Source organism: Phoca vitulina, unplaced genomic scaffold (genome assembly GCF_004348235.1).
Source record: "Phoca vitulina isolate PV1807 unplaced genomic scaffold, GSC_HSeal_1.0 scaffold12, whole genome shotgun sequence".
Taxonomy (NCBI): domain Eukaryota; kingdom Metazoa; phylum Chordata; class Mammalia; order Carnivora; family Phocidae; genus Phoca; species Phoca vitulina.
In genome coordinates this window covers 13,838,727-13,976,972 of record NW_022589715.1, presented here as the reverse complement: position 1 = coordinate 13,976,972, position 138,246 = coordinate 13,838,727, and the positions used below count along the sequence as shown (strand labels likewise).

Sequence of the window (138,246 nt, the reverse complement as noted above, 5' to 3'; positions counted from 1 at the left end):
CCGGGTGTCCAAGGCCACTTCGTACCAAGAAGCTGCTCTGTGCTGTGTATGTCACCTTATATGTCAGGCAGGGAGCACAGAAACTGCCCGGGCCCAGCAGACCCCAAGATCACAGGCAATGTGAGAAGCTGCCTACACGGAGGAGGCCTGTGGTTCTGGGCTTCAGAAATGAGGACCCAAAAGCAGTTTGACTCTTTTTGAAAGAAAAACCTTTGGGGGCAGAGGTCCCGGCTCCTGCATTAAGACGTCGGGTCCGCTTCAGCCGAGGCCCCCGCACGTCAGGCTTCCAGGAGTCCGTGGCCAGAGCTCCCCGCAGCTCCCGTCCGCTGCTGCCCAGCCAGCCCTTAGCCTCTCTTGCCAACGCTGCCGGCAGGGACCCACCGGGTGGCCTGGAATCAGCCCCGGTGGGAATATTTGCGCCGCGGATACCAGCAGAGGCTACAAAGCGGGGTTTGTGTCTGTGTGTTTGCTCAGAGAGCTGGCTGTCACACGTGTCCTAGCACAGCCCTGAGCAGGACCTCTGCGCACGAAGCACCCGGAGAAGAGTGATGGTCAAACTCTCTGTTACTTAGCTCTTCCCTGGCCCTGGGTGGGTAAAGTGCAGGTGAGAGGCTCATTGAACAGAAGTAACTTTAAATCTTAAGGACCACACACATATTTCCTAAGAGCTCTCCATGTGCTCAGCCCTTTGCTTGGTCCTTTCCCAAGTGGATGCTGCATGCAATAAAAAAATTCTGCCAGGTGGTAGGTGCTATTATTCCCACATTACAGGTGAGAAACCAGAGGTTCTGAAAGGTGAGGTAGCCTCCTCAGGTCCACTGCTTGTGAGCAGGGACCAGCGAGGACTCCTGAGTCTGTTTATTGAGTCTCTCCACACATCTCCACTCCCAGGAACCCCCTGTGGTGTAGACAGACATTCCATTTTTTTTCTTCCAGGGGAGACCATCTGGCCAGGTCCCTGCCTTCAGGCCACTGAAGTAAAATACCCCCATTTTAAAGGTGAAGTGATCGAGGGGCGCCTGGGTGGCTCAGTCGGTTGGGCGTCTGACTCTTGGTTTTCACTTAGGTCGTGGGATTGAGCCTTGTGTCAGGCTCTAGGGAGTCTGCTTGAGGATTCTCTCCCTCTGGCCCCTGCCCCCCACGCTGTCTGTCTGTCTGTCTGTCTGTCTCTCTCTCCTCTCTCAAATAAATAAGTCTTAAATAAAGGTGACATGATCGAGTCCAGAGAGGTTAGAACAAGCCTGGAATCCTGGTCTCTCGCTTCCCACACTGTGTCCTTCCACCACTGGAAATCGGCCTCGGAGGGGAGCCAATTTTTAAAAACTAACCTTTGGTCAAGTCTGGTACGCGGAATTGCCAGATTCTCCGAGTTGGAAGAGGAAGAGAATAGTTTAAGGCCCTCCAGGAAAGAAGGGAATTATTTGAGGAAATGGGCAGGGAATAGGTGTTTATGGGAAAACTGAAACCTAACCAACCCACTCTTATTTTTGAGTTTACTCTTCAGTCATGAAATATCTTTAGAGTCCCTCCGCTGCCAGTGCACGGGAGGGGCTCCAAAAATATTTGCTGACCTAAATGCTGTGACAGGTGCTTCAGAGAAAAGTCATTTTGTTGGTTTAAAAAAACACTGCGGAAGTGTGGTTCTAAATAACTTTTCCAAGGAAAATTATGTGTGTCTTATTACATGAAAAAGTAGCTTGTATTAAGACATTTTGGATTTATTTGTAACAACCCACCTATTAGCAAAACCTTAAGAAGGAACCCCACCTTCTACAAATGAGTGAAACGAAGAGGGTGACCGTGTTTGGGCTTTAGTTCAGCTGCAGAACGAAGCAAAGGTAGAAGCTACTCCTCTTTAGAAAAGAAAATAAGGGATAAGAGTGTAAACTTTGCTTTTTATACTTCTGCTCTTGGAACTTCGTCTAATCCATCATGTTTGGAAACCAGTTCTAAATACTTTCATTTTATCTTCAGTGATTTCCTGAAACGAAACATTTGCTCTTAGTTGGGAGAGTGTTTCTGTCTCCCCACTAATGAGCCCATTGCTCAATGTCGGTAGACTTTCAAATTTAGATCAACTTGTGTCCATTTTGACAGAAGTTAGAGGATCTTAAACAGGCCTCCAGGAACTGACAGGGTTGGGCGTCACAGCCAAATTCTTGGCAAAAGAAGGCCAATTAACGTGAGAACCAATCACTCAAGGGTGGAAAGAGCTCTGTTATGTGCGTTCCACATCTCTAAAGGATTCAGAAAGAGACTGGACAACCCAGTGTTACAGACGTGGAATAAGGGCTTAAGCTCAAGATGGGACAGGGTCTGGACACATCGTGAATGCTGGCTTCTGGGCAAGGACTGGGGATGTGGACGTGACCCTTGAGGAGCTTATAGTCCAAAGCGTAGACAGAATTTGCAAATGGATAACAACAACACAGCATGAAGAATGTCATGGGAATACCAAGCTCAGCTGAGGCACAGAGGTGAGAGTGCTTTACTAGTGCTCTTTGTGGGGAGCTGGGAAGGTGACCTTGGGACAGGATTTTGAAGAAGGGGTTAGAGTTCCCTGCAAGTAAAGGATCCTCCAAGCTGGGGAGCAGCCGCGCAAATGGCAGAGTTTAGTAGGAACTTGAGTGCAGTTTAGTGTTAGGGTTTAGGGGAGCTGTGAGGGTTGAAGCTGGAAGAGGATAGGTTGGCCCCGGATTGCTGGGGACTTTGGGGGCTCTATCCCTTGACCCCGGCAGCCAACCAGGAAAGGATTTTCAGCAAAGAAGAGATCTGATGAGTTAGTTGGATTTTTTTTTTTTTTTTTTTTTTTGGTGTTTTGTGTGTTTAAGTAGGCTCCATGCCCAAAGTGGGACTCAAACTCACGACCCTGAGATGCAGGATCACGTACTCTACTGTCTGAGCCAGCCAGGCGCCCCCTGATGAGTTAGTTTTTAGAAGCTAAACTCTTAACAGAATTTGGGGGAGCCATTGCAGTAGTCCTGATGAGGAATGATTAATTACATCCCCAACTGTGGCAGAATGGAGAGTAAAGAGAAACTCATCATTGGTTCACATTTTTTTTCATTTATAATACAATTCTTCACATTAAACTACTGCGTTTTGCACAATGTCCTTGTCACTGTGTGGTGGACAGCCGTGTGTCTGCCTGTGGGCTTGGCTTTCTAGCCTGCTTTCCTGGGTGGCCACACGCACCACACAGTTTCCTAAGAGGGAGGTCTGGGAAAGCCCTCTTCTCTATTCAGGGGGGCCTGGCTTTGGGGCCCCAGAGGGTCTGTTTATCACTGGAGACCAGAGAGGCAGGAAAGACTGGTCATCTAAACTGGGAGGCTTCTGCTGTGGAAACACAGAAACCGTGAGAGGGGAAAGCTCAAGGGAAGGCCCTTCTTTCTGCTGCAGGCTTATCGCGATCACCACGAAGTGGAAGTTCTGTGGGGCGGGGTGTTCTCACCTGGGAAGCCTTTGGAGAGGACTGGTTTCCTTGCTTCCAACTGTAGCGCACTCCTTCTGGGAGCATTGCTGTTGATTGTGTAACCTGAAGCTTTGCTTCCTCTCTTGCCCGGGCCCTGCCTAAAGGGTTTTCTGTGAGAACGTGTGAATGGGGAGAATGTGGGCGTTACCCAGAGTCCTGTAGCGGCCTGTCCACACCAGCACCACAGCAAGCTTGGAACGGGGCAGATGGGGGGGGGGGGGCGCTGCCTTCTGGGAGGTGGAGGGTTAATCTCCGTAGCTCATTGGCAGTTCTGCCTCTGTCCAGGGCATGCTGGGATTTCCTCCCAGCTGTTTTACATCATGAAGATTTGTATGTTGGGGAAATTCCAGGGCACAGCTGCAATTAATCTGCTGCACAGTCTTCAAGCTAAGCAGGGATCCTGTAGGACCGAACCTCCGCCTCCCTGCAGGAAAGGGGGTTCTGGCTGTCCAGTGAGAGCACCCTCCAGAGAGACCCTTCCCTGGGCCCGAGTCGAATGGAAATAGCCCACCTGGCCAAGTATTCACCCTAAGGAGGGCACTGAGGAGGGGCCAAGAAGGAGAAAGGGACCCAGAGCATAAAGAAAAAGAGGTGCAGCCCCCTTTATAAATCATAAAGCCAAAATAACACTGATAGCAACCCTTGATAAAGATAGCACAAAAAAGAAAACTTTTGCTCGCTCTTACTTAGGCACGGAGAAGTAAAAATCTTAAGACACTCGTGGTTAGCATTCCACAATACAGTGCAAGAACGAACAAGCCACCATGACCAGATAGGGTTTACCTGGGGAATGCGAGGGCGCTTTCGTGTAAGAAAAATCTATCCCCGTGTATCCGTATCACAACTGAGGCAAATAAGAGAAACCACATGACCGTCTTGGTAGATCGGAGAGAATTCAACGACTATTCGAGTGAAAATGATTTATTTTTATTTTTATTTTTTTTAAGATTTTATTTATTCATTTGAGACACAGAGATACAGACAGAAAGAGAGAGCATGAGCAGGGGGAGAGGCAGACAGAGAGGAAGAAGCAGGCTCCCCGCCGAGCCAAGAGCCTGATGCGGGGCCCGATCCCAGGACTCTGGGATCACGACCTGAGCCCAACCATCTGAGCCACCCAGGCGCCCCAAGAGTGAAAAAGATTTAAAACCAGGAACAGAACCATCCTTCCTTAATGAGGCCAAGACGGGTTCTAAACCACAGCCTCCGTCTGCTTAACTGTGAACCACAGCAGCACGGTTTCCCCGAGTGTGTTCTGTGGAACCCCAACCCCCAGAAAGAGTTTCCCAGATTCAGTAAGAGTGGGCAACTGCGTCTCTGTTCTGTCTCAGAGTCACGACGTACAGTGGCATATTGAGCAGCTATGTAACTCAAGAGTGGTTCTACTCACCATTTGGGTCTGGTTTTTTCTTCCTGTTTTGGGGTATCAGAAGAGAGACTTGTCCCACAGACAGCATCCCATGAGTGACAGCCGTTGCTGTTGCTTGGTCATCGGTTCCGTCGATGCCGCCAGGTTCCATGTTCTAAACTCCAGAGAGCATCCCCAGCAGGGAGGTGGTTTCACTCTGCTGCAGCCTGAGCATGATACAGTGGGCAGGAGCCAGTTGGGGTCAGCCAGATGGAGCCTAGACTGGGCTTGGAGAAACCAGCATTTTTAATTTGCCCACATGCCATTACCATGCAGAGAACCTACGCTCGGCCACACCTCTCTCAATCCCTAAGGACATGCTCCCACCAATAACTGGCCCCAGGGTGATTTGTGGGGCTGGATGAGAAGTGCAGCCAGAGTTTTATTGCCATTAGACATTGGGTTAGGCCTGACCAGCCTCAGCTCCACATCTCTCATGCTGAGGCGGAGAGGAGCAGAGGGGTGCTGCTGGCCCCTGCTGGCCCCTGCTGCCCCAAGTCATGGTCCTGGGAAGCTCAGCTGTCCCTATTCAATGCTCCGTTCTTCAGAACTGCAATCCAGAGGCATTTGATAGCTAAGCTACAGCGGGTTCCAATGCCTTTTTATAGGTCTTCCCCTACCCCCACCCCCCTTCATCACTTGTTTCAAAATCTTAAAAAGGCAGAACAAGTTAGAATGGGGGGAAGGGACAATCCTCCATTTCGCTGTTCCCAGACTGAATCCTTACTTGCGCACCTGCACCCCTACGCCCCCCAGATTGGCTGGAGAGGGAAGGGTCCTGGGCCAGATGTCCACTGTTCCCAGAACCGCTCTCCCCACCTGTCTGACCGATCTCTATGGGGCCAGACTTCGGTGGTGGATAAGGCTAAAGATCTTCACCCACTTCGAAGCTTCCAGGCGTCAGTTAAAGCCAATGAGTGAGAGGGAACCCTGCAGAGCAAAGAGGACAGTGTGGTCTCTTCCACCCATGGGCATTCCAGGCAGTGGGTAGCTAAGACACCAAGCCTGTGATGGACAACCGAAACCAGTAGCTCTTACTAAAAGCACTTGCTCCAAGCGTGTGTGTCTCTATGCATGTTTGTACCTTGAGAGCCCCAGTTCGAAGGCAGACCCTCATGTAGCTCTTAGTATATGAGGTACCAGCTCCTCAGCCACTCGAGCAGGGACTCTCCCTGAGGGACAGTTTGGCCGCTCCAGGAGACATTCGGCAGGCTGGAGACGACGGTTTTGATGATCGCAAACGGGCAGGAGACTGGGAGCTACTGGCATTTAGTAGGTAGAGGCCAGGGAAGCTACTCGACATCCTGCCATGCACAGGGCAGCTCCCACCATATCCAGCCCCAAATGCCTGTCGTGCCGTGGTTGAGAAACCCTGCGCTCGACTCCCACAAGCCTGCTCTGCCTCACAGCCTGAAAAGGTCGCTGATAATGTTCTCTCCTGAACTAGGATTCAGGGGGATTCCTCTTTGATCTAAGAACCTCCCTGGTAAGCCAACAAGAATGAAGAGTGCAGTGTGTGCCTTTAGGACTCCAGCTAGGAAACCAGATGCTGGTAGAGCTGGTGGGTTTCAGGAACCCTTCTACTGTGTTTCGTGTTGGGGTGGATTTGGGACACTTCTCTTTAGCACGTGATATTTGTGATTGTAGCTCACCTTCAGGAAATAAACAGAAATGCTCAGGGTGTTAGTGCTAGGGAAACATCCCCACGGGAGAACATTGATGTGTAAATATTCATCCAGCTTTGAGGTGGCCAGCCCTGTGTGAGACAGAAAGGGAGAGAGAAAAATCCAGGCTGGGGTAGGGGTGGGGTTTCAAGAAGGTGATGCTATGGAAAGTGTTATGACTCGCGTTGTAGTGAACAGTGTGGGGTTTGAAGTCAAGGGACCTCAGCTGCAGCTCCCCTCATGAAGTCGGGCTAATCACTCACCCTGTGTTTACCTCCATTAGCGCCTCCGAAAATTTGGGACAGTCACCTCTACTTACAACAGCAGGGTTGTTGTGAAGATGAAACCAGTTTACGTGTGTGAAAATGCTTTGAGGGGCGCCTGGGTGGCTCATTCGGTTAAGCATCTACCTTAGGCTCAGGTCATGAACTCAGGGTCCTGGGATCGATGACGGTCTTCCCACTCAGCAGAGAGTCTGCTTCTCCCTCTCCCTCTGCTCCTCACCACCCCCCACCCCCACTTGTGTGCACGTGTGCTCTCTCTCAAATAAATAAATAAAATCTTAAAAAAAAACAAGAAAGAGGGAGAGAGGGAGGAAGGAAAGAAGGAAGGAAGGAAGGAAGGAAGGAAGGAAGGAAGGAAATGCTTTGGAAACTGCCCGCATGGCACAAATGTTATTCACTGAGGAAATGAATTTTAACTAATGATTCCAGTATTTGTCCAGTCCTTTTAATTTGCCAAAGGCATTGAAATCCCAGTTAGTTCATCTAGAAAGTATAGGCTCTGCGTAGGGAAAGAAATGGGTGGGGGTGGGAAGGGTCAGCAGAACGCAGGGGCGGAATGATACTCAGTATGGCAGCAGGGAGGGAGGAAGGGGCAGGTACCAGAGGGCCTGGAGTGGAGACTGTCCTTATTTATAGGGCCCCTTAAATCCCCTCTTTCGTTCCCACTTCCCAAGCCTCCCACAGCCAGGCCTGCTTGGCCCATCTACCTGCTATCTGTGCGGCCCACTGGCCCTCTTTAAATGTGTCCTAGGGTTATTATCCTTGCCTGTGGACATTGTTTTGAAAGCCCAGACCCTGCCCTCTCAGTCCTTGTTTGTGGGTGATGAAGAGCAGAGGGGCACCACCCATCCTACTTTTCCAATTCTGGGCACTTAGCTCAAGGCCAAATCACGATTTCTTTTTCCCTGGAGTTGAATGACCAGAGCAAGGGAAAACTCAGAGACTTATTTCTGTCTCTCTGTGAAACTCTTCCTGGAGGCAGCATTTCTTATTGGAGGTGTAACTTTCAAAGTAACCTCAAGAATTCTGTGAAGAGGCTGCATAGCTGGTCCCTTGCCCAGAAGCACCGTATCAGTGTTGACACCGAGACAACATGTGTGCTTTTGCCCCTGGCGAAGACTAATGCTTTGCTTATGGAAATGATAGCTGCCGTTTATCACATGTCTCCCACGTGGGAAGGGTTGTGTTCTGTACTTGACATTGTCCCTAATCCTAACAACCGGCAAAATTATGGACCTAGCCTTGCCTTACAGATGAAGAAACTGAGACTCAGAGTTGTTAAGACACTTGTCCAGGGTTGCACAGCCTGGCAGAGGGAGACCCTGAACCCATGAGCATTTGACTCTGGAACCCAGGTGGGCTCACCCCAGGGCCCCTCCCCTCCTCCCCACTCATCCTCTTCCAGGCCCTCGCCAAAGACTGCTGTGCCAGGGTTGAGGAGAGGCTTTTAGTTTAAAGAAAGTGTGTGAGCATGTGTGTGTGTGTAGAGGGTTTACTATTGGGTTTGGATTAGTACAGGTAAGGTACTAGATAATCTTCTCAGAGTTAAGAAACGCTATAGCTAAAAGTTAAATCAGCATTGTTGAGTATGGACAGATATTACCCATGACCCTTCGAGTGTCGGGCAGATGGTTTTAATTCATTCACTCCCCAGATACTCCTGGAGGCCATGTCCTAGGGAGTATTGTGTGTGATGCTATAAGCGATGGGGATGAAGGGGGCAAGATCACCATCTGGGAGCCCTTGGTCCCTTGATGAGCCCTGCTTGTCCCATGACTAGAGCAGGCAGAACTTGACCCTCAGTGATCAGTTCTTTGGACACTTTGGCTGGTTGTGCTGTTTTGCGTGTCCCCCACAAAACGACGGGGGGGGGGCGCTGGTGGTGGTAGGGGTGACTATAAGCGCGTGCTCTCCGTGGAGATGATCGCTTGGACGCCGACCGGGGAGGAGCTCGTGCAGGTGCGGTGAACCAGCAGTACCCTAACTGCAGAGCTCCTCCTCTGCTCACTTGGGGGTGCTCGCGAGACCTCCTCTAACCAGCTGCCTTGTGTTTTCTGTCCCCTGTGCAGTACCTGCAGATGAAGTGGCCCCTCCTCGATGTCCCCTCCAGCGCCACAGTCAAGGACACCAGGTCACCATCCCCAGCACACTTGGTAAGTCTGTTTCCCCTTCAAGTGCCGGAGGGACACTGTCACTCACCTCAGCCCATGGCATTGCGTCCCCTCCGCCTTCCCGAAGCTGATGGGGCCTGGAGGTGCTGCTTCAAGTGTGTGTGCCTCAGGTGGAAGGCTGAGCGGTCAGGGGTGGAGCAGGGTTACCTGTGTGCTCTTCCGCCCCTCCCACCTCAGCACACGCGCACCTACCACCTGGGATGGATGGTGTGGGATTAGAAATGCCGGCCCCGCCCTGCCTGGCAGCCCTGGTCCTTCCCGCCACCCCCTCCCCCCGGGCCACCCGGGCAGCGGTGCTGTCCTTTCCCTCTGCTGGAGCTCCTTCTGCCTTGCCACTTCTCCTCATAGCTGCAGGTGATTACAGTTGAAGAGGCTCTTTCGTACAGGATTTATAGAAAAGAATTTATTAAAACATGTGCAAACAAGAACCCCAGCAGGGCCATGGAGGCCTTTGTGCCAAGCCCCGTGGCAACTCGGGCCCCAAAGGAAGATCGGGATGGTCCTGTGAGGCGGGGAGCAGTGGGGTCCAAGCAGGTCTCGCCTCTCCGGGGCTTGCAGGGGACTGACATCCAGAAGAGATGGTCCTGGGATATTGCATTCCAGGACTTTTTCTTAGGAGCTTGGGCATCCCTAGCCTTAAGACCCACACAACCCCGAAAGCTAACTGGTGTTATGCACTGTACAGTGAGCCTCAGAATCATAGAGGGTGCGGCTAGAAGGAAACCCACTGGCATGACCTACGCATTTGACAGACAAGGAGACGTGGGGAAACATGGTGTTGTTTAAAACATTGTTATGGGGCGCCTGGGTGGCTCAGTCTGTTAAGCGTCTGCCTTCGGCTCAGGTCATGATCCCAGGGTCCTGGGATTGAGCCCCATGTCGGGCTCCCTGCTCAGTGGGGCATCTACTTCTCCCTCTCCCTCTCCCTCTACCGCTCCCCCGCTTGTGTGCACTCTCTCTCTCTCTGTCAAATAAATAAATGAAAATCTTTTTAAAAAATAAATAAAAAATTGTTACGGAAAATTTCACCTGTGCCCTTTACCCATACTCCCCCTCATACTACACTGGGTTGTTTTAAAGTAAATCCCAGACATATTATTTCATCTTATTCAGAACATTTTAAGATACCCTGACAGCCCTTTTTCATTAAAAGCTTAGAGTCTAGTTGAGGAGAAAGAAGATGTAAGTAGAAGATAAATAAAGCCTCGGTGAGCCCGTATGATTTGCAGGTATCGTGCGAACGGCTTACAGAGGCAGAGCCCTTGCAGGTTTATAAAGTACATCATGTGTAGTTCTCAGGTGATGGTCCCTGCCGTCCACTGGGGAGACAAGTGGGGAGAGCTGTTTCCACCATCTCTAGGAGAGACCAGCAACTGTGTTGGGAACAGTGAGCTGTGTGGTGCGGGCTGCCCCTGAGAGGCTCTGTGGCCGCACACCAAGGCCTGAGCAGCCCCAGGAATAGGCCAGGGTGGTGTCTCTGGTCCCCCAGGGTCCCATTTGGGACGGCCGAACGCAAGGTCCCAGTGCCCTCTAGTGGTCAGTCGCGGTGGCGGACATGGCACCCCACATCCACCCTGCCACAAACCTGGCCTATCCCCTCCTGGCACAGCTGTCTCTCTACAAGTTTCTAGTCTTTGCTCATCCCCCACCCATCCTGCGGCGTCGCCCAGCCCACTCCAGCGGACCCCGAGACGCAGGGCCCTCCCTCCACTCCTCCCTCCACATACTGTCTCTGCACATTGTCTAAAATCTCCATCTATTTTTAGAGGAAGTGAGTTCCCTTTCAAACTAGCACAGGTACTCATTGAGCTTCCCATCCTTTCAGTTGCCCAGAGCCATCCATCTCTGAAAAATAAAATAAAAACCCTGTGCCCAGCCCTCCTCCTCCTGCGAGCATTATCTTATTTCCCTTGCGGGTGTTCACCACTGGCTTCTTCCACGAGAGCCCGACTCCCACCTCCACCACCGCATCCTTTGTTCTGCTGATCTCCTGCAGCCTGGCTCAGCTCGGCAACTGCCACCTCGTGCCCGAGTCCAAGCAGTGCCCCTGCTGTTGCTCAGCGCAGGTGGCATCTGTCAGTTTTTACAGCCCTCTGCTTCCTGGACTCCTCCTTTCACTCCACCAGGCGCCTGTACTCAGAGATACTAACAGTTCTTTGCCCTAAGCTTTCGTTCTCTTTCTAGACTCTTTTCCTTAAATGAATTAAGGTACCCATTCTCACTTAGTGAGTGACATAAAGATATATGAAATCCCTAAACTCTCAACAAGGTTCCATGCCTGTAGCTCCAACAGCCAAGCAAACATTCATCCATCACAGGAATGTTCTCCGCAGACGCTAATTCAGCGTGGTGGTGGAGCAGGGGCTCCTTACTTTGTCAGACTGGAGAAGCTTGAACAGTTGACACATTGCACTGTAGATAACAAAATGGCTCATTTTCTAGTAAATTGTGGATTATCACACTGTGTATTCTAATATAAAAAAACAGAGGGGCACCTGGCTGGCTCAGTCAGTGGAATATGTGACTCCTGATCTTGGGGTCATAAGTTCGAGCCCCACACTGGGTGTAGAGATTACTTAAAATCTTAAAAAAAAAAAAAAAGCACAGGGGCACCTGGGTGGCTTAGTTGTTAAGCATCTGCCTTCGGCTCAGGTCATGATCTCAGGTCCTGGGATCCAGTCCTGCATCGGGCTCCCTGCTCAGCGGGGAGTCTGCTTCTCTGTCTTCCTCTGCCCCTCCCTTCTGCTCGTGCTCTCTCTTTCTCTCTCTCAAATAAATAAAATCTTAAAAAAAAAAAAAAAAAGCCGAAACACACCTCAAAAGCTTAAGAAACATGTATTGGGGGAGACCTTAACGTTACCTTGCAATGCTACAGATACGGAGAAGACCTCCATTCTCAGTTTTCACGTCGGAGCGTCTCATTCCGATTCTGAGATATACGTGTGTGTAGGAGCAAAGCCTGACACAGCCAGGGAGCACCATCTACGTGTCGGAGGGTGTTAATTAACACCGTGGGCTTGAACCCCAGCCCTGCCTCTTCCTATTGGTGCAGCCTTAGCCAAGTGACTTCATCTCACATTGCTTTGGTTTCCTTGTCTATAAAATGGGAACCAGAAGAGGACTTGACCTCAAGAATTGTGTGTAAATGAGCCCATGCGTTGTGATGATTTTAGAATTGTGCCTGGCACAAGGTAAGCCCTCGGTGACGGTCAGCTCACTGCTCTCGCTACCACCACCACTGCTGCTCTTTTTAAGACAAGGAAAGAGCGATCCAAGTACTGTTTAATGAGCAGACCGAGAGGTGATGAGGGCCTGCATTAGGGGCCAGCTCAAGTGGACAGATCGAAAAGGTAATAGATAATGAGCCTATAGAATCTCACATCTACTCTGCCAAGGTTATGATTTAATAGGTCTGGGGTGGAATTGTTATCTTAGTTTTTTAAGCTCCCCGGGAGATTCTAAGGGGCAGAATGGAGAATCATTGCCCTAATTGTAAATCAGAGTCGAACGGGAAGAAGGAGCTAGAGACGATCCCAGTTTACTAGGTGCTAGCTTCTCGAGGCTGGAGCTGTAAGCAGGACTTGGAGGTTTCCGGAGGTAGTTATGGAGGTCTGGACACTGGCGTTTTTATTAGAAATTTGAAAACACTCAATTAGGAGGTTTCATTTAGAATCACAAGCAAAATATTTTAAGATGAGGTTTGCCCTGAGAGAAGGGCAAATGAAGGAAACAGCCTGCATACTTGGCAGAGATTTAGTGAGTCATGTCAAAGCTGCCTGTCAAGGAAATGTGTATAAACAAGCCGTAACCGGGCCAGGGTGGGGATGGAGTTAAGTGTTATTACTACTTGGATTTTATGCTTTAAAAACAAGCTCTAAGAATGGAATAGCTGTGATATTTTATATGTAACGACTTGTAATATCTGATCACTGTGATCTCCTTGCATGTAGACTGTTATCCAGACCCCTTGCTGCGGCCCCCATGTGCCTGGCCCCCGTCTTTCCCTCCTCTCTCCCTGGAGTACTGTGCCCAGCCACACAAAACAAATAGATGCACTTCTAGAACATAACCAACTCGAAGATAGGAATCACGTCTGCTCTGCTCACCTTCGTTTACCCCGCGCCTGTTAGAATGCCTAGCACAGGGTAGGTGATAACGGAACCCTGTGGATGAATGGAAGAATAACTCATCAGGGGAAAGGTGATACAGCCATAGGCCCCTCTCTCTCTCTCTTGCTCCATTCCCTCTTCTCATATGGGCCTTTTTTTTTTTTTATAAGTCTTTTTTGAAACCATGAAGGTAAGGCTTGTGCTATGTAGAACACTTGGGAAGATGCCAAAGTGCCCAGAAAAAGACCTACACACGTTTTGTGATACAGCACTTCATTCTCTTCTGTTTGTGCATGCACCTGTAAGGTGCTTTCTAGAAGATGACCAAAATGCTTCCTTTAAATAGTAAACACCCCGTTTTGCCGTTAAACATCGGGCCACTCTCAGAAACAGCTTACCGAGCCTCGTGTCCAAGGTCCGCTTGTCAGGCCAGTGCCTGGAAACCCTCCTTCTGAAGAAGGGCCGCCTTGCTGCTCTGCCTTTGAGCCGAGAAGTCTGGCTTTGCTGAGCATGCCAGTTCTCAATTTAAAACATTTATTGAGATGTCCCTTTTAAAATTGCACATAGGTTCTCCATCTTCTCAACAGTACACCTGCTGTGGACCCAAAGCACTTCAAAACTCATCCCATAGTCTGTTGCTGCTCTGGTCTGCCTCCAATACCGATTTCAATTCTTACTACACAGTATTAACTTTTTATTTTGACTAATTTTTAAACTTGCAGAAAAATTACAAGAATAATACAAGGAACTCCTATATGCTCTTTATCCAGATTCGGAAATTTTGCCCTATGCTTTGCCCCCCCCCCCCCCCCGTATATATGTGTGTGTGTGTATACATCCACATATATGTATGGATTTAAAAAAAAAAAAAACAATTTGAGAGGGGCGCCTGGGTGGCTCAGTTGGTTAAGCGACTGCCTTCGGCTCAGGTCATGATCCTGGAGTCCTGGGATCGAGTCCCGCATCGGGCTCCCTGCTCGGCAGGGAGTCTGCTTCTCCCTCTGACCCTCCCCCCTCTCATGTACTCGCTCTCTCTCATTCTCTCTCTCTCAAATAAATAAATAAAATCTTTAAAAAAAAAAAAAAACAATTTGAGAGTAAGTTGGAGACATTGTACCCCTTTACCCTTGAATACTTTGGATGTATTTCCTAAGAATGAAGATACTGTCTTAGAATGACCACAGGACAATTATCAAAATCAAGACATGAACATTTCATATTCCTCTCTAACCCACAATATATATTCAGATTTGGGCAAATGTCCCTGATAGTGTCCATCACGGCCATGTGCTTCTCCCTGGCCAGAGCTCAATCCAAGATCACATGTGGCATTTACTTGCCATGTCCCTTGTCTCCTTTGCTGTAGCAGGGTTCCTCAGCCTTTGTCTTTCCCGACTTTGACATTTTTTGGGACGCACAGAGCAGCTATTTTGTAGACTATCCCTCCATTTGGGTTTGTTTGTTTCCTCGTGGTTGGACTCCGGTCATGTGGTTTTGGCAAGAACCCTACTGCACTGATGTCGTGTCCATTCGTCCCCATAGCGGGGATGTCAGCTTCAATCATTCAGTTAAGGTGGTGTCTGCCATGTGTATCCACTGTGACCTTGCTCTCTCTCCGCTTGTAACTAATAAGTGCTCTCTGTGGGGAGAGGCTTTGAAGCCACGGAAGTGTCCTGTTTTTCATCAAACTTTGATGATTACCTACTTCCATCCCCTTGTTAGGTTCTGCTACTGAGCATTTAGCTTTGGGGAATTCTTCCTCCTATCTTCCCGCTCATGAATCTTACCGTAGAGCAGAATGGACATGGTGACAAGTCCAATCCACGCATTGATGACCCTCACAGAAAAGATGGCAATGGATAGAGAGGCACTAAAAAACCCAATCGACAAATAGTGTTCTTGACAAAGAGACCAAGCCAACGAAAACGATAAAAGGCAATGAATAGAAGTGAAACTGGGCTTTAAAAACAAACACTTGAATTTATAGATTGGAGGAGTTCACCTGAATTCTAGAAAGGAAATGAAAATTGGCATTCACCTATGGCATCCCGACAACGATTTGAATTGTGAGGGTTTAAGCATTTTTTCCTACAAGCATTTATGCAGGAAAAAAAAGGGCCAATGTCAAAGAAACAGAAGTAAAGGTAACGTCAGGGTTTTCTTTTGCCATTTGCGATGCCGGCAAACACTGGGACAGGGAGAGTTTTGATAAGGAAAGATTTATCCCAAGAATTTTATGTGCAACCCTATTTGCAAGGACCTCAAAAATATGGCCCTGCTTAGAAGGACCCAAAACACATTCCAGTTCCCTAAACATTCTCTCTCACCCATTGCCTGGCTTTGTCTTTACGTCTTCTGTGGCTTGCCACCTATGAGGAGCTCAGAAAGCATTTAATACAGTAGTAGAGACCCTCCTGTCCTCATTTTCTTCTCTGCTCCAGTCCACTGGCGTCCTTGTGGCTCCTCAGACATGCCAAGCATCTCACAGCCACCACGCTGCTATTCCTTCTGCCAAAATGCTCCTCCCCCACCTGTCCGCGGGCCCCGCCCCCCACTTCCTTCAGGTGTTTATTCAAAAGTCATTTTCTCCTCAAGGCTTTCCCTGTTCAACCCCTTGCCCCTGACTTAGTGTTTCTCAATATCTAAGACATTATTTTTTAATTTTGCTTATTGTCCATCTCTCCAATTAGAACATAGGTACCATGAGAATCGGTATTTGTGTCTAAATAGACGAGTCTCTAGAGCATTCGCAAGACCCGGAGCAGTACCTGGCGTATAATAGGTACAACAAAATAAACACCTGTTGCTCCCCACCCCGCCGTGGTGAGACAAGAAAGGAATTTATCTGGTTGCTCCTATTGCTGTGATTAATGGTTTCTGTAGGACCAGCCAGTTCAGCACTTCATCCATGCGATCAGAGGCCCAAGATTCTTTCCATCTCTGCTCGATCAGCCTCCAACCCTTTGGCTGCCCAACTCGGTGCCTGCTGTGTAGACAGTCTCCACAGACATTTATCCAATAAATAAAAGTGTGGGTTTCCATTTCTCTCAGCAGAGGAAAATTCTGTATAAGAAACATACATTCAGGGGCGCCTGGGTGGCTCAGTCGTTAAGCGTCTGCCTTCGGCTCAGGTCATGATCCCAGGGTCCTGGGATCGAGCCCCACGTCGGGCTCCCTGCTCTGCGGGAAGCCTGCTTCTCCCTCTCCCGCTACCCCTGCTTGTGTTCCCTCTCTTGCTGTCTCTCTCTCTCTCTGTCAAGTAAAATCTTTAAAAAAAAAAAAAAAAAAAAAAGAAACATACATTCAGACTTCCTTTCTTTAATAAGATACAATGACAGAATGGTAAAGAGTGTATGTTTTGCCTTTCAAGTAGTATTTGTTAGAGAGTGTATGTGTGTGTGTACATACAGAGAGAAAGAGAAATGAGGTCCCACCAACTTAAATTAGGTTCCTCTGTGGCCCTAGTTCTACTATATATAAATCTTTCAATCTTATTTTCTGTACTACCAACCGGCCATCTCCCTCTGGAATATTTTACTAATTTTAAGAAAGACATGGGGGTAATTTAGAGACAGATGGTCAGAAAATAGTGAGGAGTCCAGAGACTGTGGCCAATGAGGGAAACAAAGAGAAGACCTCAGAGAACAAGGTATTTCTCTTCCAACACTTGATGCGCTCTCATTAGGTAGAGGAAATATTTATTTAAGTGATATGCTGATGTATAGGGATAGGAAAGAATTGTGGAAGGAGCTTAAGGAAGGATCTCCTAGGACCTGCAGTGGGACATATGCAAAGAAAATTGTTCTCTGTCCAAGCTTGAGCAGTGAATTCAGTTGGTTATCTCTAAAAAGCTGTGCAGACACAGGATGTTCCATTGAGGGTAGGGGGTGGGAGTGAAAACACCGTCCCTTATGTCTTAATCTAAAATCATTAGGAAGAAGTTCATCTTTACTCTAGGGATAATGTGAGGGGATCGACGGCAGGGATTTCACCTACTTGCTGGTTTTCAGCGTACTGCAGTTCACCTGAGCCCAGCTATGTGGATTTACACATTACTAACTTTTAACTAAAATAACCCATAAGGAAATATACAGGTAGATTCCTGCAATATCCTTAAATTGAAAATATTACTGCTTAAGAGCACAAACCACCAGCCAGCAAACAAAACACGGCAGAACTGATACTTTATTAAGTTATATGACCAAAAAAAATTGGAGACCCCTCCCCCCACCCCCGGCCTAACTAATCATCTGTCACAGATAGAATCGGGGTAACACTGAGCATTGCGGCCGGAGCCAGCAAGTCCTTGGAAACCGTCCTTCTTGGGCCATTGAATGTTCTCAGCAGATAGCCCTGCCTTGGGGGAAACAGGTCCCCTTCTGGCCCCCACAGAGAAGGTCGCCTCCAGCAGTAAACAGCAAACGGATGTAGGTAGAACAGATTTCTTAAATGTATAAAATCAGATACGGTCAGCAACCCAGAGGACTCTCCGTATCTTCCCTGGGCAGTCTGTTGGCGAGTCTGTGGCTGCTTGTGAGTGGTACCACAAAGTGAAGGCTCATCTTTGCCAGATCTACAAAACTTTATCCTTCTGATATCTGAAATCAGGATCGGGAAGAAAAGAGAATAGTGTGGGAACCGTAGGAGCCAGGAGGCTCTGTGGAGTCCTCCAGGAAGTTCCTGAGACAAGCAGGAGAGGGATGGAGGAGAGGGGCCTTGTGGAGAGGTGGTTTCTCTGTCTGTGTTGGAGCTGTGTGGTGCTAGCTTTACTTTGACCTTGAATTTAAGTCCTGAATGGTGGGAGACAAGGCATTGTTTCCTCGGGAACAAGGAATTTAAAGAAGGTTGGCTTGCACCAGCTCTAGAAACAGACTAAAATGTTCGAGAAGCACTTGAACTGGAAAAGGGTTGGGTCTGCGTGACTGCAGAAGGATTCAGGCCCGAGATGGCTCTGAGATGCTCTCCAGATAAATCTGGCCTCGGCTACAGTGCTGAGTGAACCCTCTGCCTCCGCCTGCGCACGTTGTTTGTGCGGGGTTTTCCACTGAGAGGTGTAGACTGGTTCCCAGCATTCCGACCCTTGGCCTGAGTGTATGCTGTAGACATCCTGCTCCTGAGGGTAGCTGAGGAGAGAAAAGAACGGAAACTTTTACTGGAACGGTAGCCTCCAAGGAGAGCCTTCCCTGGGTCAGCTCCAAAGAGAGCAATTCTCGATTATCGGTGCCAGAGGCTGCCTCTTCCCAGACTGACTTAGGAAGAGTTTACCCTCCTTTCTCTTTCTGTGAACCCACCACCTCCCAGTCCATTTTCTAGACAATGATGCCACCTAATGGGAACCAAGAATAACTCACAGAGCATTTAAGTGAGGATACTTACACTTTTTAATGTAACTCACATTTCCCGGCCTTGTCCTTCGCTACCTATTCAGTGCTGTGTACCAGCTTCTGATGGGGCCAGACTCAACAGCACATGGGCAGTCAGGGTTTCAGAACGCTAGAAAGTATGTTTAGATGGGTATACATACATACATTAAAGAATCACATTGTACACTTCAAATATATTACACTTTTATTTGTCAGTTATACCTCAGTAAAGCTAAAAAACGGGGGCGCCTGGGTGGCTCAGTCAGTTAAGCGTCTGCCTTCGGATCAGGTCATGATCCCGGGGTCCTGGGATCGAGCCCCTCGTCGGGCCTCCCTCTCCCTCTGTGCTCGCTCTCTCTCGCTCTCTCTCAAGTAAACTATAAAAAAATCTTTTAAAAAAAGCTGAAAGGGCGCCTGGGTGGCTCAGTTGGTTGGGCGACTGCCTTCAGCTCAGGTCATGATCCTGGAGTCCCAGGATCGAGTCCCGCATCCAGCTCCCTGCTCAGCAGGGAGTCTGCTTCTCCCTCTGACCCTCCCCCCTCTCATGCTCTCTCTATCTCATTCTCTCTCTCAAATAAATAAAATCTTTAAAAAAATTTTAAAAAGCTGAAAACGTTAATTTAATAAAAGATGGTTATAAATGATGTAAATCGATAAGTAAAAAACCAGATCTATAAAGAAGTAGAAATGAATGGAGATACACCAAAATGTGGGTTAGGCTAGTGTGATTATGTTTTCTTTTCTCTCTTTTTTTAAAGGTTTTATTTATTTATTTGAGAGAGAGAGAGAGAGCATGAGCAAGGGCAAGAACAGAGAGGGAGGGAGAGGGAGGGGGAAAGAGTCTCAAGCAGACTGCATGGAGGACGGAATCTGACGCCCAGCTCAATCCCACCACCGGGAGATCATGACCTGAGCCAAAACCAAGAGTCTATCACTTAACTGACTGAGCCACCCAGGTGCCCCTGATTGTGTTTTCTAAATGCTGTATAATACAGTTTGTATTTCTTTCTTCTGTATTCACCATAAGTATCCTTTTTAATATAGACAATAATTAAAGTTGGAAAATACAGAAATAGAAACAAGAAAAACAAAATTACCCATAGTTCCACCACTCAAACATACCTACTGTTTACATTTTGGTGTGTTTCTGGTCTTTTTTTTTTAAACATAGAGTTTTATATATTTTTAAAAAATTGTAATCATTCTGGGGGCTCCTGGGTGACTCAGTTGGTTAAGCATCTGACTCTTGATTTAGGCTCAGGTCATGATCTCAGCTCAGGTCATGATCTCAGGGTCATGAGTTAGAGCCCCGCATCGGGCTCTGTGCTCAGCACAGTCTGTTTCTCCCTCCCCCTCTCCTCTCCCCACTCACACACAAATAAATAAAATCTTTTTTTATTTTATTTTATTTATTTATTTGACAGAGAGAGGGAACACAAGCAGGGGGAGTGGGAGAGGGAAAAGCAGGCTTCCTGCTGAGCAAGGAGCCCGAGGCGGGGCTCGATCCCAGATCCCAGGACCCTGGGACCATGACCTGAGCCGAAGGCAGACACTTAATGACTGAGCCACCCAGGCGCCCCCAAATAAATAAAATCTTTAAAAAAAAATTGTAATCATTCTGTGTAATTCTTTTATCATTTATTATCACTTTAATAATAATTCTGTTGCTTTTATGATACTAAAAATCATCCTTTAGACAAAGCTGTTTCCAGGAAACCCAAATGCATCATTTAGATACATTAGGTTCCAAGAAATCTGACCTTCAAATAATTTCTATACTCTTATTTGCGCTATATGTTCATGTACATGGAGACACCTTCGAAAGCCAGCAAGGAAACGGGAAAAATAATTTTAGAGTTTGTAGGCAATGTCAAAGGAGCCCCCGGTGCTTGGGAGGTGATAGGAAGTTGTTCCAGGCGGGTCCCCAAGCGCCTGGTCATGTGCCGGCGCCACCTAGTGGTTACGGTTATGAACAGTCTGAATTCTCTGCCTCCCATCTGCGGGTCTGGGAGCTGGCATCCTGGTTGGGGACCTTGCTCCAGTACCCTGCCTCTTGTCTCTGCTTAACCGACTGGAAGTAGAGCAAGAATACTGTCAGCACGGATACATAAACGTACAGATTGGAGGTTGCATTATGAACACCAAATGGGCACCATGAGAAAGGAGAAAAGGGTTCCCAGAATCTATGAAATGAAAAATTCAAATGGGAAGACAGCAGTTTGGAATTCTAGCCCTTGGGCTGCCTGCAAATCATTATCCGTCTTGCAGATCTCTTTTTAGAGCAAATCTCCTCTCCACTTGTAACTCATTTACCTTATTATGCAAAAAAAAAAAAAAAATGTATGTCAGTTCTTTCTCTCTGACAGATATGTTTTGATTGGGCTCTTGGGGACGCAGGTATTACCAGAGAAAACCCTCTGGTTTGTTAGAGCCGCAAAGGGCTGGTATGGATCCAGTTCTGCCATTTATTAGCTCTGTGTTCTGAGCTAAGCCACTTAATCTTTCTGAGCTCAGTTTTCTCATCCCACAAATGGGGATAATCATAGCTAATGTGCTAAGTTATAATAAGGAGCAGATGTATTGCCTAGTGCTGTGCTTATAGTGGGGTGCTCAATAAATTGTAGCTCTTTTGGGGCGCCTGGGTGGCTCAGCCGGTTAAGCATCTGCCTTCGGCTCAGGTCATGATCCCAGGGGCCTGGTATCAAATCCTCGTCAGGCTCCCTGCTCGCCCAGGAGTCGGCTTATCCCTCTCCCTCTGCTCCTCCCCCCTGCCTGTGCACTAGCTCTCTCTCTCTCAAATACATAAAATCTTTTTTAAAAATTGTAGTTGTTTTTATAAGAAAACTCCTTATTGTTAAGTCAGATGAGATTAAAACAATTTAATCCAGTTCACCAATTGTAGGACACACAGGTTTTTCCCATTTTCTTATCTGAAATCAGGGTGTGTCAATGGCATGCCAGTGTTTTTCTTCTTCTTAATAGTTCTACTGAATAATGGTACTTCTTACATTTGCTGGTGTTTTAAAGGAAGAATGGTAATTAGGTAGCAGTGTTTGAAGTGCTACAGAGAGACCTGTTTTAAGTGCTCTTGGATTGTGTCTGAAAAGCCTGAACATGACAGCTGGTTCCATGAGGTCTGATGAGGACAATTCCCCACTGGTCTGTTCCCAGTCTCAGACTTGAACTTGTGAGCTACTACTTCTATGAAATCTATTTGGAAAGGGTGTGTTGAACCTTTTAAACCTCACTGAGGTTACACAGAGCACAGCTGATAATTCAATAGCCTGGAGCATTTAGCACCGCACAGCATATATGAGGTGAATGTATGTTGTTTGAAGAGGGGATTTTGGAGGGTGGGTGTAATCCCTCCTCTAATTCTGTTGGTTCTTTCCCTGATGTGTAGACTGCTCCTTTCTCTCCAGGGCTGTCTGAGGGCTGGATGGGCTGTTGCGTGGAAAATACCTGGCACGTATTGAACATAGTATATAACAGCAGGTTGGACTCTGTCTTCTTGGCAACTGTGCCTAGTCTTTTTCTCTCTGTCTTTCAGTCTAATAAAGTTCCTGTTGTTCAGCCCCCGCATCACATGCACCCGTTGACGCCCCTCATCACCTACAGCAACGACCACTTCTCCCCTGGCTCCCCTCCCACGCACCTCTCCCCAGAGATCGATCCAAAGACAGGTGAGTCATCCAACGCTCAGGCTGGCCCCCATGCAGAGCTCCAGTGGGCCAGGCTTGTCTTCTCGGGGAACATCACGGCCCTGGAATCAGGCAGCCCTCGCTTCAGGTCATGTCTCCAACTCCCAAGAGCCCATTACCTTGCCCACCAACGTTAGCCTTTTCATATTTTTCATCTGTGTTTCCTGTGTCCCTTTCACATCGTAGAGGCATTGTGAGGATAAAAGGAAATTATATGAGGCAATGCACAGGGCCTGGCTCCACAGTGGAGAATCTCTTAATACTTTGGGGTGGAATGAGCTGGACGTGGTGGGAAATCTTCTGCATTGACCTTGAAGTCTAGCCCAGCTGTGGGCTGTGTCTCTGTGCCTCCCTTAACCAAGACCTTTGCCTTATACTGAACATTTTCAAAAGTAACCAGTCTGACCCATCTTCTAAGTATAGCTATGAAGCACTAAGGTTGAGCTGGCTTTTATTTATTTTTTTTAACTTGTTCACCAGAGCTGTCCATCCCAGGGAGACATAGCCTCATCAAATTCCCAGAGTGGTCATGGCTCAAAGCATTTTTGGAGCCCCTGTTTAAAGAGAAATCACAGTTACTGTAAGTTACAGATAATGAGGAGGACAAATGTGGCATAGAAATGCAAAGTTTACTTCTCCATGAATGGGGTAGGTTTTGAAGAGGAGTTAGCAGATGACTCTGGGGGATATCTTGGGTCTCTCAGTCCAGGATTTCCAGTCCCTTTCTTGGATGACTCCTATATAAGCAGCTGGAAATTACTCCTGATGACAGAGGTGGGATCCAGGTAGCCAGAGAGAAGCCGTGTTAGTCCTGCCTTCCCCGAAAATGTCCTTGACCCCAGCAGAGCTGGGGAGGTGACAGGGCCAGGGTACTGAAAGAAAGGCCTTCCAAGCTCCAGCACGCCTGGGGACATAGGGCAAGGGACTTCCGGTTTGGTGTTAGTTCCAGGTGCTGTGGTAGGGCCAAGGAACAGACTGACACGTGTCTCTTTGAAGCAGGAATCCCCCGGCCCCCTCACCCATCCGAGCTGTCTCCATATTACCCACTGTCTCCTGGAGCTGTTGGACAAATCCCCCATCCCCTCGGCTGGCTCGTCCCACAGTAAGGAAACGCGCCGCCTTCCTTCCTCATGCCGAGCTCTGCGTCCTGTGCCTGCCGCAGCACCCCCACCCCCCACGTGGGGTCCTCTCCCCAAAGCCCACGGCTCTTACTCGTGCTTCCTCCTTCCTGCCCTTTATCATGCTTTCTTCCCAGCCCGCTCTCCTCCCCTGTCCTGAACAGTCCCACCGTAGCCAGTGTGCTGACCAGACGTCCTTGCTCCTGGCCCTTCTAGGCAAGGACAGCCCATGTACTCCCTCCCTCCTGGTGGTTTCCGGCACCCCTACCCTGCCCTCGCCATGAACGCCTCAATGTCCAGGTGAGTCCCGGGACTGGGTCTGGGAGCGTGACGTGGCCTTGTAGAGAATGGCCCTCTACGAGTGTCCTTGCCATTTCTGACCATTCAAAAAGCTTTCTCTGGCCCTAAACTAGGAGGCATGGGCTCACCTTTCCTCCCCACCCCTCTTTGCTAAGGGACCTCCTCGTGCCCCATGGTCGGAGTGGAGACCACAGCCTCGGCCTCACCCCTTCCCCACCTCTCTAAGGGAAGAATTTCAGGGCCCTAGCCCTTAGCCTCCCACCACATCCCCCCCACGTGCGAGGCTTTGTGGCACTGAAGCCAGAGGCTGGGAGAAGATGACTTTTTCCTGAAACGATGTCAGGAGAGGGGACAGTAAAGGGGGCTTCTGTCTCAGGGGCCAGATCTACGTGACAGTGGCACCTATGGTGACAAAGGAGGTGCAACCCCCAGCATACGCCCTTATTTCCCCGTCGTGCACCCTGGCCTCTGGCCTGCTCCACCTTCTTTCGCGTTCGGTTTTCATCCTACCCGCTTCCAGCATCAGATAGAGGAGGCCTGTGCATTTGTGCGGGAAGGGAGGTTGGTCGGGTGCTCGCGGGCCCGTGAACGCGCTCCCAGTCCTCAGAGGCTGCCTTGGCAGAGGTGTTTGCCCAGCTCTGCCGCCAGGGCAGGCGGCCACCACGTCCTCTGCTGGGTGACAAGCATTCAGCCCGAACCCCTGTGTCGTCCCTTGTTTCCCACATGGTACACAGCCTGGTTTCCAGCCGGTTCTCTCCTCACATGGTGGCTCCGGCCCACCCTGGTCTGCCCACCTCAGGGATCCCCCACCCCGCCATCGTCCCCCCCATCGTCAAGCAGGAGCCGGCGCCCCCCAGCCTCAGCCCGGCCGTGAGCGCGTGAGTATCAGGCGGCCTGGGTGCGGGGCGGCCAGTGTCTGAGCAGCAAAGGCCGTGTACTTTGCCCGCCCGGGGGCCTTTAGCAGGCGGCCAGCAGCCTCCCTCCGCAGCATCCTCCCCTCTCCTGGGGATTGCTCCCACGCTCGCTGAGGGCCCCCTTTGCGCACAGTCAGGGGAGTTTGACGGGATTTGAGGCCGAGAGAGAACCCGGGAGCGCTTTTGGCTTCCTTCCCCCTCCCCCACACACACGGGAAAATGTGAGCCCTGAAGGGAGGAATTTCGCCAGGTCACACTGTCACCAAGGCCAGGGCTTTGTCCGCTGAGCCATACAGCCAGTGGGAAAGCCCAGGTCAGCGCCCCCTGGCTCAGGAGACCCCCTCTTGCTTCTGTCCCCTCCCTGTCACCTGTGGCCGGCGCCCCTCCCCACCACCTCTGCTCCTTCCTCAGGGAACTAGCCCCTCACAGGACACGGCCCGAGGCCATCCCGCGGCTGGGAGCCGCTCGTGGGGGTGCTTAGGTGCTGCGAGCAGCCTGACCGGCCGAGCGCCCCCGGGGGCAGGTGGCCCTCGGCCTCAGCGAGGGGCGGGGGTCGCGGCCCGGTGGCCACCGACCCGCGCTAACTGCCAGCTTTGTGCCTTCCCAGGAAATCACCCATCACGGTGAAAAAGGAAGAAGAAAAGAAACCCCACGTGAAGAAGCCTCTGAACGCCTTCATGTTGTATATGAAGGAGATGAGGGCCAAGGTGGTGGCTGAGTGCACCCTGAAGGAAAGCGCGGCCATTAACCAGATCCTGGGAAGGAAGGTAAGGCCCGCTCTGGGCCCGGGCCGCGCGGGCGGCGTCCCCTGCACTCCTCGCTCCCTGTCACCTCTGACCCTCTCTCCGCAGTGGCACAACCTGTCCCGAGAAGAACAGGCCAAGTACTACGAACTGGCCCGGAAGGAGCGGCAGCTGCACTCGCAGCTCTACCCGACCTGGTCAGCCCGGGACAACTACGTGAGTGGCGCGGCGGGCCCGGAGAGCAGCCCCGGGGAGCGGGAGGGGGCCCCGCTTACGGAGGCCTCTTAGGGCCCCAGAGGAGGCTGGCTCTCTCCTTCCGTTCTCGGGAGATCGACAAGGACGTGGCTTTGGCGTCCTAAGGACCGATGTGAATTTGTACCCCTCTCATTTGAAGTGGACTCAGCCCTTGATTCCATAATTCAGGACGCAGCGCGAGCTGTGTCCGGGCTCTGGTTGGGGGGCGGGGTGTTGCGGGCCAAGGGCTCCGAACCTGGGGCTCAGAGAGCGATGTGGGAGCCCCGGCTGGCATTGCTAATAACTCCTCGAAACTAGACAGGTTTTTGTATGTCTGTTCTCATTTGCTTTTTATTTCTGGTAAGAGGCTTCAGAGCTGTCTTAGATTTTCGGTGGGGCCTGAGTCCCCTCAGAAAAGATCAAGAACCACACTGTTCCAGGGCGGGAAATGGAAAAATAAGCCCGAGGGCACTGAAGGGATGAGGCCTTCCAAGAAGGCCAGGACCCCGGGTCGGAGGGAAGAATTGAGTGGGGACGGGAGGGCACCTTCCAGCAAGGCTCATTCTGCCTCCTCAGAGGCTTCCGTGGGTGCGTGACCTGAGCAGCTCCCCTCCACCGCCGGCTCCCTCCCCCAGGGAGGGGCAGGGGCAGTATGGGCCATATCCTGTCCTCCCCCACTTCGTGTCTGGGAGTCCCCCCGAAAAGCCAGTTATTCTGCCCCTTGGTTACCCTTTCTGTGGCCATAATTTTCAGGGTAAGAAAAAGAAGAGGAAGAGAGAAAAACAGCTGTCACAGACACAGTCCCAGCAGCAAGTCCAAGAGGCAGAGGGTGAGTCCTTAGGAGGGCACCGGCTCTTCTAACTGCCGTCACGGTGGCACCTGTCGTGCATCGTTCCGGGGTCTCTGTAGGGTACAGCGACAGCGCTGTTTGATCGTAGCTACCGTTCTCAGGGCCTCTGCCTCATGGGAGCCTCTTGCATACTCGGGTGGGTGTTATTATCACCCCCTTTTAGAGATGACGAATTAAGAGGCTCAGAGAGGGTGGACCTTCCCAGTCACTCTGCTTGTTAAATGGCAGAGGCAGGATTTGATGCCACCACTTTCCCACTTCAAAACGTAGGCACTTTTCAATTCATTTGAGTTGCATCTTATTTGAGGGTTCTAAAAATCGATGTACCGGGCAAAAATGAATGGTATCTGCAATTATCTTTGAAATTCCCTCAGGAACGGGGCACATGAGAGATGGACATGCCACCTATTCGTGAACCAAATAGAAGCAGGTGTTCCTCCAAGGTTGGGTTGGTTGAACACCCAAAGAAATACTTTGCTTGGTTTCGGGGTCACTTTGTGCCAAAATTATGTACTGTGTCTTTTCACACCGGAATCTCACCTAGCATGGTGACCTCTCCTCTCGTGCTCACTCTGGACAAGTACAGAACTGCTGGTACCAGCTAAAGTGCTTTTAATCTCTTTCCTCTCTCTCCCTCTCTCTCCCTCTCTCTCCCTCCCTCTCTCTCCCTCTCCGTCATCGATGTGATTTGTATATTTATTTACGTAGGCGTACACATTAGTGAAGTATGTACGTGCTGCACGGTCCATTGTATACCTCCCCGCTCCGCAGGGGCTGTGCCAGCTCCCATAGCACCATAAGCCAGAGATTTTAAAGCAAATCGAATGGAGATCCGTCTCCAAAAGTGCTGAGATTTAGGCAGGGAAGGGGATGATGTGATAGCCTGAGTTCTTTTCCCTCCTATCAGGTACCGAATAGGTCTTTGGCATTTTGGCATTGCCCCTTCTCGATGCTCTAGGTGTCCCCCAGTGCGGCTTCCTCACCTTGAAAGCCTGGATTTCGGGCCCCTGCCCTTTCCTCCTGGTAGGCGTTCTTGTGTTCCACCTCACCCCCAGTACTAGCTGCTCAGTCTTCCTTGTGTTTTGTCCCCGTAGGTGCTCTGGCCTCCAAAAGCAAGAAGCCATGTGTTCAGTACCTGCCCCCTGAGAAGTCCTGTGACAGCCCTGCCTCTTCCCACGGCAGCATGCTGGACTCCCCGGCCACCCCCTCCGCAGCCTTGGCGTCCCCGGCTGCCCCCGCGGCGACGCACTCGGAGCAAGCCCAGCCCCTCTCCCTCACCACCAAGCCGGAGAGCCGGGCCCAGCTGGCTTTACACTCGGCTGCCTTCCTGTCAGCCAAGGCGACAGCCACTTCCTCCGGCCAGATGGGCAGCCAGCCCCCGCTCCTCTCCCGGCCGCTCCCCCTCGGGTCCCTGCCCACAGCTCTGCTGACTTCTCCCCCCTCCTTCCCGGCCGCGCTCCATGCCCACCAGGCCCTCCCAGTCCTCCAGGCCCAGCCTCTTTCCTTGGTCACCAAGTCTGCCCACTGAGCTGCCCCCTGACCTATGCAGGCTGTCAAGTGACTCGTTGAGTAGTAATGATTCAGAAGAAAAAAGAAAAAAAAAAAGGAAACTTTATTGGTCAATATTTGACCACTCTGGACTGTTCTGTAAAGTGACTGGTAGCAACAGCACTTTACGTTTTGTAGATGTAACCAGTAGCTGATCTTAAGGCTTTTTTAAAAAACAAAACAAAACAACAAAAAAAAATCTTTAAAAGAAAGAGAACTGAAAAGTAGTGTGTTCTTCTTCTTCCTGTACGTGCAGTGGTGGATGGACCTGGGCAGAAGACCCATTCCTCTCTACCTCTTTCCCTTTCTGCCCTGCTCCCCCTTCTAGTGCTCCCACGTGCCCCCCTCCCCTTCCTGGTCCGCATGTCGGCCATGGCTGGACTTCTAGCCTGTTACCTCTTCCTCTAGATCCCGTTCCTGGACATTCCTTTTGACCTCGCCAAGTTTTTCTCCTTCGCTCAACTGCCTTCATCTTCGTCCTCTGCCCAGTGTAAGACTGTCATCACGTGAGAAGCCACCTTTGCCTGATTTGTCTTCACCAGCGTCCCCTTTCCCCCAGTGGGCCCTCACACAACAGCCTCCAGCTCTGGGTGGGCAAAGAGGTCCTCTGAAATGGTTCTTCCCCACATTGAAAGGGATTCAAGGTGCCCGCCACTTTCTCGGTGAAGAAGTCTCTGTGCCACCCCCTCACCAGTCAAGACCTCCCCTCACCGTCCCAGAGTGGCAGATGGGACCCGGCCCCGAGGCCTGGCTCTTGTCCCCTGGGTCAGTGCTAGCACAATCTGCCAAAGGTCTAAACGCCCTCCTCCCTCCCCCTATCACCTCACATGCTTCTTCTGTGTGTATTTCTTTTTGTTTTTATGGGGTTTTTTGGAGCAATTTAAACTTCCAGTTGTTTATTTTCACAAAAGAAAATAAAATTGCAGTTGCAAGACCTTTTCTGAGTATTTCAATCCTTTTGTTGAATCAAGCCCCCATCTTCATAGCAAGGCCTGTGCTAGATTTTTGCAGGGGGTTGGAGAGGAGAATACGAAAACATGCCTGACAGAAAAATTCAACCCAACTTCCAGCCTCAAATGTACAGAGACCCGTCAATATCGATAACTGAGATCCAAAGAGAGTAATCTTTATTTTTCTTTGTTTTCTTATAATTGCCAGGATGTAAGGGGCATCCTTTGGTTGTTTTGCATGGTACCTAGCACGGCAGTTTCTTTTATAACAGCCTTACTGAGCTATAATTCACATAACATGCAATTTACCCATTTAAAGTGTACAATTCAATAGGTTTTCGTATGTTCAAGTTGTGTATCCATCATCACAGTCAATTTTAGAACATTTTCATCACCTTGAAAAGGAACCCCAGACCCTTTAGAAGTCACCCCCATTTCTTGCCTTCACACCCTGCAGTCCCAGGCAACAACTAATCTATTTTCTGTCTCTGGATTTGTCTATCCTGGACACGTCATTTAAATGGGATCATATAGGGGCTGCCTGGCTGACTTAGTCGGAAGAGCATGCAACTCCTGACCTCTGGGTGGTGAGTTCAAGCCCCACATTGGGTGTAGAGATGACTTAAATAAATAAAACTTTAAAAAAAATAATAAATGGGATGATACAACATATGGTATTTGTGTGTGTGCATGGGTGTGTTGGGTTTTTTTTGCTTTTAGTAGGCTCCCCGCCCAACGTGGGGCTTGAACTCATGACCCTGCGATCAGGGTCATAGGCTTTACTGACTGAGCCAGGCAGGTGCCCCACATATGGTCCTTTCTCACTGACTTCTGTCAACCTACTATTTTCAAGGTTCATCCACGCTGTAGCATGTATCAGTACTTCATTCCCTTTTTTATTTTTTACTTATTTATTTTTAGGGGGGAGATGGGAGGTGGGGGTGGGTGCAGAGGGAGAGGGAGAGAGAATCTTTTTTTTTTTTTTTAAGATTTTATTCACTTGAGACACAGAGATACAGAGAGAGAGAGAGAGCATGAGCAGGGGGAGAGGGAGAAGCAGGCTCCGGCTGAGCCAGGAGCCCGATGTGGGGCTCCATCCCAGGACCCTGGGATCATGACCTGACCTGAAGGCAGACGCTCAACCATCTGAGCCACCCAGGCGCCCCAGTGGGAGAGAGAATCTTCAGCACACTCCACACCTAGGGCAGAACCCCACATGGGGCTCCATCTCACGACCCTGAGATCATGACCCGAGCCAAAACCAAGGGTTGGACGCTTAACCCACTGAGCCAACCCAGGCACCCCTCCTTTATTTTTTGATGGTAAAATATATGTGACATAAATTTGCCATTTTAACTATTTGTAAATGTACAAGTCACTGGCACTCATTCCATTCACAATGTTGTATCACCACCACCACTATTTCCGAAACTTTTCATCCCCTCGAACAGAATCTATATGACCACTGAGTCATTACCCCTCCCCCCAGCCCCACTCCCCCCAGCCCCTGGTGACCTCTCATCCACTTGCTCATTCCATGAATTTGCCTATTCCAAGTAGTCTGTGTAAGTGGAATCCTAAACTATGCCCTTTTGCGCCTGCCTTAGCCCACGGTTCTCCAGCATTGTCCGTGTTCTAGCATGGATTAGCATTTCATTCCTCTTTTTTTTTAAAGACTTGATAAAATACTTCTGTCTTCGCTTGCCATTTTTACGAGTACTTGCCAGGTTTTTTTACCCCATTCAGACATAGCTTTTTTTTATTGTGGTAAAATGTATGTATAATATAAAATTCACCATTTTAACTATTTTTAAATGGACAACCTAGTGGTATTAAGTACATTCACAACATCATGCAACCATAACTACTGTCAATTTCCAGAATGCTTTCATCGTCCCAAACACAAACTACCTGTTAAACATTAACTCCCCACTCCCCCTTCCCGGAAGACTTAGGAACCTCTAATCTACTATTTATGAATTTGCCTGTTCTGGGTACCTCATATAAGTGGAATCATACAGTATTTGTCCTTTTGCGTCTGGCTTATTTCACTTAGTATAATGCTTTCAAGGTTCATCTACATTGTAGCATGTGTCAGAATTGCATTCCCTTTTCTAACTGAATAATCCATTGTGTATATAAGCCACATTTTGCTTATCCACTCATCTATTGATGAATACATGGGTTGTTTCTACCTTTAGGCTATTGAGAATACTGCCTTGAACATCACATGTAAGTATAATGTTTGAGTCCCTGTGTTCAATTCTTTGGGATATATACCTAGGAGTAGAATTGCTGGGTTATATGATAATTCTGTGTTTTAACTTCCTGAGGAATTACCAAACTGTTTTCCATAGCAGCTGCACCATTTTACATTTCAACCAGCAACGTGTGAGGATCCAGTTTCTCCACATTCTCACCAACACATTTTTTTCTGTTTTGTCTGTTGTTTATTAATAGCGATCCCAGTAAGTGTGAAGCGGTATCTCAATGTGATTTTGATTTGTTTTTACCTAATACCAGTGATGTTGAGCATCTCTTCATATGCTTATTAGACAGTTTTCCCAGACTATTCTATTTGTTGAAAAGACTATTCTTTCCCCCAGTGAACTGTCTTAGGACCCTCATTGAAATCAGCTGACCATAAATGTAGAGGCTTATTTCTGGATTTTGAATTCGACTCAATTAATCTATATGTCTTTATGCCAATACCACACTGTCCTAATTACTATACCTTTGTAGTAAGTTTTAAAGTTGGGAAATATTGGGGCACCTGGCCAGCTCAGTCAGTAGAACATGTGACTCTTGATCTTGGGGTCATGAGTTCAAGACCCACATGGAGGATAGAGCTTACTTTAAAAAAAAAGTTAAGAAGGGTGAATCCTCCAACTTTGCTCTTTTCCAAGCCTGTTTTGGCTCTTCTAGGTCTCTTGCATTTCCATATGAATTTTATAATCAGCTTGTCAATTTCTGCAAAGAAGTCAGTTGAGATTTTAATAGAGACTGTGTTGGTAGATCAATTTGGGGAGCATAGTCATCTTAATAAAATTAAGTTTTCCAATCCATGAATATGGGATGTCTTTCCATTTATGTAGGTCTTTAGTTTCTTTCAATAATGTTTTATAGTTTTCAGAGTATAAGTTTTGCACTGCTTTTTTTAAAAAAACATTATTTTACTTTTTTTTCTTCTTTTTTTTAATGTAAGCTCTATGCCCACCATGGGGCTTGAACTCACAACCCCGAGATCAAGAGTTGCATGCTCTACTGACTGAGCCAGCCAGGTGCCCCTGCCTCTTTTTTCTTTTTTTTTAAAGATTTATTTATTTATTTATTTATTTGAGAGAGAGAGAGAGAGAGAGAGAGAGCACGAGCTGAGAGGGAGAGGGAGAGGGAGAAGCAGACTCCCCACTGAGCAGGAAGCCTGATGCCAGGACCCTGAGATCATGACCTAAGCTGAAAGCAGATGCTTAAACGACAGAGCCACCCAGGCGCCCCTCTTTTGTTCTTTTTTTTTTTTTAAGATTTTATTTATTTATTTGACAGAGAGAGGCACAGTGAGAGAGGGAACACAAGCAGGGGGAGTGGGAGAGGGAGAAGCAGGCTTCCCGCTGAGCAGGGAGCCCGATTCGGGGCTCGATCCCAGGACCCTGAGATCATGACCTGAGCCGAAGGCAGACGCTTAACGACTGAGCCACCCAGGCACCCCTCTTTTGTTCTTTTTGATAGTAAATGGAATTGTTTCTTAAACAATTTCAATTTCTAGATTGTGTATTGCAAATGTATAGAAATTGATTTTTGTATATTGATCTCACATCTTATAACCTTGCTGATCTTGTGTGTGTGTGTGTGTGTTTATTTTAAAGTAGGCTCATGTCCAACATGGGGCTTGAACTCATGACCCTGAGATCAAGAGTTGCATGCTCCACCAACTGCGCCAGTCAGGTGCCCCATTGCTGAACTTGTTTTAATAAATTTTTAGAGGGGCGCCTGGGCGGCTCAGTCATTAGGCATCTGCCTTCGGCTCAGGTCCAGATCCCAGGGTCCTGAGATCAAGCCCTGCATCGGGCTTCCTGCTCAGCGGGAAGCCTGCTTCTCCCTCTCCTACTCCCCCTGCTTGTGTTCCCTCTCTCACTGTGTCTCTCTCTGTCAAATAAATAAATAAAATCTTAAAAAAAAAAAAAAGATTTTATTTATTTGACAGAGAGAGAGAGTTAGCGAGAGCAGGAACACAAGCAGGGGTGTGGGAGAGGGAAAGGCAGGCTTCCCGCCAAGCGGGGAGCCCAATGTGGGGCTCGATCCCAGGACCCTGGGATCATGACCTGAGCCGAAGGCAGACGCTCAACGACTGAGCCACCCAGGCGCCCCAATAAATAAAATCTTTAAAAAATAAATAAATAAAATAAATTTTTAGAAAATCCTCAGGATTTCTATATGCAAGATCACATCATTTGCAAATATAGTTTTACTTCTTCCTTTCCAATCTGGATACTTTTTATTTCATTTTCTTGCCAAATTATCCTGGCTACTCCCAGTACAGAGTTGAAGTGGTGAGAGCAGACATCACCGTCTGTTCCTAATCTTAGAGGGAAAGCTTCCAGTCTTTTACCACTAAGTATAATGTTAGTTGTGAGATTTTGGTATGATGCCCTCTTTCAGGTTGAGAAAGTTCCCTTCTTTTCCTAGTTTGTTAAGTGTTTTTATCATGAAGTGTTGCAAGGAAAATTTAAGATTTATTAAAGATCCTTGCTACCACTCCCTTAAACCAAAATTGGTGTGAGTTAGGGGTTAGTGCTGAAATCTGCCTTCTCTAATCCTATTCCAGTTAGAAGCTCTGCCTAAAGAAGAACCACACAATCAACTAGGTGCCACAATTGATTTGTGATGCCGAACATCAGCCAGACCTTCTGTGCCACTCATTGGTTATTATACTTGACCTTTGTCAGCTCCTCTCCAAATCCCCTCAACAACTCCATGTCACCATTCTCAAACCCCCGACTCAATCCCCACCTTCCCACTCTTGAAGACTGCCTTGCCTCTTAGAATATCAAGAAACTTGAGGCTGAAATGCTCCATTTTGATCTCCCACATCCCCACCTAAATCTCTACTCACCCTCTAACCATTTTAACTGCATTTCCATGGGTCTCAAAGGTCAACCTGTGGTTCAATCCAAAGTCAATGGCTCTGCTGCACCCTAGACCCAACCCTTCATCTCTGGCCTTGTTCATCTCTGTACCTTGTAATCTTGGTCACTTTGTCTAATGAGTTCTTCCCCTCAGTCAACAAAAAAGTTCAATCCTCTTACACAACTTGAAACCCTCTGTTTCACATGCAAACTTCCAGAAAAGGGTAGTTACTACTTACCTTCCGTTCACTACTTATCCCACTGCATACAGGTTTTGCCCTCAACACTCTACTGAAATATCTAACTCCTTATCTTACTTCAACTCCGTGCTATATTTTAGTCTGTTGATTTCACTTTCCTCATAGAAACACTCAGTTCTATGACAACTGAAAGCCCTCAAAGGATGTTGAGTAAAGAAACAGTGTTAAACATGTCCCAGAAGACAAGTGACATGACTTAGTTGTAGCACTAAAACTACAAAGAAGACCTGTAGGGAAGAGTTGTATGTATGGTTTTGCAACTTGCTTAAAAAATTTCAGTTAATAATCCATCATATGTACATAGACACCCATAAAAAAGGAAAAACCAGCAAAATATTCATGACAATAGCTCTGGACTACAAGATATTTTTATTTTCTTACTTTGGCTTATCCTTATTTTTAAAATTTTTGTATAATGAACATATAATTATAATAATAATAACTTTGGGGAGTCTTAATTATATGCTACATACTAGGTTAAATACTCCATATGAATTATCTAATTCTCAACACTTTTATTCCCATTTCATAATGAAGAAATTAATACTTAACACAGTTAGGTAAATTGCCCAAGGTCATGTAAACTACTTGTGCAATAAACATTAAAGAATAACAGTTAGGGACTTTTTCTCCTACCAAATTGGCAGATGAAGAATACTCACTGCTATTAAATGTTGGGTAAGACAACAGCACGATCTTAAGCAAGTTACTTAATCTTTTTGAGGGTCTCCCTCATCTTAAAATGCACCTAGCCAGTACCTGATAATAAATAATAGTTACTACCAGTAGAAAACTGAAAACAATCCAGATCTCCAGTAATAAGGGAACTGTCACAAAATTTATGATAAATTCATATATTACTATTTTTAAATTTTTATTTATTTATTTGAGAGAGAGAGAACAGGGGGAGGAGCAGAGGGAGAGGGAAAGGGAGACAATCTCTAGCAGACTCCAAGCTGAGTGTGGAGCCCAACGCAGAGCTTGATCCCAGGACCCCGAGATCATGACCTGAGTGGAAACCAAGAGTTGGATGCCCAACTGACTGAGCCACCCGGGTACCCCTTATAAACGTTTTTATGAAGCCATTAACAGTCATGTTTTTTGAACAATATTTAATTAGGAAAATGATTTCCATATTTACCTTTGAATGCTGTGCTCACATTTCCAACTACCTCCCTGACTGCTTCATCTGACTGTCTTATAGGCATCTTAAACATACCACCAGAAGCAGATTCATTTTCTATGCCTATCCCCACAAGGTCTGACTCACCACACCATCCTCACCATCACCCCTTGCCCCCATATCCAGTCCATCTCCAAGGCCTGCTGGTATTACCTCCCAAATTTATCTTGAGTCTACTCACTTTTCCTTCCATTCTCATTGTCCTTGAGTTAGTCCTACTTGAACTGTTGAAACAGTCTGCTGATTCTCTCTCCACTCCAAGAGTAGATTCTTCAACCTACAACCAGATTAATCTTCAAAAATTCACAACTTGGGGCACCTGGGTGGCTCAGTCGTTAAGCGTCTGCCTTCGGCTCAGGTCATGATCCCAGGGTCCTGGGATCCAGCCCCGCATCGGGCTCCCTGCTCTGCTCAGCGGGAAGCCTGCTTCTCCCTCTCCCCCTCCCCCTGCTTGTGTTCCCACTCTCGCGCTGTCTCTCTGTGTCAGATAAATAAATAAAATCTTAAAAAAAAAAATTTCACAAGTTGATTATATCTTTCCTGTACTTAAACCTCTTTTGGCTTCTCATTACTGTTAAATAAAATATAAACCCTTAGGCATGGCCCCCAAACTCTGCATGCTTTGGACACTTCTCTACTCTCCCGCCTACTCATGTGGACACCAGGTCAAGCTTAACAATTCTATTCCCTTCCCTACACACACACTCCTGCCAAGCCAATATCCTGTAATGTTAGCCAAATATTTATTTGAGGGAGGTGAAGAGAATTTTCTTTTAGAAACAGATTCATTTACCAGTTCACATCCTTTAGCCAGAGCAGAATCACATTTCTAAAATAATTTGGTAAAAAATTTCTCTGTGATCCTTTTTTTTTTAAAGAGAGAGAGAGAGAGCGCGGGCATGCGCGCAAGCAGGGATGGGGGTGAAGGGGAGAGGGAGAGAGAGAGAGAATCTTGAGCAGACTCCCTGCTGAGCGTGAAGCCTGACTTGGGGTTCGATTTCAAGGCCCTGATATCACATTCTGAGATCACAACCTGAGCCAAAATCAGGAGCTGGTTGCTTAACCAACTGCGCCACCCAGAAGCCCTACTTCTCTGATTCTTACTCTCTCCTCAGTAATGAGGATGTGTGTGAGATTTTCTTACAACAGAAAAACATTGGGAAGCATATTAAAGGGTTTTTAAATAACAAAATACTTGGGTCCTGGGGTGCCTGGGTGGCTCAGTCGTTAAGCGTCTGCCTTCGGCTCGGGTCTTGATCCCAGGGTCCTGGGATCGAGTCCTGCATCGGGCTCCCTGCTCAGCGGGAAGCCTGCTTCTCCCTCTTCCACTCCCCCTGCTTGTGTTCCCTCTCTCGCTGTGTCTCTATCAAACAAATAAATAAAATCTTAAAAAAAATAAAAACAAACAAACAAAATACTTGGGTCCTGAAAACTGTATCTCTATGCCACGTACTATTCCTTGAAATTCTGAAGAATTTCAATTGACTGGAACTGCATGACACGTAACCTAAATATTGTACTCAACAGACTACAGAGGAGTGTTATTTGCCCTGGCGGCTGTAGTCCTTCTTGGTGGGATTACATTTCAACCTGAGTTAACTGGAATATTTTCTTTTTTTTTTTTTTTTTTTAAAGATTTTATTTATTTATTTGACAGAGAGACACAGCGAGAGAGGGAACACAAGCAGGGGGAGCAGGGGAGGGAGAAGCAGGCTTCCTGCCGAGCAGGGAGCCCAATGCGGGGTTCGATCCCAGGACCCTGGGACCATGACCTGAGCTGAAGGCAGACGCCTAACGACTGAGCCACCCAGGCGCCCCTGGAATATTTTCTGATATACTTTTGTGTCGCACAAAGACTTACATTCTGGACAACCCCCAGATCATTTACTCCTAAATCTAGCTTTGCTCCAGCCTCACTCCTTGCCATTTTCCTTATTCTCTGTTATCTGGCAATTCTGTTCTCATCTTTAGACTTCCAAAAAATATTAGGTTCCCACCTGCTTCCAGGCCTTTGCACATGCTGTACACTCAGCCAAGAGAGCTCATCCTCTTCCCTTCAACCTCACCTAGGAAATACCTACACTCTCTGCTCCTCAGCTCAAAGGTCCCTTTCTCAATAGAGCTCACGGTTTCTGCACTTTGCTTTCTTGGCATTTCTTAGAACGTGCACTCACACAGACACACACACACCACACACACACACACACAATTTGTGTAAGTACTTGATTAATATTTGTGTTCCCCATTAGATTGCATGCTCCATTAAGTTAGGACCTTTTTTTTTTTATAAGATTTTATTTATTTGCGAGAGAGAATGAGAGACAGAGAGCATGAGAGGGAGGAGGGTCAGAGGGAGAAAAGGAGCCCGATGTGGCACTCGATCCCAGGACTCCAGGATCATGACCTGAGCCGAAGGCAGTCGCTTATCAACTGAGCCACCCAGGCGCCCAGGACCTATCATTTTTAAAACCAGTCTACAAAGCAGCTAACCTGGCAAATGATTATACAACGATTTAAAGCAGCAATTAATATAAACAGTACTTTAAACAGTGGGATACAAAACTGTTTACCCAATGATACCAATTTGGAGGAAAATGAGTATGCATAGAAAAAAGAACAAAGAAATACACCAATAAAGATGGAGGAAAAAATAAGTACATTTGTATTTGTTTAAAAAAAACAACAACACTAGGGGCGCCTGGGTGGCTCAGTCGTTAAGCGTCTGCCTTTGGCTCAGGTCATGGTCCCAGGGTCCTGGGATAGAGCCCACATCAAGCTCCCTGCTCAGAGGGAAGCCTGCTCCTCCCTCTCCTGCTCCCCCTGCTTGTGTTCCCTCTCTCACTGTCTCTCTGTCAAAATAAATAAATAAAATATTTTAAAAAACAAACAAAACACCAGTTGGTTAAGTGTCTGCCTTAAGCTCAGATCATGATCCCAGAGTCCTGGGATCGATCCCCATGTTGGGCTCCCGGCTCAGCCAGGAGTCTGCTTGTCCCTCTCCGTCTGCCTACTGGTGCTCTGTGTGTGTGTCTCTCAAATAAATAAAACCTTAAAAAAAAAAACAAAAAACCCACTAGAAAATAAATAAAACACTACATAGAAACACAATAAACTAAGTGGTAACCTGTAGAATGGTAGGGAGCAAGAACTTTCTGACGTATACTTTAAAAAAAAAAATCTCACTTTGACTTCTGAACCACTAGGATGTATTACCAAATCAAAAATATTAAAATGTTTGCAAGACAGAAAACGCACTAAAACTTTAATAGTGATTATCCCGGAAGAGTGGGATAAAGATTTTGTTTTCTATTTCTATAAATACGTTCACTAAATCTTCTACGTGAATATGAATAACTTTCATGACCAGAAAAAGGATGTACTTTTTAGAAAAGATCTTTGGGGACCTCGGAGGGCAGTCCCCGTGGGGTCGGGAAAGAGAAGCTGGAATGGGAAGGCTCCCGCTACAAAGATGACGGGATCAGTTTTTGTTTCCAGATCGGAGAGACCTGAGCGCAACACGTTTGTGAGCTACGAGCAAAGAACAACGAGAAAGGGAGAAAGTTAAAAATGTGAGCAGAGGATGGAGCCGAGGAGCCGGGTCGAAGCGACCTCAGTCCCGTGGGGCCATCCGCCGGCCAGGGAGCTCTGGCTCTGCCAAGACTGTCTCGGAAGTACAAGGGAAAAGAAGGTAAAATGGAGTGACGTTTGTGGCGGCGGCTACGCAGCGAAGAAACCTGGAAAAGAAAGAAACCGCTTGACGCCTGCACTGAGCTACGCAGCCCCAGCCGAAGCGAAAGAGCGGAAACACCGTCCAATCCTGCCCTTTCCTAAGCCCCTCCCCTCGCCTGGGCGTGCGGCGGAAAGACGCGCGCAGGAAGGGGCGGAGCTATGAACGCTAAGAGTGCGCGGACGGATCTCGCGAGAACAGTGGAGGGCGGAAGCACAATCAGTGCAGGATGCGGTTCCTGGTTGCGTTGGTCTTGCTGAGCGTCGCGGTGGCGGGTAAGACCCCCCTCCCCACCCCCAATAATCCTACTGTCACCCTCAGGCCCACCGTCCTCACCGCAGCCGGGTCGCTCTCTGAACTCGTTTCTTCCCTGCCATAGCCACCCCTCCGCTTGCCATCACTCACCTCACCCGTTCGCTTGTTGCCTCGGTCTCTTCTAGCTCTGAGGGCTCCCTTCTCCTGGCCATTCTTTCTTCAGTACCAACTGGTTTCTCTATTTCAGTGATCCGAACACAAGAACAGTCTGGCAAGTTAAAGCTGCAGTCCACGGGAGACGGCCCTGCCAGGGGGAGCTCCCAGCCGCAGTCCGCGGGAGACGGCCCTGCCGGGGGGAGCTCCCAGCCGCAGTCCGCGGGAGACGGCCCTGCCGGGGGGAGCTCCCAGCCGCAGTCCGCGGGAGACGGCCCTGCCAGGGGGAGCTCCCAGCCGCAGTCCACGGGAGACGGCCCTGCCAAGGAGAAGCCCAAGCCGCAATCCACGGGAGAAGGCCCTGACAAGCTGGTCTCCAACCCCTCCTCTGATGACAAGGAGCCCACCAAGCCTGACTTAAACATACCAGCTGACGAAGATACCTCTCTGCATGCTTTTAGAAGTGAATCTGGGGAGAGAGTATCACTAGACTCGAAACCCACTTCTCCACAGCAGGAGAGAGAAGGCAAGTCTTCAGAGCTTACAGATGTGGAGCCCAAGAAGGCCGAGGAAGGGGATACAGAGCCTGAAGAAGATTCACCACCCAAAGGAGAGAAAGAAATGCCTGGCCTTGCCTCCAGTGAGAACCGTGAAGGGACACTTTTGGATTCCATGGGTGGAGGGAATGATGACCTTCTTAAGGACAATCTTGGAAGTGCTAGTGCAGAGAGCAGCCACTTCTTTGCCTATCTGGTGACTGCAGCCATTCTTGTTGCTGTCCTCTACATCGCCTATCACAACAAACGGAAGGTAAGTCAAGAATTGCCTTAAGAAGAGGAATGGGATTTCCTCCACCCTGAAAGCTTGGTGTGTGGGCCAGTATCTCTCACTCATCTGCCTGTGAGCCCTGGGGATTTTAAGACAGACTTCAGTTTTTCCTCAGATTCTGCTAGGGCTCTTTACTCTCATTTTATAAATCATCTTCTTCCATGTCAGATTGCTTTGAGTACCCTCTGCTGCTGCATTAGGTGCCAAGTGAGGACATTATTATGATCTGACCTAAATTGGGGTCTCCTCCCATAATCTTAAACTTAGATCGTTTACTGCCTCAGAGAACCTGAGTACCTGACAGTTTGTAAGTAGAGTACTACTTATCTTCCTGTTTCCACTCTGAAGATCGTGCATCATCTCTAGTTTCTTTTCCCAAGCTTTTATCTTCCATCTGCAATGGCAGAAAGAGTAGTTACATAGTCTTTGACATCAACAGCAGAGAGCCCAGGAACTATCTTCTACAATCAGTTGAGTTTCTGATTAGAAGAATGGCCAGAAATTGCATGGATACACTCATCTTATAGCAGGGTTTGGTGTGGAGTAGTATCTGTGTTGCTTAGCAACCACTCTGATGACAAAATGATTGCATTTCTTATTGAGCCCTAAGAATTTAGTAGTTTCTATAGCCTGGTTAAAATTGGAGAGTTCAATTCATGATGTCAGTATGCCTATGGCTGTGAGGAATGAGGGAAGACATTTAATAAGAATGGTGTGTTCCTTATTCTACATCCAAGTGCTCATCACACAGGAACCTCAGATGTGAAAGTGGTAAGGTTAAAATGAAACAAGGTGTGGGGAGAAAAAGTACATTTGCAGATAAGAAATAATTATTGCTTGTAAGTAAAAAAGGAATGTCTTATCCTAGAGCTGTCTGGGGCGCAGTTGGCAGATCTTTGTGCTCTTGAGTAAATCACACAGACTCCCACAAGCTAAAGCCCAGAACAGTCTTCCTTCATCTGTCATTTCCTGTTTGGCAGTATAAAAGATTCTGATGTAACTGGAGGCCCTGTCCTCCTGAAAACTTATAATTTAAAGAGGCCTCTTTGTGGTTGTACTGTCAGGGTCATTAACAAATGTACTACTAGGTGGTGACCTGATTTTAGAGACTGAAATATGCTATTGTAGAATCACCTGTTAATTTCTTTTTCCTTTCCCCAGATTATTGCTTTTGTCCTAGAAGGAAAAAGATCTAAAGTCACTCGGCGCCCAAAGGCCAGTGATTACCAGCGTTTGGACCAGAAGGTAAGGAAGGGAGCCCCAGGTGTGCGGGAGGGATATGCAGTCTCAGGCCCAGCAGTGCGCTTGCATCTGACAAAGAGGCAGCAGCTGATTCTGGGTTGCTGCCGCCGTTGCCCCGCCCTTTGCAGACCACAAAGCAGAGATATCCATTATATATATGTCTGCAACATGAGAGCTGGAAGAGGCCTTCATGTGTTCTACATCAGCTCCCTCCCTCAACAGATGAGGAAAGTCAGGCCCAGAAACATGCTTTTTCCCCCCGAAGTTCCTACTACAAGTTTGTGGCAAAATCAAGACCTGATGGCAAGTCCCTAGGCACCTGTCCTGTGTTTTTTGCCACTGAACCAGCACTTCACAAATTTTAGTAGGCACATTAACCACCCTGGGAATTGTGATGAAAAAGCAAAATCTGAATCATTACATACCGGTTGGAATCTATGTTTCTACATTTCTAGGAAGTTCCTAGGTGATGCCAAATGCTGAGGAATGATGCGTCAGGTAGCGAAGCATTAGACTACACTCCCTGCATACAAATGAGTCCAGAGACATAAAGGCCTCCACTCCCCAGATCAGCCCGTAGCACCATGGACTAGGTTTCCTGAGTGCGGCCGACCCAGGCCTGCCAGAAAGCAGAGGCTTCCTTCCGCCCCACAGTGCAGGAGCTGAGCAAGACTCCCCAAAGGCAGCCTGTCTGAGTGGGAACAGGGTACTTCCACTGCCTTTTGCTGCCAGCATGCACCCCTCCTTTCCCCTTCTGTGTGGGGACAGTCAGGACATTGGTAAAAAGTGGTTGGTGGCCTGACTGTGAGTTGTTCCAAGACTTCCTACAGGGAACACAGTTCACATGTACAGTTCATGCCAGCAACGGAATAAGCCCCTCTGAACACCTTTGCTAACTAGCCCAGTAGGTCAGCTTCACAATTTAGCCCTGGCCTAGTACCTTTCCAGATAATTGACTTTAAGCATTTATTTCCCTTTCATTTTTTTTCTAATTAAAAAATGCACATGTAAACATTCAAAACAACACAGAATGGTACAAAGCAGAAGCCAAGATTCCTATATTCCTTCCACCAAGTGTGCATCATTCTAGTGTATGTTTGATTTCAAACTGACTTTTTTTTTTAAATATTTTATTTATTTATTTGAGACAGAGCATGAGCAGGGGGAAGAGGGCAGAGGGAGAGGGAGAAGCAGGCTTCACACTGAGCAGGGAGCCTGATGCAGGGCTGGATCCCAGGATCTCAGGATCATGACCTGAGCCGAAGGCAGACGCTTAACCAACTGAGCCACCCAGGCGCCCCGATAAGATCTTTTTTCCCCTAAGATCATAGCAGTGAGGTGTATTGCTCTGGAAGGAGATTAATGTTACCAATGAATTGTGTTGCTCTCGTTTCAGATTTGATTTTTCCATTCTTGAGAACTTTGTCCTCCCTGCTGATTTGTTTTTAAATCGAGAGAAATGAAGAAAAAAAGTACTGTGACCTAAGAGACACCCCCTCCTCTAGGATTTGGTGGCAAGTCTGGGCAGGCAGAGGCGGGGGAATTGCTTTGATTTTTGCACCTGCACTTTGGTGACCTTGTATGCCTGTGTCCCCATTATCTCTGCTGGTGTCTTCTATCCTTTCCTCCTCTGATTGTGAATAGAGAGAGCATGTGGGAAGCCAGCTGTGACCAAAGGGAGATCTCAGCCCCAGGCAGGCTACTGCTGCTGACTGCCTTCCCTTGGGCATTGGCCATTTAGTAGTTATCCCTTGAAAAGAGCATTGTCCCACCACTATTTATCTTTGTAGACCTAGGAAAACTCTCTGCAGGATGAGGTGCTCTTGTACCAAGGCCTCTTACTTTGGGGGGATGTGCCCTTTACAAAAGATGAAGAGGTGAATGCTGATGGGCACAGGGCTACTTTAACACATAACTCTCTTCAGAGGCTCCAGCAGCAAACCAAAACAGCTTTTAAAAAGTGCTTTATTGCCTGTAAGTCCAACCTGTCTAGCATAAGTCCTTCACATTTTTCCGATATTTTCATATTAAGACAAAGTCAACTTCCATTTGGTTGTCCTGACTGAACTTGGGGATTCTGGGAGTAAAGCTGTAAAGCCATGGTTCCCATTATAGATTTTTTAAAAATACAGTTATGATTATTGAAATACTTTGTTCTTCTATACTCATAATTGTAACAAAGTTTTTAAAATAGGGTAAGCTCAGGCTTCGCATAAGATATGCAGGACGGTTTTCGTTTTGATCTGCATTATTTCAAAGGGCTTTTATGGAAGGTTTCCCACAAACTCTGTATTGCCTTTGTTGCCTAAAATAGACAAAATAGACTTGTAATCAGAAACTAACTGTACTCTCTTTTACCTTACTCTAGTAAATGGTTCTCTCATCCGATATAAAATGCCAAGGGTAATTCGTAAAAATTCTCTTCCCACCCCATGGTCAGACGTTATTAAAATTTAAGAAATTCAGGGGTAGCTGAGGTAGTATCTCGGATCCTGCTGTGGTTTGAAGTTTTCCTTAAATCTGCTCTAGTTGTGCTACCCTATTATAGCCTAGAGAGAGTTGTTTCTGCAAAGAAAAAATGGAAATCAAATAGCTGATCTCAGGGAAAAATAAAGAATGTGGGAAGTGAGGGCAGTGGGATGAATTCTATGCTGTTGAGGAAGCCAGTCTGTAGAAGGGACCAGCCTGTTGTCACATTATCTTGCACCTTGCTTAAAACAGAGCATGGCTTTGACTTGAGATTTATGGAGATAAGGAATGAATGAATGCTCTTGGCATTATTCTCTCTACCTGTGCACCAACCTCATAATGCTTTTCTCTGTCTAGGGAATTTTCTGTCAGGCTCTCCTAGCATTCCATAAAATCACGGTTCCCCTGTCTACCTCTCATGGCTTAGAGAATCAAGCTTTTATAGACTCCAGCGTTCAGGCCTCTGTAGATCTGCGTCCTATCCAGGCCAGAGGCTCCTCTTGTCAGGCCCATCTAGGCTTCTGTGCCTTTTTGTTCTTGCTGTGTCCTCTATTCCCTGGCTTCCCATGGCTGTTCTTTGGTTAGGGTACACTCCCTTCTCTTCTCTCACCTGTCTCCCCCAAATGTTCCTTCAGGGCCCAGCTCAGGTTTTTCCAGGCACCTTCTTCACTGCCCCCACCACACAGGGTTGGCTCTTTCCATTCTACTCTTTTTTTTTTTTTTTAAAGATTTTATTTATTCACTTGAGACACAGAGATACAGAGAGAGAGAGAGAAAGCATGAGCAGGGAGAGAGGCAGAGGGAGAGGGAGAAGCAGGCTTCTCGCTGAGCCAGGAGCCCAATGTGGGGCTCGATCCCAGGACCCTGGGATCATGACCTGAGCCGAAGGCAGACGCCCAACCATCTGAGCCACCCAGGCGCCCCTCCATTCTACTCTTTAACTTAATAATGCCAGTCACAAATTTTGCAACTCCAGCAAGAAAAAAAGGGGGGTAGACATTATCTGATGTCTCTATCTGGTCTCTTCCCCAAAAAACTAAGCTGCTTACAGGAGTGCCCTTGGCACCATCTGCGTATCTGCCTACGGTATAGTGACATTCCTTAGGTACTTCAGGATTCAGTGTCAAGGAGACATTTTCTTTGTTCAGGACATAGGAGTGTGACTTAGGTGTCTCACACAGCTCTTCCTGGCTACTGGTTGCTGTCCCTTTTTGATGGATTTTGCTTGTAGGGAGGAGAGCAGAAAGGTTGGTTTTAGGAACCAAGAGGGTGGTTTGCATCAAGTGGATGCAAAATAAGTATTCTGTGGAGTCCACATAGTTCCATTTTTTGAGCATCCGAGAAGTATTGTATCTTGTGCTAAAGAAGTATGATAGAATTTAAGTTTCGCTTTAGAAACTACACTGAAGGAAATCTCTCACACCAGTGGAAAACTTGTTTTCTCCGTAGTTGTCCTTTTGAAGATAAACTATTGGAAGCCTGTTTTCTAGAGATGATGTGGAGGAGGATGAGCTGGCTAAGGCATCTCTTGGTGGAGGTGGGGGGTGGGGGGGCAGGTAAGCACATGGAGCCATGAGAGGCACCCCTATCCAGACAGCTATGTGCTTGCTTTCCTGCCCCAGCTTTTGGTTGCAGGGTGATTTCTATTAGGAGGAATCGATGCTTTAGTCATGGATGTCAATAGAGGGGTTTGTTTCCCCTCTGCAAAGAAAAAATGGAAATCGAATAGCTGATCTCAGATTACTGAGTAGAAGAATTATTTAAAGAATCCACTTCTGGACTCTGTGGGGAGTGAAGGCCAGTCTATCTAGAAAGGCTGTAACAACTCGGAAAGACCTGACAATCAGCTATATGTATATGCTGACATTTCTTTTCCCATGATGGCTTTTAATGAAACATTTGGTGATAGAATTATAAACCTCTATAATTCCCCTGATGGTGATTCTCGTTTTTTTCTCTACTTCATGTCATTTAAATCAAAAAAAGGAAGCCTGCTCCTTGTTTTTACAGGGTAACTTGATACATAATGCTGTTATTTATATGTGATGAAAGCTAGCACGCTTTGCACATGTTCTGAATCATTTGAACAGGGAGGAGAGTATTTTAGACACCAGACACCAGACCCTGTAGTTCGGCCAGCTGTTTTCTGAAAAATCTTGCTGGGAAGGTTGCCTTTGACACTGCCTTGTTTAAGGAAGAGGGCTGGGAAGAGATTTTTGGTTCCATTTAACTGTTCATCCAGAGAAGGACTGAATCTCAACTCAGCTAGTCCCACAAGTCACATGTCAATTTCCTAAATGTCCTAGTTGAGAAACTCCTCTGTAACAGTGTTGGGTCTGAGCTGTGTAGTTTCAGGCTGCCAACAAAGCCAGCCTCCTCACACTCGTAGATATTCCTTTAATTCAGAAGTTTCTCATGTTAATAAATGATTGTTGAATGTGTTTCCCTTTTTTGTTTACCCAATTAGTAGAGTGCCACTGTTTTTGCAATGTTTTATATTTTCAGCTTTAACTTAACTATATAATTACTTTTATTTTTTTAAAGCTTATTTGGTCTAATGATAAGTATTTTTCAGTACATAATGTTTTACTGAGCTTCTTTGAATGCTATTTCAATGTAGTTTTGTATCATTGCACAGAAACCAAAATAAATTTCAAATATTAAAGCTATAAAATCATTAAATTTATTAAAATGGTAATAAGATCGACAGAAATGAGGTCTAATATAAGTGAAAAAGCCTTTGTTCACCTTCCCATCTAATCCCTACATATGTACCAATAAACAGGAACCCCATCCCAGGCCTCTGCACACATTCTGTAGCTTTCCACATTCTGATCCTGATTCTGATTCCAGCCCCACTCCTTCCTACCTCTGGGTCTAGGAGGTAGCTGGCTGATGGCTGATTTGTCTTCCAGTTACCTCTGTGATTGTCCTCTGCTATACCCTTGGCCAGGAATGCTCTTTCAGCCTGCTTCGACCCCAGTGAAGTCATCTTTTCAGTCCTGTGCCCCAACTGCTAATGTCACCCTTTGCTGTGGATTTTTGGAAGATAAACCTTGAGGCTCAGTACTGAGCTCCATGAGGGTATCTTGGTGCTGGCCCACTGAAGACCCAGCGTCACCTTGGAAATAAGGAAGACCAGCCTAGGGCCTGTCTGTATATGAGTTGGATATTCTAACATATACTTGGCTGACTAATGTCTTCAGTCAGCCACACTGAGCCTATCAGAGGCATTTCCCCACCCTCTGAAAGAGCCCTTGGAACCAACAAAAATGGGATCTGGGGGCCTCTGAACCTATGGGACTACAAGCAAAACCATGCCCAGGTTTTGACGAAAACCTCTTCAGGCACCCTTTATCCCCAGTAGCGTGGAGCTGCTGCAGCACAGCGTGGAGAATGGACGAGGAGAAGCCTCGAGACGGCTGGACCAAGCTGCTGCAGCTGGCCGACACCGAAGGTCCCGTCCACCTGACCAAAAGGATACTTGACTTCTGACTGCTCGGAGTTGGGCGGTATGGGAGTGTGGTATGCAAAGCGCTGCTTGACAGGCTGTCCAAGTCACCGGCCCACACCGGGCCTTTTAGCAGGGACAACACGTTAGAGGTCTGAGCTCACCACCTGCCCAGCTGAAGAGCTGCTGCTTGAGAACTGTGATCTAAGGACTGTGACCTGTGTGTCAGACCTCTAGTCAGAAATCAGAAACAAATTAGAGTGCTTTATGTGAGGAGGGAACCGGTACAGAAAGACATTATAGCTAAATCAAGGGCTGTGCCATAGATCCGGCGGGATTCCTCAAACTCATTGCTTACTGAACTAATTCTTCTTCTTCTGTGCCTGGGTCCTTGAGTAAAGCTTCTTAAGGTCCAGGTACAAGTTCCGCTTCAGGATGGCGCTGCTGCACAGCATGGCCCCTTGCAAGGCCCCCATCAACCCACAGGTGAAGATATCCTGGCCTAGGAGACAAGAGCAGAGGCCCATGAGCATCCTTCCACGGGGGGTGGGGGGCAAGGGCTCCTCATGTTCATCCCTCCAAGCTAGGCCACCCAGAGATGACTTTAGATCAGGACCAGGGGCCACAGCCTGCTGGGGCAGCCCATCCCCATGTGGAAGGCTGCAGGGGACAGTTGGACCTGAGGACAGAACAGAGTACTTGGGGTGACAGGGAAGCCCAGGGTCTCAGGCCCTGGAGAAATGTGGCAGTCTGTGTACCTGTCAGGTAGAGGTTGGGAATGGGGCTTTGGGCCCTCATGGAGGCTATCACGTGAGGATGTAGGCGGTCCAGGTCATGGTCCGCCCCGTAGCAGGCACCCCGGGGAGCAGCCAGATAGAACTGGTAGGTCAGTGGGGACCCTCTGGCCACACTGTCCACCTGAGGAGACAAAAAAGGCAGCCAAAGGGTGGGAGCGGGGCCTTGTGAGATCCTCATGTCCTCCCTTTTCTGCTCTCCCTGACTGAGCTGTCTGCCTGCATGGGTTCCCTGCCCTTCCCTGAGCTTCGCTGTCTCCGGGCTTTATTTCCCTCCCCAAAAGACAAGGAAATGTCACCAAGAGGTTTGTTGCCACTAGCACACAGTCTACCCGCCTACCTTCCCCTGTAGCTGGGGGAACAGCCTCATGACCACCGACAGGGAGGCTTCGACAAAGGAGTTTTTGAGGGTCTCATAGTCGCTGCTCCGCCTCCCTGTCGCTTCCTCCTGCCACTCTTCAAACCACTCATAGCAGGTGGACATCAGCACGATCATTGTGGACTGGTCTGGGGACACAGAGCCAGGGTCACTCCTGCCAGGCCCCTTCCCTGTTCCAGCTCCCACCCCCCCAGGACCCAAAGCCCCACCTGGGAACCGGTCCTCCCAAGTGGGATCCTTGGCTGACGAGGAAGTGATGAAGAGGAAGGGCACGTGTGCTGCAGCCTTTTCGCTGGGCATCGAGAGGTAGTGCTCCATCCTGGGGGCGAGGAGCGTGGCTGCCGACCCCCAGGCCTCGCTGTCACCGGCACTGCCTGGAGGACAGGTCACCCCCAGGGACACCCCCCTCGCCCCCCCGCCCAGGGATGAAGCTAAGGCCTAGTCCATATCCTGCTGCTGATTGTCCAGCGTCAACGGAGGAAGCAAGAGCCCTGTGGGCTGTGGGCCCGTGCTGATGCCCTGTCCCCCCATGGGCACACATGCCTTACGCTTTGTCGAGGTCTGTGTTGAAGTAGACAAAGTAGTTGGTGGACTGCAGACCCAAGTCCTCTTTGGTGCCTCGCAGACTGATGAAAATGGTGAAGACGCCCAAGCCAGGCCGCACCATCTCCAGCTGCTGCTTCACCCCTGCCAAAGTGTCAGGGCTGCGGGAACTGTGGCTGCAGCGGCCACTCCCTGCCCCCAGACTTGCGGATGCTTGCTCACTTTATCCTCAGCCTTGCCCTCGGCGGCCGGCTAGCACCCGGGCCGTTTTTACAACTGTTATTTCAACACTGACTTGGCGGGGGGGGGCTGGGCGGTGGGGTGCTGCTCTTCTGTCTCCTGCCTGTGAAGAACCCAACCTCAGGTTCCCACTCATCTGCCTCCTCCCACCGCTGCTCTAAGCGTCCCTAGAAGCCCAGGAGGCCCAGCTTCCCTAAGCTGGCCCAGGGCTACAGCACGGTCCCGGGCTCACTGCCTCCAGTCTTCCCCTAATGGCTTGAAGTTATGAGCGGATTCCTAGGCTCCACGCTATACAGACCACACGTATGAACACTACTTTGTTATAAGCCTTGATTTCCGTATTACATTTAATACGGGCCACCTAGTGAACGAATATGCGTAATTCCTCACGCTGTACAGGGAGTACAAGACCTCAAAATGGTAAGCAATGCAGATGAATAAATGCAAACCACATTACTGACACCTGGCATTTAGGATTCAGGTAGGGGAGGAGGGAAGAGCACGATGGAGGAAGGTGACAGCCTCTCTGAGGGCCATCTGATGTCCCCAGACAAGCAGCTGGGCTTCCCCACCTCTCAACAAATGACCCCAGACCAATTTTCTGGAAATGGCTCCCACAAAGTCTTATCCTTCGTTCCCATTCCCAGGACCACCACCTGCCTGAAGGGTAACTCGGCCACTGGGTGCTCTGCTTAATTTGTTGAACTAGTATTTGTCGAGGAATAAATGTGCCGAATCCTCTGCTAGGCCTTGGGGACACTACAAGGAATCAGATACGACGCCTGTCTACTGGAAAGGCGGCTTTCCTGAAAGAAGGTGGCTTTCCCCGTAGAGGCTACAAAGAACTGAGTGCTCTGTGTCGGGTAAGCATAGAATTTGTCGTGCCAAAGAGGCCACTTGTGGGCGGAAAGTGAGGCAGATAACGGTGGCCGGCAGGCGCGTGCTGACCAGGGAAGGGGAGCGCCGGCTTCCGGAGCCACAGGAGGGCGCCCAGGGCTGCTGTGGAGCCGCAGGGGCAGCCGGGGCCTGTGTCCCAGCGTCCGGGGCCGACCTCACTGCCAGCTCCCCATTGCCAGGTGTGGTGGGGGTGTTCATGGGGAAAATGGGGGGGTGCCCGGGAGTGAGACCCTGTAGGTCTTCAGAGGCCCTTAAGAATAGCAACTACTTTGCTTTTTCTCCAACTAGAGGGATGTGATCCGGGAACCACATCCCTGGCAGAACACCAGAGCCTTGAGCCCCAGATCAGGCACACAACGATGATATCAAGGCTTTTTTCTCCACACCAGCCTTAGCTTCCCTTGCTGATACCATCGGACCAGTCTTCCCCACTCAAACAACTTCCCCTCCAAACCATCCCCAGGAACCTCCTCGAGGCTCAGCCGCGGAATTAAGAAAAGTGCTCCCATTCATACAGGCTCCCTCTGCCTGACCACCCCTCCTCCACACTTGACGGCCACTGGCACTGCCTGCCCCAGAGGCCCCCAGATACCTGGTTCTCATCTCTGAGAGGGAGACAGACCCACGAGAATCCCTACCCCCAAAGCAGCTGGAAACAAAGGAGTCCCAGCACCTGGGATCTCCTGAGTTAAGCATCCTCACTGCCACTGCCTGAAATGTTCTCAAACTGGGATTCATCTGAGGCAGCTTCTAACTCCCCATCCAAGCGGGACAATTGTTTTTTTTAGCCAGGTGGGGCTGGTGCCATTAAATAAGAGACATAAAAGCAGTAAACGTTGTAACCGGAACTGGATAGTGAAGGGAGAGCAACATGGCTTCCGGGGGAGGAGGGGTGGAGGGACGGGGAGGGCACTGGGACCGCATCAGAGGACAGGGCCAGGGTTCAGAGGTCCTGGGAGACCAGGAGACGGGGGCAGGAAGTACCAAAGGCAAAGTCTGTCAGTCCACATAGCCCTGCCCAGCTGCCCTGCCACCGGCCAGTCAGCCTCACCTCACTCAGCTCACGCAGTGTGAGGGAAGGGAGGCCTTTGCTGGCAGCAGATGCTGGCTGAGGCCCAGCTAAGTGAGGCAAAGAGATGAAAAGGCTGGTTTTCCGTCAAACACAGCTCATATCTTAGAGATCATCACAACTGCCACCTGCCTTCTCCCCCGTGAGGAAACCTAGGACATCACTTTTCTACTGAACCCACTCTGCTGCCCACCTTCCTCAGTTCCTCCAGAGCAGCCACAAGCCTACCCTCTGGAGTGGAGAGCTCCTTTCCACTGCTCTCTGGGCTCCTCCATGTACTACTGAAGGCCATGGTTTCCACCCCAACCGCATCTGGAGCTGTTCCTCACTCTCCCATCTCCCACCCCAGCCAGAGGCCTTTATCTAGAACTGTCTCTTACCCACCTAGCCAGCCAGCCTCCTGTCCTCAGATCATACCAGCAGCTTCTGGTTACGTGATATCCTAAAGTCCATTTCAAAATGGTAACATCTCACTCAACTCTGGCTCGGCTACTCGGTTCCCTGTGGGCTGGCCTGCTCTCCTGCCCTTTTTAGTGAGGCCTTTTCTCTGGAAGCTCCATGTTCCTTAGTCCAAAGCGGGCCAAGAGCCCAGACTTTCAAGTCAGACACACCAGTGTTCTCATCTCCGCTTTGCTACTTTCACCTGGGTGGCCTTGGGAAGTCACTTCACCTCACTTCTCTACCTCCTGCATAAACGTTAGGATGATGACATCTCTCTCCCAGGCGGCAATGAAGATCATGTGCAATGTCAAAGGGAAAGCCTCTCACACAGACTTACCAAGGAAGCCCTCACCCATAGCTATGCCTCCTCGCCCCCCAAATCAGACTTCTATATTTTTGGACACAGCCTAGCAGAAGAGATGACTGCATTAAGTGTTATCTGGGCCCCAGATTTCAAGCACAAGCCCAGGGCTCAAGGGACAGAAGAAAGCCAGAAGGGTACTCCTCTTGCAGCCTCAGCCTTAATAAGGAGCTGGTTCCTGAAAGAGGCAAAAAAAAAGTATAACCTTGGGTCCCAAATAAAACACAACAATTATAGCAAGCCTTTCTTCTCCATGCCGGCCTTAGCTTCCCTTACTGATACTGTCAGAACAGGCTTTCCCACTCAAAATAAGTGAGAAATTAAGGAAAAAAGCAGGATTCATACCACAAACTTCGTGAAAACCCAAGAAATATTCCTTTAGGATGCTACCGACCATCATGAACTATTAGATGATTTAAGATCTGGAGAAACTAGAAATGGGCAACCTGGAATGGAGCCTTGAAAGAGGAGAGGGCAAAGTGGGTGAGGTTATAGGGGAGAGAGGGTAAATATGCCAAGAATGGAGTGAGAGATAAGGACCAAGGGCTCTTTGGGGGTGATACAATACAAGGGAAGCTGCTTCCCAACCCCTAAACACAGAGGCCTTACTGGGAACAGATGCTGGAGACAGCGTGCGCGTGCTTACCTGTTCTGCTTAAGGGCGGTCATAGGGCAGCCAGAAGGAGAAAGAGCACCAGCCTGGCTGGGCAGGCTAGCCCCAGAGGGGTGCTGTTGGGAGCTCGGAGGAGCAACACAGCCCGGTCTTTTACCTGGCAGGCAGCGGGCGTTCTCAGGCAGCAGGTACTTATAGGTATTGAAGAGTCCTGCATTGGAGATCACGATGGGGCAATAGATGTTCACCAGCTCCTGACCCTTCTTCACAGTGACACCTGCAGGCACAAGAGCTTGGCTGAGGCTCTGTGCACTCCAGGAGGAAGAGAAAGGTGCAGATTTCACACAGATCTCTCCCCCAGCCTACACTTCATGTTCTCAGACCTGGGCATCCAGCCCACCTAGGGCCAGGCTCTAGGCAAAACTGCAAAGCAAATGCAACATTTCGAGCACTCTGTGCCTATCCCAAGCCGCTCCTGCCCTTACCTTCCCTGGCCCTCTCCCCGTCCCATGGGAGCACCCTTTTCTTTAGTCAAACCTGACAACCTCCACACGAACCCCAACAAAGCTCATGGGCTGACACCCTTCCACTGGAATCCCAGGACCTTCTTCACTGCTGCCAGAGTTCTATTTCCAAAATACTCTGAAAGCCTCTGGCGACACCACAACCTCTGTAAGATAAACTCCAAAGTCATACCGGCCTTCCAAGGTCTGGGCCCTTCTATGTCTCCAGTGTCATCTCTGGCCGCACTCACTAAACTATTAGGGGGCAGCATATGAAACAGCTGATAGTCAACCATTAATTGACCTATAAAAATGGCAGTTTCTGGGGCACCTGGGTGGCTCAGCTGGTTAAGCGTCTGACTTGGATCTTGATCTCAGGGTTGTGAGTTTGAGCCCCACGTTGGGCTCCTACTTAAAAAATAAAGAAGGCAGTTTCTTAGGGTTCAACCTACTACTTCCAGATGCCTAAAAATACTCAGCTCTTTCATACATCTGTCCCTTTGCACATTCTGTTCCCCTTGCCTGGAATAACATCCCAAAGCCTCGGGCTAGCTTCTTCTCACCCTTAATGAGCTGGCTCAAGCACCTCTACCCTCCTTCCTCCATTCTTAGGATGTACCTCTATCTGACACTTTAAATTATATCTCAGTGATCTTCCCTATGAGGCCGGAAACTTCATGAGTTACAGATTTTCTTTATAGCCATCTTAGGTTTTTATCTCCATCTTTTATCACCTAGCACCTGAAAAATACAATATTCTGAACTGATCTAATTAAACTGATCAATCCACCTTGCTTCATGGACCTCTTTCAGCTGTGAGGAGAACTTGCTCTGGACATCAGAGAAAATCTCACACAACTGACAGCCACCTCTCCCTTATCACCCGACAACTTCCTGGTCTCTTCTACACAGCATTCTCAGAGATCACTCCTGGCCTTTTCCCCCTAGATTTTTTTTTTTTTTTTTTTTTTTCCTGTGCACTGGGCCATCCACTCCCCTCTTCTTCCTTGCAAGATTCCTCTGGTGAGTTCACTGTCACATCAGCCCCGTTCTCTCAAGCCTCTCTGTGTCTCCTTCCCGGATGCTTCTTTAAGCAGCCCCCAGTCATGGATGGCCTGTTCATTCTATGTACCAGAGTCCTTCCCTGCATACACCCTCTCACGAATTCATCCACAGTGGAATTTTGACTCTCTGTGCAGGTAGCAGTAAAGGGCCTGAGCCAGGCTAATGAGATTCTCGGCTCCAGCTGCCATTTACAGGTTGAGGGTAGGGCATCTTGCTGGTCTCCACACTGCCGTTTGGAGTGCCCAGGTTACTTATTCATTCCATCACTGAACAAATATGTGTTGAGCCTCCATTATGTGCCAAGATCTACAAAGATTACAGAGACACAGCCCCTATATTCAAGGAGGTTATGGATTACTAGATAACTATTTTTACCTATTGAATAAATGAGTAAATACTGTCCTTTGGGGGAACAGTCAATCCTTTATCCTTCCTGCCTCCTTTCTACCTCCAGACTAATCCCTCTCCCCAAGCTCCTGCTCTGGGCAGTTTCAGCCTTGAACTCCCCGTGAGGTCAGTTCTTCCACCTTGTGGCCGCAGTGCTTGATTGTCTCTGCACCCCAGTTCTGTCCCACCCCAGCCCGGGGACCGGGAAGCATGATGCAGGGCTCTCACCACAGGCTTTCCCAGCTGAGTCCAGCAACACACACTGCACAGTGGCACTGGTCAGGACAGCGCCCCCGGCCCGCTGAATCACAGGGATGGTGTGGAAGGCGATTTCACTGGTACCCCCTCGGGGATAAAAGGCCCCTTCTATGTAGTGGTCAACCACCAGAGCATGCATGGAAAAGGCACTGTGGCTGGGGGTCACACCTACGGAAGGAAGGAAGGGGCGATGAGGCAAGAGCCAACGGCAGCACCATTTAGAAAGGAACACAGTTTCCTGTCAAAAAGCACGCAGCCTGAGTCTACCCATCCCAGGATCCAAATGATCCCCAGGGCTAAGGGCAGCCAGAGGGCCTGTTTCCATCCAAACACAGGGCACCTGACAGATCCTGAGGCCAGTGGGAATGTCCTCCTGCAAAGTGCCATGCTGCCAAGACGAGGGAGGACATTGTTGGTTGAAAAGGAAAACCATCCAGGGCACGGATGAAGGGAAGTTTTACCAGGGAGTCCAGCAGGTAGGTGGCTAGACTTCTCATCCAGAAGCTCCAGCAGACCTTGGGTATCTACTGCTCCATCTCAGTTAGTCAAGCAGTCTCAGGAAGAAATACTAAGAGCCAAGAGGGCAGCCCCTCCTCCTCCAGGAGCCGCCCAGGACCCAAAGCCAGTACCCACCATAAGTGGGGAAGATGTAGCTCAGCACTGCCCGGAGCTCTGGGGAGGCTGGCAGCTGCCGCAGGACGTCAGCCAGGCTCTGGGTGGACGCACGAAGGAATGGAAAGAACCGGGTGAGCAGCCCACACTTGCTGAGGAGCTGAGCTATGCGCAACGGGAGCATCTTCAACAAGATGGCATGGATGACTCCACGGGACACCACCTGAGGGAAAAAAATGAGCCGTGAGAACAGGTCCCATCTCTAGAACGCTGTAACAGAATCCCCATTCCAACAGCCTGCACCAGCCCAGCACCAGGGCCCAGCACCCCTTAGCCCTGGCAGAACTTGGATTTTTAAAAATCGTTCCCATTCCACATTCAGATAAGTCCTTTTCTCCTTTTCAGTTTCCTGCCCAAATTCCCTTTGAAAAATCCCATCTGATCTCTGAGGAAGTAAAAAAGGGTGTGATCTGACCACATAGGTAGAAGCCAGCCTTGTCAGAAAGGAGAACAGGGTGCCCCCCAGAGGCCAGAGTGAGAGTGGCAGCCGCCGAGTCCAGGCTCCAGAGACAGGGCCCAGCTGGGCACCAAGGCCAACTAGGGGTAAGGGCTGAGTTCAGGGCAGACTTGACTGCTCCTCCCTTCCCGCCGCGCCTCCCAGTCACTCCACCCACGAAGAAGGTCAGCCTTGTCAGGAATAAACAGGGGGTCCTCAGCATGTCCATGTTACCTTAACCAGCTTTACATATTTGTCAATGGCAGCTTCTTCCTGGGGAAACTTCTCCTTGAGGCCCTGAATGTAAGCTTTCTCCCCACTGTACATGGGGAATTCCTTTCGGCCATTGGGCCCTTCTAATACCATGATGTCAAAGGGAGAGGATAAGGCAGCCCACTCCAGCTGCCCCTCTGTGATCTGATCCGAGACAAAACGGCAAATACTGTCCTCTTGCATGGACCCAACATAATGGATTCCTATTGGGAGACAGAAAAACAAGGTGTCATAGGGATAAGGGGACTGACCCCTGGAAAGGTGGATAAGGAAGCAAGGTGAAAGAGGTAGTCCTGCCTGGCTGAGTCCATGCCCAGAGGGCGCTGCCCACCCTTTCTGTGGGGAGGAGTTGCAACATAAACCACCAAATCTCTGCCCAGTTCAGCACCCGGTAAAGTTATGGCTGTCAGGCAAAGAAAGTGGTGCCTCCAAAACAATAGACATGTCCAGGATCCTCCCACAATGGCTGCCCCCAGCCTCCTGAAGATAGAGCCACGCTCCTAAGCCCTTCCCACATAAGCCTTACCTGTGTCAAACTCAACGCCTCTCTGTCCAAAAGTATGACAGCAGCCTCCTGCCTTGCTGTGTTGTTCCAGCACCAGAACTCGCTTGCCAGCTTTGGCCAGAATCGCAGCTGCAGCCAGACCCCCAAAGCCACTGCCAATCACCACTGCATCCAGCTTCTCAGGCACTCGGCTGGCTGAGAAAGCTACCGCAGAGGGAAGAGATGGAGGGTGAGCTTCTCAGGCAGGGGCGGCGAGAAAGCAAAGAGATGGACACCAAGGAAGACTCCGCTAGCTTATACAATGCAAGTAAACTCTAGAGAGTTCGGCATGGAGCAACTGACTAAAGTAACTCCACCCATTCACCTGGGAAATTCTCAGGACCAGCCAGGCAGATTAAAGACAGCGATTTGGTTTGAGTTGAATTGATGTAATCAAAACCAGTATGTACCTAGAGATTTTCCCTACTATCAAAAAGAGTAGGAATCAGTAAACCACGACACAATCAAAATCAGAAAGCTGACAGTAATACAGGCTGAGAAACTTACGTGTGGATAGAGAGCTAGGAAAGAAAGAAAACGAGGAGATGGGGGACAGAGGAGAGTGTTGTGGGCAGGCTGCCGGCTCATGGAACTGTCCATTCACAAGTTGGTTATCTTAGGAAAATACAGGGTCTATTGGCACGAGTGGAGCAGCCTGGTCCTATGATGGTTCGTCAAGATCCTGAAGCAGAAGCTTGAGCAGGACAGAGCTGAGAAATCACAGTACCACCCCTTCATATCTGGGAAGTCTAGAGGCAGAACTAAGGGGCCAGCACCTAAACAAGATGAAGCCGGACAGTGCATTGTGCTACATGGGCATTTCCAACACAAAATCTGTTCTTTAAAGATCACTCCTGAAGAACTGAGATTTGGAATTTTTCAAGCTGCAAAAGAACTTGAAAAACTTTTCAAACACTTTCAGAAAAACCTATAGTGAAAAACACATTTTTTTTTAAAGATTTTATTTATTTATTTGACAGAAAGAGCACGAGTAGGCACAGCGGCAGGCAGAGGGAGAAGCAGGATTCTCGCCGAGCAGAGAGCCCAATGTGGGGCTCGATCCCAGGACCCCGGGATCATGACCTGAGCCGAAGGCAGACGCGTAACCGACTGAGCCACCCAGGTGCCCCATGAAAAACACATTTTATATCACAACCCAGGTTATAAATAAGTATATAATATAAATACCCGAAACAGAAGTTTCACAATACAATACTTCCCAGAACTATGTATGATGACTCATATTTTCTATTCTACATTTTGAAATGCAACCCACTAAATCGATTTCATTACTTACTGATATCACAACCTGGTTTGAAAAACAGTTACACTAGTCATCTCATTTTTAGAACAACCCACGATTAGTGGAGTGACTTGTGAATGGTTATGCAGTAAATTAGTGACAGAGTTCAAGCTAAAACCCTGATCTCAGAAGTTCAGACTAACAGTCTTTCCACTTAAAAGAGTATTGTCTCCGCCTGTGTCACAAGATGTGTCACACAGAATTCTAAAATTTACAAGTAGGAGGGACCTTGGAGATCAAAGAGGGAATCTAATTTTTTTTAAAGCACAACTCTTTCTTTAAACCTTTTGAGGAACCCCAAAATATGTCCTAAAGATGAGTGTGGAGATACTCTGGTTGACTAAGGAGCAGCTCTGAGCCTGAGGCATCCTGCTGAGGTTCTCCCAAAGTTTTAGAACAAGGGTTCAACCATATGATTTGGGAGGAAGCATAACTAGTCAAATCACTTGATGGGCAAAATACAATTTCCCACACAGGTTAGAAGAAATGTGCAGCTCCTCCACCCCTCTGAACCATGGGGGAGGGCAAGTGAAAAAGGTAAGGTCCTATAAACCAAATGGGGCAAAGGTCTGTTGTCTATCCTGCTGGTCGAGGACCTGTTCTTGGCAAAACCATGACTTTGGGATGCAGAGGACGGGACCGCGCCCATGGGGCCACTATGGCCCGGGGCCTGCCAGGGCATAGGTTCTCACCGGTAGCAGACAATAAGGCGGGGCGCCTGCCGGTGCAAGGAAACCCTCCCAACACTTTACATATGGGGAAACTGAGGCCCAGGTAGACAGCAGCTCTCCCTCTTGGAATAGGAATGCAAGCCGCCCAAGTGCAGCCTTGGAGCCTAGGGTCCCTTCCCGCTGACCTCGCTTGAGAACCTTCTTCCTAGCCTCCTTGTCGGTCACCAGCGGCGCGGGGGGACGCCTGACGTCCTCGGAGAAGGGGTTCGGGGAGCTGCCTGCGTACAGCCGCAGGTGCCCTTTGCAGAGGACCGTCAGCAGCAGCACTGCCAGCAGCAGCAGCAGCAGCAGCAGCGAAAGCCACATGGCGCTGGCGGGGTCCGAGGACGGGGCCCGCTACCACCGCGCCCAGCCTCTACGGCAGGGGCTCCGCCTCGCCTCTGAGTCCTTCTGGGCGAGGGTGGGGGGGGCGGGGAGGCGGAGGCAGCCTCGACCACTGATAAGCCAGAACCTTCGGGCCGGGACTGTCCCTCCCGGCGGCTCGTACGGCTCTGCGGGTACTAAGCGTCCCGGGCGGCCAGAAGGCGGGGCGCTGGGGGCGGAGAGGCTGCGTGGGGACGCGGTGCGCACGCGCGGGGAGGCGTGGCCGGCGGCCTGAGCCAGACGCGACGGCTCCCGGGTTCTGGGCCGCGGCCAGCGAACCCCTACCTGTGCGGAGCGGGCGTGGGGTGGAGATGGTCGCCCCCGGCCGAGACGAGGCTGAGAGCTGCAAGCCTGAGAGAGAATCTCGCCCGGGACCCGGGAGGCCAGAGGTGTGGTCTGCGCTCTGCCTTGGGCGCGCCCAATGACCCGAGGCAAGTTGCTTACCTGTTTTCCGCACCAACTGGTGAGGAGGATTCCGTCCGGAACCCACACAGCCCCAGTCTGGCGGGGTACCTTGATGGAGTGAGATTCCTGCTGAGATCCGCGCGTCACAGCCGGCGAGCGCCCGGCCTCGTGCCCCCGGGTGGCCAGTCGTTTTGCCCGAGGCCGCGGCGCTCGCCTGGGATGGCGTCGCCTGCGGCGGGGGCCTGGCGGCGCCCCCAAGCCTCTGCCTGGGTCCTCATGGCACCTGCCCTCCGTGGGGGCAGTGAGGGGCCGGGGAGCCGCCCAGCGACAAGCCTGATGAAAGGATCAGAGAAGGACTGTCAGACCTACGTGGGCATTTGGTATTTAAAGTATGGACCCAGTGTCTGGATTAAATACCTATTCACAGAGTTGAAGCTCCAGCAAGAAGTTTGAAAATCGTATGTAGCTCCTTGCCTAGAGTGGGAGTACCATACTTAATTTGAAAAAGACCCATTCTTATGGGAAGGCCATTTCTTTGGGCCCAACTATAAGGAAGTTGCCTAATGTTGGTGGGCATGACTTCATAACTTCCATTACTGGCTTATTTGATGGAGTTTTTGCTCTTTTCTTTCTCTATTACAGATAGTAACTGTCCCTGTTGAAGTCCCCAGAGCTCCAGTTGGAACTGAGGCACTAGCAGGTGTGTAAAGTTGGTCATGCTTCTGTGCTGCGTGATTCATTTCATACACAGAAACAGAAGAGGCTTCCTGAGATCACTGGTACCATCCCTGCCTGTCACCTTCCCAAGGTTGGCTGTGTGAGTTTTGTTATATGGTGTCATGGAGGTCAAGGAGGAGGGCAAGGAAAGGGAACCAGATGCTGAGGTCCCAGAGGACACAATGAGGGAGAGAGCTAGTTCCTGAGGTACCATGACCAAGGTAGGACAGAGACTGTCCTCCCCATTAAATTACAGTGACCCAAATGTCCAGCCCAATAGCCAGGAAGTATTCCCATTCTGGGTGCTAGGAAATCATCCTACCACCTGACAAAGATTCCAGTTTGTTACTGGCAGCCAATTCTTAGGGAATCCAGATCATGTTCCCACAGTCAGGGGCTGACCTCAAAGAGAGGCCACCCTCCTTCCTAAGTTACCCAAGTCTGTGAAATACGGCCGTCAGTTGTGTGTGGGCTTTCTGCCCACTTATGATCCAGACTGTTGTAACAGTCATCCATGTTGTACAGTTCCTCCACAATAAATTACAGGCCTGTCCAGCCCTCTTCCCAAGGTGGGCTCCTGGGATGACTGTCTTAGAGTTAGCCAAACTGACTGAACAGCTGCAGCATGTGCAATATTGGTGTTCACCAAGGAAGGCTAGGCAGTGTGTTGCATTTTGATTTTCTATCATCATAGGAACCAGGCCTAGTATTATAAGCCCCCAGACCCAACCTGTGTCTGCGACCTAAGCAAAGCCTGAGCACTTCAGCTAAGACCACCCACCAGGATGCCACTCATTAGCTTCCTCCCTTTGATAAGCTGCCCCCAGATCCCAGTGACTTCATTGTCAGAACCAGACCTCACCACTAAACAGTGGTGCTGCCGCTGCCTTCTGGACACTGATGATCCAACCCTCAGACCTCTAGCATCCCCTTCGTTCCATCCAGTGGCATGGAAAGTAAGAATTAGGCATTTGACTAAAGCAGCTGATTTATTCGGAATAAATTTATAGCTGCTTAAAGATTTTTATTTATTTTTAAGATTTATGTATTTATTTTGAGAGAGAGAGAGAACAGGGAGAGGGGTAGAGGGAGGGAGAGAAGCAGACTCCGGCTAAACACAGAGCCCTACTCTACTGGAGACACGATCTCACGAACCTGAGATCATGACCTGAGCTGAAATCAAGAGCGGGGTGCTTAACCTCCTGAGCCACCCAGGTGCCCCTGGATGTTGGCTATTTTTGACCATTTATCATCCATTCCCATTTTTGCTTAACTGAATGACGAAACTAGTTTTCTTTCGTAATTTTTTTTTTCTTATAGGACTGAGACTTCAGAGACCTCAGGGACTTCTTTCAGTACTCACAGAAACCTCCTAGCCTTGGTGATGGCACATGGGGACTGTTTACTTACTCTTAGTCTGAATGACCGCCAAGAAGGAAGGCAAAGGTAGAGCAGTCGGATCGCTGGCTCTCCCCATACTTCTAATCTCAGACTTTATTAGACTCCTTTCTGAGCCCAAGGACAAAGCTCACTTGAACAAATGACTTTGAGTCATGAATGAAAACTCTTGCTCTTTCCATAATGAGAAAGGATTAAGAGATGGACAGGTAAGCAAGCCCTTCTATTTGAGAAAGAAGGTGTTCGTTTGGGATATATTGTTATTAGTAATAACACAGGATATATCAAGAGAATGTAGAACTTTCAAAATGTTTTGGGAAAACCCTCATTATAATGCTCTTTGTAGGAGAAGCTTCTATTCATATACCTCTGAGTCAGTTGCCTTTGCTAGCAGCTTCTTTTCTTTTTTTTTTTTTTTTTAAGATTTTATTTATTTTTTTGAGAGAGAGGTTTAGCACACATGCCTGCACAGGAGGTGGGGAGGGGCAGAGGGCGAGGGAGATGAAGAAGCAGACTCCCTGCCGAGCAGAGGTTTGATCCCAGGACCCCGAAATCATGACGCAAGCCAGAAACAGCTGCTTAACAGATTGAGCCACACAGGTGCCCCTTCTTTTTTTTTTTTTTTTAAGTTTATTCATTTAAGTAATCTCTACACCCAATGTGGGGCTCAAACTCATGACCCCGAGATCAAGAGTCACATACTGTTCAGACTGAGCCAGCCAGGTGCCCCACTAGTAGCTTATTTTCTAAGTGAGTCATGGGATTTTGTTTTGGATTTACTTGGGTGAGAGGAGAATGTCAATGAGGAATCCCCCAAGATATTTTTAATTTATCAATTTGGACTGTTTACCTTATTGACCCTTGTCAAACACATGCTTTGGCTCGATTATCCTCAGGACTCTGGGTCCAGTGTGATATGTCTTTGTGTGAGCCTGGCAGCTAACCCTACCTTCCTTGCCTTTCTCCCTACCTGGTCCACAAGTGGTCTTAATGGAGCTTGTGGGACAAAGCCTTTGCTTTGGGAACCCAGGGAGGTTTTCTTCACTGTACTAAGACAGGTGAACTGTTCTTCCAGGAGAGAAGTCTTCGGCCACTGGAGGGGACTGAATTGGAGAGGGAAAGGAAGGATGGAATGAATCATAAGCACACAGACCCCTGCAGGGAGTTGTTCAGCATAGTGAATCATCAGAATTTTTGAGAACATATTTTGTGCCTCGTACTGTGCTAATGGGTATCAGAAATAGAGGTGTAAAAGAAATTTCCTCCACTCAAAGCCGCAGGGTCTGATTTAAAGATAGGCTGCATTGGGGGAAGTGAAAACTCTAGGGCCATTTTGATTGACGGTGCAGTTTCAGCACACTCACAAAAAAGAAGTGGAGTCACAAGACTTATTACTTGCAGATCCCAGAAACGTGGCAGGGGTGAGTGTGTGGAGGGGGCAGTGAGCCAAGGTAGGGGCCGTCCTCAGTCCCAGATCACGAGCAAGCATGAGATAGGGAGTAGAGGAGCAAGCACCCCTATTACTTATAAAGGGGAGGTCACTAGCTTTTCTCAGGCTCAACTCTAAGTGATTATTTTAAAAGGTGCCCCAGGAAAAGCAAGGCAGGAACTCGTGGCGAGAATCCTAAGCTCAGGTGCTTATCTAAATGTCCAGGTTCTGGCTGTGAGCAGGGTTGTCATACTGTAAACATGTAGGAAGCAACTCCGAATAGCTGTTTTCTTGTCACGTAGGACTCTTGCAGAGGGACTTGTCCTCCCCGCCGAAGGGCTGGCTATAGGACTGAGAAGGGAAGAGACCCTTGTAGCCCCAGTGGGGAAGGCAGGCCACCCTGAGGAGGCAGAAGGGGTGGTGGTAGGGGTGTCTTCCGGAGGAAGACCACATGACCCAAGGGATGGAGGTGAGAGGATCTGCAGCAAGTGTGTTCACTGGACTGAAGTGGGAAATAGTCGTGAGGAGGCATCACGAGGCCAACAGTGGAGGAGTTTGCTCAGCTGTGCCGTGTTCAGGCATTCATTCTTGTGTCCTGGTCATAAAGAAATCAAAGCTCTGTTTAGGGCGCCTGGGTGGCTCAGTTGGTTAAGCGACTGCCTTCGGCTCAGGTCATGATCCTGGAGTCCCAGGGTCGAGTCCCGCATCGGGCTCCCTGCTCAGCAGGGAGTCTGCTTCTCCCTCTGACCCTCCCCCCTCTCATGCTCTCTCTCTATCTCATTCTCTCTCTCAAATAAATAAATAAAATCTTTAAAAAAAAAAAAAAAAAAAAAAAGCTCTGTTTAAGGAGTAAGAGTTGGCAAAAATGTGTAGGAGGGATTAGAGTAACAGGATCAGCTGGAATTCTGGGGCCTTGACGTAGCACTGATTTTTTTATTAGTTATTTTCTTTTACTTAGTTTTTTCCTCTTATTTATTTTATTTTACTTCTTAAGATTTATTTATTTATTTGTCAGAGAGAGAGAGAGAAAGTGAGAGCACAGGCAGGGGGAGCAGCAGAGGGAGAAGCAGGCTCCCCGATGAGCAGGGAGCCCGATGTGGGACTGGATCCCAGGACTCCAGAATCATGACCTGCGCCCAAGGTAGATGCTTAACCCACTGAGCCACCCAGGCGACCCTCCTCTTACTTATTTTAGAGCAAATAATACATTCACATGGTTCAGAATCCAAAAAGCAGGGAGCATGTACCCATAGTGAAAAAACTGCCTTCTCTTGTCCCCTAGCCACCCAGTTTTCTTCTGGGGGCAAAATCACTGCTTCCTTGGGTATAAGTCTAGAAATAGTCTCGGCAGAGACAAGCAAATATATTTGTGTGTTTTCTAAAAATATAAATGGTAACATACTGTATATACTCTGCCCTTTGCTTTTTCCACTTAATATATCATGTGGAGTGTTCCATATTGTCCATAAAACACTTTCTTATTCTTCTTTATGGCTAGATCGGAGCTCATTGAGTTAATATGCTTTTATTTGTGGAACTAGTCCATTAGTGGGCATTCGGGGTTTTTCTAGCCTTTTGCTATGACAAACAGTTCCACCACGAATGACGCTCTAAGCATGTCCTTTTGCACACGGACGAGTATATGTGTTGGATAAATTTCTAGAATGCAGTTGCAGGCCCAAAATGGACAAAGCATGTATGATTTTGTCAGATATTGACAAGCTGTAGAGGTGGGAACAATTTACCCTTCAGTGTGTTACAACACTTGGTTTTCTAGCCAACACAGGGTGTTAATCACTCTTTTGAAATTTGCTCATATGATAAGTGACAAATATTATCTCGGACTAGTTTTATTTGACACGTCTCTTATTATGAGTAAGGTTGAGCATTTTTTATTTGTTTCAGAGCAGTGCATGTTTCCTTGTCTGTAAGCTGTCCATATCCATGCCCATTTTTATACTGGGCTGGGTTTCTTTTCCTGACTGATTTGTAGGATTTTTTTAAACACATTAGAAAAATTAGTCCTGTATTGGTAACCTGAGTTGCAAAAGTTGGTCAAGTGGTTTTGTTTTGTTTTGTTTTGTTTGTGTTTTTAAAGTTGGTAAGTGGTTTTTTTAAAGCTCTAATGGGCAAAGGTTTAGCTGAACAGAAAGGCCAAAAGTAAGGAAACTGCCTCCCTAAACTTACTCAGAGTCCTGAGACCTTTTACGGAGCCAAAAAATCTGAGATAATATTAACTAAGCTTTTTGCAGTTTCTCTTAAGACTAGATTAAGCAGAAGTTTTCCCTTACAGTAGTCCTTACAGTTGAGTTCTCGGGAGTTCATCCATTTTTGTGTGTGTGGTATTGGGAAAAGGTGTGACATTTAAGCTGTCAACTTTGGAGGACTGATATGTGCCCAAGAATCTGACCCTGCTTTGTCTTATAGGTTGAAAGTGTGTGTGCTGCGTATCCTCCACCATATGACAAGGACACCAGTGCTCTTCGGGCTCTCAGAGGAGTTCCTGTACATGTCACCCACACCCCAGTACCTGCCACCCATACAAGCTTTTGTTGCATGGGGCTCTGTGGGGCCGGGCACCAGGGGCTCAGGACAGCAGAGACCCTGCTTCCAGGAGCTCACACTTGGGGGCAGAGTTGTGGGGCACAAACTTGCGAAACAACCTCTAGCTAGTAAGATAATTGCTCCAGGGAAGCAGAATACAAAGTGCAGTGGGAATACCAAAGGCACACCACAGTCTCAGTTGAGTTGTGTGAATTTTTGTTTATTCTTCAAGGAGAGCATATGCTTGTCCCCACGTCACCTGACTTGTACATGATAGTTGGAGTTTTCCACGTGCCTCTCTTTAAGATTGACTTTAATCAACCCATCCTTCTGACCTCCAGTTCCAAAGACATTCTCTACTGTGGGTGGGGCATGTTTGTGTGGATGGGAGGGTATGGATTCACCCTCACACTAAAGGTCGGCTGCCCCTACAGATCTCAGAGTTGAAGAACCATGGCATCCTCCGGGCCCTGACAGCAGAAGCAAATGGATGGGAGCCACGTGGTAAGGTCCCCTTCAGCGCCCTAGGAGCCTGGGTGGGAACCAAGTTAGAGGTCCCCGTGGTCTACTTTTCATCATTTGAATTTCTCTCAGTACTTGTCCTATAGAATTTTATGGATTTATCATTCTTCAAGGAAAATTAGAATCAACACTGGATTAGAAGTGAAAAGACTTGAGTCCTAATCTAGCACTCAAAGCAGCTTATTACGTGCTTTGCGCAAATCATATCATCTCCATATCTGCTGTGGAGGTTGATCAATGCCTTCTCTGTCCTCAAAGGGATATTGCGACAATGATACGAGACAGTGTATGTGAAAAGGCTTTGAAAAAGTATCCTATTTTATCTGCTTTACATGATTCTTTCATATACTTTGTTTAAAGTTCATTTCACTTGCTGATTTATGACACAGAAAGGCCCACTCACCAGGTGAGAAACACCTAGAGTCCCATATCTCTGGTTTAAATCCTGCCTCTTTCATCCACCAGCTGTCTGACCTTGAGCAAGTTTCTTAACCTTCTAACCCTTACTTACTTCATCTATAAGACAGAAAGTGAGTCAGAACCTGTGTGATGGGAATTGTGTAAGGACTATATGAGCTAAGGTGAAGTGCTTAGAGCACAGATTATAAATCTATAACGAGTGCTCATTGCTATGTATTGTTATCTTGAAATTCTGCAAACTGAAAATGTAATCTCCACAAATATGGGGTTTGTTAAAAATATTCTAACGTAGAAAAATTATTTGGAGATCTGTGAAGTTTCTTCTAATAGATTTTTATCTTTGTGTGGTGACAAACCTAACATTTATTAGAGATTTTGCCTTAAATGCCAAAATATTTTATATTTCAGTACAAGTAGCATTTATGTGCCAGGTTTTTTTTTTAAAGATTTATTTACTTATTTATTTGAGAGAGAGAAAGCAGGGGGGAGGGGCAGAGGGAGAGGGAGAGTCTCAAGCAGACTCCGAGATGAGCACTTGCTGAGCCCATGGAAAGCTCGATCTCACAACCCTGAGATAATGACCTAAGCCGAAGTCAGATGCTTAACCGACTGAGCCACCCAGGCGCCCCTGTGCCACATATTTTTAGTCGTATTAAACAGTTACAGTTTTCTTCCAGATTGTCCTCAGCTCATTTAAATTGATAGGCTTATGAGGCACCTGGCTGGCTCAATTGGTGGAGCATACAACTCTTGATCTTGGGTTGTGAGTTCAAGCCCCACGTTGGAGATTACTTTAAAAAAATAAAATCTTTAAAATGGGCGCCTGGGTGGCTCGTCAGTTAATCGTCTGCCTTTGGCTCAGGTCATGGTCTCAGGGTCCTGGGATTGAGCCCTATGCCAGGCTCCCGGCTCAGTGGAGAGTCTGCTTCTCCTTCTTCCTCTGCCCCTCCCCCCTGTTTGAGGTCTCCCTCTCTCCCTCTCTCAAATAAATAAATAAAATCTTTAAAAATAATTAAATAAACGGGGCTCCTGGGTGGTGCAGTGGGTTGAGCATTGGACTCTTGGTTTCCGCTCAGGTCATGATCTCAGGGTCGTGAGATTGGGCTCCGTGCTCTGCACAGAGGTCTGCTTAAGACTGTCTGTCCCTCTCCCCCTCAAATAAATAAATGTTTAAAAATAAAATAAATAGGTAGGTAGGTAGGTAGATAGACAGGCTTACTAACTCAGTGATACTGTTTCCCGTATGGTTAAGTGGAAGAGAGCCCAAATAAAGGAGGCAGTTGAAAAAGGAAGAAAGGTAGGGAACTGTGCTAATGTGAGCTTCAATTGCTATCCTGAAGATTTGTGCTTTGCCTCCATTTTCTTCTGTTGGGGGAAATTAGTATTTATGTCAGGATCATCTTCAGATGAGGAGGAATCTCCCTGGTTCCAAGAGGAAAGGGAAGAAGTGCTCTTGTTATGCCTTGGACACTCGTCTCCAGTTTTTAGGGACCAGATTGCAACCGCTAGTTGAGACTTGTACTTTCTGTTGACTAACCTACAGTCACAGCAGATTCCCAGGTGCAGGTGAGGTTTCTGCTCCTGGCTCACAGCCTTCTGCCAAGTTGTTTGTAGGTGAAAGGTTGAGAGGTGCCTGGTGGCTCAGTCAGTTAAGTGGCCAACTCTTTTTTTTTTTTTAAGATTTTATTTATTTATTTGACAGAGAGAGGCACAGCGAGAGAGGGAACACAGGCAGGGGGAGTGGGAGAGGGAGAAGCAGGCTTCCCGCCCAGCAGGGAGCCCGATGTGGGGCTCGATCCCAGGACCCTGGGATCATGACCTGAGCCGAAGGCAGACGCTTAACGACTGAGCCACCCAGGTGCCCCAAGTGGCCAACTCTTGATTTCGGCTCAGGTCATGATCTCAGGGTTGTGAGATGGAACCCCGCCTCGGGCTCCGCGCTCAGCGGGGAGTCTGCTTGAGATTCTCTCTCTCGCTCTTCCTCTGCTCCTCCCCCTGCTCAGGCTCTCATTCTCTCTCTCTAATAAATAAATAAATCTTATAAAAAGAAAAGAGGGGCACCTGGGTGGCTCATTTGGTTAAGCATCTGACTTCAGCTCAGGGTTCTGGGATCGAGTCCTGTAAGGAGCTCTGTGCTCAGCAGGAAGTCTGCTTCTCCCTCTCCCTCTGCCCCTCCCCCTGCTTATGCTCTCTCTCTCTCTCTCTCTCTCTCCTCTCTCAAATAAATGAAATCTTTAAAGACAAAGAAAGTTTGACCAAGTTGCTTGAAACGAGGCCCTGCAGGGTGAAGAGTCCGTGAAGCCGGGCGTCAGTGAGGGGGAGGGGTGACACAGCCCTTGTCAGCACCATAAGAGCAGTCCCTGCTGCCGCCCCACTCTCTTCTTTGTTCAGCCGCTTTCTCCCTCTTCATCTCCGAGGGTCCAGCATGCTGGAATGAGTTTTATTCTCTTCACCATCCAAGGCCAAGCAGTCTGTATCCTGGTGAAGTTATCTAGCTTGGAAGCCCTGAGGCTCGGGGTCTCGGTCCACCCCAGATGGGGCTGGCAAGATTGAATTTCCCAGAAGTCCAGACCCATGTCACCTGCTGCCACTACCCTCTGCCCTGCTGGACCCGAACCCAGGCCTGTGGCAGTGACGCTAGCTAACACGTACCGAGTACTGACCTGTGGGCCATATACCTCTCCCCGCCCTCCCTCGCCCCTAGCAGCTGAAGAGTTGCACCATCCTCCAGCAGTCCCGTGAGTGATGACACGGGGTACAGTGTCATCTGTGTGCAGCTGGGGAGTGCGGACAGGAAGTGCTCGCCAGCAGTTTGGCTCTGGAGTTGCTCTCAGCAGCTTTCTCTGCCTCAGTTTCTGTTAGTGTTTTGAGTTTCTGGTAGTATTTTATTTTATTTTATTTTATTTACAAGTATACTTTCAAAACAGGTCATTGCCCTGCGATATCCTCAGTCAAGACTGCGTGGCCAAGAGGAGCTGCCCTCTCACTCTTACCACTGGGGCTGGAGGCTGGAGGGGTCACGATTTGGGGTCTTGGACTGCAGTTTCTCCGTTTTCTCCATGTTGTGTTAATTTCCTCTCTAGCAAATGGGAAAAGCCAGCAGCAGGACGTACCGCCAGCAGTCCGGGTTGGAGTGACAGTTGTGGTTTGGAGAAAGGGCTGTGTGGTGGCTACAGAGAACCTGTCTCGCTGCTTTTTCTCTCCTGCTCCCCCGCCCATGTCCGGTGCTTTCATTCATTAGCAGACATTTGTTGAACACCTGCCCTGTGTGGAGCATTGCACTAGGTTCTGGAGAACGCTGTCCTCAGGTGGCTCCCAGTGTAGTGGGAGAGACAGTCACGACACTGAGGAGCCTGAGTATCGGGTTCACAGAGGCCCACTGGCTCCCTCTGCAAACTTAATGAAGTCAGGGAAGGTGGCTGGCTGAGGGTAACATCAGAGTTCCCTGGAGGATGAGGAACAAGAGCAGCACAGGGGTTGGGACCAGAAGGTGCAGGCACCTGGGGCGACTGCAGGGGGAGAGCTGTCTGAGCAAAGGCACAGAAGCTGGGAGGGGCTGAGGAAGTCCTGGGAGTTCTGGATGCCCTAGGGCACAGCTACGGGTGGAAGAAAGATCCAAACTGTGAAAGTATTTAGATGCTGTGCTGAAGAGTTTGGGTTTTATCTGGAGAGTTATGAAGAATCCCTGGAGGGTTTTGAGCAGGGTTGACATCAGATCTGCCTATTCGAACGCTCACTCTGGCAGCCTTGTGGAGAGGGTATCTGAGGGCAGCGGGACCCAGGGTGGACAGACAAGGCTTGGGCTGCAGCAGCAATCCCATCCGGACGTCCCTGGGTCTCAGAGGGTCTCCTTTTCTCACTCTTGCAGTTGTGAGTGCGGAGGTGCTCAGAGCCCAAGAAGAATGGGAAGCTGTGGACAACATCCGGGCAGAGACAGGTAACTGCAGGAATGGCGCTGTGCTGCTGAGAAAGGCACCATCCATGTGTGGCTAACGTTTCTGTGACCCTGGGATTAGGAGAATTCCTGAGAGTTCTCATTTTAGCTCCCTGACATAGAATAAAATATCTTTCCAAATCCACCTCTGGAGGAAATGGGAATGAACGCCATGGGAAAAGGGCTGCCACCTGCTCAGACCTGAGAGAAGACAGGGAGGACCTTGGTCAGGGTCTCCTTCCGCAGGGTGATGAGGTTGAGCAGAAGGATGGAGGCAGGCAGCCAGGGAGAACAGGTTGTTCACAGTACAAGGAAGTCTCTGGAGATAGGGGTTGAAGCCATCTGCTAGAAGGCTCCGAGGGCTGGGTAAAAATTCTCCCTCCCTTTTCTGACAGGTTTGGACGGAGCTATGGGAGGGTAGAGCTTGGACCCATATCTAGCTTGAGCTCTACTTGGGCTCCTGGACAGTCATTACAGTGGACTGTGTCAGTCATCCCCGAAATTGCTGATACGTTCATTCCCTGTGGACTGTACCAGAAGATGGAGAGGAGGTCATCCATATACAGGGTGTGAGAAAGGGCAAAGTGGAAGTGAGGAAAGGCCCCTAAACAGACCTTGGCATGCTCCCACATGGGGACCTACTCCAGGCAGTGACTTGCCTCCTCACAGATGAGTGGAATGGTACCCCCTGTCCCTACTCACTGCAGAGGTTGGCCTAGCAAGCCTCTGAATAGCCCGGTCTACGAAGGGGCCTGGCCCAGCAGAGAATGCCAGCCCCTTAAAGAAGAGTGGTTTGAGCTGTAGATATCTGATGTCTGCCACTGAAAGCCAGTGTCTGGCTTAGAGGTGACAACCCGAAGGCCCTCAGTAAATGTTCGCTGACAGAATGACCACCGTTACAAGTCTGAGAGTGTCTTCCCTTTTGCCACAGGGAGCCAGGCCAGCGCAGACCAGCCTGGGCAGCTGATCTCCTTCAGTGAGGCTCTGCAGCATTTCCAGACCGTGGACCTCTCTTCTTTCAAGGTGTGAAAGTAGGGAGGTTTGGGGTCTCAGGCAAAACACCTTCTTCCCAGGAGCCAGGTTTCTATCCCACCAGCCTAGGGCACTGGGCAAGCAAGGTGGAAGCTTCCAGTTGAAGACCTTACCTCATCTAAGAAATCTTAGAGCACAGAATCAGCGGTAGCCAAGGACCCAGGCTTCATGCAGGACCCCAGTGGCCTTTTTGGGACTGTGTCCCCAGAGCTCTTGTGGCCCTGCCTTACACAGGTCTGTGTAGCTGCTCCCTCCTCTTCCCTCTTAGGGATGGGGAGGTCTGGAATCAAATGCTAGACAGTTCCTTAGGGAAGCAAGGCATTCTGTCTAGAAAGCTGAGTAAGTCATGGCCATTCACTCTTCCATTCCTTCAGGGAACCAGAAATTATTTGGGAATTTTAAAAATATGTGGGATTGGAAAAAGAAGAAACATTGAGGAGAATAAAAACTGGTGGGCTTTCTGGGGCATCTTGAGTGACTAAGAGTAGTTTTAGAAGATTGTGATTTCAGATCTTCAACCTAAAACCTGGTTCAGGAGAGGCTGAAAAGTCAAGAACCATGGGTGATTTATGGGACTCAGAGGGCCAGAAACTACCAAAATCAGAATATTCTAAGACCTGCAGCAGTGGCCCTTGAGCAATAAGTCAGCATGACCTGGTTTAGGAGGTGCCCTTGTGGTATGGACAGAATGCTCCAGCAAACCCTCAGGTATCCAGCTCCAAAAAGTCCCCACTAACCTCCCCTCCTCACTGGCTCTCTCACCCTGGAAGTTGAGAGGACTGCTAGGCTTTATCATTTATGCCCTCTGCAGAGAGAGAGACCTACAAAAGGTAAAGCGGCCCTGCTGGGAAACCTGACCTGGCTTTGTCAGACCAAGCAGGGGTCCCCATGCCAGCCATCTCTGGCAGTCAGTGGGAAGTAGCTCTGGAGAAGCCCAAAGGAGCAAATGCGGACAACGGGCTAATAATGCCTATACTTGGGGACATCTCTTTTCTTTTCTTTTCTTTTTTAAGATTTTATTTATTTATTAAAGAGAGAGCAGGAATGGGGAGGGGGGGAGCAGAGGGAGAGGGAGAAGCAGACTCCCTGCTGAGCAGGGAGCTGGACGTGGGGCTCGATCCCAGGACCCCGAGATCATGACCTGAGCTGACGGCAGACACTTAACCAGCTGAGCCACCCAGGCACCCCGGGGACATCTCTTCTACTTACAAAAATCCTGGGACCCAGCAGAGCCTGTCTCTAGAGATGGAGCAGGTGCTTCACAGTTCCTGCCCCCTTCCAAGGCCCAGAGACCAGCCAGTTAGTTGGTGGAGCTACTTCTTTCTGCAAGAACAGTCCCTGTACTGAACCTGATGGTAAGTTCATTAGAGCAGGTGAACCCAGGCCTCTGCCCATTGCCTGCAACTTCCTCCCCAGAAAAGAATCCAGCCAACTATTCGAAGGACGGGGCTCGCCGCCCTCCGGCACTGCCTCTTCGGGCCTCCGAAGCTCCACCAGGGTCTCCGAGAAGAAAGGGACTTGGTCCTGACCATTGCTCAGTGTGAGTGCACAGGTGCTGCCCCGAGGCAGATGCTGAATATGTGGTCAAGCAGAGAGCACTGTTTGCCCTCCTGTTGCGGAGGCTAAGCCAGAGGTCTTGCATGTACCGTGTTGGCAGGGAGAGCGGGAGCTACGGGGTGAAAATGTGGGAGAACACAGTCTCTTGAGTACAATCCAGATCTATCTTGTCTGAACCATTCTCTGAGAAACACTCAGTCCTCCCCTGAGGGGCAGGCAGTCTGACAGAGTGTTTTCGGGCAGGTGGCCTGGATAGCCAAGACCCAGTGCATGGCCAAGTCCTCCAAACCATCTACAAGAAGCTGACTGGCTCCAAGTTTGACTGTGCCCTCCACGGAGACCACTGGGAAGATCTGGGCTTTCAGGGTAAGAGACAGCAGTTGTTCATCTTTTTTTCCTTGACCCCTGAATCCAGGACTAGAATGAGAGCCCAGATAGTCCTCTTCCTGTCGTGCTAGCGCCCTGAGGTAGGATATCCAGGGGAGAGGGTACAGGAAATGCAAAGGCCCTGAGGTGAGCATGTTTATCATGCTTGAGAAATAGCGAGGAGTGTGGCTGAAGTGGAACGGTCCCTTGTGGCCTCATACAGGCCATTGTCGGACATTTACTCTAAGAGAGATGGAAAGCATCAGAGTGATAGGATTTGGTTTTTTCTTTTTTTCTCTTTCCTTTTAACACAGATGAAAATTTTGCTTTATACTGTTTTATTTTTTGAGTGAAACAAAATTATTTCAGCTGTCTTTGGATTATGCTACTCTTTTTTCAAAATCATATCAAGTTACATTTATGTGGAATAGGAAAATGTCCTCATTTAAAAAGGAAATTTTCTGTACCCATAATTATTTGGTTCATTGGTATTGACAACATGTTTAAGTCCCTCATCTATAATATAATTATCTTATTTTCCTGCATATGCAATGAGAATCATGTCAGTGTTACGATTTTTGTTTCAATCTTCAAACAATTTAGAAAACTCAAGAGGAGGAGCAAAGTCGGCTGTATTTACCCATATGCTTACTCTTTCCACTGTTCTGTTTTCCTTTCTTATTAGTCCAAGATTTCTCCTTTTATCATTTCCTTTCACTTTCAAGAACTTCCTTTAAGCATTTTCTAAAGTAGGTCTGCTGGTGATAAATTCTCTTGGTTTCCCTTCATCTAAGGAAATCTTGATTTCCCCTTCACTCCTCAAGGATCGTTTCTCTGGACAGAGAATTCCAGGTTGACAGTTTTTTTCTTGCAGCTCTTGCAAACTGTGCTACTTGCTTCTGGCCCCCATGAGAAAGCTTCTGTCATTTGCATTCTTTCTCCCTGAGACGCAAGGAGTTGTTTCTCCCTCTCTGCTTTCAAGATCTTTTAGAGTTTGCAGGAGTTTGACTGTGTTGTGTCTTAGTGTGGATTTCTTTGGGCTTACCCTACTGGGTTTGCTCAGCTTCTTGAATCTGTAGGTTTAATGTCATTTGCCAAATATGGTCTATCTTCAGCCATTATTACTTCACGTGCCTTTTTTCCTTAATTCCAGTGTAGTTCACATACAATGTTACATTAGTTTCATGTGAGTAATATAGTGATTCAGTAATTCCATACATCACCTAGTGCTCATCAAGATAAGTGTACTCTTAGCCCTTCACCTATTCACCCATCTCCCCACCTGCCTCCCCTCTGGTAACCATCTGTTCTCTATAGTTAAGAATCTGGGTTTTTTGTTTGTCTCTTTTTTTTTTCCCATTTGTTCATTTGTTTTGTTTCTTAAATTCCACGTGAGTGAATACTGGAAGTACTTTTCTCAGCCGCATACTTTCATACATACAAGCCGTCTCTTGTGGGGCTCAGATGACAGATGTTAGATCTTCTGCGCTGTTCCACAGGTGAGAGGCTGTGTTCATTTCTTTGGATCTCTGTTCTGTAACTCACAGATCTCCAGGGCTCTGCTCATTTTGTTTTGTTTTGTTTTTTCTCCCTATGTTCAACAGATTGGATAATTTCTATTGTTCCATCTTCTGTTTCACCAATTCTTTCCGCTGTTGTCTCTTTCCGCTGTTGTCTCTATTCTGCTCTTGAGCCCATCGAGTGAGTTTTTAATTTTAGTTATATTTTCTGGTTGTAAGTTTTTTATTTGGTTCTTTATACCTGATATTTCTTTACTGAGACTTCCTATTTTTACATTTTTTTTAAACTGTGTAATTATTTATCAAAGGCATTTTTATGATAACTGCTGTAGTAGTTTGTTCTATTGTTGCTGCAACAAATTACCACAAATTTAGTAGCTTGAAACAACACAAACTTATTAAAGTTAATTTATTTATTCAAGTAATCTGTACACCCAACATGGGGCTCAAGCTCACAACACTGAGATCAAGAATCACATGCTCTTCCAATGGAGCCAGCCAAGCACCCCACAAAACAAACTTACTGTCTTATAGCTCCGTAGCTCCGGGGTCTGACACAGGTTCACTGGGGTAAGATCAGTGTGGCAGAGGGCTGCATTCCTTTTTGGAGACTCTAGGAAAAACTCCATTTCCTGGCCTTTTCTATCTTCTAGAGGCCACGTTCACTCCTCCTCCTCCAAAGCCAGGAACAGAGCATCTCCCTGAGCCTGGTTTTGTCCTCACATCTCTTTCTCTGATTCTGTGCTTCTGCCTCCTTCTCTCACTTTTAAGGACTCTTCTGAATACCTTGGGCCCACCCAGAGAATCCGGGATAATCTCCCTATCTGCAGATCGGCAACCTTAATTCTACCTATGATCTTAACTTCCTCTTGCCATGCAACAAAATACATTCCTAGGTTCTAGGGATTCGGACAAGGACGTCTTTGGAGGGGCCATTATTCTGCCTATAACTGCTGCTTTAAAATCCTTGTCAGGTAATTCCAACATCTGTGTTATCTCAGTGTTGCTATCTATTAAGTATCTTTTCTCATTCGAATTAAGATTTTCGTAGTTCTTGATGTAACAAATGATTTTTTTTTATTGTATCCTGGACATTTGGGGTATTACGTAATGACACTCTGGATCTGCTGTAAACCTTTTATTTTAGCAGGCATCCTCTGACACCGCGCCAGTGGGGGAAGGAGGGTGTCACCTCATTACTGCTGGGCAGGGGTAGAAATTTAGGTACCCCATTTGGCCTCTGCTGGTTCCACTGGCTAAGAGGGGGCACAGGTGCCTCATTACATGACCCATTACAGGAGTCCCATGTGGACTCCACTGACATCACAAGGGTGTGGGGCTCAGTCCAGGCTCCCCAATATGCTCACACTACCTTGGTGAAGCTAAGGGACACCTCATTACAGTCAGGCAGGGGTGGCCAAGCCCTTGAAGCTCATGGGAGAAGGGACTTCATTTGGCATTGCTCACCATCACCCTTCAGTTACTCATCTCGGTTACAGGAGCGAATCCAGCCACAGACCTGAGAGGAGCAGGCTTCCTTGCCCTCCTGCACCTGCTGTACCTGGTGATGGACTCAAAGACCTTGCTGATGGCCCAGGAGATTTTCCGCCTGTCTCATCACCATATCCAGGTGGGGCTTTGCGGGGAAGCCAGAGGAGAGGGCTGTGGAGACTTTGTGGGTGCAGGGTGCTCCTAAGCAACCAGGAGGGTCTCACGGGGGCTGTCCGTAGTTGCTCAAGGCTCTCAAGACAGCCGAGGCAAACCAGGACCAGGCTTCCCCCACTAGCCTGACCTGCACTAGAATCTGAGCTCCACCACTTGTTAGCGTGTGTCTCAAGCAAGTGCTTCAACTCCTCAGAGCCTTGGTTTTTTCTGTAGAAATCTGTAGAATGGAAATCATGGACACTTCAGCTGTCCAATTAGGAAAATTAAATGAGATGTGTACAAAGGCACTAGGCATAGCTGTGATGCTAATGTGTCAACTCACTGTCCTCCCTGAGGACATCCCTTAAACAGTACTAATAGGTTCTCCTAACCCTGAAGGAGGAGAGGTCGCCTGTATGTGCCCCAGAGGAGATTTACCTGTGAGGGTCAAGGGACACATGGTCTTACTGATAGTCCAGAAGTGGCTTCTGTAGCCTTTGGTTTGTCCAAGCCTTCTCTGGTGTTGGGTTTAATGGTTTTCCCAGGCAGTAAAAGGTGGTAGTCCCGCTGTTTTAGAAAACAAATCTGACCCATATCCTGCCATTCACCTATGCCACATGCTGGCACCTGCAATTCATCCACTAAACAAATTTCTATTCAGCATTCCCTATGCTAGTTATTGTGCTTAGTGCTTGGGGTACATCAGTGAACAACGATCCTTCTACCAGAGAAGACAAGGCAGTGAGCCTAACACATAAATGGTAGAGTACATTCAAAGGTGGTGAGTGCTAAGGAGAAAAAACAAGTAGGGTAAGGTTAGGAGAATATGGAGAGTATTTTATGGGGTGCTCAGGGTAGCTCTCACAAGAGGGTGAGAGGTAAATCAGACCTTGAAGGAGGTGAAGATGTTGGCCCAGTTGGTGTCTGGGGGAGAGCATTCCACACAGAGGGAGCAGCTAGAGCAAAGGTCCTGAGGAAGGAATGTGTCTGGCACTTGAAGGGGTAGCAGGGAATCAGCTGGAACAGAAGGAGCCCAGGAGAGCAGTCAGAAGGGAGGTCCTACGGCTAACAGGGACCAGACGGCAGAGGGCCTGGTAGGCTATGATAAGGACTTTTGATTTTACTCTGAATAAAGTGAGGGTTTTCACAGCCTGGAATACATGATCCAACCTAACACTTTTAAGTGTATCGTATCAGCTGCTAGGTTGAGAATAGTCTATAGTGAGGGCTTTTATAATCAAGTCAGAGATGATGGGTATTTTCAGAGGAGGTGGTGTGAAGTGGTCAGATTCTGGATGTAGAATCTTGAGCTTATGGGCTTAAGAAAATAGAGCCAGTTGGGGTGCCTGGCTGGCTCAGTTGGAAGAGCATGTGACTCTTGATCTCGGGGTCGTGAGTTCAAGCCCCACATTGGGAGTAGAGTTTACTTAAAAAAAAAAGGAGAAGGAAGGAAGGGAGAGAGAGAGAAAGAAAGAAAGAGGAAGGAAGGAAGAGAGAGAGAAAGAAAAGAAGGAAGGAAAGAAAAAAGAAGGAAGGAAGGAAAGAAAAGAAAGAAGGAAGGAAAGAAAGAAAGAGGGAAAGAAAGAAAAAGAGAATGAAAAGAAAGAACGAAAAGAAAGGAAGGAAGGAAAGAAAGAAAGAGAAAGAAAGAAAGAAAGGAAAGAAAGAAAGAACCAGCATCTTTTTCTCATGGATTGATGATGGGTCTGAGAAAAAGAGATTTTTAGTCTGAGTAACTGGAAAGATAGAGTGGCCATTAACTGAAATGGAAAAGAAGGAGCAAGTTTGGGTGGGGTTCAGTTTGCCATACAAATTTCAGATTGAGGTTTTGCATTTTTGCATAACCTGATGGCCCGGGAGTGATGTACCCTTCTCTGTGCCTCAGCTCGGAATGTCTTACTACTGGGGTGGTTGGCTTGGGTCGTATGGTTAAGGTGATGTCTGCCAGGTTTCTCCACTGTAGTTATTATTTTTCCCTTTGTAATTAATGGGTATCTTGGGGAAGATACTTTGAGACTGTGCAAATATTCTGTTTTTCCTCAAACTTTGTTCTAATGGTGGATTTCTGTTTCCTTCATTTTCTCTCACGTTTATTAATTGGAAGAATTCCAATTGTCTGTGTTCTTCTATTTATTTATTCATTCGGTTACTTTTTGTATCAATGTGGGCTCCTGGATATTTATTTTATTCTATAACCAGGGCTCCTGGTTATAACCCAGTACTATTGTTACTTATTTTGTTGCTCACATTGTTTCAGCTTTGGCCATTTTAGAAGCTCCTTCAGGTCAGCACTTGCACCCTTTCCTATGCCCTGTTTTGTTTTGTTTTTTAATAAAGATTTTATTTATTTAATTTAGAGAGACAGAGACAGAGACAGAGAGAACATGAGCAGGGGAGGGGCGGAGAGGGAGAAGCAGGCTCCCCGCTGAGCAGGGAGCCCATGCAGGGCTCGACCCCAGGACCCTGAGATCATGACCTGAGCCAAAGGCAGATGCTTAACAACTGAGCCACCCAGGCGTGCCCCCCCACCTCATACCCTGTTTTGAGCACTTTTTGGCTTTCTGGACACCAGAAGATGCCATCTTATATTTTCCCTGTATGATTTCCAGCCCTGGAATTAACCACTTCTCCAAGGAGCTCTCGCTCCTTTAATTGGAGAATGACATTTAGAAAGTGTGAGCGGAGGGCCAGGTATGCACGCTGCTCGTAAGTTCTCACCCTTCTAGGCCCTCTGAGTGGACAGAGCCTGGAATCTAGGTCTGTGGCACGGGTTCGCTCGCAGCTCTGGTAGGAGCGGCCTGAGGTGGCGAGCTCGCCTGTCCCGACCCGGCTGCCCGGATACTGCCTGAGGGAGAGGAGTCCGCGAGTAAGGGGCTGCAGGTCACACCTGCAACATCGGAGTCAGATCATTTTACCTCAGAGGGCTGGAGTTGGGCAAGCCGGGGTTGCCAAAACAGACTGTTGCAGTAACAGCGTTGTTGGCCACGTGACGTAGTTCTCACGGTGTCTGCTGCTGCTTTTGTAACATGGGAAAATAATTCCAACGCTGCAGAATTATTCTGGGTTGGAGATAAACTATGTGAAGTGTCAAGTGCATTAGTCATTCGGTGAGTGTCAGTTATCAAGGTAACTTTTGATTTCCAAGAGTAAAAATACAGCACACACACACACACACATACACAACACACGCATGCACGCATGCGCGCAACACAACCGTTGGTGAGGTAGATGCCTTTTTTATTTTTAATTTATTTATGTGTGTGTGTGTGTGTATCTTAGGTGGATCCCTTTTTTTAACCCAAAAGTTCTTGAATACAGTCGGTTAATCATCTGACTCTTGGTTTCAGCTCAGGTCATGAGATCGAGCCCTCCGTCAGGCTCTGCGCTCAGCATGGAGTCTGCTTGCCCCTCTCCCTCTGCTCCTCTCCTTGCTCATGCTTTCTCACTCTCTCTCTCTCAAATAAAATCTTTAAAAAATTTTTTAAATAAAAATGAAAAAATAAATCTTAAGGCTTCACTTATGCCTGTCTATTCCAGGAAACACTGGAGGAGGCAAGAGTGGGACTTCATGAGTATCTGGTCTTGAGATATATTGAGGCCCCACAAGTTGAGAATGTGGGCATTTTCTGTGGTCTTCATGATGCAGGGAGGTAATTTCTGGGTTCAGTTTGAGAACTGCACCTGTTAGCTTCTGCAATGATGCAGTCTCGTGCAGCAACACTGCTTCACCATAATAGACTCCCAGAGGTTGAGGAGTACCTCAGCAATCTAGCCCCTCGTTTCATTTTATTTTATTTTATTTTATTTTTTAAAGATTTTATTTATTTGATAGAGAGAGAGACAGCGAGAGAGGGAACACAAGCAAGGGGAGTGGGAGAGGGAGAAGCAGGCCTCCTGCGGAGCAGGGAGCCCGACGCGGGGCTCGACCCCAGGACCCTGAGATCATGACCTGAGCCGAAGGCAGACACTTAATGACTGAGCCACCCAGGCACCCCTATTTTATTTTTTAAAAGATTTTTTTCATTTATTTGAGAGAGCATGAGCATGAATGGGGGGGAGGGGCAGAGGGGGAGGGAGAGAGAAGCAGACTCCCCACTGAGCACAAAGCCCTATGAGAGGCTCCATCCCAGAACCCCGAGATCATGACCTGAGCTGAAGTCAGACGCTTACCCAGCTGAGCCACCGAGGCACCCCCAGCCCCTCATTTTAGATGGAGGCCCAGAGAAGGGAAATGACTTGCCGAAGGTCTTACAACTAATTAATATTTCCTATAGGTCGTCTCTGACCTCAGTGTCTCCCTTCTTGTGATTTATGAAGGCTCTCTTATAAGAGCTTCCTGCAGAAATATGGAAGCCAGGATAGAGGGTTATTGCCAACTCAGAATTCCTCATTTGAATGAGGGGAGGGAGCAGGCCATTCAGATATCTGTGGGAGGAGCATCGCAGGCGGAGGCAGCAGCAGGAGGAAAGGAGATACTGGGAACTTGATCAGCAGGGACCCAGACTGACCAGTTTGACCAATCTGTTTCTCATCCCTTCACCTTCTGGCCTCTGTGGGATTTACTGGGGATTTATGTTTACTCCTCCACAATATGCATGTCAGACAAGAAGATAGAATAGCAGCTTAGCCTGATAAAGTAAGAGGGTTGGCACAGGCAGCAGGAAGCTAGACGCTAGTTCCATCTGTATTATTGAGCTATGATTTGAGACAAGTCACTTAGCCTCTCTGGGCCTTAGTTTGGCCTAAACAATTCCAAGGTCCCTTCCAGATTTATTGTATAATTCCTTGAACTATAAGCACTTCCAAGGTTTTAAAGTAACGCTTGACCTCGAGCCCTTATGAATCTTGAAAACACCATTTTCCAGGAGGCGTGTGTGAGATCAGAGGAGCAGCTAGGGGACACCGCCCCTGCCCGCAGCCAGTCCTGTTCTCTCCTGAGGGGAGGACTAAAGTTCCAGGTACCCGTGGTACATCCTGCTAAAAGGGAACTGGCCAAAAAATACAAGTGCCAGGGTGGGAGGAGGGCAGACTCCCATGAGTCCCGGCAGGGCTTAGCCCACGCCATGCTGAGAAGCGGAGCTCTTACACAGAGGCACAGGGCCCATCGGGCTACTTGCTGGTGGGTGAGGAAGCACCTTCTGATTGTGCTTAGTCACACACACACTTCTGTAGCCTTCTGAGCAGTCTCCATCCATTGTTTCATTCTGCCGACATGACAGGCCGGCGAAGAGGTAGGGCAGCGATGATCCTTACAAATCTGTTTTCCAGCAAAGGAATGTGAGGGTCAGAGAGGTAAAGCTAGTAAGTGGTGAAGCTGGGCCTGGGACCTGCCTCCTGACAGCAGGCCTAGCAGTGGGCTCCTTACAGCAGCGGTGGTCAGCCAGCAGCCCACTTCAGAGGCCCAGGCCCCTCCCCAAAACTACTGGGTCAAACTCCAGGGCTGCTGAAACCGTATCAGCAGCCCCCACAAAAGATGACTCGGTCTTCCTCGCTTTAGGATTCAAAGGTGGTTAAGCCCGAGTGTGAGGGATGAAGAGAAATGAAATCTTAAATGGAAACTCAAAATGGTCCAGGTCTGATGTTCTCTGCTGTCCCTCAGTCCATTTCCTAAACACAGCCTCCAGGTGGTATTTTGGTTCCAAGCAACACTTTTCAGGGCCAATGGAACTGCTGGAGAAAAGGAGACATTTAGATCTGAATTCCAGTTTTTCCCTACTTTTTAATCAGTGGGCTTGGTAAGAATGTTCCCAAGAGTGAGTGAATGCTAGTTTTAGATCCTCTGTTAATTATGTTGCTACCATATTCTTGTTCCTATATTTATTTTTAGACTGAGAAAAGGCAAGGGAGGGGGCAGTCTTATACAAGGATGTGGTAGGTAGGCAGTACGTGAAGGCGTGACTGCGTGGCGGCGGACCTCAGCCGCTCACGTTGGGGCAAGGGTGATGATGGTGGGCAGTTGTTAGCACCTCCTCGGGCCAGCCCTGTGCTTAGTACTGTGCATATGTGATCTAAATTACTTCCGACAGGAACTCTGGGAGGGGGTCCGGGGAGAGATAATAGAAAATGTGAATTGTAGGTAATAAAACCTATCTTGTAGAGTGTATGTGATGTGAGTGACTTGACCCCACCCAGCATGGCACGTGTGTCAGGGTCCCCAGGACCACCCCCAGGTCGATGATGTGCTGGGAGGACTCACGGGACTTGGCCTGCAGTCGTACGCACAGCTGTGATTTAGTCCAGCAAAAGCAAAACCAGCAGAGGGAAGGAGTGCATGGGACAAATCTATGGAAATCAGGCGTGGGCTTCCTTCCAAGAGTCCTCTCCCGGTTGAATCACACGGAACATGCTTAATTCCTCCAGCATCGAATTGTGCAGCATGGGAAACATTGTCAGCCGGGGGAGCTCAGTATAGAGAGATTCAATGCCCAAGGTTTTTATGGGGGGCAGTCGTGCACACACCATCTGTGTAGCACATACCCAAATGCCAGAATCACGGAGAAAAGGCAGATATTCAGCATAAACCATATTGTTTGTACAAACAGCTGAGGCGCATGAATCATCCTGAGGGAATGGTGGGAACCCTCCTCAAATCCAGGTTCCCAGGTGCCAGCCAGGGGCCACCCTTGCAAGCAGGCCTTTCTAAAGACAGAGTCTCAGATCCTGGTGCGTTAATTCTCTGCTGCACAGCACTCAAAGGTACTTCCTTTTTGGTTTTAAGAAATGGGAAAGCTAGGGCACCTGGTGGCTCAGATGGTTAAGCGTCTGCCTTCAGCTCAGGTCATGATCCTGGGGTCCTGGGATCGAGTCCCGCACTGGGCTCCCTGCTAGGCAGGGAGCCTGCTTCTCCCTCTGCTTCTGCCTCTCTCTCTCTCTCTCTGACTCTCATGAATAAATAAATAAAACATTAAAAAAATTAAATTAAAAAAACTTAAAAAAAAAAAATGGGAAAGCTAAGTTTCATATAGTGCAGGTGGCCTTCCTAAGGACACAAAGCCAGTAGGTGGTCAGGCCAAGATCTGGAACCCAGATGCCACAGAAGACCCCGAGAAAATTCTTTATGGAGCAGAAGACCCTCGACAGTTCAGTGCTGTCAGATAGAACTTTCTGCAGTGAAGAGACGGTAATATATCAGCACTGTTCGATGTAGTAGCTACTGAGCGCATGTGGCTATTGAGCACTTGAAATATGGTTAATAGGACTAAAGAGTTGAGGTTTTTTCAACTAAGGAGTTGAATTTTTTTAATTTTGCTTAATTTTTTAAAAACGATTTTATTTATTTGAGAGAGAGCGCGCACAAGCAGGGCGGTGGGTGGTGGGGGGGCGGAGGGAGCGGGAGAAGCAGACTCCCCACTGAACAGGGAGCCTGACACGGGGCTCGATCCCAGGACCCTGAGATCATGACCTGAGCCAAAGGCAGACAGTTCACCGACTGAGCCACCCAGGTGCCCCAAAGTTGTTTAATTTTTAATTAATTTAAACTTAAATGGTTCTCTGTGGCTACTTGCTGTCATACTGGACAGCACAGTTATGCATCATAATGTAATGGCTTTTCTTCTCAGGGGAAGTAGATGGGATAGACTTTGGCTCTTGCTAAACTAATGAGTGCACTGATCTGTGGGTCCCTCTCAGTGGGTGTCCTTGGGTATGTGCAGCAGTGGAAACTAACATGTAATATATGGAAATGCCCTGGGAAAAGCCCCTTTTCATTTTCTTAGGTTTTGTTATTAAAGAATAGGAAGGATGGGGCGCCTGGGTGGCTTGGTGGGTTTAGTGTCCGACTCTTGGTCTCAGCTCAGGTCTTGATCTCAGGGTCATGAGTTCAAGCCCCGCTTTGGGCTCCACACTGGGCATGGAGCCTACTTAAAAAAAAAAGAGAAAAGAAAAGAAAAGAAAGGAGCTTGCCCCTCCAAAAATAAAGCATTAAAGTAGACCCCACAGCGGATTCTGAGGCCCCTCCTGGGGAAGCAGCCCCGGTGAACCCCATGCTGCCCCCTCTTTGACCCGCACAGCTAGTTCTCAGGCCTCCGTTATTGACAAATGGGGTGTGCCAGCAAGGCAGGTTTTCTACCTACTTTGTGCCTGTGCCGTCTCTACTTTTGAATGAAGTGCTTATGAGCAGTCAAATAAGATGCCTAGGAAAGGGGAGAAGAGATTGTAGGCACCTGTACGGCTAGATAACCGAGCCTCACCCCGCCTGTGTTCAACCTGACCCCAGGGGGTGGTGTGGTCCTTGGGCAGCACCACAGTGGGTCTGGTGAATGAAGGCCAAGGACAGCCCATGGGTCGGGATGGTGAAGAGGCTGGAGAGCTTGCACAGGGGTTATGCCCGCCAGCCTGCGTGAGAATTATCCTCAGTTGGAATCCTGGTTCCAGCTCCTCGGGAAGCTCATTTCGGGTCACTGAGTCCCAGCTTCCTCATCTGGGAAATGGGAGGATTATTGGGAAAATCAAGTGTGAACATCAGCAATGTCAGCTGCCGCCTCCCGGCCGTGGTTGTCACTGCTGCCAGGGGGCCTTGCTGGGTTGTGGATGGTGGGCCCAGAAGCCAAGAGCCGGGGCTGCCACTGACCCTCCTTGCCTGCTCCATTCCAGCAATTCCCCTTCTGTTTGATGTCCGTGAATATCACCCGCATCGCAATCCAGGCATTAAGGGAGGAGTGCCTCTCCAGGTGAGTCCCCTCTCCAGGTGAGTCCCTGCACTGCGGGCCAGCCCCCCCCATCCCACCCGGGCTGCTGGCTGGCTGACCAGAAGGACGCAACAGAGCCTGATTCCCTCCCGCTCCCGCCGCATTCTCCCAGCTCGTTCTGGAGACCTGCGGCTCCCCAGGGAGCCAGGACAGAGCGCCCCCCCCCCCCAACCAGTCTCCCAACCCTGCCCTGGAGGAGAAGGCTGCCTGCGGAATGGCTCCCTGGGGGAGTCGGGCTGGCAGAGGCACCCAGCTGTCAGCTGTGGTCCGTGGTCCACTGCTGAGCACACCGCCCCCCTTGTGCCATAGGGAGTGTAACCGGCAGCGAAAGGTGATCCCAGTGGTGAACAGTTTCTATGCCGCCACCTTCCTCCACCTTGCACATGTCTGGAGGACGCAGCAGAAGACCATTGCTGACTCTGGCTTTGTCCTCAAAGGTGTGCTCTTTCTTCTTGGAGAGACATGAACTCCCTAGCGTGTCCCCACTCCCCACCTGCCCAGGTTCAGGGACCCCAGTGTGGTTGCTAGACTGGTTTGGGCTACAGTTCCCTTCCCCCTAACTGCCCTCCCCCCCTACTTTCTCAAGCTCCACCTTCTCAAAGTCTCCATCAGCCCACCACCCTCTGGGGCCTGCTAGCTCCCCTTTCTCTGCACCCCCCTCCTCCCTTCTGGCCTCAGACCGAGGGTGGTCATATTTTCTGAATCAAAAGTTGGGTCCAACAGTTGGACTGGCCATTCAAAGTTGAGACTGTCCTGGTCAAGGTAGAAGGTGTGGTTGCTGTGGCTTTATCTGGTCCATCATCCTCCCTCTCTGGTGAGCTCTCCACCTTAGAAGACTCCTTCACCCTCCACTCCACAGGGTCTGGGATGGAGGTACTGCCTACGGCTGCTGGGCCCGGACTGGTGTGCAGTCCAGAGCCCCGTCAAGCCTTTTGTTCTCCAATCCTCTGTTCCAGACTTGGAGGTGTTGGCCAAGAAGAGCCCCAGGCGGCTGCTCAAGACCCTGGAAATCTACCTGGCTGGAGTGTCAAAGGGACAGGCCTTGTTGGGAGCACAGAAGTGCTTTGGGCCACAAGCCCCTCACTCCAAGGATCTCACCTTCACAGGCGTGTGTGACCTGCCGCCACATTCATCCGAAGGCATGTGGCTGATCTGACCAGCCCAAGGCTGACAGAGAGAGACTTAAAAGATGGGCCACAGCGGCATTGGGAGGGTGCATGGCGCATTATGCCAGGCGTACCCGGGCTGGGCCTGGTCAGGGAAGCCAAGGACCCTCACCCATGTGAGACATTAGGGATAGTTAGACCCACCCCGCTCCCCACAGACCCGCCTCCAGGGCAAGAATTTGCCAGAATTGGAGTTGAGCTAGTTGAGAGTTGGTTTCCAGGTAATCTCAACGAGTGGATGGATCATGAGGTGGGAAGGCCCTGCCTGGATGTTCCCCGTATGCCCACGCTGAGAGATATTCCCACGCCGAGGTGCCAGATTCTGGCTCGCTGGGCAGCTGGGCTCTCAGGCCGTGGGTGTCCACAGGACAGGGACCCTGGAGCTAGAATTTGAAGGGAGAAGGTAGCCGTGGCAGCAGCCAGCAGGGGGCAGCATGAACCAGGGTGAGAGGCCTTCTCTCCATCCTCTCCCCATCCCTCAGCCCCGCTGTTGATGACACAGAACCGGCTGTCCGGTAGGTGTCTCCATTGCTGCCCATCCCAACTGCCCACCAGCTGGGCACCCCCTTGCTCACACTCCCCACCCCGTGGAAGTGTGTAGTTCCCATCAGGGATGGCTTTCTGGCCTGGTTGAAGGAAGGAGGAAATTCACACACCAGCAGTTTTTGAATAAAAGAATTGTTCCAGGTCAAGGGCCCCAGTGGTTTTCCTCCAAGACAAGCCTTGCCCCTTCCTGTGGCCCTGTTGTTCCAGGGCCTGGTGAGAGCCAGGGGCTCCAGGAGAGAAGATTGCTTTGCCCTGGCCAGGCTCCCACCGAGTGTATATGGTGTCCATCCTGCACTTAGAGGCCAAGACTCCTTGTGCACTCTAGCCAGGGGGCAGGGCGGCCCTGGCTCTGGTTAAGATTGCTGTGAGGCCCCCTCATGTTTTTTCCTACATTGGCTTCTGGGGAAGCTAGTAGCTCTGTTGCTCCATTCCTCCGGGCCAGGGGATCCTGAGCTGGGGAGACCCCACTACACCGCTCTCCTGTCCTCTGTACTCCGTCAAGTAGACCCATGAAGACCACGGCCTCGCCCCTGCACGCTTCTCCAATTCTAACCCACCAGAGCTGCCGTGCATTGCAGAGGCGGGACGACACATAGCCACCCTGGTATGGCAGAGGACTCCCCACTGCTGTTAGCAGGATGCCTCAGGGGCAGGGCGGTAACGGATGGCAGTTTGCCTGCGCCATCTTGGCCCAACCTGAACTCATCCTTTGTCCACTTTACTTCCTCCAGCCTGGGTGCTTAGTGGGCCTTCAGGGTGGCCAACAGCTTCCTGGGCTTGGTGAGGCTGGGACGCAGAAAGGCTGTGGCTCAGCCTCCACTTCAGAGTGTCCGTTCCGTAGCTCCTCCCCTGCAGATTCCTTCCGCTTGCTCTCAGACCAGGCTAACTCCGCAGACCCGACCGTGAATGCCCAGCCTGCACGCTGGCCGGGAACCAGTCCATGTGGGCTTCTAGCTGGAGGGGAGGCCAGTGGCCTCTGCAAGAGCCCTTTCTAACCAAGTCACTCCCTGTGTAATGGCCCCAGAGTGCTCAGCTTCAGACCTTGGGACATTAGCAACAACGTTGTCCAGGGATTAAGTTGTGGTTCTCTTGGGGAAGGGGGAGGGGGGCCGAAACCCTTTGAAAGTAGATGCAAGAATCTTAACCTGTGCATTTTATTTAGGAAGGGCCTATCTAGGCCTTCCATGGGAGATGTAAAATACTTCACAACCCTAGAAAGTCAGGATCTGGTGCCCCCTTCTTCGCTCTCCTTTGCAAATCATCCCTGGCACATGCTGTCTGTGGAGGCTGTCGGGTGGACCACCGCACAGCTCCTCAGAGAGAAGTCGGGGGGCTACACAGAGCTGACTTTCCTGTGCTGTTGTGCACAAAATCAGGATGAACTTGGTTAGAGTATGTTGGGGATGGAAGAATCCAGCTGGTAGAGCTCAGAAGCCACATTGCCCTTGGGGCCCAGGGGTGGGAGTGGGTCAGGACAGCTGCAGCAGCTCAGCCTGGCCTCCTGAACTCCAGTCCAGACTTACCAGCCTTGCTCCTGCCCCCGGATCGTGCCCTCCCGGGTGGGAGCACTCTGAGTTACTCCGTTCTCCTATTTGGCTCTCTAGCCTGATATTCCAGCCACCGCCCCATGATACGGGAGAATGAACTAAGGCCTAGACAAGGAAGAGCAACTTGCCCAGGAGGACACAGAGGCAGGTTATCCTCCAATCCAGACTCCATGACTCTCCACACTCGTCTGGGGCTTTCCCCAGCCCTACAGTGGCCCCGCGCTCATCAGCCTAACGTGATGTGATGCGCCCATGCGGTGACAAGCCAGACTTGCTCGCAGCGGCAAGAAGTTGTCCTCTTGGCAAGCGTGTCGTTTGGGAGCCGCCTCACAGTGGTTTCTCAGGGCAGCTGAGATCCTGGCTCAAGCAGAACGGCGTCCCGAGCCTGCCGTCCTAACCTCGTCCCAGCGGGGGGTGTGACTGAACTGAACCGTGGCTGCAAGCAAAGCCGGGCCCGGTGCTGTGCCTCCTCCCCACCGGGTTCCCAGCAGTCCCCGCCAGCCCTCGGGGAGCTCCGGGCCCCACTGCCTCGATGGTGCCAAGTCCGCTCCAGTCCCTGAGCTGGGCAGCGGGTGGCCACCGGGCCCTCCTCTGCCCCAGCCCGTGGATAAGGCCCGGTGACTAGCGGGGGAGTGAGGAGTAGCTCAGGGCAGGCGGTGAGGGCAGAGAGCGGGGAAAGCACTTGTCTCCTTTATTGAACAGCCTCGGGGCCACCTCCGCAGGGGCCAGGCAGCCAGAGGAGGAGAAAGCGGGCAGGAGGCAGGGGGCGTCCCCCCTCATTTCCAGTCCTTGAAGAATTGCTTGAAGATGGGGCTCTCCCGGCCCTGGGGCAGAATCTCCACCTGCAGGGAGAATGGGGGAGAAGTCTAGCCCACGAGGTTCCCACCTCTGCCTCCACCACGCAAGGCCGGAGCGGAGCCACGGAGGAGGGTGCCGGGCACCGGGCCCGAGTCCACATGGCCGTCCCGGCCAGGTATGCCCCTGGCCAAGAAATAAGCCAAGAGATGGGACACGGACTGAGAAAACAGATTGCTTCAAGCACTGGGGTGCACAGTTCGAGAGACGCACCAGTCATCGATGAGCCTTATCAGCTCCCCTCGGAATGACTCGTGGAGTCGCCGTGCTGGAGCAACGGGGGCAGGACGAGCCGGGACAAGGGCCCAGAGCAGGCACACAAGCTGCCCACACCAGGCTCTGGGCTGCCACGCGAGTGCTGCCCAACATCCTCTCAGGAAACACCGCGTACTTTTGGGGCGCCTGGGTGGCTCAGTCAGTCGAGCATCTGACTCCTGGTTTCGGCTCAGGTCATGATCTCAGGGTCGTGAGACTGAGCCCCGCGCTGAGCAGAGTCTGCTTCTCTCCTTCTCGCTCCCTCCGCCCCTCCCCCATCTCGTGCTCATGCGCAAGCGCTCTCTCTCTCTCAAATAAATCTTTAAAGAAGGAAAAGAAAACACCATGTACTTTTAAATGTTGAAGGACTAAAAAGGGCTTTCGCACTGGAGGGGGCCGGTAGCGAGGCCTGACCGTTCCTGACTGTGCCCGGGGATTTGCTGCCCTTCTTGTCGGGTCTGCAGGGGCAAGAGGCCGCAGGAGGAGCCCCAGGAGGAGGGGTGGGGCACCCAGGCCTCTCCTCACCTGAGTGTTGGGGGCGTATCGCATGCGGGAGATGAAGTCCTCGGCCACTTGGAGAGCCGCCTGCCGCTCCTTCTCGTTAGCTTTTCGCCCTGGATTAGTTGGAAGCAGATTTATTTATTTGTTTGTTTGTTTTTAAAGATTTTATTTATTTATTTGACAGAGAGAGACACAGCGAGAGAGGGAACACAAGCAGGGGAATGGGAGAGGGAGAAGCAGGCTTCCCGCAGAGCAGGGAGCCCGATGCGGGGCTCGATCCCAGGACGCTGGGATCATGACCTGAGCCGAAGGCAGACGCTTAACGACTGAGCCACCCAGGCGCCCCAGAAGGGGATTTTTTTTTTAAAAAGAGTAGGGACCCTCTCTAGCCCACATCCCATTTTCTCAAGGAAACTTAAGGGAGGGGTCCATAGAATAGCCGGCAACTTTTAAAATAAACAGACCAGGAGGTGCTAAGATGCTGAGGAGTCTTTGGAGGTGTGAAGTCAGCCCCTGGAGACTTCCACCCCGGCAGCTCCGTGGGATGAAAACTGTTCTTTCTGCCTGCTCTAATCAAAACCTCCTGCTCGGACCAGGGCCCCACGGATATTCAGGATTAGTGTTCCCAGTGGCCTGAGACTCTAAATCAAGAGCCCCACCCCGGGACACCTCACCAGGGGAGTCTGTCAACCGTACTGCTGACAAGTATCAACAAGTATCAGGCCTTTTGTGTAAAACGAAATAGGACAAAAGGGTGTGATTTATTATAATCTCACTCCCATAATGCCAGACAGCCATTAGGCCTGCCACCTAAGAGCTTATAAAAAGGAAGACCATACAGTTATCCATTCCCTCCTGTGGGCCGTCCCTCTACTGCAAGATGTGCTCCAGTTTAAGGCAAGATACTTCTCTTCCTGGCTCCCAATTTTCTTGTTGTTGTTTTTTTTTTCCTCTGGTTTCTCTTTCCAAAATGGTTCAGTTCTTTGCTTGGGGTTAAATTCCCTCCCGTGGGCATCTGGGAACCCCTCAAGCTCGGAACCGGTTCCATGGGAAAGGTACCCTGTGGCAGGAGGGCAAGGGGAGCCCCAGGGCCCCATCTCCAACCACCCCCACCCCAGCTCATAGAAAGCTGCCATGCTCCTTGCTGCTCTGGGCCTTCCCTGAGCCCAGAGTACTACTGGCCAGGAGCAGCTACCCTGGGAACGCCTAATCCTTCCGCATCTTCCTCACCAAGCTAGGGCTGCGGGTTTCTCTTGGCTTTGGTTGCCCCCACAAATATTTACTGAGCAAGTGCTATTTCGTCACGACACCAGAGATGATATGGTTCCTGCTTTCAGGAAGGTTATAATCTGGTCAGGGAGGTAAGACATGCTCGAGAAAAGACAAGCATGGAGAAGTAAAGAGGTTCCCAGGGTCGGTCAGAGACTCAGAGCTTTGTTTCACCATTTTCAGAGTTAGACCAAGCGAACAGGCTTATACACAACAGTGTTTCTATCTCCAGCCAATACAATTTCTTGGAAAAATGAGTTCTACTAGTTCATTACCCAGGGCACAAAGTGAGATTTAATTTAAAATCTCTCCGTCACACCCCAAGGCAGAATGGCAAGACTGGGGTCCCAGCAGCCCCGAGGGCTTACGGGTGCTGTAGGACAGCAGTCCTCAAAATGGGATCCTCGACCGCCAGCAAGGCCTGGGACCCAGCTGGATATGCGAATTCTTTGGTGGTGTTTGGGGGGTGCGGGGCGCCCAGCCATCTGTCCTAACAGGCCCTCCGGGGATTCTAAGGCTTGCTGATGTTTCAGAAACTTTGCCTGGAATTTAGTGGGGGGAGCAGCAAAGAGAAAAGGCTCAGTGGCTCCCTGAGGCTGTTTTTGAAAGCAGGCAGGCTGAGCCCTTCCGGGGGAGCAGCTGCAGGGGCCTCAGGCTAGAATGGAGAAGCCACTGTACCCTTCCAGATGTAGATCTTGCCACAGAGCCCGTTGTCCAGCACGAAGCAGTCATCCGACAGCAGCAGCTCGAGGGCAAAGGGACTGGAGTCGGCCACCCTGGTCAGGTTCATCTGTCCGGTGGCATCGGAGACCTGGGGGACGATGCGCAGTGCCAGATCCCATGCCCTGCCCCCAGCACACAGCCCCAACCTCCGCCCCTAGACCACAGCCCCCATGGTCCCCACTCACGGCCCCTGCCCAAGGAGCAGAGAGGAGACTGGGCACCCCTCCCCTCACGTCACCCTCAATCACTGCAGCGCCGAGACCTTGCATCCATTTGGAAATTAAGTGTATTCCAAATTACAAATGAATGCAAAGAATCCAAAAAAGTCAAGCTCAGCACTGGCTTCACACCTCCTTCTCCAAGAACGGGCCGGAAGTGAAGTGGTCTTTATCTCCTCAGGAGGGCCGGACATCTATCCATTTCCCAACCTCACCTCGCTCGAACCCTGGATAAACCACCCTGCTGCCCAACCCAACCTCCCCCGGGCTTCCTCCTCTCCCGTCAGCACGCCCTGCCCCAGCCCAGGGCAGGCCCAGAGTGCCCACCTTATACAGAGCCGCGGCCTGGGCGTTTGTCCGGTCAGCTGTGAGGTCTTCCTCGGGGTTGCCCTCCTTCAGAGCTGGCTTGGGGCCCAGGACCTGGAGGGGCCAGGGCGGGCCAGGTTTCCAGGGATTCCTGGGCACCTGCCCCAGACCTTCCCAGCCCATCATGCCCAAGGCTACCACGTCTGGGGAGGCAAACCGTGTCTTGCACAAGGGCACCCAGCAGAGGCGAGTGAGGGCTGGGTCCAGCCCAGTCCACCTGCCAGGCCACTGGTCCAACCACCCAGAGGGGCACTTTACTCTGAATCACACGAGGGCACCCTGTGAGCTAGCCACAGCCCTAAGCAGTACCCCAGACCACCCACCCACACCCCCCTCAAGCCCCCAGCTCCTCCCGGCTGCCCACCCCAACGTCCCCCAACCTGGATCATCTCGGCGGGCTCTTCCCCATCCGTGACAATCTCCACCTGGGCCTTGCCCTGCCGCTCACTGTCCCGGATGGCCAGGGCCAGGTCCTGGGCCTTGTTGCGCTCCAGGATGTTGGACTTTCCACCACACCAGACGAAGATGTTCTGGAGGGAAGTGGGGAGGCTCAGCTGCCTGCATTATGCCTGTTGAGTGTGTGTGTGTGTGTGTGTGTGTGTGTGTGTGTTGGGGGAAGGGGCCTGAAGAACGGCCCCCGGAGGCCAGACCATCTAAGACAACACGACACTCGGCAGGAGTGTTTCCCTGGCCAGCCCCGTGTCCCTCCCGCTTTCTCTCCACAAGGCTCACCCGCACGTACGTGAAGGTCTTTTATCTTGTCTGTAATCTCTCTCTCCCGACTGGAAAGCAAGCTTCATTAGGGCCTGAGCATTTTGTTTTGTGTTGCTCTGCTTTGTTCACAGCCCCGTGCCCAGTACTTCAACAGAGACTGGCACGTATTTAGACACATAGCAAGCACTGAATGAATGAATGTACGAGTGAGCGGAGGGGAGAACGGCATCCGTGAGGCCCGCACCTCACACGGCTGCCTGCGCCGCGCTGCGCCGGTCGGCCCCCTTCCTCTGCCCCGGGCTGCCTCCCGCCTCGAGCCTTCCGCACAAGGCGCCGTCCAGACCCTCCAACAGTCTCGGGACCTGGCTCTCAGGCCCCGCAACAGTTTTTGCTCCCACTGCTCCCGTCCCCACCCAGCGTCCCCGTCAAGCTAGTCCCCTCCGTGCTGTCCGCATGCCTGTGTGCACCTGTCCGCCTCCCAGTGCCTCAGCCTCAGCCCCCCTGTGCCTTCACCCGGAAAGGCTTGTCCCCCTCCGTGAAGGTCTAGTCAGGGGGCACCTGCCCGGGGCAGTGGCGCCAGCGCCCGCTAGGGGGAGCCCTGCCGGCCCCAGGGCCCCTCAGCACAGGCCCCTATCACATCCTACGGAGCATCGCGCAGGTGACAGGCCTGTGTTAGCTGCCTCCCCGGGGCAAGCCATTTGTGGTCCCCGAGCTGGCTCAGAGTAGGCACGAGAGACTCACTGAGTGAATGGCTGAGCGGACAAACGAACGAGAGGTCTGGCTGGCCGCGAACTCAGAGCTACTAAGGCTCCAAGGGAAGGAGAGAGTAGGCTGCCGTGTTAGAGACAGTGGCTGGACGGCAGAAGGAGGTTGCTGTCTTTTTGAACGTAAGATGTTTTCCTAAAGGCTGGCGCGGCTTCCCGCCTGCTCCCTGGCCTCTTAAAAGCCGGGTGCCCACGCAGTGCTCAGCCCCGCCCTGCCTGCTCACCTGGCCCAGGTCCAGGATGAAGCAGTCCCCGGTGTTGAAGCTGTCCCAGCTCAGTGCCCGCTCAGTGGCCCGGATGTTCTTCTTCCCCTTCACCTGGTACAGTTTCTTGATGGCAGCTGGAGCGGCCCCTGGGGAGGTCTTGTGAAATGCTGACTCCACTCCGCCTTCCTGCGGCCCAGACCGGCCAACCTTAGTGGGCTGACAGGAGGCCCGCGGCCCTCCGTACCCTGTGCCCGCGGGGGCTGGGCAGAAAGGTGGGGAAGACCCAGGCCTGAGGGCGCCTGGGCCTTCTGCAGGGTGCGAACTGGCTGGAAGGAGGAGTGGCTCCGAGAGAAGCCACGGGGTAAGGGCGCTGGGAGGTGGGCTCTGACCTGGTACTTGAGGCCACGTGGGAAGTAGCTCATGAAGAGGTCGGACTCATTGCCCTGCACCTCTCGGTGCTGCACGGGCCGCTCCCCAAGCAGGGTGTTGAGATGCACGGCCAGCATAGCACAGGCCCCCTGCTCATCCCGGGAGGACTGCTGGCCTGCGGTGGCGGGGAGGGGCAGGGCAAGGCCCGTGAGACCCATGCCAGCCCCAGCTCCACACCCCCAGCTGGTGCCCCAGCCCCCTTACCTATCCACAGGTGCAGGTGGGAGAGCTCCTCCGGACCATTGTGCAGCACTAGGTAGGAGTCCCCCGAGAAGAAGACGCCCTGGTTCTCACGTGCTACGGGCACTGGCTTCAGTTTCTCCACCCGCCAAACATGCAGGCCGGGATCCTGCACCGAGGCTGGGAACGGGGAGCCACTGCAGGAGGGAAGAGGGGTGGCAGTGGGGGCCAGGGCCCACGAGGAGTGGACCCAAGCAGACACCTGGGAGGACCGGGATGGGCGGGGGACTGTGGTGTGGGAAGCTGTGAGGAGGGCAGCCCTTGGGGGTGAAGAAGGGGAGGGATGAAAGGGAATGGGGCACACAGCCTACCTCTGGGGGAGGCGTGTGTACATGCTGTTTCCAGTTCTGGAAAGACAGAAGAAGCCATTATGATTACAGATGTTATAACAACCACCCTCCACACTGGTCTGGGGAGGCCCTTCCAGGTGTCAAATGCTATCATATTCATTAACTACTTCATCTCCAAGAGCCCAAGAGGAGATTACCCTAGCTCCATTATGCAGGCAAAGAAACTGAGGCTCAGAAAATCTAAGTCCAAAGCCACAAAGCTTGTGAGTGGCTAGTGAAAACTAGGTTTCTGACTCCTGGGCCAATGCCTTTCTCTTGCTGTGACTTCTCAGCCATACCTCTCTTCTGCTTCCAGACCCCTAACTCTGGGCCTTACACGAGGCTGACTGACACATAGCTCTTTAAGCATATTAGAAAAGTCAAAAATCAATAACTTAAGTTTCCACCATAAAAACACCAGAGAAGGAAAAGCAAATTAAGCTCAAAATAATCAGAAGAAAAGAAATAATAAAAATAAGAGCAGAAATTAATAGAAAGAAAAATATATATATGGAGAGAAAATCAATGAAGCTGGTTTTTGAAAAAAAAAATCAATAAAACTGATGAACCTTTAGACAAACTGATTAGGAAAAAGAAAAGACAAATTTCCAATTCAGAAATAAGAGAGATGATTCACTACAGATTCTACAAATACTAAAAGGATAAAGACAATATTACAAAAACTTATGCCAATATATTCAACAAATGGGCAAATTCCTTGAAGGATACAAATAATGAAAGTTCACTCAAGAAAAAATAGATTACCTGAATAGTTCCAATATCTATTAAAGAAACTGAATTTGTACTTAACTCCCCCTCCAACTCCAAGTCATGGTACATTCTTTTTAAATTTTATTTTCTTAGATTATTTATTTATTGAGAAAGAGAGAGCATGAGTGGGGTGGTGCAGAGGGAAAGGGAGAAACGGCTCCTTACTGACCAGGGAGCCCCACTTGGGGCTCAATCCCAGGACCCTGAGATCACAACCAGAACTGAAATCAAGAGTTGGACGCTCAACTGACTAAGCCACCCAGGTGACCCCCAAGTCATGGTACATTCTACCAAAAATTTAAGGAAGACATAGTACCAATTCTATGCAAACTTTTCCAGAAAATAGAAGAGAACAGTTCCCAATTCATTCTATGTCACCAGCATTATCCTGATATAACAAACCAGATAAATACATTATAGAAAAGAAAATTAGGGTGCACCTGGGTGGCTCAGTCAGTTGAATGTCTGACTCCTGATTTTGGCTCAGGTCAGGAGTCTGCTTGGGATTCTCTCTCTCCCTCTCCCTTTGCCCCTCCCCACCATGCTCACTCTCTCTTATTCTCATAAATAAACAAACAAATAAATAAATAAAATCTTTTTAAAAATTAGGCCAACATCCCTCATGAACATAGACACAAAAAAATTATCAAAATTTTAGCTTATGGAATTCAATATATAAAAAGGATAAAACACTAAATGGCATTTAACCCAAGAATGCAAAGTTAGTTTAACATCTGAAAATCAATCAATGTAATCCACCTTATTTCTTTCTAAGTCAGCATGACTGTACATAAACTTTGTTTAAACCAAAATCCTGATTTATGTCGCACCAAATATACATTGTACGCGTGCCTTGTAAATGAATAGCCTGAAGGAAACCATCTTGTTCTTAAGATATTGACCAATGCTCCTACTTCCTGCATTCCTTGACGTTGAAACTCATGGTTCCTACCTATATGCTAATCTATAATCTCTGGAGCTTTTGCAAGATGTAGAAAAGTATATAACCCTGTAAAAACTGTCCATTCTCTGGAGAACATTCTTCCCTGTGAAGAGCATGTTTCCCGGGCAACTGTCCTAACTTGGGCTCAAATAAAACTCTCTTTCTTTCTTTTAGAGATTCTAAAAGGTTTGTTCATTTTGCATCAACTATATGTATTGCATTGACAATATATGTGTGTATATACATATATAACCATCTCAATAGATGCAGAAAAAGCATTTACTAAAATTCTACATCCGTTCCTGACTAAAAAAATACTTTCGGCAAACTAGCAATAGAAGGGAACTTCCTCAAACTAATAAAAGGCACCTACCAAAAACAAACACAGAAACACAAAATCCCTAAAGCTAACATTACACTTAGTGCCTTCCCTAATTCTAAACTCTCGATTCCCAGGCATCAACAATCACTTGCGTATGACCAGCTCTCTTCAAATGCCTCTGTAGGGGACAACCGCAGGCACCCCAAGATAGGCCATTTTGGCATGAACATTATTTTGACTTAAAAGCAATCAAAACCCAACTGATTCAGTAAAAGTGGTTTACCTCCCCTTTAACTGCCTACTTATACTAGGAAGAGAGCTCTTAACAGATTCCTCTTTACCTAAGAAACTTACCTGTATAATGGGGCGACCTTTGTTTTCCAAGCATCTCCTCTCACCTTCCTGCTGATGGTCTTTCTCCCCTTTGTATCCTCAGACCCTACCCCTCTCCTTAGCTCCTATTAAGAGTCTTGTTGCTTCACTGTCTTTGGAATTTCCATGTCTGTGTGGATTCCCCATATGTATGCTATTAAATTTAATTTTCTCCTGTTAATCCGTCTCCTGTCAATTTGATTCTAAGTCCAGCAAGAAGGACCTGGAGGGGCAGGGGAGTTTTTCCTCCCCCACACCTCAAACGTCATGTTATTCTATAGGCCACCAGTGAAAGCAACCTTTTTTGGACAAGTTACTCAGGGGGAAAATGGTCAAGGCAAGTATTTTAAAAATATATATACTTTTTAAAAATTCAGCAAATGCAGTAGCTACAGCTTCACTCACCATCTCTTTCCTATGTTCCGATTACTACACAGCTTCTTCTTTTTTTTTTTTTTTTTTTTTTTGGCTTAAAATGCACAGCCCACACACTAGCAAGCACTGTAACACAATTCACGCTGTGCAGGGGAACAGCATTTTTGTAAGGTGAGCCTCTGTGACTCAGAGTAGGGGCCTGGAGAATTTCAGGGTGAAGAGGCAAACTGGCACCATGGGGAGCTTCTTGGGGACTGGGGAAGCAGGAAGGGCGAAGGGCCATCTTTAGGGGATGGGCGGGAGAGCAGAGGGTCTTGGGTCTGAGCAGAAAACGGAGGGAAAAACAGGAGCAGCAGTTATGGATGTCAAATACCACGGGAATCATGACTTCTTTTCCATTCCTAACTCACAACAGAGCTGAAGGCATTTTTTGGAACCACTCTTTCGCAAAGCAGGAGGTGGTGAGGGGGAAGTCTGGGGGAGGGAAACTTTAATGTTCCTCCATTCCACAGAAGGTCACACGCTTGCCCACATCCCCTGCCACAGGCTACTCAGCCTGTGACTCAGGTCTGAAATGGTGAGGCGGCTGCCCTACGCCCAAGCCAGCGGAGAGATGGTGTGAACAAGAGGGTCAATTGTTAGCTTTACTGTTTCTCCTTCTGTGTTCCTGATCTGAGAGCTCAGGCCATAACTCAGAAGCAGGCAGCCCCCTCTCGGGACTACAGGTCTCTGGGAGCCACTGCAGGGTTTTGATGAAAGGGGTTTGGCCACCTGCTTCTTCATCGTCCTGGCTGCCTGTTAAAATTAGCTTGGGATCTTATAAAACGCAGAGGCCCCGGCCCCAGGCCTGGAGATTTTGATCACAGAGGCGTGGAGTGGGGCCTGTGCATCTGCATTTTGAACATATGTTCCAGTGGATTCTCTGCTGCCAGTTAACTGTCCAGAATGGCATCTCACACCTGCCTGTACTTCAGAATCATCAAACTCAAAAAAAATCCCAATGTCCAGGCCACACACCAGCACCGTTAAAATCAGAGTTCTGGGGGTGGAGCCTGGATAGCGTGTGTGAGAAGTCCCAGGCGACTGTAAAACTCAGGTCACGGCAGAAACCCTTGCTGTCCCATCAGGTCCCTGCCCCTTGGCCTTCTGCTCCAGGGGCTACCTGACACCTCTCCCTTCCAGCCGCTCTGCCCAAGCCCACAGCAGCTTGAGCTTTCTCCGTGTGCACACCCACCCTCGAGTCCAGTATGCACCCTCCAGGCCCAGACCAAACCCCAGCTGTCCAAGGAGCCTGCCAGGACATTTGGTAGCCTCAGCCTTTTCTGGGAGTGCTCCTGGCCCTCTCACTCGGGAGCAGATACCTCAGTCTCTACTTGCAGGTGGTCTATTAGGATGACCAGCCAGCTTCATGTCTCAGCCAGAGCCACAGACTTGCCTGACACTCCTGCGTTCCTCTAGCAGCCCACGCCAGGCTCTATGCAATTCCATACAAAGTCTACACTGGGAGCTTGGCACTGGGCAGAGTGATGGTGGGGGCACAGAAATGAGAAAGAACAACCCATGTCTCGTGGTCTAACTGGAGGAGGCAGAGAAGGAGGGAGCCATCACGCCCAGTGAGGCCAAAGACAAACTTCCCCTAGGTGGGGAATGTCACAGAATCACAGATGTCAGCGTTAGAAGGAGTCTAAATACTTACCTAAATCTGCTCTGCATCTGCCTCCCAACACATGCCCATTCGCACACAGTGCAGGAATCCCTTCTATAGCATCCCGCACCATCCTCCTCTTGAACACTTCTGGTGATGGGGAACTCACCACCTCCCAAGACAGCCTCTTCCATACATACTTCTTACATTAAAACCGTTGCTTCTTCCCACTCTGCCACAGTACTCTGAGTTATGGATCTGCCCCCCTCCCCTACTGGACTATAAAGGCCTATTGGGCGGGGACTGTATTTTGTCTCTCTGGACCTAGCTGGAACCTGAAGGGGAGCAAAATATACCACCCCAAAATAAGCCTCTTTGCATGCTGACTCTTTTAAACCGGCTATTTTTAAGAAGCAGCAGACACAGGTGACATTCTGAAAACCAAGTAGAAGTTGCCCTTCGTAACTTACAAGGGAAATCTCCCTCTGTAGGGGTGTCTCCCACTGCATCAGGAAGGGAGGGGGGATGACTATAGCAACTTATCAGAGGGGAAAGCAGCCACTTCAATCTGCATAACAGTCTTACCCTGTTCACCGTGCTTTTCCTGGTAACTGCCCCTAACGGACCCCCAACATCTTTTTTCTTTAGCATAAGATGGTATTTAAGGTGGTGGCTTCGACCATTTCAGGGCGTTTTCCTGGGTCTCTCCCAAGTATACAGCAGGTATACACGTTATTAAACTTTCTGTTTTTGTCCTGTTAATCTGTCTTATATAGATTTAATAGACCAGCCAAAGAACCTAGAAGGGAAGGGAAAACTTTTCCGCCGCTATAAACCCCACCCTGTGCCCGGCACCCTGCAGGCACTCAGAGGGTGCGTCGGATACACAGGACTTGTGGTGCTGCGATTCCTAGAGCAGCTGGAGCCTGAGAGAGAGAGAGAGAGAGAGAGAGAGAGAGAGAGATTTCACAGGCTGGGACAGGTTGCAGCAGCCCCGGAGGCAGAAAGCAGAGGCTGGGGAATCCAGTGAGACCGTCATGGGGCCAGGGGTGGGGGAGGATGCACACGGGGCTGGCCGGACTTCGGAAGGAACCTGCCTTTGAAGACAGCCTAGGGGACCTCCTCCACCCTCCCTTCCCTCCTCCTCCCCTTCCCCTACCCCAAGCCCAGGACCAGACCCTCAGCTGAGGTCTCGTTGGATCTGCAAAATAATGGGCTGTGCTAGTTTGAATTCAAATGCTCTGCCCCCTCCCCCAACCACTGCAGCCCACCCGTCTACAATCACTCCAGTCCAGTCTTTGGGATGGGCAGCCTCAAATCTGTCAGGAGGTCCGCACCACCTCTCCCGCCAGCCAGGACACGCCTGACCCAGGAGGGCCTCGTCAGTACCCTGGGCACGACCCGCCCTCCTCCGGGGCAGCCGTGGGGCTCCAGTCAGACCATAAATGTACCTGGAGCCTGGCACAAAGTTGCCAGGACAGCGGGCTGGGGGACAAAGCGGCTTCCAGAAATGTGAGTCTGTTTCCAGACCCTGGCGGCCAGAAGTCCCCGGGGCCGACTCTCCCTCAGCCACCCTGCCACTTTCACCTTTCCGCAGCTCTCCTTCCTCGCCCTTCCGCTTTTCAGGTTCTTCCTCCCAGCCCGCCGCACCCAGCCTCTCACTTCCCCAGGTCCCGGCCCGGGCTGCCCCGCCCACCTGCCCCGCCTGGCTCCGCCCCCGCCCCCGCCCCTGCGGAGCCTGGTCCCTTCCCGCTCGGGGGGACAGTGCTGAGAGGCCGGCCGGCCTCGATGGAGGAGGGCGAGCACCGGCGGCCAGCAGTGGATGCCGCCGGCCTGGCTCCTCGCGGGCACCCCCGGGGGCTGAGGTCCACCCCGGCTTGGGGCCTCCCCATAGTGGCCTCAGTTGGCTGCTGGCCAGGGTCGCCTCTGAGTCTGGGACCTGCGAGGAGAGCCCCAGGAAAGCCACCACACTCACCAGCACTGGGCCGCCGTGTCTGCCAGCCCCAGCCTCAGCTGGGTTAGTCATATTTCCTGGGTGGGGTCACTGCCTCTGCAGTGACTTTTTCCTCCTCCCCCAGACTTGTCTTTTTCCTTGCCCTGAATGCATACATTTGATTTTTTTTTTTTTAAGCTCACTAATGAGGGAGTGTCTGGGGTCTGGAAAACATTCTTTGCTGTGTCCTGCATTCCAAATGCCTCTGGAGTCTACCCTGGGTGATCTCCTCGTTCACTAGATGTTTACTGACACACAGTCTTGGCCCTGGGTGCTCTGAGGGACAGCAATAAAAGGAAGAGTTGTTCAGGGCGCCTGGCTGGCTCAGTGGGTAGAGCCTGAGACTCATGATCTTGGGGCTGTGAGTTTGAGCCCCACATGGGTGTAGAGCCTACTTAAAAAAAAAAAAAAGAAGGAGTGGTTCTGGCTCAGCCCAGGGGCCATCTTGCCTACATCACATCACAGGACCCTAGAACTAGTCTGGCCAACTTGCTTGCACACTTTCTAGAGGAGGATGCTGAGGCCCTGAGAGCACAAGTGGCTAGCCCACGGTCCTGTGCGAGGTCACACAAGAATGGGAGGCAGAGGCAGTGTAAGGGAAGCTTCATTTCTTTCTGAATCCATGCAGAGGGATGCAGAGTCTGTGTGTGCTCCAGGAGAAAGTGAGCCCCCAGTTACTCGGCCACACGTGCGGCTCCTCTGCCCAGGACTCTGGCCTGCCTGTTCTGAACACAGGCCTGCCCTGGCCCAGGGCTGGTCAACAGGCTAATTAAAGATAAGGTTCAGCCTTTAGGGTCAAGGCTCCACCCAGGAGATGGCGATTTGGACAGTAGAACTAAGTCAATCCATGTGTTAAAATTTCTGGACCAGGGGCACCTGGGTGGCTCAGTCATTAAGCATCTGCCTTCGGCTCAGGTCATGATCCCAGGGTCCTGCGATCCAGCCCCACATCGGGCTCCCTGTTCGGTGGGAAGCCTGCTTCTCCCTCTCCCACTCCCCCTGCTTGTGTTCCTGCTCTCACTATCTCTCTCTCTGTCAAATAAATAGATGAAATCTTAAAAATAAAAAATTTCTGGACCAGAGCAAGATGGTAAATTCTCCTTGGAGAATGCAGACTAGCTGGCATCTGAGTGTCTCCATGGTCAAACTGCTGGCCTTAAACACAGGGTAATCTGGGTTGTAATACCAGCAAGAGCCTTGTCCCCCACAAGAACCGGAGACTGGGCAGATAACCTGGCAGAGTGAAAAGAGTTGAATAGTTTGACTACTTACTCACTGTGTTTAATCTGGAGCCTCACCGTGCCCAATCTGTAAAATGGGCAGAAAGATAAAGGTGAAGATTAAATGAGATCATAAAATTAATTAACAAATAGATGCTTAATAAACCTAGACTTATTTTTCTTCCCAACAAAGGGAATTTACTAGGGGACCCCAGTACCTATGCTGGGCACCTCAGGAAGTAATGGCCCTGCCCCCTCCAACCATGAGCTCGGTGTAGCTGGCAGGGGGATGGGAAGTTACACCACACCACACCGCCTCTTGTCCCTCGCCCGGTCCTCCCACCCTAGCAAGGTTTCCCGACTCTAGTCTGCCCCGGTGCATAACTGGGGTTGACTCTTAGGTTCTGGACTGACTCTGTGCATTACCGAGGACACAGGATGAATGGGAGTCCCTGCTCTCCACATTTGAGCCTCACTTGGCGAAACGTGGCCCCATCACCACAAAAATAAAAAGAGGTTTGCGAATTAACAGCGAAACAAAAGAGCAGGTCACTCAGCCTGGGAATCCCAAGCGCCTTGGCACTCAATACGCGCTAAAAACATTATCTCGTAACCAGACTCTAAAACTTGTTTTTTTGTTGTTGTTGTTGTTTCGGCTGGTTTGTTTTTTAACCAGACCCACATTTTTCCTCTCCCTCCAGGCTCCCCCAGCAGGAATGCTCAGTTTGTCACAGATGGAGTAAAATAAAGCATTTCTTTAGCAAGGATCCGCCCTCTCCCGCCCTCCTCTCCGGAAGCGGGGAGACACAAGGCAAGCGGGTGTGCCCCAAAGACAGGGGGAGCGAGCGCCCCGAGGAGGCGCCCCGGGCCAGCTGAGCCCCTCCGACCCCTACAGGGGAGCGGGGCGCCGGCGGTCAGACCCCAGAGCGCTGCTTGCCTGCCAGCGCCTCGCCGGGCGCCTCGGACGGCGGCCTCCGGGGAGTCAGAGGGAGGGGCGCGGGCGGCCGGAGCCGGCTGGGGACGCTGCGGAGCCCCCCTCGCCCCTGACCCTGCCCGGGGGCCCGGGACGCGCACGCGGACCGAGAATTGAGGCGGGTATTAGGGGGGCTAACGACAGCCCAGGAGCGCGGGGAAACGCCGCCAGGGATAGCGGTGTCCACAGCCCAGTCGACGGACAGGTCCTCGGCCTCGGTCGAGCTCCGACAGCTGCTGTCTGTGCCTCGAGGGCCCGCTGTGTTCTCAGTGCTCTGCACACGATGTGGTTCTGTCCTCAGACTTACTACCCCCATGATTATGCTTCATGGACGGAGAAGAGTCAGGGAGGCTCAGAGAGGGGGACTGGTCCAGGGTCACATTCCCAGTTCAGCCGCAGAACCAGGATCCTAGCCCAGGCTGATCTGGCTTCAAAGCCGGTGCTAGACCTGTGATACCTCTCCCCTTTCTCTCTACTCACAGGAAAACAGGCCAGCCAGCCTAGGCACCAGCCAGCCAGGCCCTCCAGGAAGTGAGTCAGACAGCACATGGGCCACACTGCCACCTTGGATCTGCAGTGGCGAGTCATGAGCCGCAGGCAAACCCCAGAAGATGTCAGCTGACAAAAGGCATTGCGATCGGGGTATGGACCTGGCCTCCCGACACAGCGGTAATAGGACACTGTTCTCCTTTCTTGGGAAGCAGCTTTAAAATTTCCAACTAGGGACGCCGGGGTGGCTCAGCTGGTTGAGTGTCTGACTCTCGGTTTCAGCTCAGGTCATGATCTCATGGGTCTTAGAATCGAGCCCTGTGCTCTCTCTCTCTCTCAAATGAATAATAAATCTAAAAATAAAAAAACAAAAACAAGAACTTCCAACTAGCTTATGGGTGCCTGACTAGCTCAGTCAGTAGAGCTTGGGACTCTTGATCTCCTGGTCATGAGTTTGAGTCCCATGTTGGGGGTCGAGTTTATTTTAAAAATTAATAAATAAAATTTGTTTAAAAAAAATTCTTTTAGGGGCATCTGGGTGGCTCAGTCGGTTAAGCGTCTGCCTTTGGCTCAGGTCAGGTCCTGGGAGGGAGCCCCTGTTCAGCAGGGAGTCTGCTTCTCCCTCTCCCTCTGCCCTTCCCCCCACTCGTGCATGCTCTCTCTCAGATGAATAAATAAATAAGGATTTTATTTATTTTATTTATCTGAAAGAGAGAGAAAGAGAGCACAAGTAGGGGGAGGGGCAGAGGAAGAGGGAGAGAAAATCCCAAGCGGAACCCACACTGCGCATACCCGACATGGGGCTCAATCCCAGGACACCGAGATCATGACCTGAGCTGAAACCAAGAGTTAGATGCTCAACTGACTGAGCCACCCAGTGGCCCCAGTAATATTTATTTTTTAAAAAATATTCCAACAAGCTTGAATTTTTCTTTTTTTTTTTTTTTAAAGATTTTATTTATTTATTTGACAGAGAGAGACACAGCGAGAGAGGGAACACAAGCAGAGGGAGTGGGAGAGGGAGAAGCAGGCCTCCCACAGAGCAGGGAGCCCGACGCAGGGCTTGATCCCAGGACTCTGGGACCATGACCTGAGCCGAAGGCAGACGCTTAACGACTGAGCCACCCAGGCGCCCCACAAGCTTGAATTTCTGAGGCCTACTGATGGGGCTTGGGGTGAGGGAAGTAGTTCAAAGTCTGGTTCTACCCCTTTCTGTCTGGACCATGCTAGGCAACTACACTTCACTGAGCAGCGCTTAGAAACCACCCTCCACCTGTCCACCCTCCTCTGGCCAACTGCTCACCCTGCAGACTCCGTTGAAACATCCGTCTCCTGAAACATGCAGCGATCCCTGCCTCCCTCCTCTGTAGACCCCAGGTGCTCTGGGCATCAAGGCTACTAGGCCATCTGGGTCTATAGCCTCCATGGGAAAACTTTTCAACCACACCCCACAAAGGAAGGTGGAATTGTCCCCGTGGGTAACCTAGTTTGCCTCTCTGGCCCACTTCCCAACAGTTGTGCCCTGCCAACGCCCGGCTAGACATAGCCTTCCCAGAGCATTCCCATGTTCTACATTTTTAGGTAAAATTTACAGGGAAATGCACAAAGCATAAGCATAATGAGTTTTGGCATTTGCAAACACCCATGTAAACTTATATCCTACCAAGATATAAAACACGTCCACCCCCCTGGAAAGTTCCCTTGTCATCACTTTTTATCATCTGCTACACGTGTGCCTCTCCCACCACACTGCTGGCTCCTCCAGCCAGGAGCTACATCAGGTTATCCTTGTGAAGTGAAGAGTCCAAGGGCAGGCCATGCCAAGATGGGCCACCTTGGCATGAAGGTCATATTGAGTTAAAAAGCACCCCAAACCCAGCAAATTCAGGAAAAGCTCTTTACCCCCTTTCCCTACCAAATGCCTAAAAGAATTTAAGTAGAGGAGCTGCTCCAGGAAGACAGCTATCACCATCAACAACTACATTATACTATGAACCAGGTATGGTAGCTTGGAAGGAACCTACCCCAGGCCCATCTGATCAAAGTCCTCTCTGTCCCATTGTTTCTGAGTGGCCTAGAAAACATTTGTCGACCAAACATTTACTCTTGTTCATCCTCCTGTGAGTTGCATTCTTTGCCTTTGAAGTCCCAGAACCCTACCCCCTTCTCCTTAATTCACAATGACAACTGGATCTCATTTTGCCTGACTGTCTGGAATTTCCACATCTATGTGGGTTCCCCATATGTACGCTATTAAATTTGATTTTCTCCTGTTAATCTGTCTCACGTCAACTTGATTCTTAGTCCAGCTGGAAGGACCTTGAAGAGAACAAGAAATACCTGCTTCCCACGGACGCGAGCACCCAGCAGAGCACCTAGCAGCTAACAGACACTCAAAAAACATTTTTTTAAACTAGATTTTTACTCTGATTAGCAGATTAGAGAGCAAAATCCCCACATTCTAGTGCGTCCCCAAGGTATTTTGTCACCTTGGGAAAGTCACTTAAACCCTTTGAGCCACAGGTTCCTCACCTGTGGAGGGAGGACAATAACCCAGTCATCCTACCTTGGGGAATTGTGGGCATCCAATGAGATGACCCGTGGGAAGCTCTTTGAAAAAAAATAAAGGCCTGGACACATGCAAGGTGCTATTACCATTATTATTAATAAACCACTTCTAAGACAAACGTCTGGCTGGGAAAAAAAAAACAACAACAGGAGAGAGAGGCATCCGACACTGACTTCTGGATGTGGCTACTTGGGCTCTGGCCAAGGTCTGGAGCCATCCAAGATGGCCAGCTCTCTGCTTCTGTGTCCATGGACCCAGGCTTATGAATTGATTTCCAGGGCTAAGGATTTCTTGAAATTGCAAAGGATTCTCCCTAATTGAGTTCCCAGCCTGGCTTCTAACTACCCTGCCATATGGTTCTCTCTGAGTCTGTTTCCCATCTGTAAAATGCAGACAGCAGACAAGGAGTCCCTTCTGGGTCCTCTGACTCCAATCCAGAGGCACGGCTCAGGCTGAGCTGTTGTATTTCCTCAGCCTGGGAAGCTGGCAGGGATCTGTTGCAACACTTAAAAATTCCAACATCAAAATTCCCCAAAATATTCCTTTGAAGGCACTGACTCAATGCATCTAGCCTTTAAATTTGATCCGTAATGAATTTTTCTAGATCTTTTCAACCAGCTCTGAGGAATGGCCAGGGGTCTGGACTGCCATATTTTCTGAATAAAGCTGTTGGGTCCTCAGAGACATTCTGGGCAGACATGCTGGAGTTTCTTGGCAACCTCTGGGAAAGTGGGATTCGTCCAGTACGGCAAGAATGAGTGGGCCAGAAGGAGCTTCAGGGGAGCACTATGGTGACAAGAAGGGCACTGGGTGATCGGGGCAGGAGGAAGGGCTGGTTTATCCCCTCAAAGCCAGGGTCACACTGGATCCTCAACACCGCTGTAAGCTCATGATAAGAGCTAACAATCTTAAGGGCTGGCACTATATGCCATGTGCTGTCCTTTTTATGATTTTCTCCTTCAGTCCTCCCATTTATTTTCTAAAGTAGATCATTTCATTATCCCCCTTTTACAGATGAGGAAATGGAGACCAAATGAGGTAAAACCAAACCAAACCAAACAAACAAACAAACAAAAACTTGCTCCATGATCCCTTTAGTGAGTGGCAGATGGTGAATTGGGAGCCTGGCAGGGGGGACCTCCCAACAGTCACAGCACACAGCCTCCTGAGGCGGGGCTGGGCTGAGTCAGGCGCCCCCTCCTCCCCACCAGGCCCTGCTCTTCCCTCCTTTCCCAGGGCCCACCCAGCTCTCAGCATCAAATGCTAGTCCCAGCTGGGAGTCCTTTCACTTGCAACAAGTTACCTCTGTTGACCCTCCAGATACTTGGCTTTAAAGAAAAGAAGTTGTATTTCACAATAATTGTAGACTCACAAGAAGTTGCAAAAAACAGTATAGAGTACTGACACATGCTACAGCCTGGATGAATTTTTAAAACATTATACTAAGTGAAAGAATCCCATCACAAAAGACCACGTATTATATGATTCCATGAGATGTCCAGAACAGGCAAATCGGTAGAAATAAATAGTAGATTAATGGTTGCTTAGGACTGGCGGAGATAAGGGGGTGTGGTTTAGGGGGTGGCTGCTAATACGTAGGAGTTTCCTTTTGTGGTGATGAAAATGTTCTAAAATTAGATTGTGGTAGGGGCGCCTGGGTGGCTCAGTCGTTAAGCATCTGCCTTCCTCTCAGGGTCCTGGGATCGAGCGCCGCATCATGGGCCGCATCGTGCTCCCTGCTGGGCGGGAAGCCTGCTTCTCCCTCTCCCACGCCCCCTGCTTGTGTTCCCTCTCTCGCTTTGTCTCTCTCTGTCAAATAAATAAATAAAATCTTAAAAATATAAAAAATAAAATTAGATTGTGGTAATAGTTGCACAAGTCTGTGAATTGTACACTCAATAAAGCAGTCAACAAACAAACACCCAAAGGGCTTTGTAACCTTTGAGCAGTAAGACCATCCTTGATTCATTTGTACCCCACTTAAAAAAAATATTATAGACAGGTCCCATGTCTCTACCACCCAGCTTCTCCTGATGGAGACATCTAAGATAACTATAGTAAGTGTACGTTCCCTTTTAAAGTGAGGGTCCTGAAGGCCCAGAGCCTTTTCTCCAGTGTCTCAAGTTCAAATTCTGACGATGGTAACCCCTCACCCATGCCCTGGACTTTACAGTTTACAAAACACTCCCACCCCCAGATGGTAACTATACTTAATGATAACGATACTTATGGTGGTGTTCCCTAATATATGTAATTGTCACTATGTTGTACACCTGAGACTAATATAATATTGTATGTCACCTATACTTCAATTAAAAAAAAAAAACCCAACCCCCAAACCCTGTTTATGTAATCCTCAAAGCAAAGCTGTGGGCTAGGATTGCCCCATTTCTTGGTTTTCTTCCTCAGGAGAAACTTCCTTCCTCCCTGAGCTCTGTCTGCAGGGTTGCCAAATTTGGCAAATAAAATCTTATCTGTCAACCCTATGAGGTGGTCAGCTCTAATGTGCTCAGCCAGTCCTGGGCGAGCCTGTTCATCATTTTGAGACAGCACTGATCACAGATTCTTAAGAACTGAAAGGGCCCTGGACCCTCCCCTTGCCCAGCATGGCCCACAGGCCTGGGCTGGGCTTCCCAGGCCAAGCCCTCATTCTGGCCTTTCCTCTCCCACGTTTACACTCGGGCCTGACTCGGCCTGACACCAGGGCAGACCGCAGCCTGAGCACGCAGTTCTTCCTGCCTCAGTTTGCCCATCTAGAGGCTGGTCTTGCAGGTGCCGCCGAGGCGGTGGGCCGGCTGCAAAAAGGTCCACAGGGAGCCTGGCCGGAGCTGCGAGTCCCGGGCCAAGTCTACTGTCCAGATCCAGGCCAAAGAGGAATAGGATGGCACTACGACACCTACCCCCCCACCCCCCTCCCAACCCCGGCCCTACCCAGGCCCGAACCCCAGCCCGAACTACAAGTCCCGGTAGGACTGGGCCACGGGGCGGGGCCTCGGGAGCTGAGGCCTGCGACCTCAGTGCCAACCCCAGGTCCAGTGGGCCCTCGGGCATGAGGTCACGAGGACCGGGACGCCACAGCGGACCTCGGGACACACAGACACACCCACGCCAAGCCGTGCTAGCCCCGCCCCCAGAAACTACAAATCCCAGCATGCAGTGGGCTGCGGGGCGGGGCCTCAGGGACGCGGAAGAGTGACCGGCGCGGTGGGATCCCCATCGCGGAATGGGGCTTCCCTGCTGCAGAGCAGAGGGTCTTCTCTCCCGGCCAGCCGGGCTCCTTGCCCCTGCACACACTGCTCGACCGTAGGGCCGCGGGTCCGAGCCCTGCCTCTCCGCTGACCGGAGACCTGGCCCGCCCTTCCCGCGAGCCTGGGCTGCTGGGGAAAGGGGATGGTGGGTGGTGGGTGGGGGCTTGGCCCCTCCGCGGTAGAGGGATGCAGAGTGCGTCTCCCTGACCTCTCCTCCTGCGCCTGGAGCGAACTCCCTTTCCCAAGAGGTGGGGAGCAGCCTGGACCCTGAGGCGGGACTGAGCCTGTTAGGGTCCTTGTATGGCCTGCAGGTCTCCTGGAGAGGTTCGGGGAAGGCCTGGGTTCTCCGGCTCCTGGGATATGTGTCCCCGTTCGGGCCGCGGTGTCGGACCGCTGTCAGTGCCCTGCGCCCGGGCATCAGCTTTACATGACAGACCCTGATAAAGCTGAGAGGCTGCCAGGAAGTTAGAAGCAGGGCATTCTCATTTAGTATGCTCTCTCTCTGCTCACAGTTCAGGGTCAAGCGCCAGACTCTTGTCCTAACTTTCAGGTTACTCAAGGATCCTCTGAGGCGTTACAGAAGAGACTTACCCAGGCCCTTCGGTACAAGTCAGGAACTCAGTCCAGTCCGCCGAGTGGGATGAGCTGTGCGGACGCCGCACTTCATCCACCCTCCAGGACCAGGACAGTCTCTCTCCAGAGGCCTCTTCTCAGCTGATTTCTGGCTCCCAAGTGGGGATTCAGGTTACACCTGTCTCGGGAGCAGTGACACCACAGTGGCCAGCAACATATTGGACTTCCTGTCTCCAACCGTATTTTCAGCTTGTACACTTTCTGATCTGATCATGTACTGCTGTGTCCCTGATCATCAAGGTTGATAGGAAAATACCTAGTTTATGAAGGTATAGTCATGACCCTGTAATGTCAGTGAGATTTTATTCTTCTGTAGTTAGCTCGAGACCAGTATTTCCTAGAAATATTCCATTTATTTTTGGAACAATTAGAAACAACTTCAGAAATGATATTCAAAGTAGGTCACCTACGTTCCCTTGGTAGCAGGAGTGGGGGTCATATTAACTAGTCAGGTGGGCTTTAAGCATACCCATTTCTGTCTGGGAAGTTCTCAAAGGATTGGTTTTCCAAGTACTTTTGTTGAGACAACCAGTCTTTTGTTGACTAGTCCTCTGCCCCGAGAGACGAGAGATAGATACCATAGAAACTTGGAGACAGCCTTGCCCCAGGCCCTGGACTCTTTAATAAGAGCCCATTCTCTCCTGTAACAGCGACTTCTGCCTTCCAGGGCTGAGCACCAGACTCTTGAATCAGTTAGAGCCTGTGTCACTTGCCTGGGAAATGCCAAGAGCCATTTAATGCCCATCCCTGCTTCCTGAAGATCCAGCTGACAGGATGCAGGTAACGTCACAAGGCAGTGTTAATTAGGTCATTACCGGGAATGTGGCTAAGGGTAAGGTGCACCAAAAGTTGGGCTCTTTCCCCTTCAGGGCCATGGGAGAGACTCGGGACCGTACATATTGTATACAGGACAGTCCCTGCGCCGATACTGGTTACACATCCCAGTGCAACTGCAAGATTCTCATTTTGATGGAGTTATCCTTGGCACATGAATGTTTTATTTATTTATTTTTTTAAAGATTTTATTTATTTGACAGAGACAGCGAGAGACGCTTAACGACTGAGCCACCCAGGTGAATGTTTTAAATAAAAGTTTGTTAAAACCATCATTTAAAATCAAAACAGAGGGGCACCTGGCTGGCTCAAGTAGAGTATGTGAGTCTTGATCTCGGGGTTGTAGGTTCCAGCCCAGCGTTGGGTGTAGAGATTACTTAAAAATAAAATCTTAAAAAAAAATCATAAACAGGGGCGCCTGGGTGGCTCAGTCGTTAAGCGTCTGCCTTCGGCTCAGGTCATGATCCGGGGTCCTGGGATTGAGCCCCGCATTGGGCTCCCTGCTCTGTGGGAAGCCTGCTTCTCCCTCTCCCACTCCCCCTGCTTGTGTTTCTTCTCTCGCTGTGTGTCTCTCTCCGTCAAATAAATAAATAAAATCTTTTCTAAAAATCATAAACACTCGTTTTTTTTATTTTATGTTAATCACCATGCATCACATCATTAGTTTTTGATGTAGTGTTCCATGATTCATTGTTTGCGTATTAACACCCAGTACTCGTTTTAATAACACCTTCCATCTTATTTGTATATATTTTTAAAATCTTTCATTTGTATAGGACTTCACAAATTTCTGCCCGTTTTCAAAGCAAGGGCCTTGCATCAACAGCAGGTGGTAAACCTTTGTCGGGGGTCCTGCAGGCCACGCCCCTTCCTGTCGGCCTGTCCTGCACCTGAGGACAGGCAGCCACGCTTCTCCTCACCACCAGGGGCCGCCCTTTCCCGTAGAACGACTGCTGTGGTCCCTGTAGCCGCCCGGGTCGGGGTGAGGGGATGAGGGCTCTAGTCCTGTGTATAATACGATTGGATGGCCTTGCCCCAAGGCCCAGCATCCATCCCTGCCTGAGTCTCAAATTTTTCCGTTGGTAAAGGTGGGGAGGGTGATCTCGGGGCCCTCCACGCCCATCAAGGAAGGATGTGGGATGGTGACACATCCGTTAGCGGCAGTGCCTGGTCTCTCCCAAGGGGGAGGTAAAAGGCCTGGCCGGTTTTCCATAATCTCTCGGCTTACCAGTGAAAGGAAAGAGGAAGCAACGGGAATAGCAGATATCTGGCTCTCTGGCTCTGAGCTGAAGAGGGAAACCTAAGTCGGGCCATATTACATCCGTCCAGGGAGATGCGGGGTGGGGGAATGAGAGGGTGGAGCGCAGAGGTTGGGGGGGAATAGGTGCCTCCCCCCCACACACACTCAGGAAGGTAAATGGAGGAAAGGACCCAGTAGGGTAAGGGCACAGTCAGTCACAGGTGCCCAGAGAAGAGTCCTTGGTAGTCCATCTGCGTTTAGGGAAGGGAGTTGTTCGCAGATAAACAGGGAAAGGGCCTCAGGACACTGTGCTCAGTCTAGGCCTAGGGGTTGGTGTCCACGGGGCAGTAAAGGAACAAGCTATGGCCTTTCAGAAGAGAGACACCAGAGATGTTTGCAGAGACGCAAGCTTTTTTTTTCTTTTTTAATTCTTATTTATTTGTTGTCTCTCTTTGTAGAATGTAAGGCTCCAGCGGGCAGGGATTTTTTCCTGCCATTCTGTGCAGTATTTCCAGTGCCCAGGCCAATGCCTAGCACGTAGTAGGTGCTCACAGAGAGGCAGGCTTCAAGGGAGATTTGAATATGTAGCGACAACAAATATTTATTAAGAGCTGGCTAGGTGCCAGGCTGTGGGCTGGGCACTTGGAATTGGGCCCTGAACTGAACAGACGCAGTCGCTACCCATTTAGAGTGCTTCCGGTCAAGTGGGAATCTGTAGTCTAGCTCTGAAGTAAACCTCTAGATTTAATGATGGTGGGAGCCCCAAGAGAGAATGTGTTGTGGGGAGAGACAGATGGCCCTGGTCTGGGACCCCTGCTGAAGGGTCACATAAGCTGTGGCCTGAAGGAAAAGGGAGGAAAGGGGCCAGAGTGTTGCAGCAGAAGAATGGCAGGTGGGGGCACCTGGGTGGCTCAGTTGGTTAAGCGACTGCCTTCGGCTCAGGTCATGATCCCGGAGTCCTGGGATCAAGTCCCACGTCAGGCTCCCGGCTCAGTGGGGAGCCTGCTTCTCCCTCTGACCCTATCCCCTCTCATGCTGTTTCTCTCTCTCTCTCAAATAAATAAATAAAATAAAATAAAATAAAAAAAAAGAAGAATGGCAGGTGTGCAGCCTCTAGAAAAGGAGCCCGTTTGGGGCTAGGAAGGGATGAAAGAAGCCATGTAACATGATAAGTGTTTGCAACCACCCTGCCCCCCACTCCCACCTTCCCCAGGCTTCCCGAATCCTGGGACACTTCCCGAGCTCTCTATCCAGGTGCTCCTTCTAGAATCTGGGCAGGGGGCTGATGGATCAAGTTTAAAGGTAGCTAAAGAAGCTCTGGTAATCTGCAGAATCAGGCCCAGCTGGAGGGGAGAGGGCTGGTGTCTAGGGAAGGAGAATGTGCTTTCACCATCTGTGAAGAGAGTGTTGCCCCTTGCAGAGCTGAGTAAAGTCGATGGGGGGGGGGGGTTAAATTTTTTTAAAGTATTACATACATAGAGAAGAGTCCTTTTTTCTTTTTTACTGTGTTTTGCTATACATGAAGAGTGCCCTCCCTCGGTTATATTCTCTAAGGACTCAGTAAAGATCTAAATTTCTTCCAACTGAAATGTCCTTAAGTCAACAGGGTGCAGGGGGCAACACCCGTCCTGTTGTAACCTCAGAGAGAAGGTGAGTGTGAGTGAGTCCGTGCGGGAAAATGGAGGGGCTGGGGCGGGAGAAGCAGATAGGGGCCTGACCTTACAAGGCAACAAGAAGCATTTGGCTCCTTCATTCAAGGAGCCGTGGGGAGTCACTCATGGGTCTTAGGCAGAGCTGTGACATGGCAAAATCTGCTATGAGTAAAGGCTCCGGAAGAGGGAAGGGCAGGGTGTGTGGGACAGAGGCGTGCCAGGGGCAGGCGGGGGCAGGGTGCTACCAGCTCGTGCTCTTCACCCTAGAGACCCAGGAAGCTGGCATCAGCCGTCAGCCCCCACCCTAACCCTTGGAAAATCTGAGGGAAACTAGTGTTCTGGCCTCCAGAAAAAACACAGAGACCTACTACACACCAAGCTTGGTATCACCTCCATTTTCCCCCACGGACTCACTCCCCTTCTGTCTGAGGTTACAACAGGACGGGTGTTGCCCCCTGCACCCTGTTGACTTAAGGACATTTCAGTTGGAAGAAATTTAGATCTTTACTGAGTCCTTAGAGAATATAACCGAGGGAGGGCAATCTCCATGTATAGCAAAACACAGTAAAAAAGAAAAAAGGACTCTTCTCTTTGTTTTAGGGAGAGAGAGGGCGGGTCCCTGACCTTCGCTTTAACCCAACCACAGAGTTTGATTGGCCTCAGGCTCCACCTGCTCAGGTAAAAATATCTTGAGGACTCATTCTCCCTGACCCCTCACAGGACCTTGTTTATCACTTGCAGGTCTCCCCTCCCCAGCCCTGCATGTTCAGGCCGTCCCATGCCACGGTCTCACCTCTACCTGGTCTCGCCTTTCTAGGAGACACCCACATCTGTCCTCGCAGTTGGGCTTCTGCAGTTTCAACTCTAGAGTTCTTTTTTTTTTTTTTTAAGATTTTTATTTATTTATTTAACAGAGGTAGGGAGAGAGCACAAATAGGCAGAGCAGCAGGCAGAGGGAGAGGGAGAAGCAGGCTCCCCGCTGAGCAGGGAGCCCGACGCGGGGCTCGATCCCAGGACCCTGGGATCATGACCTGAGCCGAAGGCAGACGCTTCACGACTGAGCCACCCAGGCGCCCCTCAACTCTAGAGTTCTTAAGTGAAAGTAAGACAAACCCACCCTAGCTAGTTTAGGCTGAAAAATAATTTATTAAAAATATTCAGTAGCTCACAGCGTCTCCGGGAGGACCAGAGAAACCCCCAGGAACAATGTCCCAAAGGTCATGGCCAAGTGGACCCGGTGGAGGCAGCCCTGGGCACAGACACCTCTCTCTGCCAACACCGCTAACCTGGGCCCTGGTGGTACCACTAGCATCTCAACCCCCAGCCTCTGGAAATAGGATACAGCTGTCATCCCCTCCCCAGGGTGGGTTCCTCTTGGTGCCTGCTTCAGATACAAAGTCTGACACGAGGGCATGTGGCTGGCTGAATGCCTGCACCCCAGCTGCAAGGGAGGCTGGGAAGGCCTCATGGGGCTCCTACGGCTGGAACCAGGATGCGGAAGATGGAGAATGCCCCAAATGCAGGACATGCTCACCAGTCAGAAAGAATGGCACATGTCCCCTTCCATTCTCCAGGAGTCCGGCCACCCCATCTCAGGGCTCCTGCCCCACACGCTGCCCTCCCTCACCCCTGAGACCTCTGGCCATAACCTGCTTACCTTCCTCCTCCGGGGCCTCGGGAACCACGCCCTCCTCCTCCCAGTACTTCCCACTTCGCCACACCAGGGATCCCGGCTAGACCTCGCCACCCGCCCTGTCAGCTGGCAACGACCTCGTGAGGCACGACACCGCTGTCTCAGGGAGAGCTGATATTTTATGGTGCGGCTGCGGTGTGTTTCTTGTGCCGTCCCCTCATTTGACCTCAGAAGCTCCCCCGCCAAGAGGACTGCCTACTGACATCCCCATTTACGCAAGAGGAAACCGAAACTCAGAGATTGGACATCTCCTTGGGGGGCGCCCTCTCCATCACTCGGAGGGGCCCCTTGAGAGCACGGTCTGTGTCACGTTCTCTCTCTGCTGGGGACCCCTGTGTTCTGAACGAGCAAAAGTCCATATGGGATTCTAAAAATGTCCTAGAAGTCACATGTCCTCAGACTGTTTCCTGTGGAACAGCATTTCCCAAAAATGATCATAAAATTAACCTAGGATGTTTGTTAAAAATAATATAGAGTCCTGGGCACCTAGGCGGCTCAGTTGGTTAAGCGTCCCACTCTTGGTTTCGGCTCAGGTCATGATCTCAAGGGTCATGGGATCAAGCCCTGCGTTGGGCTCTGCACTCAGCTCAAAGTCCGCTTCTCTCCCTCTCCCTCTCCCTCTCCCTCTCCCTCTCCCTCTGCCCCTCGCTACTGCTTACACGTGTGTGCTCTCTCTCAAATAAATAAATCTTTAAGATAATAATAATATAGAGTCCCAATTCCCTCCTGGAGCAGACAATCCTTAAGATCTCAGGCAACATTCTGCCTGCCGCTCCCCCTGCTTACGCACGCAAGCATGCGCGCACTCTCTCTCTCTGTCAAAAAAAAAAAAAAAAAGATCTCAGGGAAGGTCTGGGAACAAGGGCTTTTAACAAGCTCTCCAGCGATGCTTGTGATCATGCAAATGGGGGGGCACTGCCCCAGAGAGCTGTCTGTTTTCTTAGGGTGGATTTACCTTGGGCCTGCAAATTACAGTCTGTTCTCATTGGAGATCAGCAGCTGAGGCCCAGAAAATGTGGAGCATCACTGCGTGCCGTGGAAGGATAGTAAGACAGGCACTCAGGGGCTACCCGACAATGGAGCCTTGCAACCAAAATGTGAGCTTCCAGCAAGTCCACTTCTAGGGATTCATCCCAAGGGCAGAGCTATGGATCTGCACAGAGCACTCATGTACCAGAGGAGAAGGAGGTTGTCCAAATCTGCCTGTGTACTTAGGAAGAAGCACAGTCCTCACCCCACAGAAGGCCGGTCAGGGTGAGACAAAGCCATGAGACAGACCTCCTTCCGCCCCCCCCTTCTCCCTGATCTGTCCCGGCCAGTGCCCCCACCCAGATGGCACAATTCCATCCTCTGTGCTTGGGGCCCTTTCACTCACTCAGGTCCTAGAATTTGCCTATGCAAAGCCCAGAATGGGGGGGGGGGTGGCAGGCGGCTGGGTACTGACTGGAAACCCACTCAGTTTGGGTATCTAGAGCAGTGGGGTGGTGTCTAGAGCCTCCTGCTGACTTGGACCTGCTGACCCTGTCCCATAGGAGGTCCCCTTGGTAAGGGAGCTTGCCCCTTGCCCCTTGCATTACGGTCCAAATGTGGAACAAAGGTCAAATGCGGAGGGGAGGTCAGGGAGGAGCCTCCTGTCCTTCCTGACCCAGGCCTGGATTGTTTCTCTGTTTCTGTTTTCTTTTTTAAAGATTTTTTATTTATTCATTTGACAGAGATAGATACAGCGAGAGAGGGAACACAAGCAGGGGGCGTGGGAGAGGGAGAAGCAGGCCTCCTGCAGAGCGAGGAGCCCAATGCGGGGCTCGATCGCAGGACCCTGGGATCATGACCTGAGCCGAAGGCAGATGCTTAACGACTGAGCCACCCAGGCACCCCCTCTGTTTCTGTTTTCTCAGTGTTTCCCATTCTACCACATGGGCTCTGTGTTAAGCCATCCCAGTGATTTTTCATAGCTTCTGAAGTGCCCATTGACCCGCTGTGGCCAGCTCCAACCGTGGGGCTTTCTCCCTTGTGTCCCAGCCACGTGGCCTCCAAAGGTGTAAGCACCTGGCCTTCACTTCTTTCTGCCAACAGCCAGAACATCACCAAAATAACAGACATAGTAAAGTTACAGTGCCCTAGAAAGGTCTTACGTTCATGATCCTCATCTGTGTTTCCTTAGTCCCTGTTTTAAACAAAGTCAGACCCCAGGCCCTTCCCCCAACACTTCTCAGATATTAAAGTTCCAGAAGTCACTCGAGTAACAGAACACCTGGAAGTCAGGGGCTCCTTCAGGCTTCAGGAAGCCATATTTCCTGCTGTGTCTAATTCCGTCATAGGAAAGGAGGGTAAGGACTCAACCCCAGATGAGATACGGGAGCGCCCACTGGTTAGTGCACAGGCTGTGGGTTGGGCAAACCCTGGGTGGGATTGTCTGACCTTGGGAAAGCCACTTAATTCCTCAAAACCTCTGAGATTTGGACTGCATTTGTCCCTCCTCCACGCATCTGGTGAAGCCCTACTGCCCACTGTGATTGGATTTGAAGACAGGCTCTTGAGGGAGGTCACTAAGGTTAAATGAGGTCACAAAGGTGGAGGCCTGATTCCATCAGACAGGTGTCTTTCTAAGCAGGGATCAGAGACATCTCTCTCCAGGCCTGCACAGAGTCTAGGCCATGTGAGGACACAGCGAGAAGGTGACCGTCTGCAAGCCAGGAAGCGATCTCTCCCCAGAAATGAATCCTGATGGCACCCTGATCTTGGGCTTCTGGCCTCCAGAAGAGAAAAGACGTTTCTGTTGTTCAAGCCACCGCATCATTGGTATTCCGTGATGAGCCTGCTCTGACTAATATGCTCACTTCCCTCATCTGAAACACAGGGATAAAACTAGCATTTGCATCATGAGGCTATTGTGAGGATCCAGCAGGAAATACACATGCCTCCTTGGGTTTTTCTATAACATCTTCAGCACCTGGAACAGTGCCTGGCATAGAGAGGATATTCAATAAATACTTACTCAATGAATAAATACAGCCATCCACAAAGGAAGCTGTCAAACTAAATACACATGCATATTTCTGAGCTTTTCACTAACCTCTATTTCTTTGATCATTGGTCACCATTCACCAGGAAAGGACAGCAAGCATAAAGCGTTTAAGAAAAGTGCAAGGACAGTCTCCCATTTTCAACTGGATCTGCCCCTTCATGTCCTATGTTCTGTGAGTTGGGAAAGGACAGTCTGGCTGAACGCGGGGCGAGCCGGAGCCTCTGGGAGGAGGGGGCACCGATCAGAGAGCTGCGGGAAGCCTCTGAGCACCGGTCCAGCCCTGTGGCCCTGAGGTCCTGGAGCAGAGGGGAGAGCTCTTCCTCCAGTGGGGCAGAGGGGCTGGAGACCGGGGACTGCAGCTGTGGGAGGCAACGTGGGGGAGCTTATGGGAGCTTCATGGGGCAACTTGGTCCAAGGTTAGAGGCCACAGCAGACCCACCTTCCTGGTGCCTGTGAGATGCAAATGATGAGAATAATAGGGCCTCTGTCCCCAGGCCATCTGTGGTAGAGCCTAGGCTCCCAGGAATCAGAGCTCCTTCAGCCCGGCCATGGTGAGAGTTGGTCCTGGGGCAGCCCCAGGTGCACAGATCACCCCTGGGGGCCCAGGATGCTTCCCGGAGAGAGGCATCCGGGGAGCACTGACTACCCCCATATGTCCGCCCCCCCCCCCCCCCCCCCCCCCCCCCCCCCCCCCCGATTCTTTCCAGGACAAGCTCAGGGGAAGCAAGCGCGAGTGAGTACTCTGGCTCCTCTCTTTCCTCTGCCTCCTCTCTTGTCTCTACCTCGCTGCCCCTCTTCCTGGGCACAGCCCTACTTACCCAGTGAGACCATCCTCCTACCTCCCCCCCACTGTGAGCACTAGGGCTCCCTCACTACTGGCTTCACTGGGGCACCAGCTCACCCAGCTGTGTCCCCACCAGGCACTAGCTCTGCCCCCAGACTGTTCCTCCTGCTGCCCTGGTCCCAGGCTATTGGCACACAACTCCAAGGGGCACCACTCACATAGTCGCTGCTGTGAATGTCCTGGGAGCGGTGCAGTGGCTGGCCCCTTGGGCAGAGTTGACTAGAGTCTGGTTGCAGGTCGGGGCCGCCCCCTCCACCCCCCAGATGTGTAGGTAAGTGACGGTGGCCCCCTTATTTTCAAAATGCCGACTTCACTGGCCCTGCTGCCGTGTTGGAAAGGCTCATCATGAGTGGCTCCTCTGAGTCGAATGAAGCAGCGAGGCCCACTGTAAAAAAGCAGATGGTTTATTATAGCAGGGAAAGAGAGTAAGTCATTGTGGGGTGGGGGGTGCCGGAAGGTGAGGCCAGTCTCATCAGTCCCCTGTCCAGATTCCCCAGCCTGGAACAAAGGTGCCCCCAGCCCATCTCCTCGGCCTGCCCCGGGGACCTGGAGACTCGAGGTAAGTGCAGCTGCTGAGCCTGGGGTGGAGGGAGGTGGGCCACAATGGCTACCACTGGTCCTGCCCCTCTTCTGTCCCTTCTGGAAAGCCCAGGAGGAGGAGGAAGATGAGGAAGATAAATATGAGCTGCCACCCTGTGAGGCTCTGCCCTTCAGTCTTGCCCCAGCCCACCTTCCTGACACCGAGGAAAAGGACTCTTTGTACTTAGGTAAGGGCTGGGGAGCTGAGGCAGGGAGTTGGGTGGTCAGGCAGGACAGAGGGTCCCCACGAGGAAAGAGGGCGCAGGCCTTGCCTCTTCTCCCTTTGTCTGTGCTGGGGTGGCAAGGGGAGGCCTCAGCTGGCAGCTGTGGAAGCTTTTGGGCTGGGCAGAGAGAAGGATGAAGGAAAGGCGGAGGGAGGAGGGAGAAAGGCAGGAGGAAGAGTGAGAAAGGGAGAGGAGCCTGGAGGGGCACTGTAACCAAGGCAACCGTGGGAAAGCAGGAGGCCCCACAGGGTCCCTGGGGCCTCCTCTGAGATCCCTCACTTCTCAGAGCAAGGGTAGGGATGCCAGGAGAGCCCCGGCTGCTGCTGGCATCCCACCCCCAGGGCTCCTCCGCTAGGCCAGGTGGGGGCAGGAAAGCTGGCCGCCTCCAGTTGCCATGGAGACGGGGCTGGGGGAAGCCAGTGAGGGGGAGAGGGGGATGGAGGAAATAGAGGCTAGGTGGGGGGCGGGAGGAAAATGGGAACCGACATGGGAGGAACCCACCGACCCACGATGCCTGGGGCCTTTTCCAGATCACCCTGGCCCCCTGGGCCCTTCCAAGTCACCACCACTGCAGCCCCAGGCCACAACGGTGAACAGCACCCCCCCCCCAAGTCCCTCCTTCCCCACCCACCCTACCCGGCTACCATTTCCCAGGGAGTAAATCTAAGAGGCATCTCATTTGCAAGATTCCCCCATATTTGCATTCAAGAGGCCCCTGAAAAATAAGATGTGTCAGAAGCGGAGCCCAGTTAGCCCTTGCTGCTCCCACCTGCCCGACCCGGCCCTCCCCCAGGCCCTGCCTGTCAGCATCCCCCAGGACTCACCCTTCCTCTGGAGCTGGAGCTGGGAAGGCCGGGCAGGCTCGGCTACCCGTCCCCGCACCCTGGGGCCTGAGGACCCCTCCCTGCCTAGAGAGTGAAGAAATCCCCCACTCTGCCGCCGTCGTTGCCAGCTCGAGAGCCCGCTGTGCTGAGAGAAGCTTACGGCCTCGGACGTTACCACTTTCATCATAGATTTTACTGGAATAAAAAGAAAAACAGGGAGAGACTCACAACAAAGGAAGAGCCACAGGACAGAGGCCAAGAGTCACCTCTGCACATGAGTTCTTGTGCTGCTCCGACATCCATAACCCCGCCGCACCCCACCCCGCTTGCCCTTCCCCTGCCTCAGTTCCCCTCCCCCCCACCCCTAACCCTATTCTCCCTCCCCGCCCCTTGTACCCACAGCTGAAGGCGGTCCTGAGCCTGCGGGAGGCTAGGAAGCAGGGACAGCCCTTCCCCGTGGGGAAGCAAGGTAATGAGGATGTCCTGTCTCTTTCCAAGGCCCGCTCAGTGCCCACCCTGAGGTGGGGAATCCTGGCCCCCTCAGGGTAGACCTGAGCTCAGGCTACTTGGTTTCGGGCTTTGCCTGGTCACTGCACTCCCCCCCCCCCCGGGGGGGGGTCCTCGTTTTTTTACCTGCTGATTCCCCATCCCCGCTACGGCAGACAGTTCAGGAGGAGACTGAGGGCTGGAGCCCGGAAATGCTTTGCCTGAGATCACAGAGCGGCAGAGTCCCTGACTCCCAAGTCCTGTTGTGCATCTGCTGTGGTCTCCGGGGCAGGCAAGGGACACTCCAGGATGAGGAGTTCTGAAGGGCAGCCTTCACTATTGAAACACATCTGAGTGTCAACCCCCATCAAAGGGGCCCTTTGGCCACCAGTCTCTGATTCCAGCCTTGTCGTTACTGCTATCACTGTCCAGAGACTCTGCCTGTGCTAAGTGCCCTGAGGCCTGTGAACCCAGAACCCTGGGATGTCGGGATAGTGAGGGACCTCAGCCAGTGTGTTTTTGTCTGGAAAGGGCCCAAGAGGGGCAGTCTCCTGCCTCAGGTCAAACAGCTAATCGGAGGCACGTTTGTGTTTACTGTGCTCAGTGGTTAGTAAGCCTTCATGAGCTTGGGGGTAGTTTTGACTTTTGGAACAGCCCGAAGTCGTTTGGAGCAAGCCTTGCAAATGGTTTGGGAGGTCAAACCGGGCAACACCCCCGGGGTTGTGAAGTGGGGCAATCAGAGCTCAGGGTGGCTTTCTCCTGGGGCTTCAACGCTGGTTGGGAGGATGCCCTCAGATAGGATCAGAGGACACTCCACTCCTCCAGCCTAAGTCTCACTGAATTCCTTTCTCCCTGCGCTTCTGACTGGTGGTTTCTCCTTTTCCTTCCAGAGCTGGCTACACCGGCCAGAGTGGTGAGTGGCCCCTCTGTCCCCCGCACCTCTCCACTCACCCTCTAGGGTTCTGGCTAGGAAGTTGGCAGAGTTAGGGTAGCAGGCCTGGGAGGGTCAGGAAATATCTCTGAAACCAAGGAAAAAGGCTCAGAGCAGAGTGGCTCCCTGTTCACCACGGGCCCCTGACAGGGTGCAAGCCGGCTATCTGTGCCGTCCAGCGCTACTGGGGAAGGCCTGGCCCAGACCTCCTCCTGGATGCCACATTCTAGGAGAGCTGGGGCCTACAGGCAGCTCTGAAGGGGAAGACACTCATGCATGCTCCTCCCCAGGCAAAGGAGCAACTTGAATCATTCCAGCTAGCTCTCAGAAAGAGGTCCACCTTGTGAGGGGGGGAAGAAGGTGCCCATAGCCCCCCCCCCAAATGAAGGATTCACCCTCTCTCCCACTTGCTGGTCAAACCCTTAGGTGCCAGGCCTTCCAAAGAAATCTGAGGAGAAGCTCTACCTGGAGTGTGAGCCCAGTCCAGGTGAACATCTCCCTCTGTCCCAGCCCGCTCCTGCCCTGGGGCCCTCAGCTGTTCAAAACAGGACACATTCTGGCTCCATCTTCTTCCCTTGTCTTCCCTCACCATTTCACCAATACACATTTGCCTTCAGACACCCACAGGGACACCCATGCCTCAGCCTTTAGTCCAGGTTGCCCCCCACTCTGCCTAGTAGGGGGGCCTTAAGCAAGGACTGCATGGGGCTTCCCAGCTCTTATGGAAGGACAGCACTCCCTCTGGTTGGAAGGACTCCCAGAGAGCCCAGGCTGCTGAGAAGCAGCAGGGCCTGTGGGCATCTCACCCCTCCCTGGTCAGCGTGGATCTCCTGCCTGGTGCCCAGCCCAGCCCAGCCTGCCCTCCCTCTTTCAGTCCCGGCCTTGATTCAGATTCTGAGCTCCCAAGTCCTGACACCCCCAATCTCTCTGCCAAGGGTATCATTGGTGCCCAGGTGAGTGCCCCCCAGGGGTGTGTGTGTGTGTGTGTGTGCACAAGATGGCCAATTCAGGCTTCCCCAGCTCTGACCCTGCGATCTCTGGATGCACTGGGCTCTTTCTCTTAAAGGAGGTAAAACCTGAGCTCTCTTCCCCAACTTGCCCCCACAGGCCCACCGTAGCCCCCCAGGAAGCTCGGAATGTAAGAGGCTAGTAGCCAGGGGAGAAGTGACCTGGGGTGGGGGGATGCTCAGGGAGAGACTTCATTGCCCGGGGGATGGGGCTAGGGGCCCAAGTCTCTTCTGACCGCCTTTCTGTGTCCCAGGGAGCAGCGAATGCCACCCCTACAGGTGAGTACGGGCATCTTCTGCATGAACCTCAGGCGGTCCTGCCAGCCCACCCCAGCCACAGCCCTGCAGGCCACAAACTCTGCTCCCCACCCCCCTGCCCGCCCCTCATGCCCCACTTTGCTGTGGGAGTCCTTGCAGCTCTGACTTCAGCTGAGAGCAGGCCTGAGGGGATCCCACTGGGCAATTTCTAGGGTCTTCACCAAAGCGGGAAACTCCCAGCTTGTACCTCAAGATCACCCCTCATTTGGAGGTCACACATGGCCTAGCTGATAGGTCCTACCAGAGCCCGAGACCTGGGGGAGGAGGGGTGAAGCACTGAGTGTCCTGCTTTGGGCTTCAGGCCTCTGTGCGCAGCCTCTAACCTCCCGCACCTCTGCAGCTGGGCCCAAAGCTTGCTTTGCCTAATCCCCTCCCCGCCTCAACTCTAATCTGCTTCTACCAGCAGGAAGGAGATCCTCTCTTTCCTCTAGAGCACCCACCTGGAGCACCTCAGCTGCTGAGGTGAGGAGGGGCTGGGAGAGGGCTGGGAGGAGGCCGACAGGGAGCCCTCTCGGGCTGGCGGCTGCCATTGCAAGGACCACATCGACCGTGGGTGTGCCGCACCACGCTGGACAGTGGGCGGGGACACACCTTTGTTCTGTTGGCGCAGACTCCGGCCGGGGAAGGCAGATGTGAACACAAATTACAGCAGCCCAGGGTTCCCTGCCCCCCAGCCCCTCTCCGGTGCCCTGGCACGTCCCTGAATGGCTGCATGTGTATGTACAGGACGGCAGCCTGCTGGGTCAGCCCTGGTACTCAGGAAACTGTGACCGCCATGCCGTTGAGAGTGCCCTGCTCCGATTCCAAAAGGTGGGCAACTGCAGCCCCCTTGGGCCTTTGCGGAAACCCATCTGTTCATGGGCGGTGGTTGGCTGAGCAGCTGGGGATGGGAGGGCGGGGTGGGGGGGTGCTGGCCATCTGTGGGCCAGGGCTGCAGGTTGACAGATGGGGTCTCCTGCGCAGGATGGGGCCTACACTGTGCGCCCCAGCTCAGAGCCTCACGGCTCCCAGCCCCTCACCCTGGCGGTGCTTCTCCATGGCCGGGTCTTCAACATTCCCATCCGGCGGCTGGATGGTGGGAGCCACTATGCCCTGGGCCGGGAGGGCAGGAAACACGAGGAGGTAGGTGCTGGAGGAGGACGGGGACTAGCAGGCAAGAGGGCAGAGCAGAGCCATGTGCTGGGCCCAGCCGGGTGCATTTGCCCAGGGGAAAACCCACATTTTGCAGTTTTTCTGGACTGGGTAGACATGACAGAGGCCAGTGACTTGAATTCCTTCTCAGAGGTCTGCCTTCCTCTTGGGGAGGCACCCCCTCCTGTAGGGCTCAGTCTGCCCAGGACCCAGGGGGTTGGGGATTTGTGCCTGCCTTGACCCCAGCTAGGAGGAGAGCAGGGCCCAGGTAGTCCAGACTCCTGTCCGTTCCAAGAACTCGACTTCGTGCCCGGCACTTGCTGAGGTCCCCATCCTGGAGGACCCAGGCAGAGGCAGGGCCCCAGAGTTATTTCTACCTGGCCTGGCTAAAGGCACGCCCGCGGGTGCAGTTGTGAGAAAGTTGCGCGAGCCCTGGAATGGGGCACAACGTGGCCATGGAACTTCATGGGGCAAATCTGACGGAAAGGATTTAGAAAAATGCCAGAGTTTCTCCAGGAAGTTTCTCCAGAAAAATGCCAGAGTTTCTCCCAGCACGAGGCTCGGGGGACTCACTGCTGTCCCGCGTCCTGTCTAGCTGTTCCCCTCCGTGGCGGCCATGGTCCAGCACTACACGCAGCAGCCCCTGCCCCTGGTCGACAGACACAGCCGCCGCTGTCAGCTCACCTGCCTGCTCTTCCCCACCAAGTCCTGATGCCTCCGCGCACCGCACGCACCCACCTCTGGCCCCGTAGTTTGCTCTCTGCCCTGGCCACCTTGGGCTGTCTCCCTCTCACCTCTCCCAGGTCTCCACCCCTCCAGGCCCTCCTCTTCCCTTGCCCCAGTCCCTGCAGGCCTGGAGGAGAGGCTTCGGGGAAAGGTTGCCCAGAAGCAGAAAGAACCCTGAGACCCCACCCCATGTTCACCGGGAGCTCAGCACCGCCCCTCCCTGCTGCATCGCCAAGGCTGGGAAGCAGGGTTCAGGCAGGGCCCCCATTCCCAGGCCCCGGGCGTGGCGGTGTCTGCCCTGTTTACTAGGGCCTCCCAAGCTGTTCTGGATAAAGGCCTCCTCAGGGAAGCCCGCAGGGGGTGGGGGGGTGGGGGGGCACTGCTTGGACAAAAAGAGAATCCTTTCACATTCTCTTGGGGGCTTAGCACAGGGCTGGCAGCTTTGGTCGCACTGTACATAGTCCGCTTTCAATAAATATTTGTTGACTGAATTCTTGAATCTGCTGAGCGAGGCAGAGGTGGCCTCCATTATACTCCAAGGTCCTTAAGTGTCCCAGGGTACCGACTGGGTCTGGGAGTGATGGAGCAGTGGTGGCCAGGCCAGGGCAGGAGGGGCCAGCCCCATTTCTGTCCCTGAGTGGGTCTTTTGCCCTCAGACTTTCGGTGGAGGCCAGACTGGGGTGGCTGGTTTTTGTTTGACTTTGTTTGCGGGGGTCAGAGTGGGGGAAGGGTGGGGAAGGCTTGGTGCTGTCTCTGCCGCCCCACAAAATGGTAAGAACCGACTTAATTACTTGTCCCCCACCTACTTGCCGCATAGTGCTGCCCCAGGGAGGGATGAGCCTGATTTTGCTCACTTGGTGTTGTCTAGAGTAGGCGGGACAGGCGGACCCCAGGAAGCAACTGGGTATTGGACGCGCCAGTCCTAAGATCAGAAGCTATGGAAGGCCCAAGGGTGGAGCTCAGAGAAGACAAGCGGCCAGGGAGCGGAGGTGCCCGCGCGGCGCGGCGGGGAAGGTCCAGCCGCGGCTCGGGGAGCCCGGGGGGGTCCGAGATAGGCGGGCGGGCGCGCGGGGCCGGCGCAGGGGCGGGGGCGTCCCCGAGCCCTGGCGCAGCGCCCGGAACACCCCGTGCCGGAAGCGCCATGTGACCGTGACTGCGCAGAAGCCGCGAGCGCCGCCAAACAAAGGGTGGTTCTGCGGCCGCCTGGCGCTCAGGCTGGCACGGAGGGGCCGGACCCCCTACCCCCAGCCGGGCCCCCGGCCCCCGGCCCCGCCTCCCGACGGACCCCGGGCGCTGGCCGGCCGCGCGGCTGGGGATCGGCTGGTGCGGAGGCCGGGGCGGGAGCGCGGGGCGATGGGCGAGGGGGGCCGCGGGCACCGTGCGATGCAAGTGCGATGCGGGGCCAGGCTGGGCGGTGGGGCGTTGGCGGTCGGCCCCCGCGCGGCCGCCGCTGACAGAGCCCCCTCTCCTTAACTTCTGTCATAGAGGCGGACATAGAGGTCCCTACGCAATTATCCTAGGGGAGGAGGCTTAAGTGAGGCGTGCTCTGGAAAGCGGTGAGGACAGTGCAGGGCCTGATGGGCCTGTCTCCCAGATAAGCACGCACGGGAATTCGGGTCAATGACTGTCACTTTCAGGTCCCACTGTACTTCCCGGCCAGGCCACCGGGAAGAGGAGCAGCATGGGGCCGGTGGCACAGGGCCAGGTGAGGGTGGGCGCAGCTGTGTGATCTGGAGGGGATTAGCAGCCGGGGGCTCCCGCAGAAGCAGGCGGATAGGAGACCCCAGGCCAGCCTCCCTGGGCTCTAGAGCCGGTCCTGGCTCCCTCTAGGCCCTACGTGGGAGTGGCCTGTCTCCTCTACACTTTCCCCAGCCTGACCCAGGCGGGAACTTAGGGACTGGAGAAGGTGGAGAGCCCAACTTTGTGTTGGCCTCAGGGTACAATCAGACTCTCCCATCTCCCACCAGATTTTCAGCTTTCACTTCTCGAGGAGCCCTCTACCCCAGGGCCCGCTTTTCCTAGCCCTGAATTTGCCTAGCCCCAAAGCCAGCTAGCCTGGGGGGAGGGGTGGGGAGAGCAGAGGCCACAGCACAGAGCTCTTGGGTTGGTGGCCTAACACTCTCTGCTTGGTCCCAGCTGGAGAACTAACTTTAAGGAACTAGCCTCCGTCCTTCTCTCCCTGGGGAAAAAGAGAGGAGGAGCAGTCTAGGCAGTGGGAACAGCCTGTGATAAGGGCCACTGAGGGCCAAAAAGAGCTTGGTCTAGAGAGCCACTCAGTTTAGCCAGTACCTCCTCAGCTTACAGGTCGCACTTAGATGTCCTCTGTTCCAGGAAGCCTTCCCAGATCCCCAAACCTGGGCTCAGGCACTTAGGACACCTTCTAGCAATTGCCTTTTCACTCCTAGAAAAGGACCAAGCTCCCACTGCCCACTATTGTGTATTCAGGACCTGGAATACAGTAGGCGCCAAATATTTGCTGAAAGAGTCACTGAATAAAAAAAAGAAAGAAAGAAAAAAAGTCACTGAATAGGTCAGATCTACCCTGGATTCCTCTAAAGCTGTTAACATTCCTTGATCAGAGCTTCCTTTGTAAGAGAAAAGCTCAATAGAACTTTCTGTGATGATAGGAACGTTCTATATCTGCATTGTCCAGTACAGTAGCCACGGGCACAAGAGGTTATTGAGCATTTGAGATGTGACTAGTGTGACGGAGGAATTGAATTTTTAACTATAATTGAATTAATTTTAATTAATTTAAATTTAAATAGCTACATATGGTTCCTTGCTATCCTATTGTTCCAAGTCTTTTGCATTCCCAAGTGCGAGGGGCAGTGGTAAAAGAGAAAGCTGGAGAAGCTGGGAGGGAGGGCTAGGTCCTGAGAAGCCTGGGAAGCCTCCACAATGAGTGTGGGCAAAGGGGAGCCACTGAGGTTTGGAGCAGGGGAGGGTGCAGGAGGGACAGTATTTTAGGGGGGTCTCTTTAGCTGGGACGAGCTGAATGGCTTGGAGAGGCGGCACAGGGACAGAGGGAACCATTAGGGGCTGCAGATATTTCTGTGATTTAGGTGAGAGATGACATCCTTTGATTTTTTTTGCCATGCCAGTGTCCCACCAAACACCCCAGCCCCATTTCCTCTCACCTAAACAGGCCAGACTCTAGACAATTCCAGGCAGGGTCACCAATTGGGGGATCAAGTCTGGGAGAAATGCCATTTGGTGAAGAGGTCCCTGTATTACCATGAGTGGTTTGCCTGTCTCCATTTGCCGGGAAGGGCCTGTAGGACTTGGAGCACAGGAAGTAAGCAGCCGGGAAGTTGGGAAGTTCGTGAAAGTCCCTGGCAAGACCACACCTGCTGGGGCTCACAGTGTGCTCTCTGCAACTGTCCAGCAAGCTTTCAGCTTTGGCTTCTAAAGCAGCGGCTCAACCCTGGGCAAAAACATGGGCTCTGGAGTCTGAAGGACCCACATTTGAATCTGGCTCACTCACACTGCCTCTGTGTCCTAAAAGTCTGCTCTTTACTTTTTTTTAATTCTTTATTTAAATTCAATTTAGTCAACATATAGTGTATTATTAGTTTCAGGGGTAGAATTTCATGATTCATCAGTTGCATAGAACACCCAGTGCTCATTACATCAAGTGTCCTCCTTAATGCCTGTCACCCAGTTACCCCATCCCCCCACCCACCTCCCCTCCAGCAACCGTCTCTATTTTTAAAATGGGGCTAATAATACCTATTTCTTAGAGTTACTGTGAGAATGAGAAATGATTTATGGAACATATACTTAGCCTAATGTGGAGCCTGACACATAGTGGGGCCAAATGATAGGTAATCCTATCATGATAATCCTGTGAATAGACCAAGCTTGGTTCTGGTCCTACCTGCATGCTCCCTTTTCAGGGGCTCTTTCTGACTCGGGCTTCCCCAACACCCCCCCTCCACACACGCACGCACGCATGCACGCACGCGCGCGCACTCGACCAACCTTTAGGTATTGTAGGTACTGTATTATTGTTTTGTCTGCCCACCTGGCTTTCCCATCCCCCTCCTCCTGTGACGTCATCCACTCCCCCTTACCATAGGACCAGGTATGTGACCAAGGTCTGACTAGGGCCCAAACAGGCCCAATCAAAGCCTTCTCTGAGATGGATATATTGATGTTGAGAGAGAGAGAGAGAAGCCATCTCTCCAAGCCTGAATTTGGGCTGCAAATGGCCACCTTCTCTGCCACAGGGACAGAGCCTATCTGCAAAAGTCAGGCAAAGACAAGGAGCAAGAATCTTGGAGACTCTGGGTCCTGCCCCAAGGTCGCAGCTTTTGCTGTAGTGCCCCTCCCAGCTATGTGAGCTAGAAATTTCCTTTTTGGTTTAAGCTAGTGGGAGTATGGCTTCCAATATTTGTCAAGAAGACCCCTGCCTGCCACAGGCACTGGAGTGCTTGAAGTTTGGGGGTGTCGGGGATTCTTCCGAAGCTCAGAGCCGTTAGTGGTAGAAGCAGAGTTTAGACTTGTCTGTCTGGCTCTAGATCTGCCATAAACTATACCACACACCCCACACATCACTCACAAGTGTTTACGGAGTGCATATTATGTGCCAAGCACCAAACTAGCCTCCTCTTCCCCCTCCGCACCTCCTGGAGGACTCCTCTCCACCTTCGCTCCCCATCTCTAAGGACTCGCAAATCAGAGGACGTAAAAAACAGCCCTCTCCACCAGGATAGGGGAACACACTACACTCTCTTTCCAGAATCAATACTCCCCGAATCCTCCTCATGTGCCAAGGATATGAGAGGAGCCAGCCAGTACTTACCTACCTACCTATCTAACTACCTACCTACCTACTGCGGTCTGCTTGGCATGGAAGTCCTAGCCCTGGCCCAGAGCCCTGAGGCAGAGTTTCTGCCTGTGCCCTACTCTGAGCGACAGGTTCCTGCTTCCTTTATGGCTGCTGTGACCATTTATGGGGATACTGAGGTGGTTTTAAAAGTGTTTTTGATCTCCATTGACCCAGATGTCCCCTTTGTTTACTTTGCAAATCTGGCTGAGGAGAGAGAGGGGTGTTGGGAACAGAAGGACTTAAGGACAGTGGTTTCCAAATCTGGTCCTCAGAACACCCATGGACCGTGATGATGACATCACCAGTTTGTGATAAAAAAGGAGAAAAACACAACCCGAAGAGTGAGCTCTTCCTGAAGCAAAATTATTCCATTTGAAGGACCATCTTTTAAAGGGAAATCAAGTTCTTGCTCCTTTTTTGGTATCAAATTATACTTTCTTTTAGGTCACTTTATTTTGCTGGGCCTTATCTTTAAAATGGAATAGGAGGGGCAGGGGGCTCGGCTTAGGTAACCTCCAAGGGCCTTTCCAACCTCGATATCCCAAGATCTTCGGGGCCTGGGGTTCATTGCATGCTGCCTGGGACCGTGTCTCATAGCCTGGCCTGCCTCTCCCTGTGCTCTCTACTTCTCCCCCCATCCCCTCCAGCCCTCCCTGCTCAGCCCCACAAGGTTTGCCCTCTCGGCTGAGCTGGTCTTCTGTGCTCCTTTCAGAGAAGCGCCCCCTTTGCAGTGCACTTTGGATTAATTGAAAACCCAGGAGATACAGCTTATAAAAGGCAAATGTAGGTTTGGAGTAGCCTCATGTTTATCCTGACATAATGAGTGGATCAGCCCAGCCTCCATAAAAGCCTGGAAGGTAGGGCGGAGGGTCAGAGACCAGGAGCAAAAACCCAAGAACAAACACCAAGGCAGGGTCTGCATGGGGGGAGAACATTGAAAGAGAAAGTTCTAGCAAAAGAATGCTATCATGGACTCCTACAGCACCTGAGCCATCTTGTCCTGTCTCCCCATGTTACCAATGAGGAAATGAAAGCCCAAGGAAGGGAGAGGAGTCTATGATTGGGAGGGGGTGTGTGCATTTTTTCTCTAGCACCACCTCGGCTGGGGTAAGACCTGGAGATGGAGAGGAAGTGAGGGACACTTGGAAACTGAGTCCAGGAGGGGCCAGAAGCACTAGGTTAGGGATGACCCGGGCTCCCATGAGCCCTTGTGTCCCTGTCCGCCCCCCACCCCCCCCTTCCCCCCCAGCCTGCCCTCTCTGCTCTGGCCCTCCAGCTCTCCTTTCCTTTGCCTGGCGCCCTCAGCTCAGCTCTCAGACATCACAGACGGCGGCCCCGACGGGCTTGGAGCAGGAGGAGGCTGGCAAGAGAGAGGGCTGGTTGGAGAGTGAGGAGGGCTGATGGATGCCCTCCAGAGGGCCTGGAAACTCCACACGCCCCTTTGAGAAGCTCCAGGAAGAGGGGAGATGAAAGGGAGCTGGCATTCACTTACATTTCGAACAGACTCCTCTCCCCGACACACATGCACTTGTGTACCCCAAAAGGATCCAGGGACAGAAGAGGTGCCAGGCAGTTCTCAGGGATGCTACGAATCCCAAACACTGGGGAGAACAACAGAACAGGAAGCCCTCCATGAACCGCCTGTCGCATTCAACCCTGAGGTGAATAATAGGTGTGAGATGAAGGCCACACTGAGAGTCTCCGTGATACACGTCCTGCCCATATCTGCAGCACCTGCTGCTGTTGGTAGAGGGCCATTTTCAAAGTGGTGATGTCGGGGGCTGGAGAGGAACCAGCTCCAGGGTCCCCGAATCTATCTGGGAGACACCACCAACTTTAAGAAGGCTTCCAGGAAGGAGACCTTGGCCAGGCCGGGTGACCTCCCAAGGCCCTCAGCTGTGCCTGTCCTTGAGCACACAGGCCATCTGCTGCCCGGGACGCTGGGAGCTGGGGCAGCTGGCCGGCCTGGAAATGGAGAGCCCGAGGAGCCCCAGGCCTGCTTGCTCCTCCTGCCCATCCTCTCCCTGAGAGCCAGAAGCAAGGCCAGGAGGCTCCAGGGAGCCTCCTGCCTAATTCCCAGGGCCTGGCAGCCAGCTCTGCGGCTGATGCAAGGCCAGAGGTGGGTGAGCTCAGCCAGTCTCCGGTGCGGAGAGCTTCTTGTACCCCTCCACGCTCTAGAAAACATACCCATTCCTTCCCCTCTGCCTTGGCCCTCCTAGGTCTCTAGCTCCCTTCCTTCTGGAAGCAGAGCAAGGCCCCCTAAGGGAAGGCTCTGGGGGCTGGGGTAGGGCTGGGTGTTTCTGAGTCAACCCAGCTGCCCCGCACCCACAGCCTGTGAACAGAGCGGGGACCTGTTCAGGGAGGGCCTAGGCACCCGGTGGCTCTCAGGCTCTGTCCAGGCCGGTCCGATTCCTCTTCACCGGGAGGTCAGCCCCTCTTATCCCATTCGAGGGTAGACTTACCTCTACCTGCTCTCACTCTGTCTTTCAATGCCCAGGCCAAAGGTAGGGATGCCAAGGCCCTACCACCCTCCTGGGGCACCGTCAGCTCAAGACGAGGATTCATTCAGCACCCATTGACCAAGAGCTCTGTGATAATGATGGGAGGTGTAATAACATAACATGGATGATGTGTGCCACATTTGATGTCCTCCAAGGGACGATGCCATGATGTAGGGCAGCCCCAGGTGAAGCAGCGAAGGCCCGGAGAGGTGAAGTGGCAGCACCAGGAGTCAGGCCCACGGGGTCTTCCCGCATCCTCGATCTGCCTTTGGCCCGTCCGTCAGGCATGCGCCCGAGCAGAAACAGCCCTCCACAAACACACATGCTTGCCACTGGGACCCCGTTGACGCAGAGGAACTTTTCTCAAGGGCACTGGGGGCCGGGTGGAGAGGCTGGCAGAACCAGTTGTGGAGCTGGGGTGGAGGTACACTGGGAGCCAAGCCCGTCCGGGGAGGCCTGGAGACATTCTGGGAGCACAGAGATGGGAGGAAGGGTACTCGGAGCCCAGAAGTGGCAGCCCCTGAGTGTCACTTGCTCCCTCAGACAAAAGCTCATGGGTCACAACAACCTCAGGCTGCCCCCAGCGGGGTTGGGGTCGCTGCCCAGGGAAGGAAGCAGGCTTCAGGACTGGCCCCTGCAGTCCTGGCTCGGGACCAGCCATCGTGGCCACGGCTGGCCTCCCTTTCGATGCCAGGGCCCGAAGGAGGCCTTCCTCGTTGTCTGCCCCATTCCATTTGGGCCTGCCCTTTGCCCTCGGCCGTACCTGAGCCTCTCCGGGTGGCCACATGCACATCTTCATGACCTTTGCCCACCCTCCCAGCGCTGCTTGTTGCTGATGCAACTTGTGGGCCTGGTGAGCTCAGGCCAGCCCGGCTCGCGGGTAGGTGAGCACACAGTGCCCTGCGCTGGAGGGTACAGCCCGTGCCCGTGACGCCCGCCCTCCCTGACTCAGGCTCATGGGCCTGGCGGAAAGCATTGTGCAGAGGAAGGCAGGTGTGCCCTTCTCATTAGAGGGACTCCGAGACGACACCCCGGCTCCGGGGGCCACGCCAGGCCCGGCCAGCAGGGCACTGCCGAGCCCTGGTGCACCGTCCAGCTCCATCTCACGTGTTAAGGCTCACTTCAGGAAAGCATGTCTCTCTGAAGGCTATAATGTGCCCAGAGTGATTCGGCCTACGCTCCTAGCCCTTCACCGACTCCACATGGTCAGAAAAGGGGGATCTAAGGGAGAACACCCAGTGCAAAGCCAGCTCCCAGCTCTGTCCCGACCTCGCACCAATTCCTAGAACCACTTTTAAGTTGGAATTATACTTATTTTGTATTAGATATTCCAATCACATGGTATTAAATTAAAAAGGCATAAAAGAGTCTAAAACAGAGAAAGACTGTCCCTCCCATACCTTTCGCTCAGCTGCCTGTTTTTCGCCCCCGAGAAAAGCAGTGTTACCAGTTTCTTGTGTATCTTTCCAGAGACAGGCTAGATTAGCCATGGGATTTTTGATTATCAGAGCTTGCACAACAAGGTCACATCTTGCTTCGATTTTCTGCTCGGGATTAGGAAGGGTAAACTCCCCTGCTTTGAACACTCCCTGAGAATGGACAGGAAGTGACCAGACATTAGCTTCCCACAGCAGGCCCACGTTCCGGTTCTCTCCCCTTCACTACCCTCCACCTGTTACTTTGCTAGATGCCCAAGGCAAGAGCGAAGGACAGATGGCATTGGCCTTATTCCTTAGACAGGGAAGCTGAGAAGCCAGGATGTTAAGGAGCCGCAAGGCCTCACACTTCAAGCTGAGGCACCCTGATTTCCCCATACCATCACTCTACTTCCCTGATATCTTCCCCTCGCCTTCTAAACGACCTTGAGTTCTTCATTTTGTTTGCCACAACTCGACTATGGACATTGTAAGGGCAGGGGCAAGGACTCTTCTTCTGTCACCCCCTCCGAGCTGGACTCTGAGCTGGGCCCTGTGCAGTCCCCCAGCAGTGGGAAACAACATTGTTGAGGACCAGTGGGAGAAGCAGAGGGTGTGCTGTTTCTTCCAGGGGCATCCCAAGGCCCTGAAGTTTGCTACCTGGACACATGCACATGCCTGACCACCAAACTCATGGACCCACAGGCTTGTGCCTTATGAGTTCTTTTCTTGTGTAGTTGGCTCAGTTAATGACCCTAGTCAGGAGGCCAAGGCGGTGGGTTGGCTCCTCAGGGGTGGAATCATCCTATGGTGAAACACTCTGTTCCTTGTCCATGAACTATATAAGAGTGTTACAAATTACAACTGGGTGACAAAAAGAGATTTTTCCCCTCCGTGAAATGCAAAGTGCAGAGTCATCTAGCTGAAGGGGTTGACCTCCTTTGTGATCCCCACCTCCTCCCAATTCCTCCCCACCCCCACCTCTGTGATCCTCGGGGTTTCTCTCGGGTGAGCGCTGGTGCACCGTCCAGTTCCATCTTACATGTTAAGGCTCACTTCAGGAAAGCATGTCTCCCTGAAGGTTATAATGTGCCCAGAGTGATTTGGCTCTGAGAAAACAGGGTAATAACAAGGGACAGTGGCTTCCAAAAAGTATGAGCTGTGCCTGTTCAGTGAAGCAGCAGGAACAAGAGGGAGATTTTCTTTATTTCAGAGAACAGAAAGTACCTGCCTTGGCTGTCGTGTGAATTCAGGCTCAGTTCTGCAGTGGGAGTGAGGATGCCGGTGGGTGAGGGGCCCCAGGGAGGAGGGGCTGGAAGGGAGGCCTGTGACCGTGACCAGAGTGGGTGCTGACTTCAGAGGATCAGAGCCCGTGCTGCTGGAGGGACAGAACAGGGGGCAGTCGGGGGCTAGAGTCAGAGAGGGGGACACCTGAGTATGGAGAAGGGTGAGGGAATGGCAAATCTAAGGTGTGGCAGGTCAGGGGTCACAGAGAAGGAAGCTGGAGGCTCCACCAGATGCCAGAAAATCAGTGTACTCACCAAAGAAGCTCCTCTGCCTGTTTCCTCATTCTGCTCAAGGTGTCACCATTCACCTGCTCTGGGCCCAGGACCTCACCTAACTCTCACCAGGCTCCCCAGAGACCAAAGCTCTGTTGTGGGATCTCAGGCCCCACCTGCTTTCCAAGGATTCCAAATGTGGCCTCCTCCCAAGCCCTGCTCCCCACCCCCACCCAGCTCCCACCACTGCCTTGTTCCCCCTGGATTTCCATCACAGGTGGCTGTGTGAGGTCAGGAGAAACCTAATTTGGACTGCGGGATGACTTTTGCATTCAACTGGATGGAATTGGTTTGTTGAACCATTGACCATTGAAAATGGTGGCCTTTCTTAATATAGCCGTAATAGCATCCCTCCAGATAAAACAGTAATAGAATCACCCACATGGAGCCTGAACTTCGTCTGTCAATAATACTAGCAACAACAACACAAGGGTTCATGGTTAACGAACACAGTCTCACCTGGCCTCTGGGCCTCCACTCTTTTCTGGTTCCCCTTTATTTCACCAGCCCCTCCTTCTCCATATATTTTTCTGGTTCCTCTTCATCTTCCTGACGTCTAACATTGGAGGACCCCCGGACTCAGGCACTCTTTTTTCTCTGTCCTTGCTCACACAAGATGACCTCATTCAGGGTCATGAAATGAGATCCATCTCTCTATGCTGAGAGCAACTATGTTTATATCTCCAGCCCTAGCCTGTCCCCTGAACTCAAGGCTTGAGTACCCAACTGTCTACTCAACGCCTTGACCTGGACATCTAATAGACATGGCCACACTATCCAAAATCAAACCTTTTTTGTGACCCCCAACCTGCTCCTTCCACAACCTTCCTGTAGTGGAACCTCTGGCCCGTTGGTTTTCTTCTTTTTTGTAAAGCCAATGCCTGACTTAGGCTCAGGTGGCCGAAGTGGCACTTCCAAGAAGCATCCACCTCCCGTTACCAGCTACAGGACTAGACCAAGAGCCAGGCCGCTCCCTGGACTGAGGTTCCTTTGTTTTACAGATTTTGGTCGATTTTGATGACTGATCATTTGGGCCCCTTGCCTTTTCTTTCCCATGCTTTAAATTCCCCCTCTTGGGGCTCCTGGGTGACTCAATCGTTAGGCGTCTGCCTTGGGCTCAGGTCATGATCTCAGGGTCCTGGGATCGAGCCCCGCATCGGGCTTCCTGCTCTGTG

The 138,246-nt window shown here is 50.7% G+C and overlaps 6 protein-coding genes and 1 long non-coding RNA gene across 21 annotated transcripts in view; 4 read left to right on the top strand and 3 right to left on the bottom strand.

Moving 5' to 3' along the window:
* TCF7L1 (transcription factor 7 like 1) overlaps positions 1-28,808 on the top strand; it is a 150,294-nt gene extending 121,486 nt beyond the window's left edge. Inside the window, exons 4-12 of the mRNA XM_032410569.1 lie at positions 8,898-8,981; positions 22,022-22,154; positions 23,172-23,274; positions 23,507-23,590; positions 24,325-24,468; positions 25,112-25,271; positions 25,356-25,463; positions 26,235-26,310; positions 27,426-28,808. Of these exons, the coding sequence (XP_032266460.1) occupies positions 8,898-8,981; positions 22,022-22,154; positions 23,172-23,274; positions 23,507-23,590; positions 24,325-24,468; positions 25,112-25,271; positions 25,356-25,463; positions 26,235-26,310; positions 27,426-27,859 (1,326 nt within the window). The 3' untranslated portion in view covers positions 27,860-28,808. The remainder of the gene's footprint in view (positions 1-8,897; positions 8,982-22,021; positions 22,155-23,171; positions 23,275-23,506; positions 23,591-24,324; positions 24,469-25,111; positions 25,272-25,355; positions 25,464-26,234; positions 26,311-27,425) is intronic.
* Positions 28,809-39,311: 10,503 nt separating this feature from the next.
* Positions 39,312-44,845, top strand: TGOLN2 (trans-golgi network protein 2). The gene is made up of 4 exons (XM_032410568.1): positions 39,312-39,397; positions 39,625-40,340; positions 41,520-41,603; positions 42,997-44,845. The coding sequence occupies exons 1-4, from the start codon at positions 39,352-39,354 to the stop codon at positions 43,000-43,002; spliced, it is 852 nt and encodes a 283-aa protein (XP_032266459.1). The 5' UTR covers positions 39,312-39,351; the 3' UTR covers positions 43,003-44,845.
* A 79-nt stretch (positions 44,846-44,924) lies between these two features.
* On the bottom strand, positions 44,925-59,511 carry RETSAT (retinol saturase). Its single transcript, XM_032410549.1, has 11 exons — positions 59,155-59,511; positions 56,978-57,160; positions 56,413-56,654; positions 55,704-55,905; positions 55,041-55,238; positions 53,015-53,134; positions 49,242-49,380; positions 48,903-49,012; positions 48,655-48,821; positions 48,279-48,438; positions 44,925-48,022 (listed from the first exon to the last, which is right to left on the bottom strand). The coding sequence occupies exons 1-11, from the start codon at positions 59,333-59,335 to the stop codon at positions 47,883-47,885; spliced, it is 1,842 nt and encodes a 613-aa protein (XP_032266440.1). The 5' UTR covers positions 59,336-59,511; the 3' UTR covers positions 44,925-47,882.
* A 70-nt stretch (positions 59,512-59,581) lies between these two features.
* Positions 59,582-89,399, top strand: ELMOD3 (ELMO domain containing 3). 6 transcript variants are annotated; one of them, XM_032410565.1, is made up of 13 exons: positions 59,582-59,823; positions 60,440-60,497; positions 61,835-62,121; positions 65,769-65,846; positions 66,320-66,389; positions 70,696-70,764; positions 71,693-71,784; positions 73,210-73,333; positions 73,594-73,716; positions 76,736-76,866; positions 85,473-85,549; positions 85,877-86,004; positions 86,524-89,399. In XM_032410565.1, exons 3-13 carry the CDS (start codon positions 62,068-62,070, stop codon positions 86,721-86,723), a joined length of 1,146 nt encoding a protein of 381 aa, XP_032266456.1. In that variant the 5' UTR covers positions 59,582-59,823; positions 60,440-60,497; positions 61,835-62,067; the 3' UTR covers positions 86,724-89,399. The 6 variants fall into 6 exon arrangements, with proteins under 6 accessions (XP_032266456.1, XP_032266457.1, XP_032266452.1 ...); XM_032410566.1 differs by having other exon boundaries at positions 60,440-60,605; XM_032410561.1 differs by lacking the exon at positions 59,582-59,823 and having other exon boundaries at positions 60,438-60,497; positions 65,769-65,867.
* Positions 89,400-89,498: 99 nt separating this feature from the next.
* CAPG (capping actin protein, gelsolin like) lies at positions 89,499-103,424 on the bottom strand. 9 transcript variants are annotated; one of them, XM_032410558.1, is made up of 11 exons: positions 101,711-101,797; positions 100,965-101,049; positions 95,678-95,713; positions 95,331-95,503; positions 95,087-95,241; positions 94,716-94,883; positions 93,394-93,543; positions 92,975-93,067; positions 92,385-92,517; positions 90,462-90,550; positions 89,499-89,668 (listed from the first exon to the last, which is right to left on the bottom strand). In XM_032410558.1, exons 3-11 carry the CDS (start codon positions 95,698-95,700, stop codon positions 89,603-89,605), a joined length of 1,050 nt encoding a protein of 349 aa, XP_032266449.1. In that variant the 5' UTR covers positions 95,701-95,713; positions 100,965-101,049; positions 101,711-101,797; the 3' UTR covers positions 89,499-89,602. The 9 variants fall into 9 exon arrangements, with proteins under 9 accessions (XP_032266449.1, XP_032266447.1, XP_032266444.1 ...); XM_032410556.1 differs by having other exon boundaries at positions 101,575-101,791; XM_032410553.1 differs by lacking the exons at positions 100,965-101,049; positions 101,711-101,797 and adding exons at positions 100,175-100,295; positions 100,709-100,943.
* A 15,103-nt stretch (positions 103,425-118,527) lies between these two features.
* Positions 118,528-122,417, bottom strand: LOC116636123. Of its 2 annotated transcripts, none has more exons than XR_004300288.1 (3): positions 122,164-122,417; positions 120,695-120,921; positions 118,528-120,142 (listed from the first exon to the last, which is right to left on the bottom strand). It is a non-coding gene; the product is annotated as an uncharacterized LOC116636123 (long non-coding RNA). The 2 variants fall into 2 exon arrangements; XR_004300287.1 differs by having other exon boundaries at positions 118,528-119,513.
* A 20-nt stretch (positions 122,418-122,437) lies between these two features.
* Positions 122,438-127,092, top strand: SH2D6 (SH2 domain containing 6). The gene is made up of 9 exons (XM_032411190.1): positions 122,438-122,441; positions 122,598-122,632; positions 123,540-123,562; positions 124,007-124,067; positions 124,842-124,866; positions 125,309-125,367; positions 125,632-125,715; positions 125,869-126,027; positions 126,632-127,092. The coding sequence occupies exons 1-9, from the start codon at positions 122,438-122,440 to the stop codon at positions 126,746-126,748; spliced, it is 567 nt and encodes a 188-aa protein (XP_032267081.1). The 3' UTR covers positions 126,749-127,092.
* Positions 127,093-138,246: the final 11,154 nt, after the last annotated feature.

What these genes read in the sequence shown, in the direction of transcription:
- CAPG (XM_032410550.1), bottom strand. Translation starts at nt 100,317, where the DNA reads ATGGAAGAGGCTGTCTTGGGAGGTGGTGAGTTCCCCATCACCAGAAGT. An exon ending in TACACACGCCTCCCCCAGAG is followed by an intron (nt 95,504 to 95,677) that starts GTAGGCTGTGTG and finishes TCCCTCCTGCAG; the next exon opens with TGGCTCCCCGTTCCCAGCCT. An exon ending in CACGTGGCCTCAAGTACCAG is followed by an intron (nt 94,884 to 95,086) that starts GTCAGAGCCCAC and finishes TCTGGGCCGCAG; the next exon opens with GAAGGCGGAGTGGAGTCAGC.
- SH2D6 (XM_032411190.1), top strand. An exon ending in CTTCCCCGTGGGGAAGCAAG is followed by an intron (nt 122,633 to 123,539) that starts GTAATGAGGATG and finishes TTTTCCTTCCAG; the next exon opens with AGCTGGCTACACCGGCCAGA. An exon ending in GGAGCACCTCAGCTGCTGAG is followed by an intron (nt 125,368 to 125,631) that starts GTGAGGAGGGGC and finishes GTGTATGTACAG; the next exon opens with GACGGCAGCCTGCTGGGTCA.
- RETSAT (XM_032410549.1), bottom strand. Translation starts at nt 59,335, where the DNA reads ATGTGGCTTTCGCTGCTGCTGCTGCTGCTGCTGCTGGCAGTGCTGCTG. An exon ending in AGGCGTTGAGTTTGACACAG is followed by an intron (nt 56,655 to 56,977) that starts GTAAGGCTTATG and finishes GTCTCCCAATAG; the next exon opens with GAATCCATTATGTTGGGTCC. An exon ending in AATATGTAAAGCTGGTTAAG is followed by an intron (nt 55,906 to 56,412) that starts GTAACATGGACA and finishes TTTTTCCCTCAG; the next exon opens with GTGGTGTCCCGTGGAGTCAT.
- TGOLN2 (XM_032410568.1), top strand. Translation starts at nt 39,352, where the DNA reads ATGCGGTTCCTGGTTGCGTTGGTCTTGCTGAGCGTCGCGGTGGCGG. An exon ending in GCTGAGCGTCGCGGTGGCGG is followed by an intron (nt 39,398 to 39,624) that starts GTAAGACCCCCC and finishes TCTCTATTTCAG; the next exon opens with TGATCCGAACACAAGAACAG. An exon ending in CCTATCACAACAAACGGAAG is followed by an intron (nt 40,341 to 41,519) that starts GTAAGTCAAGAA and finishes TCCTTTCCCCAG; the next exon opens with ATTATTGCTTTTGTCCTAGA.
- ELMOD3 (XM_032410561.1), top strand. Translation starts at nt 62,068, where the DNA reads ATGAATGAAAACTCTTGCTCTTTCCATAATGAGAAAGGATTAAGAGAT. An exon ending in TACATGTCACCCACACCCCA is followed by an intron (nt 65,868 to 66,319) that starts GTACCTGCCACC and finishes CTGCCCCTACAG; the next exon opens with ATCTCAGAGTTGAAGAACCA. An exon ending in TGTCTCATCACCATATCCAG is followed by an intron (nt 76,867 to 85,472) that starts GTGGGGCTTTGC and finishes GCTCCATTCCAG; the next exon opens with CAATTCCCCTTCTGTTTGAT.